This window comes from Vanellus vanellus, assembly GCF_965231255.1.
Source record: "Vanellus vanellus genome assembly, chromosome: 4".
NCBI lineage: Eukaryota > Metazoa > Chordata > Aves > Charadriiformes > Charadriidae > Vanellus > Vanellus vanellus.
The window spans coordinates 63,043,169-63,187,347 of record NC_138909.1 but is presented as its reverse complement, the minus strand read 5'-3'; the positions used below and the strand labels follow the sequence as shown (position 1 = coordinate 63,187,347).

The window sequence follows — 144,179 nt, the reverse complement described above, 5'->3', positions numbered from 1 at the left end:
CATCTATAGAGGCACGGATATGGAGCTGCACCGCGACGGGGAGGGAGAGAACCTGAAAATGGTTTAATTTCAGGTATTTATCACAGCAGCTCAAATGCAATTGCACAGAATTATCAAAATCAGGGAAACCTGGAGTAGTTTAAAAGTACCGCTGAAGAAGCTGCTACTCGGTAAGACCAAGGCAGCGTGTTTTGTCTTTGTCCCCCACACAAGCAGGCAGCCAGGCTCGTACCAGGGACAGATTTGGGTAGGGCTGCACTTGCCACCACGACAGTGGGCAACACCGGCACTGGTGAAGGGCCCTCAGTGGGTATCACTGAGATCCAGAGAGCAAGCGCCTTCCTTCGGTCACTGAGCCAGTACCATCGCTTAGAAAACATTCACCTTCCTGTGTTTTTCTTTGCTAATGCATTTCTCTGATCTGAGGGGCTGGGGACACTTCCCCTGAAAGGGCAGTACCGCTGAGTAATTTATAAAGCTACCCCTCTCTCCTCGCGTCTTTGCTGAGGCTGAGCATCACTTGCAAAAAGCTTAAGTGGCTCCAACAGTCTCTATGTAAAGTCTGTATTTACCCCTCTGCTGCGTTCCTTCCTTCCAGCAAAGCGTGAGCTGCAGTTTCAGGGTACTTTTGGTTATAGAAACCAAACCTGCTTCCTTGTGAGGTTTTAAAGCCATTCTCTGACGTATCTTCTTTCTTTGACCCCCAAGCCGACTTCAGGTGTTCATGTAAGAACTTAACAAAGGGCTTAACCTGGACATCCCGGGCAATCAAAGGCAAGGTCCTGTGGAGTTTCTTAGGCTAGAAACTGGCAAATTGTTGCATGGTGGTTTGAAACCGGTTTCTGGGAGAGCAGCGTGGCTCTGCAGCTGGTCCTGCTTTCATGGGTGATCATGGCCAGATGTTGCAGTCAGGCACTGAAGCCGGTTTAGGACAAATGTTTTATAAAGGGTAATAAAGAGCATCAGTGGAGGACATTAATATTTAGGTGGGCTCCTGCTAAAACTATCTGAAGAGGAGTGATATAAAGTGACATAAAAATTTCCGTATTGTATTTGAGTAGCACAGAAGAGTGACTAATGAACTGCATTGCTTTTATAGCTAATAGACTGAGAATAAGACCCGTTCTAATACATCCCCGCTACACCATTATCATGGGAGGGATTTATATCACTTTTTGTATTTCATTTGCAGTATCATATATTGCATGCGTGTGCGTGTGCACATGTGAATACTGGCTTCTTGGGTGCCGAGGAACAGCAGTTCAGTTTAATATTAATTGTGTATATTTATCCTTTTCAAATCTAGAAATCTTCATGTATATATTTAAAAAGCACCTGTTAACAACTTACTAAGCCTTTTTTCACCAACAGAAATGGTTTGCGTATTTCTTTTGCTTTTACCTTTTAAAAATAAACACCAGAAATACAGGGCGAGCTTCTCTGCTGCTCCAGTATTAGCCAGCACGGCGTGGGAGGACCATCAGGGAGCTATTTATGACACCCAGCTTCCCGAGCGATTACTGCTCAGGACACCAAATAAATGATAGTAGCTTCAGGGTTTCTCTGATGTAAGGGCAAGCAGCTGCAGTCCCAGTGGAGACCGTCAGTTTGCAAAATCCAGGAGCACCCTTCCCCTCCCTCACCCTGGTGATTTCCCTCTCCTTACTGCTCCCAGCTTTCATTCATCTCCCCATCATGTAGAAGTTTCCTCCTTTCCTTTGAAGCAGCAGAGGTTCATTTAGAGACCTGTGTTAGCCTAATATTGACACTGTCCGCTATACCCTTCATGTGCTTATTGTTAGGCATATTGTGTCCTCTTGTAAATAACTCCATGGAGGATGCTCACAGCAGCACCTACAGAGCAGGAATAAGTCCTGATGCAGCAGGACAGAGCTGCAAGGCAGGTGGCCTCAGGGTGGCTCCCACGTCTCCCAGGGCAGGGATGAAACCAGAGGATGTAGTAGCTCGCTCTCATCTCTACGCCATTTTTTGAGTGTAGAGTAAGAGTTGGGGTTCCAGTCTGGAAGTGTTTTCCAGGTTTCTAATGAGTATTTAATGATGTTTGACCATGTGGGACAGTACTGGTAAGAGTCTGGAGAGCAAGAAACCTCCAAAGCCTTAGGGCCTGTATTCGAAACCTAGCAAACAGAGAAAAGTATTCTGGATATCACACCTTTTTATTGAGTGCTTTAAACCTTAAGCCCTTGACCTTGTCTCTTTTTTGTGACCCTTCAGTTCCTCCAGACAATCCTTTTTTCCTCTTTTCTTGTGCCTGGGTTGTAGAACTCTAAAATAACTGCTTTGCTTGTAGAAGGCTGCTTAGAAAGAGAAGATTTTGTCCTGTGGAAATATAGCAACAGTGACAAGCAAATCTCTTAAGGCTTTTGCTAGACAAAAAGGACAGTGGGTAATCCAGTAACTGTGTGAAAGAGATTTATTCTGGAAAAAACTCACATTGCAGAAGAAAGCATTCGGCTTCCTCCATCCACCTTGAATTGTGCAAATGTAAAACGAAGGGAGGACTGAGGCCAGGGTGTCCATTCTTGCTGCCTGAGCATTACTGTTAGGGTTGCCACAGCCCCCCAGGGCTGCCATGGCACTATGAAAGCTGGAGGAGGCGGCCTATTGCGGTGGAGAGGTGAATCCCACCTCCAGTGTTTATCTGTCTCTTCCCCTGAGGTAGTTACTAAAATAGTTATTTTCTTGCTTTGATGTGAGTGATGACTGAGGCATAGCTCTTGTCTCCAGCTTAGAGGAGGTGACTTCACCGGGTTTGAAAGGGAAGTTGGGAAACCTGGGTTGATCCCACCATGGAGCAGCCTTTGGCTCCCTGAGTAGTCAACGGATGGAAGGTGGTACCTGCAGGGGTGTCTTTGGGTCTTCGGTTGGAAAGAATCACACTCTGCAGTTGGCTCTCCTCAGCTTAGTGGGAGCCCCCAGGTGCCCTCATCCTGACTCAGGTCAGTCAGCTGTGTCCTCAGGTTGAGAGGATGAAGTGAGGCCTCGGAGACAGGAACAAGATCCTGGTGTAAAAAGCAAGTGAATCGGCAAAACTTTGTGAAACTTCTGCCATGCTTACTTCCACTCTCCTTTTCTCAACTAATGTTTGGGCTTATTTCTTCCATACTGTTAAGCTGGTGGTACTGAGTTATGACGAGAAAAGACTTGGTCCATCACCAAGCACTAATTTTCAGATAATTAATATTTGGCACCAGAGTAGCACTTAACAACCATGACTGGAAGATGACTGACGAAAAGTCCAGGCATGGCATCATCTAATTATTGCTTCCTTTGTATGTGCCAAGGACTTAATAATTTACTTTTTCTAGGGGAAGTGATTACAATTTTCTTATGGGAAGCACAGGTACCGCTGGGCTACCATTAGCAGTGCCACGGGTATGAAGGGCAAATGAAGCTTGGTGACCCTGCCAGGCTTATGTTCACCGAAGCCAGGCTTATGTTCACCGAAGCCAGGCTCAGGATTTATAAATATTATTCTCTGGTGACAGACGTAAGTGGACCTCTTAACAACAAGCCTCTGTATTTTCTGCCTATCTGTCCTTGTCCTTCACATCAGTTCTGTCTCTTAATGTTTTTGCCAGGACATCCTGGTAGCTCCTTCTCAGTTGAACTCACTGAGTCTGTTACTCCCTTAATGTCAGTCTCCTGCTCGGTGTTCAACTCTATCGCTGCATTACCAAAGAGAAAAAGACTGCTCACCAGGTGGGTTATTCCATCTCTCACCGCTGTAAATTTAATCCAGGTTTTTAATATAAATGAGCTATCTGGTCAGCTGGGGAAAACAGCGCATGTGACAGCGTGGCTCAATCGTTGGCCTTCTCGACCCTAGGCCAGAAGGTTGCACTTTCATTAGTCCCACACCAGGACGTGGCTCATCCCCAACGCTACTTGAGGAGCTGCACTCTGGATCAAATGCTGAATTGAAGCGCTTTGTGCTGGTGGCTGGTGGCCAGGTGGAAGTGGAAATATCCCAGAGAATTATTTTCTTTTTTCTTTTAGTGTTTTTTTAATGAAGAAGGTATAATCCTATTGTCGTGGTAGTATTTCCTCTTTCACCAGAGCAAGTACAAATGGGGATGTCTATGTGTAAGAGCCGTGGGTAGGCACAATAGTGGTTTCTCTGTTCAGGCAAACATTCACTACCCTGACAGTTTAGTAAAAGGTATTTAGGGTGCCACATATCTGAAAGGCAAATTATAAAACCAAGCTGTATTCTTGAATATAAGGAAGCACAGAAACAAAAAGCCAAGTGCTGGGTTTCATACTGGATAGCTCATTAACTTAAAAACAGAGTACGAATGTAAATTATAACCCTTGTTATTACTCATAACTACAGTTCAGACGATAACTTGGCAGTTTGCCCGCGACTCTTTTATAAACCAGTAACCTCCGGAATAAATTATACATCATACATAATACATAATTGTCCTTAAAAAGGCAATAATTGTTCTAAAAGGTACAGTTTGCAGCGCGTTTCACATGAAATGTATGCCACAAAGCCAGCCTGGTTACTCGGGCTCCAGGTTCCTGGATAACCTGTGTGCTTGGCAGTACTGGAGTTTCAAGTTGTTGACCCAAACCTGCAGTGTCCCGGTATGGGACTATTTCACAAACCCAATACGTGTCTTTTTCTCGTGTTCTCCTCTGCCAGGAGTTTCTGTGCTTCCTCCAGCTTGGGCTATGGCAGATGCCCTCACCTTTCTTTGATTTATTCTTGATAAATCCTGATGTATACAGCATGCGTTATCCTGGAAAGGCAGGTATCCTGGGGTAATTGCTGGATTGAAAACAGAGTCTCATTTCTGTGGAGTCAGCCTAAATCCTTCATTCTCCCAGGATGGGCCACTTGTACTCAGTTGTGCTCTGAAGAGGACATCGGGACAAAGCCAGGAGAAGCATCCTTTCCCCAGTCTCAACACCTCTTCATGTACTCAAGAGTCTGTGTACATGCAGGCTCTTTCTACTGTTATGATATTCAGGGGAAGAAGTAATACACTGAGAGCACCATACTAGGACCAGTTTTGGTGTTTGTCTTGCTAAAGGCCTGATTATCTATTCAGAGCTACCCATTATTTTTATGGAGAATTGTATTATCTTGGTGCCAGTCAAATGTTCTTAATAACACGCATTTAGCATAAACTCATTTACAGCATTTTGTGCCCCCCGCACCCTATCCCAAATCCTTTTTGGAAAACGTGCTTCATCATGGTTTTTGCTTCAGATTTTTTCAGTTTGTAGTTTTATAATATTAATGTTGGGTCGCCAGCACAAGGCTTCCTTTCTACGATCAAACTTCCAATTAATTCTCTTTGCTTGTAGGTATTTCTGTAAGATAGACAGCAAGAAGGTTATGTGTACTTTGTCTTTTTTTTTTCTCCCTGTGTTTATTTGTCTGCACAAGACACATTACAGGAAACCTTTCACACGGGAGTTGCCATGTCGCTGTAATAATTGATACCGGAAAGTTATGTGAAGGTCTTATTGTGCTAAATAAACTAGCTTTTTCTTAGAATGAAAAGATAAATGGTGGGACCTAAAAAAGAAAACCCTTTAAAAATGACCTACGGTGTAAGATATATAAACTACAGGAAAGGTACCCACATATTTTTATCATTGGGAAGAAAGGTCGCTATTTTTCTGCCACAGTAACAGAATAATAATACGTTCAGTTAGCAAAAACTCGTACAAGCGAATGTTAAGATGCTAATAGATGTTGCAAGCCAGAACTTGAACAGAGAATTCTGCTTTCCTAATGTGGGTTTGCTGCCCTTCAAATGATTAGATTCTGTCAATCAAAGACTGTTTTCACATATAAAGCTATTATAGCCTGATCTTCCTCATTTCTGAAGGGCAACCAAACTTGAATGTTCTTAGTGATAAAATACTGGTTGCTTTATGCCCTGATTTTATAGATGGGTGTTAAAACAAATTTAGTCTTAAACTTTCTGTGGAAATAATTTGAAATGCAATTTGCTATGCATGTATTCATCTTCTCTCCTCTTGCTCTTCAGATTTTTCCACTGATATTTTGATCACAGTGGATAAAAAAGGTTATCTCACACCATTTTCCACCATGGCCCATCTCACTATCCAGTCTTCCGGCTGAGCTTACTCTAAGCTATCAAAATGAAGAGTCTGCAAGAAAACACGTCTGCTCCTGAGCTAGCAGCCTAATTTTAGTGTAAGTAAGGGTGGTCTTGGAACCGGGTTACTCTGGCGGCATGTGGCTTGTAGGCTGCCTGCATCTATGCTGTCCTGCTAGCCCAGGTCTCAAAATGACTCGGAAGTCCAAACTCTTTGATGGTGAACATTGCCTCCCCCATTCTGGCTCTGAGGCGACTCCAAGTCAGCTGGCTTTGCATTCATGGAAAATTCCCCTGGGGTAAGGGGGGACAGAGTGGGAGGCGACCCTGGGGACCAAATGCCATGGCAGCCCTGCCCCACAGACAGTCCACCTCCCCACCGCTGCCTGGGTTGGGGCTTTCACCAGGGCTCACTGTGGTGCAGCCATAGGAGGTGGCAGCAGAGATGTAGTCAATGGATAGAACTGAAGAACCGCAATCACAGACAAAAACCCCCAAGACCAGATAATTTTAAGCAAACATTAGTTAAAATCTCAGTGTTTTCTGGTACACTGTTGTGTTTTTTCTGTGTGAAACACTGGATGATAATAAGGTTCTTGTGTTAACCTGTGGTAGTGCCTGTTGAGATTTCTTAATGATGTTTATTAATTTAATTAAAGAAAGAGCATTTATTTAAAGGCATAAGCACAGAGACAAAAGTAAGGTTGAAGTATCTATTCAAGCTCTGCATTTCCTGCCTTTTTGAGCACTTGATTTCAAGATCTGTGTTACAATAACATGAACAGTATTTTGGGGAGTTATGTGTGGTTTTGACAGATAATCACAGATACATCAACGCTGCTCTTGCTCCCTCAGGTCCAAAACTCTTGTTGGCTTTAGTGGTGCAATGCTAAGTGTCTCATCTTTTGGGTACAGGCCACTATTTCAAGGTAGAAATAGCAGTTAACTGATGAGGTTATTGTAGGGTTTACATCCATAGTGATACAAAAGGGATAGACGACTGCACTCTTGTCACCTAAAACTTGCTCTTTCTAAATACTTCTGTCAGACTTGCCTGCTCAAACTTTGCTGAAAAGGTAAGAGAAAAGGTTGCAGACACGGCTAGACAAAGTCCACTTCTTCCTTAAAGTAATAATCATGGCTTTTAGCTACGGTACTTGGTCTAAACAGCCTGCTTTTGTCAACAGTGAGCATCTGGGACCACGTATCCTACCGGGTTGTTGACTGGGAGGCTAGATCCGTCCGCTGGCAGGCTGGGTGCAGGGCAGCCTTACAGCCCATCCAGGACCTTACTCTGAATTTACCCAAGCACTGGAAAATTGGGCAAAACTTTCCTGCTGGATGCACCCTCCTCCTGCCCAGCCTAAGCTGACGTTGGATGGCTGGTGTGCTGCCGGCAGAAGCATCTCCCCCCTCCCAGTCCTGTGCTGGTTGGTTTGCCTTGCTGTCTCGTTTATCTCAGCCCCCATATCCCCTCTATGATACGTGGCTCCAGACAACTCGCCTTTTTGATTTGCCCCCCGCAACGTGTTATCTTCTGTCTTCCCTCCCTCCTTCATATCTCTTTTGCAGAAAACTGTGCATATCGGGGCTTCTTAACATACAGTGTGGCGGGATGCTTAACCGCCTGCTCTGATGCCGCTCCCCTCCCAGAGGTACATCGGCAAGTGCCAGTTATTATGTCCTTGTCAGCCAGAGGATGTCAGATAATAACTAGCTTTCACCCGTGCAGCACGGTGCTTCCCAAACAGCGTGGGACAAGTAATTAGAAACAACTTGGCTTTTCCTTGCTTCGGCTGTGAGGAACCGCCCCCGGTTAGCCCGTGATTTTGAGCTGGCTGTGTGTTGCGGCAGAGCCCGGCTTTCCCGATGGTATCGCTCCTGTCAGGTTGTAATAGAGTTATGATGTCTCCTTCCCTTGTGTGGAGCGCCCCATGTTTGTGCGCCGCACGCTCGTTGAAGGCTGACATCCAGCCGGAGTAGTTTACATTTCTTGAACGGCTTTTATGGTGTTGTCGGGTGGAGTTAGGTCTGTCTGAAGACAAGCGAGAGTTCAGAGCAGTTAAAGCTTTTGAAGGAGATTACCATAATTACAAGCGATCAACATTCAGTGCTTTCTCCCCTCCACCCTCCCTCCCCGCTCAGCTGTTCCCCAGCACAGCTTACTGGTGGGGGCAAGCTGCGGAGGGGCGGCTCGGAGAAAGTGGCTTTTACGGTGACAGTCACGTATGGACACCGGGACCAAAGGGTGACGTCGCTGCCTACCCTGCGAGACCATCAGGTGGAGGTTGTTGCTGTATTTCCACCAAAGGCAACTGAATCGGCGCTGTGCTGAGCAGTGCTGTTATTGATACTCCTTACCTTCTTCTGTTCGTTTGTATTTTAATCATGACCTCGTCATTTACCTAATTGTGAGTCTTGTTTTGTTTAAGTGGCGTTCCCCATAGGATTACTTAAGAATGCACCGACAGAGATCGTACTTAGCAATCTTCCCTCAATTACATCCCTTCCAGCACCTGCTACTGTTTTGAGGTAGTAGCCAAAAGTTGCAATAGTGAAAAAAGGGTTAAAAGTGAGAAATACAAGTGCATCCTGGATAGATGAATCCATTTTTCCGCTAATTAATAGCATACTTCTAACAATGGAAAGCTATTAAAACATGAAGGTATGTTTTGTGAATCACATTTATCAACCACTATACATGGTGAAGTTCCATTATTTATTCTGTATTTTTAACGTGGCGTATAGATTTTTTCATTCAAATGTAGAAAGTAGCAACAAAAAACATTTTTTGCCTCCATTTGAGTATATATTCATGCAAAAACGGAAATGTAATAAGAACAGTACATTTTTATGTCAACAGTAACCTTTATATGGCGTTCTTTAGATAAAACTGTGAATATTGGAAAAGAAAAAAGAAAGATAAGTGGTTCCTGTATTCATCTTAGTCCGAAATCTATTTTACCCACTGCTGGTTGCTGGCATTGTTTGATGATATGACACAGTAACGGAGTATCAGATTATCAGAAAAGGAGATTCCCAATTTAATAGTTACTTGCAGAAATCAAAGTGTTTTTTTTTCCTTTATCTTAACATCTCAAAAATAAGTAGCTGTTAAATTTCGAATCATGTAGTCTTCCTGATTTATCATCATATCATGGATGCACTTGGCTGTCTAACATCAGGGAATCCAATAAGTCCCATCACATAAGAAGAAAAGAGAAAATCCTATTGGATAATGGTTTGCGTTCTCCCCTACAGTGATTTATTTCTGTCACAAGACTTAATTTTATCATGAGGCAGATGCTCTATCTATATCAATGCAATACATTCCTGCATTCATTTGTTTCACACCAAAATTGTACCTGATCTATTTTCTGATGCATTTTGGCTTATTTAGTACACGGAGTGATTAGATGGTGTTTAATCACATGTGTAATTTCCAGTTTTCATAATTCTCGAGCATAATAAAGCGAGGCCCATGTGAAGAAGCATAATATTAAATTAAATTGCAGAGAGGAGCAGTTAGAGATGCAGCTGGTGTTAACGTTTCGATCTCCAGCGTGTCACGGCACAGCATGTCAAGTGGAATAAGCCGAGCTTACTCAGGTGATCAGGTGATCAGCCCAAGGAGAGCGTGGCAAACTTTGCCTTGCATTAATTTCACCCAGGCTATAACGAGAAAAAAAATAGTCATCGCACCTTCTCCTTTGAAATCCGCGGCTCCTCCAAGCGCAGAAAGCCAGTCCAGCATGTTTTCAGTAGAAACGTGTATCCTGTCAACACCTCCCCCCACCCCTCCGTCTGCCACTTAATACAGATTATACTCTCCCGAATAATCATCTTTATTCAGCGGGGCAGCTGAGGTCCACAGGTTGGGATCCTCTGCCAAGTGTCATTACACCGTGGGAGTGGGCTGCAGCTGCTTAGCCGTCCTTATCCGCTCCGCCGCCGGCCGGGAGAGCCGAGCCGCCTCTCTGGGACGCCGAGCGGTCCCCAGGAAAGGCTGTCAGACCGCTGAGCTTCTCAATCAGCCGAGGATATACGCGAGTCCCGTTTTGACATTCTGCCTGGAGGACCATCTATTGTCAGCTGCCATTGACAAGTGACAGCAGAGCTGTGACTTCCAGGAAGTTTATTTTCTTCTTCTCCTCCCTCCTTCCTACCCTTCCTTTCTCTTTTTATAAATAAGCCTTGACCAGCCACCCCTTCCTTCCGTATGGAGCGTGGCGGAGTGAAGGTAGGCGCGACGTAGAGTTTCCCAAATTTACACTTTAGTGGTAGCGCTGCAAGGGAGTGAATAGATGGGGAAAGAGACCAAGTTAATGACAATTCTCTAAACAGCTGTTGTACGATTCAGCTTCACTACTTCAGTTAATTAATCAGCACCTTGCTGGCAACTCTAGGGGAGATACTCGTTAGATATTGGTAGCAAACAGACAATGCTTTCATATCAAATATGTTCAACAACATCTAATACAGCGATAACTTCCACAAAAGAGGGCAGGGAATACGGAGGCTCGTAAAGGCGCTCGCGAAGCAGCGTTTCATATCCCGGTACACGGGGATGTGCCGCGTATGCTGCTTACTTTGTTATTGCTCTCTGGCTTAGAACACTGGGGGCTAACAACTGCAAACTTCCCCGTGTTCATTAGAGCCATCTCTTTAAGATAACATTCCTATATATGTGTTTGTATAAGTGTCGTCTGTGAGCGCACACCATATATTGCTGCGTTTGTGTATGATTTCGGAGGAGACCACACATTCTAAATGAAACTACTCTGTATTTTGCCACAGGATGAAAAACGGGCAAACTTAAATCCTTCATGCAAATATATCTTGTAGAAAGTCAAAATGTGATTAGGATCAAAAAAACTCACTCGGGAGAGTGCTGAATCTACACATTAGGTTGGAAAATGGCTGTTGTCTCAGAGATTTCCCTCTTTCCTCTTCGGCTTTAAAAAGGAGATACTTTGCATCCTACCTACTAAGTCGATAACAGCATTCATATTTTATGAGGAATAATGCACAGAAACCTTAAACCAATGAAATTACATCTCTACATTTGTAGTATATTTTATATTTTAGTACAGTCCTAAAATTGCCATTAATGAACATTAGCTTCAAGTTCAAGACAAAACTGGCTTTAAAAAAAATGTTACAGCCCTGTTATGACAAAAATTTCCTTCTGCCATGCTGATTTACTGGTAAATTGCAATTCAATGCACTGTAGTTCCTTTTCGGAGACCTCTTCTCTTGCTTTATTCACTTTTCTGATTTAACCCTCTTGTAGGGTAGGCAGTAAATTGCAATGAAAATGACAGCGCTTAAGAGACTGAAATATATTTGCTGTCAAATGTTCCATACATGCTCAGTTTAATTTTTCAGTTGACTTTATTGATTTATTAAGAATGATAATAGCCTGGATATCGCTTCATATACATAATTGTCACATAAATCTCCAATATTACTGACACATAATCGTGTCCACCGTGGAACGTAGTGAATGGGTTTAAATGTTTAATGCGGTGTTGTTTGTGGAGTTCAGCGCCAGGTGGTTTTATGGGGTTTGGGGTCGTTTTGGGTCCATCTGAAGCCCTGCAGAGCTGCAGGTAGTGGCACAACCTCAGGTAGGACTCACTGATGTAGTTGTAGGAGTCACCAGTGCTCTGGAACGGGGCTTGGAGTTGTATTAAGCAATTTATGTGGACAATTTATCCAGTCTGCCGCTACGTACTGATGTAGACAATTATAGCTCCAGCTCTTTAATGAAACGTACATTATGGTAGAAAGAATATCATAGCTTCTATTATACTCAGGGGAACTATAAAGAGGAATGTCCTTTTTTAAATTAGCTTTACGGCCCTGAAGCTTTTATGTATTTACATGCAAGTACACTATTAACCCAAACTACTTGTTTTGAACTCTCTCTCTTGTCAGCTCTCGAAGTGACACAGGCTGGTAGAAAAACTTCTTTTGTGCCTACCTTTAAACATTGCTGGCCTTTCATGTTAATGGGGAGCCTGCTAAAACTTCCACTTTGCCGCAGTCGTTCACACGACAGTGAGAGCAGGATGCTTTCTTAATCCTCCCTAATCTGTAGCAAAAACCTCAGATAAAAAAGGACTTTTGTCTAATCCGGCTTCTCAGGTATGGTTTACTTTAGATTTGAGCTATAAATATCTTTCTTTACTTTGTTCTTCTGAGAAGCAAACTGTTGAAAATGGGGCACAGATTTGTTCTTCAGCTGCCCGTTGGAAAAGGCGAGAAAGACCGTTTCTAATTTGGAAAAGAGTAAAACAGAGACAAGGCTTTGGTGGGCGTCCTCCCTTTGGTGAATGCACTTGGGAGCAAACCGTGTTGCAGAGCTGCCTCATTGCCTTACGAACCCCCGCGCAGCCGTGGGCACGGGGCGCCCAGCACCGAGTGCTGCGGAGCATCAGGACAGTTCAGCCTCTTGTTGTCAGGGGTTTAGGACAGGTGCATCTGTACCTGATCAATTGTCTACATAAACCTGGGTTTTAACATTTTAAAAATACACCATTCCGTTCGTGCTTATTCATTCTCTTATGCTAAAAACAAAAATTGCACTGTGAAATGGAGAGATGGGGTGGGGGAGAGACTGTCTGCTTAGAATGAAATAGAATTAACAGTTTTGCCACCGACTTCTGTCAACTCAATATTTCATCTGCATTTTCTCTATTTATATACTCCACGTGTCTCAGATATCCTTAAATCACAGTTGTTCTTCAGCAGCAGGCCAATCCAAACAGAAATGAACTCAACAGATTGTTTTCCTTCGTTGCTTGTAATGAAGCTACATGAAATACCAGCTCCACTGCAGTCCAGTTTCTTGAGTACTGTTTCTTGTCTGAGGACAAAATTTGGAAAAGAGGAATAGTCAAGAGGTGAAGTGAATGGCTTGATATAAGGGGGTATAAAATTAAGTCGGAAGGCTTTCAATTATTCCTCTTTTCTTTTGCAAACTTTTGGGGGGGGGGGGTTACAAGGAAATATATATAAGGAAATTGCTTCTCAGAATTTACTTGATATCCAAAACCAGGCTTCAACAAGACTGTTCGTAAATCATTATTGCCTGGTAATAGTGTTATGATCATCTCCGTATCCGGATGAGGGTGTCTGTTTAAGGTTGTCACCGAGCTAAAAAGAAAGTACATTTATGTCATCTACCTGGGTATGGCTTTTGCACATCATTTTCTGCACAGCCCCAAATCTTCATCATAGCAATCCCTGGACATCTTTGTCGAGTCTGAATCAATTTTCCTTTCCTTTTCTTTGAAAATCTACTGAAAAAAACCCCTCCTTTTGAGAAAAAAAAAAAAAAGTGTCAGTGCCCTGTGAATAGGATAATTCTGAAATCTGTCATGTTTTCCATGTACTTAATGCAGGGGAAAGGTAAAGGGTGAATTTTATAATCCCTTGAAACCATGTGTGTATATCATAGATATAAAATGTATATAAAATTAGAGGGAAAAGGTTGAATTTGGATCTATAGTCATTTGGAGTCAAAGATTAACGATGACAATGTCATCTGGTAATGAGAGGCTAATGGGACTAAACTTCATCAATTAAATCCTTTCTCTTTTATAGATTCATAGATTATAATGCCAGAAGGGAATACTGTGATAATCTAGTCTGACCTCGTCTTATAACATATACCATCAAACTCCCCTGAAATAATTCCCGTTTGAACAAGAGCATTTCTTTCAGAAATAAAGCATCCAACCTTGATTTAAAATTGCCATGAGTGAAAATGCCTGAGAAACCTTGACAAATAGTGCAAATGGTTAATTATATCTCTCTGTTAGAGGGGCACACCTCTCTCTCCTCTGATTTTTTTCTCTCTTCAGGGGGACCTGGAGAAGCGGGGTCTTTGTGTGCTGTGGATGTGGTGTGGCGTAGGTCGCGTGGGGGTTTCTCATCCTCAAATGAGCACTTACACGTGGTTGAGAGAAGAGAGGGTGAGCTGGAGCCTGCTAAACAGGGTATGGGTGTGTGCCTTACCCTTCATCCCCAGGGCAGAGGCAGCAGGGCTTGGTTAGCTCAGGGGCGCTCCCTGTGGGCATCCTTGCAGTGCTCTGCAGTGCGAGGGATGCAGGCACTGCCTGTGGGCATCCTTGCAGCGCTCTGCAGCGTGAGGGATGCAGGCAATCCCCGTGGGCATCTTTGCAGTGCTCTGCAGCACTCAAGATATGGGCACTTCCCATGGGCATCCTTGCAGCTCTCTGCAGCACTTGGGATGCGGGCACTCCCCGTGGGCATCCTTACAGCACTGTTCAGCGTAAGGGATTCAGGCACTCCCCGTGGGCATCCTTGCAGCACTGTGCAGCACGCGGGATGCGGGCACTCCCTGTCAGCCGCCTGGAGCAGGCAGCGGTGTGTGTTCTGTAGTTTTTAGCGTCTTGAACCTTCCTGTGCCTTCATAGGGAGCTACTCTAGTTCAAGCACACCTTTTATTTGGGGGCATTGGCTGTCCCTCTATGTTGCTATCAACTAGGTACCAGCCAGTGAGTTGTTCCTTGGTGTAAAGGACACAGTTTGCATCCCAGGACTTACCTACTCTTTACGGGCTTGCCAGTGTTAGCTATAGGGGCAAAACTCTCCTAGAGCAGATACTGTTCAGAGTTGCTTTACTTGACCATCTTTCTGTCTCCTGCCCTACTGTCTGTCTCTGCTACTCTCCTCTTTGCTTTGAGAACCAGTTTTACAGTGGGAGGTGGAGCAGGAATGTAGTGGAAGGATGCAGCCTGAGTCCAGAGGGACTCACTTGCCTGTGCTGCTTCATTCCTAACTCGGTCACTTCCTTGTTGTCGCCTCCTCACGCTTTCTCCCAATGGTTTCCCTGCCAGGTGGCATCCTTAGGATGTGGCTGGGATGCACTAAGTACCAAATAGTAGTTAGCAGGGAGCACTGGGAAGAGAAGGAATAGGCAAACTAGCTCAATGACATGCTCAGCCTTGTCCTCAATTCAGCTGCTTTTGCCAACTGCCCCTTTGGAGTTGGAAGGAACGAGATGCGTTTCAGGGCCCTGCTGAAAGTGAAGGAGGGCATGTCAGTGCAGGGAGTAAATCGTGGACGTAGCAAAGCTTTGTCCTCCATCATAAGCCTTTCTCCTCCGCCCAGCCTGTACCTGAGTTGGCCCCTGCCCCAGTGTGTTCCTGCTGTGGGGATGCAGTGCCCGTTTAAGTAAGCGCTCATCTAGAAAATGGAAGTAGAAAGATTTTCTGAGAGACCCAGAAGAAAAATTACTTAAGTAAGTAATTAATGGTATTTGCACATGTCTAGCTTTTTAATATCATGCAAGGTTTTGCATGCACTGGAAAGTCCCGCGCTACTGATTTGGATGTCTTGCAAATGAGGGACATAAAAATAACAGGAATCATTTGTGGGAGTGCGAGATGCTGGGATGGAGAACCTGGGTCTCCAGATCAAGACATCAATATTACCTTCCTAAATATTACCTTCCTAGATCCCAGTGCCTCTTCACATTCTGCACATTTTCTGCAAGGAGAAAATCTTTTGTATTGAGCAGAATATTTTTCCTGTAAAATTTCATGAAAAATGGTTGTTACTTTTCCGATCGGGGAAACTTCAGAAATGCACTTAATTAGTGGGCCGATAGCATTGTGGATGTGCTCCCTCTGGGATTGAGCTTCTCCATTTAATGCAGTGAGAAATGAAGACCGTCCATTTGGCAGCTGAAGACGCTGAATTCAGTCCTGCAAGGGCTGGCCCCTCAGACAACGGTCTGCCATTGAACAGGAATTCTGAGGGAATAAGGATTGCTTCTGGCCAGTAGTTAAGGCAGCCCTCAAAACTGGTCAAACGAGGATTATCAGTTTACATTTTTTTAAGACAAATGAATATTTATTGCATTTTCTGTAAGCTGAAAAGCCCTGAGTATCTTGGGAGGAGTTTATGGCCTTTCATCATCTTCATTGATCAGGATCAGCATTAATCAGGTAAATTAATCAGAAAAAGCCTTTGCCTCTCACCATCACAAAGCAAAGCTCCTCCAGGACATTTTGATTAGATTTTTTTTTTATTCATAGAGGAAAAAAGTTAGGGAACCCAGAAGCGCCAGGCATCCGCAGCTCCCAGGTGCAGCAATTGTTTCCCAAAGAGCTTCCCATGTGGGTGGTACCTACGCAGCTCCGAGGAGTCAGCATCACCAAAGCACTGTCCCGAGAAGCTCCACTCTTCCTGAAATGCCTAGTGCTGCTCCTCCGCAGGAGCTCTGTCTCCAGAGAGGCCAGCTGTGCTCCTGCTGCTCTGAAATGGCAGATAAATGGGGTTCTTGAAGGCAGATGGCAGTTTCTTATGGATAATGTAGTATTCCAGTAATTACTGTAGGAAAATGATGTAACCTAATGTGTATTAGTTCTGCTTACTAAAATCTAAAATGTATTAATATTGTGGCAGTACTGTTCTGTTTAACGGTTGCATTAATACATACGCTGTGGATATTATGATACACTTGCATTTATATCACATACTTTACTGCAGTATTTGCAATAGTATTACTTTCAAAATTATGGATAAACTTGCTGGATTTCATGCGTGGGTCCTACCACATAAAGTAGATTTCATGGCTTGTTATAGATTATTAGGAAAGTCATATGTGGGAATCATTTATATGGCTTAACTAGTTATCAATACAAATTTTATGAACAATAAAAACAAACACCAGTCTTTGAGCAGTAAAGCTATTAGGATACATATTATAGCATTTGTATAACGGCTTCTGACCACTTATTTGTTCCGAGGTATCAAGTTCAGTCGGTTGTGAGAGTGCTCAGATGCTCAAAGCCGGACTGGGCAGCATGCTTTTCACGAGGACCCAGGCAGGATTGCACAAGTCCCTTCTTGCCAACAAAAATGGACCAAAACGTGAAAGAAAATAGCCCTTCTAAGTTATGTCCAAAGATACCATTATAAATATAACCAATGGTTAGTGCGTTGTGCTTCCATATAGTACAGGTATAGTATGTTGTTACAGCTCTCTGCCCAACTCTCGGGCAAATAAAGCAGTCCCAGGCCGCTCAGATACTAGGATCCTTGGCTTGATTTGCCATCTGCCTGTAAGTCTTCGATTTCCAGTTCTTCAGCCATGAAGATACTCATTGCGCAGGCTCCTGCGAGTCCTTCCCTGCTAGCAGCCGCTCCAGATACCAGTGGTACTAAAGCTACGGCCCAGCCTGCGGTATGGGGCGGCATCCGTTGCGCTTACTCACAATTTCAGAGGCATAAAATGAACTGCACTGGGAGGAAACAAATCCATCCATAATTCGTATTGCTATTTTCTGATCTCTCAGTTTATTTTTCTGTTATCTAGAACTTTATCACATATTTTAGGCTATAACACTGGCAGGATCTGTTTAAAGACAATTAAAATGCAAAATTTAAGGTTGCATGAGAGTATAATTTTACATGATTTACTGCCTGGCTTTTGCCAAGCACTCCACTGTCACCAGCATAACATTTGGTAAATAACTGAATTGAAGGAGTGTGCTAGCCACAAGGTTGGCACCAATCTTTTTTTCTTTATCTGCTTTGAACAAGCTGTTTTATATCCTGGAAATTTGTTAACGAACAGAATAAGGCTTATAGAAAAGGACTTAGCATTTAACATTTTCACATGCTACTGAAATGTTAAACTTCAAAGACTTTGTCTTCTGATTGCTAAACCTTAATTAAAGCAGACTGCAAAATATTACAGGTACAGTGAGAGATTTGCAGGAGATACTTGGAATCATAACATCTCAGAGATGTTTTAGTTAGATTTTCTTCTGACCTCTGAACACAGAAGTTACCCCAGCTGAGGCTCCGAGAGTAAATCCTGGCAGCATTAAAGCCAGCAGCAAATTCACTCAATCTCTGGAAAATAGGCCCTACAATTACAGACTTAAGAAGCTCAATCTACTTACTCTGTCCAAGAGGAGGATGTGAGATGATGGGATGATGGTCTACAAGGTATTACCTGAAGACCATACCTTCGATAGCAGATAGCTCTTTAATCTAGGCGAAAAAGGCGAGCTGAGATGCCAGGGTTAAAAGATGATCCCAACAAATTCAGCAGGGAAATTGGGCAGGCTTCCTCAGGAGTCGGATCACTAGCTTCTGTGGCGAGTTGCTTGGGAGTGGGTTGTGTTCCCTACTGGGAGCTTTTAAACCAGATTACAACTTCAGAGCCCTGTTTCCCCAGGGGAGGACCCTGCTGGGACCCCTGGTGCCAGGACTTACGGAAAGTCTCATTCCACTGACTGCAATTTGAAGTTTTGCTCCCAAAGAGTTTTATCAGGTTTGGTCTTGCGTCTTACAGCCCTGTCAAGCCTCACCCAGGCTGTGCTGTTCCCATGAGCTGCCCCATGAACGTGTGGGCATGTGTCACACACGCTAGTGATGAAAGAAGTGACAAGGAGTGGCCAGAAAATCAAACATAAGGCAGTGTAGGTGATACCAAAAGCTTGATGGACCCAACAACTGCCTGTTGTAGAGTTATGAGGGGCCATCAGACAGCAGCTATCGCGCTTTGCTGAGTGACATGATGCTCCTGCAAGAAAGAAATCAGAATTTCTTCCGAAATTAGAATTTCCTCCCGAAGCCTGTTTGGGAAAGGTGGGGCTTAGTGCTTTCCATCCAGTCTTTCTGGATGGATCCTCACCAGCCTTCCCTGCTGAGAAATACACTGTCCGCCCCGTGCCCCACCGGGGATGTGAGGGCCGGGCTCCCTACACTGTTTCTTCCTGTGTTACCTGGGACTCAGCGTGCCTCACCAGGGCTGCAGCAGGAATCAGAGGAAGGGAAGTTATCCCGGTGTACGGCATCATTGGCAGTAAAAAATGGGTTTCTGTAATGCCACAGGTTATTCTTCAGAACATACGTGGAAGCAGGATTAAGATTCAGTCATAATTGCGTACTTGCTCTTGTACAGAAGAATGATGTACCTAAGAAGTTATGTAGCCCCAAAATGTCCCTGACAAATACTTCATGAGAGCCTCCAAGAGAAGGAAAAGCCCCCAAACCTGGTGTCTTCTAAGCCTGCCATTAAAACACCAATCCTATAAATGCTGTTTTGTTAAAAGTAGTTGTGAGGTATTTCATCGAGCTGTGTTTTGTCAGACCTCAGGGTTCTTTGCAAAGGGCTTTGATTTTGAGAACTGAAGTCAAAAAGTCATTGTATTTAAAGACTAATTGATGTGGATAGCTATAAAGAAAACCATTGTGAATAGCCTTTTTTTTTTTTTTCTCATCCAAGCTCTATTCATCTCATGTAAATGTTTCAGAAGCATTTTTACTCTGCCTTAAGGCATTTCGATTAATGCTCAGATACATGCTGGTAAAAGCTTTACCTTATGATTGTTTACTCTAAATTCCCTAGTATTCAGCAGCAGGTTTAGGCCATCGATAGGTAGCAACAACTAACATGGAATGAAATCTTTTTCTCTTGAGAGACTTCACATTTTCACCACTGTTTTAGGAAGGCTGTGCTCCCTCCTCACTGGCAGAGATCGGGCTCTCTTATGGGGGCTCAACAGGCTTTCCCACAGGAGTTTTACCCTGCCTGTGCCTTGACAGTGGTCATGCCCAAAGTGAAGGCTACTTTTTAATGATATCACGGTTATCATGAAAACTGGGGACAAGACTTAACTCATCCTGATGCACCAAGGCGTTGCAGTAATATTTATGCCGTGGAGAGGTATTTAGGAAGCGGCTGCGGTCCCCCGCGAGTGGAGTTCGCAGCTGACAGCACTGACCTGACAGACGTAAAGCTCCGGGTTAAGATAGTTTAAATAGACTTTTACTTGCTGCAATTATTCGGTGCTGGAACTGTACAATTAGTTGTAAATCCCTCGGATTACTCCCTTCCTTCTCTAAAAGGGAACAAAAAAACTTTCCATGGCCTTTTCGGTTTCTGCTGTTTATTTTAACGCTTAAGAGATCAGTTTAAAATGACATGGCGTGCATTGATGGCTTTCCTATGATATGAAAGTTGGTTTTGTTATTGATTCCTTTTAATATGTTAAAAGTAGTATTTATCCAGTTTGCATTTGTGGAGCCAAGTCTGTTCCAGTTGACTGGGGAAGAGGCTTTGGATGTACAGCGCTGTGGAGTTAAAATGACGTGTTTATGGGCAGAGGGAGAATTTTCTTTAATATTTCTGTAATATTGCAGTACTGCTGTAATAATGCTACTGTATATTTCTGAAATACTCTTATTTCACATAGGTTCTTCCAGTAATATCAGGATCGGTCTTCCCCACAAGCAATCAGTAGCTTGACTAATGGTTTCTTAAGCGTGGGACAACCTGAAAAGGTTGGTGGTGTTTCAAAGTTGATAAAAGAACGTGAGAAACACCGAAAGCCCAAGCAGCGTTGGATAATTGCCTGCAATGCTTCCAAAGTCTGTTGGTGTTCTCCAGTTGCGTTTTTTTCTGCTGTCTAGTCTAGTGTGCTACTTCTAGGCTGAAGTAGATGTTACTGATGAGCATGAATTTTTGTGCGGTATCATTTTATTAGTAGAGTAAAAATACACATGTATATATTATGTTGCAGCACCCTGATCTGTAAAGAGAGGAAGAAAAATTCATCGTGAAACCTATGACACAGTGTGTTATGTGAACCTAAGGAAAATGTCTAGATTGTATCTTGCCCTCCTGATTTAGGCACATAGTGAACCAGTCCTCCCGAAGTAAATACCTACATTGTGAATAGAGAGAGGTCCCCGTAATTTAGGTTCCTAATCCCTAATTAATTAGATTTCTAATCCAGATCTCCCTCTCTGCAGGCTTTCAAAGGCACCTACTTCTCTTTGTTGATTACAGAGGAAATTTCCACCCTCATCTCCATAAACATGACAGAGTAGGTTGAGCAATAGTGGTGAGGAAAGCCTGGAAACTGGAGTAACTGGGAGCAATAGGATGAAATCTGATTTTAAAAATGGAGCATGGCAATCTACGCAGAAGTCCATCTGTATGGATTTATGAGGGAAAGTGGAGCCTTTTTGGATGCAGCAGAACGAAGAAAGGGTGCATTTCCGCACTGGGATTACACAAGGCTGTTCATAACCTTCACTCATATGGCACTCACTTGATGGAGCCCCTTCTTGATAATTTTATTGCATTGCCTATTTTCAGTTGAACTTTTAAAACCTAATCAGTGTTCCTGGGCCATTGAAAGTTTAAAGGCAGGAATCTTTCCCAAAAAATGTCTAGACTGAAGCTAACTGAGTTCTGCAGAACAGCAGCGGCTTCAAACCTTGACACCAAAAGTCTAGTTCCTGCCAGCAAACTGGGAAGCCAGTTAGCTAATAAAAAATGTGTAACATTTTCTCTTGCCTAAGTTGCAGCAGCTATGTAAATACCGAACTGTTATTCTGGGTAATCAAATAATAGGAAAGTTGTTTGTGTGTACTGGATTATTGTTAATTAATTTACATCCAGAAGTACTTTAAATGTATATGCAAACATACGTTAATCATGATTTAAAGGTGAAAGTGGGAAGAGCAAAGCTTATAAGAGTAGCCATGTAGATGTAGAAACCGTTAATGTTTCCGATGCCCTGTGGTAGGAAGAAATATATTAAAAATTGATTTTTGGTTTCTGCCTTTTTCTTGGTAACATTTACAATAAAGGATATAGCAGAAAGTAGCCTTTAAATTGATATTTCAAAGCTTTTTATGTTTGGGATATGTTGTTCCGTATTGTTAATGGGTTTATATAGCAGAGTAAAAAGGTCAGCTTCTGAATATGACGGTTATTCTTCTATTAAAAAAAGAGATAAGTTTAGCATTCATGAATTATTTAAATATCAACCAAAATATTTGGCACACTGCTACAGCAAGTGGTATTCTTAAAACAAGGCTCATAAAAGCGTGCCGTCCTTTGAATGGAACGGGAATGCAGTGCAAGAGGGTGTATAGCGTTAACTCTCACTCAGCTGGTAGCAAGGTGTTGCTTGCTGCTGGATCTGCGCGCTGCGGGCGGTGAGTGATGAGACGTGTATTTATGGTACTTTCACCGCCGGGATTCAATCTTCACCCGTTTACACTTTTATAATTTGAAGAGCCTCTCTTCATCCAAGAAAAGCGAACTATAATGCGTTTCATAGCTTCTCCCGGTTCATAGTCACACTGTATTGAGCAAGCAGTGCTGTCAGATTGTTTTCTTTTAATAAGATACCTTGGAAAATAGCAGTCCTTCCCAGGCTTTAAGGTACATCTGAAACACGATTCTGAGGAACTGCAGCAGTATGGAGTTGCTCTAGACACAGTCTCATTAATCAAATGCTGGCTCTAATACTTGTTTTTTCCCACTTTTGCAAATAACATGCATTTTTGAATAATTTCATAAAAGTAGTTTTGTCAGGTGGTAAGATTTACAGTGTTTTGTTCTAATTCAGCAGAACTCTTCAGGGATATGGTTCTGTATTTTTTTACAAGTATTTTTTAAACCTTCAATGCAGTCATAATGTTTTGAAGTGCTAATTGCCAAACCTCCTAAAGTGTATAAAGAATGACATTTCATGCAGCATCATTGATCATATTTTTAGGGAGTCCGTTGATGGATTAATAAACCATCGTAACCTTCTGTGCAAAAAAAAAATGTTGATAATAAATGGACTGTAATCTAAAAAGCCTACTGCTAAATGAATTGAAGTTGCAGCAGTAACTGAAAAACTGAATAATTATAATATCACGGTGACTAAACCCTAATGCGGAAGTTTACTTTCCCAGTTAAGTCTTCGCAAAGAGCTGCTCACAGAGGTCAGGGGCATGTTGTCCTCCGGCTGTCCCCACCGCTCGACTTGCTGGCGGGGCAGGCGGGCTGGGTGGCAGTGGGTCCGGGCAGCCCATCCGAACTGGAAAGAGCCTTTCTTCAAATATTTACTGAAAATGTGGTAGCTCGGATGCCATTCAGTGCAGTGTTGTAAAATGTTTAGTGCCTTTTTAATGTTGGCGTAGCAGCTGTAATACATGAAAAGTGAAAATTTACACGGTAGGTGAAATAATATATAAAGAGTAATAAGTAATTTAAAATCAGGCATCGAACATAAAGGTGTCATTTAGCACTAGTTTATATTTTTACAAACTTAGAGTCTTGTTCCTTGAAGTTTGATTACCACAAAAACAGATGGATTCATGTTAACATACTTAATCGTAATGAAAATAACTCATTCTTATTTGCATTTATATTTAATTAATACAAGTCAGATAGCAGGTTGAAGACAGAGAGAGAGGATTATGATACAGGCTTTTAATGCATGCAGGCTAGGGTCGGGTCAACGTTGTCCTCAAGCCATAGCCCGCTAGGACATTTCCCCACCTTTTACCTTCCAGCTCGTGTCTCATCAGCCATGCAAGGGGTATTTTTGGAAGGGGTTTGGAGCCATTGCTCTCACACAGGACATACACGACCTGGTGGGTATTCGATGAGATGCTGTATCCCCATATTAAATGCCTCAAACACCCAACCTTCCCACAACGGTTCCGTATCTGCCTTACTTTTCACACTTATTTTCATGTTTTTAAAAAATAACGTTGTGCTGTAGAGTGGTATTGCTAATGTAATTCAGTGTCAGCACATGATAGAGAATTGCCAAAATAACTGTCTGGACCCTTTATATATATACATATATGCATACACATGTACATATACATATTCTTGCACATACGTGTGTATATAAAGGTTCTGCATTCTGCTCCCACCCTGTAGTACCATCAGAGAAGTGTACCCACCATACCCATGACCTTTTTAACCGTGTTGTGCTGTGAGAAAGGGACAGATCTTGCCGATAGCCCTCTCCTACTGTGCTGCTCTCCATAGCATTACTCTCCTCCGTCCTGCCACAGAGGATTTTGTAGTGGCTGGGATGATTGCAGGTCAGCGGGATACAGCCCACAGGTGACCCTGTTGCGGGTGATGGTTCTGACCCAATCATGACGGTACGTAGCGATTGCCGGTACAGAGCAGCCTTTTTTGAACTGGGACTTCCCCATGAAAGGAAGGACACAGGGCAAACTGTGATTTTTACACCCTTTCGTAAATTACACCCATCGTAATTGATGTTTCCATCTTATTCTTCTGTTCCTCTAAGTTATGACATTGTGTCCAAAACGACATTATGATATTCCCTCAAAATGTCATGGCACGAATGAGTAATTTCTGGTGAGTGAATCCCCAAAGGGACAATTTGAACTCTCTCTGCTCCTGCTATTGAATCCCATTCAATTAAACGTGGAAATCCAGTCAGTTAAATGTGGAAGAGGAAAGCTTCACGGGATCTTCCTTGAAAGGCAGCTGTTAGCAGTAGGAAAACATTGAAGTCAGCACTCTTTAGTGGGGTTTCTTTTGTGAGATATACATTAAAAGACCTGAAATCTCTTGAGATGCTTCTGATAAGCACTGATATTAAATGCCACGGTCCTATCACGCTTCTTTAAAGGTGAGCTTTATTAATAGAGTGCTGTGTCTTTCCATTGTGCTTCAGCTGTCTTAATTCTTTGGTTTCTCAGTTACTTTGCCAACTGCTGTGTCAAATGTACCTATTTTCTGAAATCAGAGTAACTATCTCTGGAGGCAGCAGTAGCTCTCCCCTTCTTCACTTGAAAAGAAAACAACTCTCTCACTTACACATTAGATGGCTTTGGTTACTTTAGTATCTGTTCTGTTAAAGAATTAATTTGGTGGTGGTGCTGCTGTTGTTTTTATCATCATCATGATCACCACGGTCATCATCCTGAGACCTGGTGGTAGCCCGCTATACTGCAAGCCCTTTACCTTAGAACTTTGCTGGAAGGTGTCTGTATTTTGCTCTTCCGTGGCTGAAGCCTGTACGTCTTTTCTAACCCCGCTTCATCGCTATCAAAGCTGGAGTAATCCCAGCCAGTTTACACAGAGAGCTCTCATATGCACAACGTTTGGAACAATCCTCATTTTCAGACCCTCAGCACTCTAAATAGGGAAGTTTTCGGTGGTTTCCTCTTCATCTCTTCCTCTAGATCTCTGTTCCAACCGCTGCAGTTCTCTGCGCTGTGCCCCAATCGCTTCAATGTAAGCCTTCCAAAGAGCAGGTAAAGGCTCGGTTGAGCACCTTACTCAAGAGATTAAAATGCTATCAATGGAAATAATTGGTTCATTGTTTAGCATTTCCACACGCAATCAATAATAGCTCTTGTTTTCAAACAAAACTGCAAAGCAACGCTGTCGTCCCATTTATAGAGGGCTGTGGAAAATTGGTAGTGAATTGCGCTTCAGCTGAAAAACGGAGATTATTAAAAGAGCAGTATGCTTGGTGGCCTACCAGTGCTAGTAGCCAGCTTGTGTTAGTCATGAACGCTTTAAACTTCCACGTATTCTGTTCCCATAAAACATTCCCTGAAGTCTCTGTATCATGTAGATAAGCGCTGGTATTCTAATTTTGATAAATTATAATGTATCAAAAACCTTGGTTGAGAGAAACCCTCTTCAGCCGTAGATTTCAGTTTTCCAGGGGTAGACCAAAGTGAGGGCCAGTGTTTCGGTTATTGCAACGAAACCATCCTTACTTCCCATGTTAGCAAATGAAAAGACGGTGCTTTACATCGATGCAGCACGCACTTTCTGAGTTCACGCTGAGAGAATGTGTGTTGGGGAAGGTTACGTTTACATTCAATTAAGGGAGAAATGTTTCATGCTCACAGGTGGATATTTTCATCTGGGTGGAGTTTACTGAGCTATTAAAATGTATGTGAAATTTCACTATGTAGTGAGAATGCAGTTCTGTTCAACCAAAGAAAAGGGTGCATGAAATTTTAGTATAGACTGTTGGCTTTATCTTTAAGGAACATTAAAACGGACATCAAAAAAATACAGTAATGTATTGGGTTTAAAAAAAAAAAAACAGTAAGGAGAAGCACGCGAATTTGTGTGACAAACAATTTCACAGCAAAAACTTTGCAAGACAAAATTATGTATGTCCAATACTGATAAGACATTGTGAGTGTACATTTTCAGATGTGGTTCTCTTAGTATTCCACCCATCCACGACAGCACTCCAAGAATAGTAAGCACAGTCCCCAGCCTTCTCTCCATGAAAGGGGAATCTATATATATATAGGGCATGAAACAAAACTTCGGTATACAGAACTGCCACTGCAAAGTTAAGGACCTGACATTGAAAGGAATTTTAAAAATTCCCATCCCTGGCTCATCTCTCCACTGACGAGCTCCGTTCTGCCGCGTGCCTTTTCAGTTTCCAACGGGGTATGTATTTGCTGTGTCTTCTTCTTCACCACCGCTAGACCTCACTGCATGAGCTGGCCGGCAGTCAGGAACCAGCCACTGACACCTACTCATCTTAAATTCATGCGTTGGGCACAGCGTATTTAAATTTTAGCGAAGGTGCTTTTTATCACAGAGCTTTGAGTTCCCTGCCTGAGACGCGGCTGTTGGCAAGGGGCAGCAGAAGTACAAGTCAGGCACAGAGTCGGTGGCATGAAAGAGAGAAGAGCCGTGGCCTCAGACTTGTTTCCGATGGCAGCACGTCCTGAGCAGCTGCAGTGGGTTTCAGCCGAGCTGTGGCCTGCCCTTACTCAGGGCTCCCTCCAACACCGCCAGTCTGAGAGAAGTCACGGGAAGATGTTAGCTCTCTGCATAGTCGCTGTTTTTTTCCCCTGGAATAACAATCCAGCCTTGTTCTTGCACAGGTTATTTCTCGCAGCCTTTAAAGAACAGCCCTTAATAACTTGCATTTGCGTACAAGTAGACAGTGATTTTGAGAAGGGTTTTCCCAAGCGTTTATTTTAGACGTAGGCTTAGTTATGACATTCGCGTGTGACATTCCTGGAGGCTTGATATTTGTGATCTTCACATAGTAATAACGTTCACTGTGGTAGGTAAAACATAGCTATGATAATTACGCCTTACTCGTGTTTGATGACAGGATGTTGTTTCTTTTTGTTTCCAAATAAAATCACGAGGGAAGAAAAGAAGAGTGGTGCCCTGCTGCCAGAGAGGGAAGGAGCGCCTGGCGTGACCCAGGCTGGCTGTGGCGGAGAGGCCAGCCCATGGCTGCTGCTTCTTTGCTGAAAATGGGATTTTTGTGCTGAATGTGCTGTCAAGAGCCTGCCGGAAAAACCTGGGAGTCCCCTTTTCTATGGCAGCAGGCCCTATAGCTATAAAGCATGCAATATGCAGTCTGCATATGGGGGATTGGTGCAGATATGGGGATCACTGACGGCGTCATTCTTTTTATGCTATTCATATGTGTAGAAAAAGGCAGGGCAGAAAACTAATTACTTTTCATTTAATGGCTTCTTGATGTCAGGGGTTTATAGGATCCTAGAAGCAAAAAATGTTAAAATCCCAGGGACTGAAACCATCACTTCTTTATGACCTGCTCTTTCATACCAACCCCATTCAGAGACGTTATATACAAGTGTATATATTCAGAGCCACCCCTCCCTTCCCCTCACACAAATGGCATTTCATTTTATTGAGGTGTAGATAAATGTGCAGGGGGAGAGTATTCTATTTTTTCAAGCCCTTCCTTAATACTATTAAATAATAGTGTAATTAAAGGCTCCAGCAATTTGCCATCTCTTTTCACACAGAATTACTTCAGATGTCTGGCATATACACTCACCCTGTTGTTCAAAGCCATTACAGTCCATACAGTCAATAATCTGCAAATTAAAAATTCAATAAGTAGACGCATTAAAAATTGCACGGTTCCAATTCAGTCCATACTGCCGATTAAGGCTGCTCAGCGCTGGAAGGTGGTTTCTGAGAAGCAGGAGATGGTGCCACCGTTGCAGGATGCCTCAGCCCATGCTCAGCACATGTCTAACCACGGCGGAGCTGCAGGACAACGGGCTCACTTGCAGGCTGTAGTGAATCTGTGGCTATTGCGTGAATAGAGGACATAATAAATGGGCGTATGTGGTGATTTCTCTCCTAAAACTGAACTATCCAAGTAGCTTGGCATGCTGTTAAAGTTCGTGCTGCTCCGTGCATGCACCTAAGGGGAAGCGCATGTCTTACTGAGTTATCAACATCCCAACCTGGGCATTCCTGAAGTGGGCTTCCCTGCTAAGGCTGTGCCAGCCCAGCCTCCCGCAGACCCGGTCGGGAAGCGGTGTGGCTGAAAGCCATCCATTCTGAGAATCATCCAACAGGAATTATTGAAGGAGACTGAAGTTAAATCTGCACAGACTCTTCTACTTGCTTGCTTGCCTGCTTGCTTGTTTTAATTCAGCCTGTTGTTACAGGTTAGAGGGAGAGCGGTAGGAATGTTGTAAACCATCATGCTTAATGTTCTTGCTGCCAGTTGTTTTGCTGGTGTTTCAAGACCTGGTTTCTAGTGGGGGATCTTTGTATGAAAGCCCAAACCATCAGTTTTGCAAATGTTGCTTTTCAGTAAGTAGTCTCCACTAGCGAGAGGCTGCTGTAATTAATTTTATTTTTTTTTTTTCCCAAAACTTCTCCGAGCTTACCCCTGGTGGGACAAGCTTGTTATGTTACCTTGGTGGGGTGGTTAACGCTGAGCATAGTCAAGGTAGTTTTCCTTTCAAAAAAACATGACCAGGAACTTAATATGCCTTAGCTACACCCTGGGGGCTCTGCGTTGTGCACAGTCTTTGGGAGCAGTTCTGTAGGCACAGGTTGCCTGCCCCCTTTTGAAGGACATTCAAAGCTGGCAAAATGATCACTCCCCAGAAATAGAAGACCTTGTTTGTGGAAGGCCTTCATCTTTACTAGGGTTCCTGTTCTACCCACCAGAAATGTTGTTTTCCACAGCTTTCTCCATCCCCACCTTTTTCCCTGATGTGGAAGGAGCTTCTTCACTGCAGCAACTGTCTCTTTTGAATCCCTGTCAGTCTATGCCTTTTACGCAAGAGATGCCATCAGACTGCACAGCATGCTTGGGAAGATGTAAAGCCGCAGATGGCTGTGCCCAGCACAGGCTTGACTTGACAGCAAAGGTAAAAAAAAAAAAAAAAACACCAAAGCTACCAGATGACATTACTTTTAATCACAAATGATCAATGCAAAAATATTTTAGACCTTTATTCACACATGATATTAAGGGCAGTTTTATCTCTAATTCTGATTGATCAGCACAGCATTATACAAATGCTTTATATATCTCTCTCTCTTTTATCTCTAGTGAAACATTTACAGTGTGATTTATGTTTTTTTTCTCTCTCCATTGTGGCGAAAGGCAGAAAGACCACGAAACAGGAATTTCCTTCTGGTGCTAGGATGTAGGGGACAAGGCAATCACAAGCCCGGTGACAGAGGAGACTGTGTGCCCTGTGCTTGGAGGGGCAGGGACCGTGTGCTGTGTTTCTGTCCCAGCTGTACAGGATGACGAGCAGGTTCGGGGATGCCTGGAAAATAGCTTTTTATTCAGGGTTGGGGAAGGGATAGGGATGATGAAATTTAGCTCCAGTAGGTTTGAACCTAAGCAAACTTGATCTAAGGCTAAGAGGTGTTGGATCTGATAAGGATACACAACGCTACGACACGCTGGTGGTCCTGGGTTCCTCTCCCAAGTGTATTTAGCCAAGCAGAACTTAGCCTGTTTATCCTGATAATTAGTATCTAGTTTTCTATTTAATATTTACTAATAACACCATGCACTTACAGGGCCTTCCATCCAAGCACTTGACAAACCTTAATGGAATAAGCCTCATAGCACTCTGGGGAGGGAAGTGAATACCATTTTGTTTATCATGCTGAAATAGTAAGATGATGTAATTGTACCTCCCTGACTTTATTTATTTCTTTTCTCCCATTATCTGTCTGATAAAAACCACTAACTAGCAAAAAAATCTATTGTTTTAGAAATCCTTCTGGTAGTTTAACTATAATATAAGATTAGTAACCAATTTAGACAGGAGCATAATTAGCGTAAATGTTTCCAGTAACTCCCTCTGATGAATGCTACTGCATTTGGATATTCACTTGTAGGACACGAAGCTGAATAATAAAGAGGTTTCCTCTACACAGAGTGTGTGAGCAGTGTCTGTGAATGGAAAAAGGCTTAACTGAGACTTTCTGCGCTTTCCTGAGACCAACTGTTGGTGAGCAGAGGCAGAGCCGCATCAAGGGTTGGTTGAGTGGGGCACCAAGAGTGCAGAAGGCGATGCCGTAGGGCCTGATGAGAGGTGCTGCAGGAGATGGGAGCAGCCCAGAGAGATCAAGCGTTGGGTGGGAGATGCCGAGGGCACCACGCTGTGGTTCTGACTGGGAGGATAAGGAGAGAGTCATGAGAAGGTTGTATGTGCACTGGCAATGGGGAGATCTCTATCAAGCACTCCTCATGTAGTCAGCTTTAGGAATAAGCCAGAGAATTGCTAAAAAAAGGCAGGAGGCGGTATGTATGGGCGATGCACACTTTTGATGTGGGTTGGGGCAGACAAAGAAAAACTGCAAGTTTTTCTCCAATATCAATACATGCTGGGTGTTAGTTAGGGGTTGGAAGTACTTGTTACACCCACAAAATCTGTCATCTGCTTGTGGCACTGACCATGCAATTGCTGGAATTAACACTGTGCTGTATGCAATTAAAAAAAAATACTTGTTATTTTATATCAGGCTGGGACAGGACTTTATTAGTCCTAATTTGAAGGTAAAGCACTAATGGCAGTATTTGTCAGATGGGTTTTTGCAGTGTGAAAGCTGGTAGGAACTGTGGGAAAACGCTCCAGGATGATGATTTGGCCTTGTTTTCACGTTCCAGCCCGTAGTGCCTTCTGATACAGCACAACAGCTGAAATATATAAGGGAAACACATTTTACTTCCTCTGGCTCAGAACAGCAGCAGCAATTTGGCGAACGCACCCACCATTCAAATCCTGGTGCATTTTAAATGACCAGGTGTCCGCTCACTTGCCTGCCTCGTCCGTTGTCAAAAAAAGCAGCTTCTCGCTCGCTGCAGAGTTCATTCTGAGTGACCGCACGGTGTGTGATACCTCCCCTTCAATCAATGCGATGGCATTCACATTTCCTCTCTGATCAGACAGTGAAGGAAGACTTCTTCATGTTGCAAAGGATCCTATTTTTTGCTTCCAGTTGCTCTGCCCAACAGATACTGCCAATGTTGGGCCATGTAGTACAGTTTTGGACAAATCCCTGCAACAGACTGGTTAGGTATCTTCTCATTACAGCTCCTGAGATTTCTGCACAACCCCTGTGCGTCGAAATAAAAATACCTTTAGGTTTGCATTTCAACAGAAATATCAGCTATCTTTTAAAACATATTTTTTTAAATGTCCACGTATGAATGAAAGTGGTGCAGTAAAACAGTACATCAGATAGAAAAATGTATTTTCTCCCTCCTTCTCTTTCTCTCTTTCCTATAAATGACTTTATCTGCTTCAGAGGGGAAAGCCTAGCCAGCATGCTGGACTATCTGTTAATTATAGGGATTATGTTTAGACTGCTGCGTTCAAGATTTAACTCTGAACAAGAAGTACATATATATTTTCATATGATAGAAATATATCAGAACTCTTAAAAATACCATTATAGAATTGAAACTAAATCACCTTCATCTTTTGGTTCATTTTTAATAGTGTATCTGAAATACTTGTTGAGCCCCTTCAACTTCAGTAGGCATTGGTTCAGGCCCTAGAGGAACCATCTTCAAGGATTTCTGCTTTTTTTGCATGACTTTTTAGTTCCTAATAATAATAGTAACAATAATTATAACAACAGTAGTAATAACAACGGTTAATGTAGGATGTGCTTTTAAATACCTCCCCGGGCATTAAAAAATGCTAAGTATAATTTAGTTTGATATTTTTATGCCATCATAAGTAATTTTTATTAATTGTAAACACATTTCTAGTTATATAAATTAGTTTTGCTTAGTATTCACTGCAGATAAGAAAATGTACTTCCAAAAGTTTTCAGGTATAAAAAAATTAGCAACTCTTAATACAAACATAAATGTTTTCTAGTGTTTTTGAATTAGAAAGTATCAGCAAAAAATCCTAGCCTTGGATTTGTTTCCTATTTCAGATAATACATTACAAGCACTCCCTAATAAATTTAGCAGTTGGAAATTGATTTATGCTGACCCTTTGTGGTATTAACATTCTTATTTTATAATTACGAGCAAAAGGAGCATAACCTTTTCCTAATATATGGAAAAGAGATGAGATGGTTCAGGAAAAATCATATGTCACCCTTTTTACTTTTCTCTTTCTCGTTAGCCACGCTCTCGGTTCTTCAGCTAACGCTGATGCACAGTGACACATAGTGAAAGTACCAAGACTGCAGCAAAACTGTGTGCTTCTCTCTCTCGTTGTTGGGAATACAACGCGTGGTCTTTTGGCACACTCCGTAAATATTGAAGTAGCGTACAGAACCTTGCAGGCTTCTGGGATATTTATTAATACAAAAATAAGAAAAGCCTTTGTACCCTCTGCTTCAAAATGTTGACGCAGCCAAATAAGGCCTGATTTTTAACTACCATGTATAGCATTGGTATCATGTCTGTCTTTGTTTTTCAAGACCATTTTCAACATGATAATTTTTATTATGAAAACTGAAGTGCATTAAGATAAAGGGTTTTTACATTGCATCATACCTGTGCAAGCTACAAAGTACATGCTATTGTTCTGCATTGGTTGTGATGCTGAAGAAACGTCAGATCAAAAATGGTTTTCTTCTCTGTATCAGTGGTATCTCTTTATACCTTAAATTCCCATTAATATAGTTAGAGGGGTTGACACTTAAATCCCCAAACAACCTACATGCAGCTGTGCTGTCTATTTAAAGGGCAGCTCCTCTCCCCGGCTCCATCCAGCCTGCCTGGGCTGCCGAGGTCTGCACAAGTGGAGCTGCGTAACGGAGCTGCTGCGTGGGATCAGGAGACGAAAGCTGGTCAGGAAATAGTTTAAAGTTGTTATTCTGTACTAAGCAAAAAAAAAAAGAGTTTTTTTTTTCTTTTTAATACTCACAAGTCCTGAAAATCAGAGTGTGGGCAAGGTTTTCCTCTTAACAGCAGATGGACTTTTTTTGCCTTTCCTTGGCAAAGTACTACCTCCCTATCCCAAAATTATTAAAAAGCATCAGGTACCAAACAATGAGATGAGGAGCTTTTGGAGAGGAATGTTTTTTGTCTGGAGAAATTGTAAGTTGAAAAGAGAGATTTCTGATCAATAAGTGTATTTCTAAAAAAGGATGACTTTCTATCAATACATTTTTTAATAGGCTTTAAAAAAAATAAAAAACAAAAACCCAAAAAACAACACCCTGGTTCTCTAAGAGGCACCCATCTTAGCATTGGAAAGCAGCTGCCATTTCCAACTGATGTTAAGAGAGATCTTTTATTTATCTCACCTGGATGCTGTATCAGGTCCTGGGAACACCTACAGGTGCCTCACCCTCCTCACCCACATCCCCTCTGCAGTTTGGGAGCCCCTGCAGAGACAGACTGTGTGCCGTGCATAAGGGCTCAAATCCAGAAGAGCATTTAATTCAAGTGTGTGAATAATCCTATTGGAGTAATTTAAAGTAATCATATGCTTAAAGTTAAGTGTGTGCTTAAAAGCTTTGCTAGGCTGGGGCATGGCCTGTCCCCCTCCCCCAAGCACCGCACAAAATCAGATCTGTGGCCAAGAGATCTACCACATCAAGCAGGATTGCCTCCCATGTCTTCTGAACTTGAATTTCATCAGCTGCTTTATGCTGTAGCTACTGGTATTTCCTGCTACATGAAATGCCCAAAAATATTGAAGAGAAGGTTCTCAAGAGCTTGAAAAATACAAAATGTGAAAGACATATTAAGCGAAAATTGCAAACATGACACAATTGCTAAAAAAGTAATTAAAGAAATTATTAATGCTAAAACCAAGTATGTTTTGTGTTATACAAGCATATGCCTGGGACTTGCCTATTAACAAAACTGCAATACACAGAAACAGTGAAAATCCCTGTACATTACTAAACTGCTAGAGTGGAAAAATTAAACATGCTTTTTTTTTTTTCCCCTGTCCACATTCAGTATAGTCAGTATATATTTGTGCTAAAGACCATCCTTTTTTTTCTTATAGTGTCCCACGTTCCTTGGTTTTGGTTTTGATCATGATTTTTGAGAAAGTAAATGTCCTGGATACAGTTTGACAGAAGATATCGTCACGTAGATAATATACGTTACATTTAGAAGCTGATAAAATGGATTCGGATTTCCCTTGCTGTGCTGCAGTGTTGATGATGATGATGCTTCAGAAAATCAAATATAAAGGGACTTCTATCTTTACGTAATTTTAGGTATTTAAGACTGCTATCATTTTGAATGAATGTATAGGTGTTAGGAACATGCATGATAGTAACTCCTTCCCTCTCTCCCTGTACTGCAAGAGAAAGAGGCTGTGTTATACCACAGTTTGTGAACTATAGTTTATATTTTTGAAATGCTATTATTTGACTGGTTAATTCAGTTTTAACTGTCCATTCAATTTCAAATTATAAGTGATTTCTGTTTACCCAATTTCTTACTGGGTGGATGTTGTGGTATATGCCGAGTATATTTATGGTTGAAAAGAATGATGATTCAGCAAACTTACTGCATAATAATCCTTACTTCATTGTTATAGTGTAAGTGGTTAAAGCCAAGTGTACATGAATATATAATGTGTTCCTCCAGTTTTGTAGCATAGTAATACATTATACTGGTGAGCTACTGAGACATTTATTCCAAAGGAAATGCAGAGAGTGATTTAGAAATGCCAATAACAATAATGCAATTACAGTTGCAAAACATCTTAGTTGACCAAACAAATCTCTCCTAAATGCACCTAGAATATTTCTTTAGCACATTTAATTAAGTATATATTCAGCATATTTAGTTTAGGACCCAATTAAGCACCAAAAGCATAGAGGTATAAAATACGGCGCTTGCCTTCCAGGCACTCCGGCTTAAATTCAGCAACAGTTGCATTTGGAGATACAATACTGCTGCAAAGATGGGAAAGACAATACAAGCGCAAGAGGCCATATTGTAAACTGGCACTGGTATCTACAGTAATTATAGCAATCATTCAGATGTTCTAGCAGTCGATACAGCTGAACTTCAGACAGGTTGCAGCTCTTAATTTATTAATGCAATATTTTTTCTTTATGATTTCTCAAGTCGATCTCTTCCTTGTACGTATGCAATTAGTTGTGTTAGATTCTCTTCAACTTTGCACGACTGGATCCTAATGCAGTATTTACAACCATCTTTGAATCTCTGGTTTGTATATCAAGGTGTCAAGATGTCTCAGAGGCAAAGAGCAGAACACATGCAGCGAAAGTGACAGTGACATGAAGTTACATTGCTCCAAACAGTAAATCATGATGCTGAGGAAGCGGAAGACATTGACAATAAGGTCTAAACAGAAGAACATTTTGACCTGGGGCATAACACCAGATTAATGACTAGCTGATACTAACTGGCCCTATTTCCAGTGGCCGATAAGAGCTGCTATTGATGTTTGTCCTGCTCCTACCCTATGCAATCTGGGTGCTGGGCAGGACGAGGCAAGGAGCAGTGCTCAGCATGCCTGCCAGGCAGCAGTGACTCTCACTTGGGTGGACAAGGGACACCATCCAGCTTCCCTTCCAGCGGGGGTCCCACGCTCACATGCTTTGCCAGCTACCAGGCAATGCTCATATGTTCCTACCGGTACTTTTCCAGGCGTTTGCACATATGCCAGGAAATCACTTGTCTCCTCCTATAAAGAAAAGTAGTGTGCATGTGCCTGGCTGTGTGTTTCTGTCTGGCTGCCCTCACTCACGGTCCAGTAGAGCGGCTCCTCGAGCGTGGGGATTTTCACAGCTTCATCTTCCCCTCGCATAGCTGTGGCTAGTAAAGTTATCAGCTTTCTCCTGCTGTCCTTGATCTGGTGTAAAGCTTTACATCAGGGTTAGAGAAGCAAGGTGCCCTTGTGGCGGGTGGCGCCTGTGGAAGCAAGTCCCTTCTAGTGCTGATGGGAGGGCTATTGCTCCAGTTCGTGAGCGGGTGCAAGCACTGGGCGTGGTGTAACTAACAGCAGTGGCTCTGCCATAGAAACACATCCTGTGACAATATCTTGTATGAGTACTGTAATTTGTGTGTGTTTTCGGAATGAGCATATGGTACAGCTCTCAGGTTTTTTTTTCATTGCTGACTGATGGTTCCTGTTACAGCAGCATGTCCTTAAACTCCGGTGTATGCTTGAGGTTTAGGTTAGGCAAACAATGGAAAAATGCTAAAAGGAAAAACCTCCGAATGTCTCATAAAGGACTTCTTGCCCTTGAAAAATTGATAGGCTGTCATTTAACCTTGTGGCACCTCTTGAAGCTGTCAATCAGACACTGAACATTTGAGACTTGTGAAGTATGATACTGAGTAACAAAATGGTATCTGCTCATTCAAAATGGTGAATATTGGATTAATCGCTTGAAGTATGTTGATAACAGATGGAATAAAAGATCACATGGCATAGCTCACATAGGCTAAGGTTAACCCGAGTGTCCTGGTCAGTGTCCCTTTTCTTGTTTGATGCCACTGCTAATTAACTGGCACGGGTGTTTGCAGCCGCATGTGGGATGTTGCTGAAAGCCTGCTGACAGTTGGCATACCTCGATGCAGTCTCTACCTGTACGGCACTGCTTGGTTTAGCTTAGTTTAGGTTTGTGCTGGGAGCCCTTAGCAAGGGGTAGGGGGTAGAATTGCTGCAAGTGCTCTTATATTTACCTATTTCCTATGGGTTGCTGTGCCTGCTTGCAAGCGGGAGGTTCAGTTGGCTCATCAGAAGGTTAGTGAGCTGCTCTGGTTTAGGTCTCTGTGTCTGCTTCTCTGGCAGCAGCAGAACTGGTCAGATGACGCTGAAAAAGATACAGCAGCTAACATGGAGATGCTGGGCTTCTCCCTAAGTTTGCCTTTACGTTTTGCACTTCGTGCAGGTGTTTATTGTGGCTGGAAAGAAGTGAGGCACAGAGCCCTTCCTTTGTTATAAACAGGGGGATGGTATTTCATGGGAGTGCAGCCGTGGTTTAAGTTCAGTAGGTTGCACAGTAAACTTCAGAGGAAGAAGTTACACTGAGGTTCAGGGTTAAATGATTTTTTTCCTTGCTAAACGAAGAAATAATGATACCTTTTGCTATGCAATACAGTGTTCTAGTTTCCTGTCTTTGTCCAAATACTGATATTTTTATATACTTACATCTTTCTTTTGAGTCAGCAAGTGCCAAATACACTTACGATTCTACGTATCCAAGAATAACAGCAGCACCCTATAGGTTACATCCCATACCTCTTCTGTTTATGCTGCTTCCATGGCGTATTTGGTGATGTGACCGCATCAAAAATACTATGTATAATTCAGGTTATCTCTATGCACAAATGATAAATTCAGTTTAGAATGGGTACTGAGAAGATCAGAGGAATGGAGAGCCTGTCTTGTGAGAGGAGACTTAAAGAGCTTGGCTTGTGTAGCCTGGAAGACAGACAGAGAGAGGATCTGATTGCTTACCATAAATACTTCTGAGGGATAAACACCAGGGAGAGAAAGGATCGTTCAAGCTAAAAGACAATATTGCCACAAGAATAAATGAGGATAAGCTGGGTAGGAGTAAAGGTAGGCTGAAAATTATAGGAAGAAGTTCAAACCGTGAACAGGGTGAGGTTTGGAAGAGCCTGCTGCTGAGGGTAGCGGGGGGAGATCCCTTACGGGGGCTGGTGATCGCTTTGCAAGAGGGACTGCACCACACTGTAGCCTGTGACACCAGGGGCCTGGATTTGATGACTGAGAAGATCATTTCCATTCCCGAGTCACTGTAGCCCTATTTAGTGCAAGGTTTGTCTTGTACAGATATGCTGGCAGGGCTCCTTTCCCCCTCTTCCATCTAAGAGGAGTAGATACTAAGCTGTGACTTGCTTTTCTCTATGAGCATTATATTGCTGAGATTAGAATCAGGACTTAAAAGAAGATACAAGAATGAGTAACGCTGTGATCTTTCAGAGCATGTTTTATTTTCATCTCTATTTCCTTCCTCACACGTGTATGATGCAGGAAGATTTTGCTCCTTTGTACACCAATGTTATTTTTCTGTCAGCTTTTTGGCATGCAAAATTAGGAAAGAAATTGTCCTAGCGTTAAACTAGAGACCCAGGGACTGGGAAATACTCCTGCTCTCTACGTGTAGCAGTACAAGGCTATTCTTCAACCTGAAGGGGCTATAGAAGGCAACACATTATGTTGGCAATTGTTGCAGTGAACGCTGCATCGTCTGGCAAGAGGCTCAGCTTGATGTGGACAAAAAGTGAATTTCTCCTTTGTGCCTACATCCTTAGCTCCCTCGTGATGAAAATAGAACCTGCTTTAATCTTCCCGAGGCTGACGGAAAGATATCTCGCAGACTGCAAGTCAGCAGTTGCCCACACAATTGTTTGGCAAAATCTATTTTTAAAAGTCCATAAATTCCCCAACTAGACAAACCGGGATCTAACAAAAAAACTATCGTCACTAATGTACTACCCTTTTAGAGAAAGACAATACTTTTCGCTCTCCTCCTTCTCTCTTGGGGGAAACCTGCATATTTTAAAATGTGAATGCAAAGTGCCTCTGAAGAGCTGCAGCAGGCCAGATGCTGCCCCTCCGCTCTTGCTTCAGTAGTGCTTTGCAGACCCCGTTGATGGCCACAGGACTGAGATGCTCCCTCCCGCCGGGAAGGGTGCGGGAGCGGGGCGGCGGGGGACTGTCGGCGAGCGCCGAGGTCCCTGCGGCGACACCTCGGCAGATCGCATGCGAGCGACCTTCTTGGGCGTGCGTCAGCAGGGCTGGAAATACAAACTAGGAAATCAGGTTAAGCCTCTTCTCGTTGTCGCTCCCCTGCGCATACCCTTCTTTCCTGCTCATTGGAGTGCGCTACGTGGGAAGCTTTTGCTGACTGCGGAGTCCGCCTCATAATTTTTTTCCACTTATTAAAGTTACAGACTCAGAATGAGTTAAAATTGCCTGTCCCTACCACTGTTCAAAAAACCTGGAAGATGTAAGAACACACTGTGCACATGAGTCACCTACACTAAGTACCCTTTGAAAATATAGCCCTGGGCTTTGATGTACAGGCTTGTATTATTTTTCCTATATTTTAAATCATTCATAAGTGGTTTTCAGGCTGACCTGCTGGTCTTTTATGCAGAAAATTGTACAGATTACCTGAAGTGAATCTGTAGTGCAGAAGTTTATTTAACTCTCTAGCTTTACACTTAAGAATTTCATATATGAAAGGGTTATTTGTGCATGAATGAGCTTGCACTCCAAACATAAATTGTTTATGTAAATACCCAAATCTTTCTGTAAATCTTCGGTGAGAAAGCCTCCTTTTTGAATTAACACCTCCCCCCCAAATAAAAACCTAAAACCAACAATCTGAAATGAGACGTGATTATGATAGAATTATGGTTTTCAGCGTGTATTATTATATGTGCCTACATTTAGATTCCCAAAGGGACCAATTTACTAATATTAAGTATTCTTGCAAAAAATGGGATGTGGTAAAGACACCGCTGCATATCTTTTTTTTTTTTCTTTTTTTTTTTTTTTTTCACTTAACAGTTGAATTTCAAATGAATAATAGTAGCACCAGAGTTCCAAACGGGTGGGACTTTTTCCTAAACCTCTTATTAATTAGGAATTATCATAAGGCAAAATATCTGCATTATTTTGCCAAAGGAAGAATAAAGATTGGTGTATTGCAGTACTCACAAACTTATTCTGGTGGTGCTGCAATGCACAAAACTTCTAATAAATTGGGGGAAATGATGAATTTGACAACAGGCAATTAATGCTAATCTTTCCCGTTGCAGGGGTACGTTTTATGCTGGTGTTGTAAGAGCAGAATTATTAGCTCTTCTACTTCGCTTTCAGCCATACTGCATGCAGCGTTCTGCAGTATGTTGTAGTAGTCTGTAAAATGCCTCCTCAGAACAATGCTTGTGGCTCACAAACAGCAAGAAGCTGAATTTGGGGATGATCCTGTAGACAGCAGACAGAGTGAGACTGCTTGGCTACTTCTGCTCTTCCCCTCATAAACTCCTTGTCTTCAGCAATGAGAAGATGCTTTCAAAATAGGTTGCATTGTGTTCTTGAGCAACTCATTGTTGTGAGCCTGAAATTTGGATGGATGTGATTCATTTGCTGAGGAAAAGAGCTAAACACTTACTAAAGCAAATGGCAGGTTTTTATGAAGCTAATTATTCAAATTTTTCTTCATATATAATTAAAATCATGTTAAACTTGCAGGAAGAAAAAAAGCCCTATAATTTCTTGTGGTTATAATGGTGTCTGGTTAGTAAACTCTTGTTCTTCTGAATACCCAGTGCAAGTAATAGAGCATGGGACACGTTCGGAGTATTTGTGAAAGTCTCTCGATGCAGAGCTGACACAGATCATAAAAATAAATAGCTTAATGTGTCTGTATGCATTGTGAGTGAGGATTTCATTTTTTAAAGTCCCTATTGTTCCTATTTTTAATTTCTGAGCTGTTTCATATTGGAATAGACCCAGGCACACAGGACACTATAATAATATTGAGGCATTGAATATTTGCAACTTTGGTTTAATTTCTATTGCCAGTTCATTTCAGTTGGCAGAAGAAAATATATGTATCCATAAATATCAGATTTCCTTTTTTTTCTCTTTCTTCATTTCCTTTTCCCCTTTTCCTTTTCCTTTGTCCTTTGTCCTTTTTCCCTTTTTTCTTTTTCTTCTTTTTCTTTCCTCTTTTTCCTCTTTTTCCTCTTTTTCCTCTTTTTCCTCTTTTTCCTCTTTTTCCTCTTTTTCCTTTTTCCTCTTTTTCCTCTTTTTCCTCTTTTTCCTCTTTTTCCTCTTTTTTCCTTTTCCTTTTCCTTTTCCTTTTCCTTTTCCTTTTCCTTTTCCTTTTCCTTTTCCTTTTCCTTTTCCTTTTCCTTTTCCTTTTTCTTTTTCTTTCCCTTTCCCTTTTCCTTTTCCTTTTTATTTTTTATTCTTTTTCTTTTTCTTTCCTCTTTTTCCTCTTTTTCCTCTTTTTCCTCTTTTTCCCCTTTTTCCCCCTTTTCCTTTCCTTTTCCTTTCCTTTTCCTTTTCCTTTTCCTTTTCCTTTTCCTTTTCCTTTTCCTTTTCCTTTTCCTTTTCCTTTTCCTTTTCCTTTTCCTTTTCCTTTTCCTTTTCCTTTTCCTTTTCCTTTTCCTTTTCCTTTTCCTTTTTTCTTTTTCCCTTTTTCTTTTTTCTCTTTTTCTTTTTCTTTTTCTTTTCTCTTTTTCTTTCTTTTCTTTTTCCCATCCTTCCCTCCTTCTGCCCACTTGCCCGCCCAACCACCCTTTCTCTCTCTTTCTCTCTCTCTCTCGCTCTTCCTTGGGTTTGAAGTGTTTGAGATACAAAATGTTTAGTAAACAAATAGTATTTTTTCCTTTGTGTATATGTAGATGCAAGAGGTAAAGTTACATAACTCCGTGTGAGTTAACACATCGGTGCTGAGTGACAAACCGCAGTGCTTCCTGACCTGTGAGACACAGGATTACCAGAAGAGAATAGCTGCATTGTTGGAAGCAGAGGTTAAAGAGCTGGTTTAGCATTATTGTTATGCTCTATCTTGAAATTAATTTCAAAACTAATTATAGTGCTTGCTTCTACTATTCCTTTTCTTACTCGTGAATCTAGCTGCATCTCTTGTGTGTGTTTATAGATGTGTATACATTTATATATGCATTTTTTCTTCTCCTGTGCCATCAAACACCTTCACCAAAAGGCAAGTCCCCTTGCACTTGATGGGAGTGTCAATATGCTAAAGGCCAATACTTGTGTATTACTTTTATCTCAGGTTTCAGAAGCAGAAACAATCGCTATCCACATTTGTGTACCTTTACAGGCCACTATAAAGCAGTTGCTTGTGCTGTCCTGTATGTCTGACATGAAATGATTTAAGTATTGCTCTACTCCCATCACCCAATGGTCACTGGACCATCCAGTGGGGACAGCAAATCGCATGCCTGGTCTAGTCTAAATAGCTGAGCTGGGCTTGGTGGGGGCGGTGAGGAGATGAAATTGCCCGAAGCAGGCTGGAGAGAAGGAAGAAGTCTAGATGAGACTTCAAGATGTTGCTTGGTTTCTGGAGTGCTTGCAGGTTTCTGAGTATATGCAAGAAAATACAAAAGGTCTTGTGTGTCTGCATGTGCACGCAAATGTCCCATGGCACGTGTAGGTAATTTCCGCCACGTTCAAGACACCGGAGTATGTCCACAGGTCTCAGCCGTCATCCTGGTGGATTCTGATGTGCAAAGTCCAGCGGCAAACTCCTTACAGGACTGTGCCAGTTTCTGCTGGGACAGTGGGAAGCCAGAACTGGTCTTTACAAACGAACCTTCTGTAAGCCCAAGTAGTCCCGTAGATCACAAGCCTCTCAGAGGAATATTTTGGGCATGAGCTTTTCAGTGAGGGAATAGGAAGATTTTAAAGGTGTAAGAGGCAGACACAGACCATTAGGTCTCCCTAGATGAGTAGCTCTCCTCGCAGTACACTGAAGTGACTGAGGAGGAGAGTGGAGATTTCTGTAGCAAATCGGAGAGTTTCTCTGCCAGCAGCTAAATCCCATATGGGAGCATCAGCTGCACTTCCAGACAGGAGTGGAGTCCTGTGGCTGCTGGAGAGATAGCGTTAGTTCCAGCCTCAAGATTGCTGTAACTCCCCACAGGGCTTTCCAACCAAGAATAAATCTGTTATTCCCTGACACAAACTGCTGAAGCTGGGTCTTCCCCATCTGCACAGTGCCCCTTTTTCCCCTGAACAGAAATAAGGCTTCTCTTGCCTTCCAGAGCTCCTATGGTTCAAGCAGGAACTGGTATTTTCCACCGGGTTAGGTTCTGTGAGCTTCGCATATCCTTTTTACCGTATTTTGCTCTGCAGAACTGCTCAGGAGATGGGGGACATTCCTTCCACCTGGACTTTGCGTATGTATAGTAGGGTCCAGGGCTGCTTGTTGAGTTTTCACCTGCAACGTTACTTCGCATTTGTTAGCACTCTATCATTTGTGCCGCATCTTAAAAATCACTGCAGTGCTCGCTGTGAAGGTGCCCCATAGACGTTGATACTGCAATTTTTAAGGAGCAAAGATCATTACATTTTTAAATGTTCATTTAGAATTCTGATTTAAAGCCAGAAGAAAAACCTAAAAGAATCTAAGTTGAAGCGGGAATAGTTCCGTGCTAGAATAGCTGCAAATGGTAAATCATACACTTAGTTACGTTTGATTGAGAGAGTTTATTGCTCATGTGAGCGAAATGTCTAGCCCCAGGCACTGCGCGGGTAGTTACTGCGCCAGCATACCACCTGCAGCCATGCCAGAATACCCAAACCCCCTGATACCACAGCGTTCGCTGTCCTGAATAGGAATTGGAGGTCATGCCAGATTGCGTTGCAGTGCAGTGAAGTGGACTAGAAAGAGGCCACCCACCTCATTTGCACTTGTGCCTTACAGTAATCGGTGCTTGAATGTCAGTGGGTGGTGATAAAAGGCTAATTTACTAACCCCCAGTGCTGTACGGCGCACCCCCTTTCTGCACGTGTGGTGGAGATCATAAAGTCTGCAAGATTGCCCACTGTACTGAGGCCTCCACGTTATTTTTACATCTTTTTTTTTTTTTTATTATTATTTAATCTTGTATGCTCCAGTTGAGCTACATTAATGGATTAGAATACAGCGTGATCTTAGGAGAATTCCGCTACAATAGATAGATAGTTGGATGGACGGACAGACAGATGCAAGTTTAAAGCACAAGAGGATTTGCATATTTAGTTCTGCTTTACAGCCTCCTTTAGAGAGTGGGATTAATGATCTGCTAAATTATCACAGTTGAGAGTCTTCAGCATTAGTGTGAATGCCTATCCTGCTAGAGCTAGTTTTACAACTTTTCCAGAGCCATTTACAAATCTTACGGGGGGCGAGGCAAGAGGGGGAGGGGGGGTGAATATCTGGTTGTTGAAAAAGCAGCTGGTGACTAAAGGAGAAAAATCAGAAAATCGTCCCTTTTCTGGCAGGTCTGAGAGCCTTTCCATCACCCACTGCATGCATTTACAGCGAGAGAAGGAAGAGTGTTCTCCAAGGACTGTTTGCTTCTTGAGTACCCGAGATGCTATGTTAAGCACTTACTGCAAGTTGGCTTAGAGAAATGTCTTCCCAAAACATTTATTTGGGAAGGCAAAAAAACCCTCATGAAGGCAAGTGAATTTAAGATGCTTAGCGCACCTTTTGGTCCCTGCTTTTAAAGGTTTTAGAACAGCGTGCTTGAGCAAGGTGTGCTGCAGAGGATCTGGGGCAAATGCCACTACTGACTGAGCCAGCACCAGCCTCATAAACTTCCCTTTGATCTAGCCATTAAAGGAAAGAACATTACTTGGCATATTTCTTGGTTACACATATTGCATTCTTTGGTCCCATTAAATAATAATGAATAATAAATGGTGTAGTTTGGAACAAAATTCTGCACAGCTCAGTAAGAGAAGAGGGCTAACGTACCTTCCGCCTCTCGTGGAGGGAGATGTGAGTGCATCCCAAAGCCCTGTCTAGGGTTAGAGGTCTTAAAAAAGCAGGGAGCCTTTTCCAGCCATTTCACTGTTGTGTAACAGCGGTTTTGACATGTGTCAGTAGAAGAGAAAACACGCTCAGGCTGCAGTGAGGTAGGAAAAAAGGGTGCTGGCTCCTGTCATGACACCAGGTAGTCTCCCCACAGTATCCGGACTATATCTTAGAGGTGATTCTTCACAAGAACAATGCAGGAACTGGGGCCACCTAATTTTAGGAAACAAATTTATGCCCCTAGATTTATCCCACTTGATTTAAGGACTTAAGAGCATGGTTATTTTCGGTTCCCTGTGCAGTAAAGAGAACGAGACAGATACGTCCATAAAGTGATTCAGGTTTTAACTGAGCCAAGAGGTGCCTGTTTGTGTCCACAGACTGTAGGAAACCCCAGCCTCTGTGTGTAAGTCTTAATGTGAGCGCCCCTTTCCTCCCTTCTTTTATTGTAATAACCAGAAGAACGTGTATTAAGGTAATACCCAAGAGACCTGCAAATGCCAGGGAAGGAACGTCTTTCTGTTGTGCACTTTTTCTCTCTTTGCTGAGGGTGTCCTGCTGAGTGAGTGAGAGACAGCTCATCATTCTTGACAAGCCGGGGCCTGATCCAGCCACCCCCTTCCGTTGTCTTCAGGACAAGGTCTGGGTGAGCAGCTTTTACAGCCGGCCCAAGCTGACCGCTGGCAGACAAGTCCAAACACTTGCCCTTTCCCCCCTTTTGTTTTCAATGCCCTGGCTTCACCGAGCTTGTTTGAAACCATACTTTTTGGCTTAATATGGGGCTAATACGGGGATATGTTAGGTGCCCAGTGGCAGTTTGATATTACGGAGATTGACATTCGCCAGACACTTAGCAGTAAGATTCAAAATCCACATGTCCTCAGTGAGCAAAACTTGTGGTTTTAGGAGGTACAGATGGAGTGTGCTGCAGTTTATAAGGACAGAGATAATTCAGGAAAATAAAGCAAAATAAATTTTGTCACTATTTTTTCCATCTTCTTTTAACTTCTCTCTAATGTTATGTTTCCCTTTCACATCTTTTGCCTTTGTTTCACTCATTTTCCTTTTTTCCTTGTCTTCCCTTCATTCACACAACACTGCCTTTATAGAGTTGCTTTTTCTCCCCTTCTCATTTCTTGGTGGTCCAGTTGTCCCCCTTGCCTTCTCCGGAGACCTGCTCCGCACCGCACAGCCAGGCTGGCAGCTGCCAGAGCTTTGCCGTATTGCTGAGGCGCAGCCTGGTAGAGCCCGAGAGTGGAGCCGTAGGACACAAGCAGTCTTGTACCGCTGGAGCTCTGGCAGGATAACATGATACTTGTCAAGAAGGATGTCTTCACATCTCTTGTAGCGCTGCAATGGATTTCCCTTCACCTCTTGTTTAAACAGGGTAGTTGTACCATTTCCCTGGTTTGCTCAGCACCAGCTCATAGCCTGCTGCTGTGTTGGGATTGGTGTTATTAATTATTTGTATTTATTTAGCCTCCTGGAACACCAAGGCACCATTATGCAGGAAACTTTACACCCACAAACAGAAAAAGCAGCTCCCTCGCCTTAAAAAAAAAAAAAGTATAAAACTGCAGACAGCTTTATGGGGAGATGACATTAACTCCCCATGAGCTGACCTGGCCTCTAAGTGGTGGGTGCGTGTTGTGGTTCATAGGGTAGAGAGGAGGTTGTTCCCTGTCTCTGGGGCTGGCTATGGGCAGCTTGTGAGTGGTTTGGAATAGCTGAGGCATTTGGAGCTGCAGCTCTTGACTTTTCTTACACTTTTATTGTTTTGGGCGTCTCACAAGGCCCACAACAACCAGTTCTGCCCCCTTTTTTTCTTAGCTCAATTTCTCGCCTCCGTTTCTTTGTAGTATTACCTTTCCTTCTTTTGACCACAGCAATTTGCCCCTTTTTGCCCTCCCTGCCGCAGATCCTCCTGGCCGTGTGTGCCACCTTTCCTCGTAGCACCCGCTCCCCCTCCCCGTACCTCTCCCCTGCTCTTGTCCCCCCTCCAGCTCCCCAGCCAGCGTCCCTCCTCCTGCCTTGCCTCTCCCCTGCCCGGCTGCTCCTCCGTTTGGCCCCGGCTATCTCACACCTCCCCGCAGCCCCGGAGCCAGGGCAGAGGAGGAAGCACTGGTCAAAAAAGGAAAAGTCACCCGGCGTGCCCCCTGCCAGAAGTGCTTCCCTCCTCACCCTGCAGCCACCTTATAAAGAATGGAGGGGGGGATGTCCAGAGGGTGCCCCCAGCAGCCGAACCTGCCCTCGGCGGGGCAGCGGGGTGTAAGGTTTGGGGGGGGGGGGGGGGGCAGGAGGTTTTCCACCGCAGGTGGAGGGATGCAGCCTGTAGCACCCGTGCACCTTGTGCTGGTGTAAAAGTATCTAAGCCAAAGTTCAGGTGAAGGGCAGCCATGTAGCCAGAAAGTCATGTGGCTCTCATGTTGGTTAGTATGTCACTTTGAACAGCTCTTATCTGATATTATTATGACTAACCCGGTGCTGACAGCATGGAACAGATTACGGGAGCCATGTGATGATTATTTAAGGCATCGCTGAGTATAACACGCGGCTAATATTAACCCGTTCTTTCCAGGGCGGCTCTGTCTCCCTGTGAGCGACACCCACAGCAGGCGCCCGGCCCAGGACCGAGCTTACCTTGGCTGCCGTATTCCAGACAAGACCGTTTTTTAATCATTCCTCTGTTTTAATGCTGCCCTACAGTTCAGAGCAGCTCTGCAAGCTATGATTGCTTTTTTTAAATTTTGTTTGATTTTTTCCTCTTTAAAAAAAAAAAAAAAGAAAAAAAAAAGGATCGGTTGTGACAGGTGCCCGTATTTTGTATTTCTTGTGGCAGCACGTGCCAATAAAATTCAGAAGCCTTTTTGTTTTGTTATGGTTGATCTTTAAAGTTATTGAGAACGGCGCTGAAGTCATAGCTGGCAAAATAGACCTCACTGTTCTACATAAATGTCAGCAGCGCCGAGGCGATACTTTCCGCGAGGTAACGATTCGGGCGCTGACGGGGAAGGCGAGGCGAGCACACATACTGTACCCTTTAGACAGGCTGACACCCGTGCGGGGCATTTCCAAAACAATGCCAAAAACGCGGCGTTATTTAAAGCGTGACAGTGGCCCTGACTGTTCAACCCCTTTGACAGATATGTTAAATGCTGCATGTGAGGATGGGGGGCAAAGAAGCTTCGGCTCCCGGCAAAGCACGGCATGTGGCGGCCCCTGGGGCTGCGGCCTTGGGCAGGCGGAGGGGGCCGGGGCCATGGCATCGGCATCTCCCCCCTCACATGGTAACGTCAAAGGTGTGAAGAGTTTACATCCCATGGCTGGAAACTCTGGTCACATGAGTAGCATTACTCATGTGGTAACCCGCAGGGTGATGTTACACCAGCAGCCGCTGGAGCGGCGAGTGGAACGCTGGCAAGATGGGGGCCATGGCTTGTCTCCGTCTCCTCAGGTGGGCCCCCCCACCGGCTGCTTCCCCTCAGGGGCTGCCTGCAGCCCAGCCAGTGCTCCCCCCTGCAGCATCCCCTGGGCAGGGAGCAGGGCAACAGAAAGTTTAGGCATTGGGATCACACTTTCCTTGGGAGTGTGAAATCAGCATTATCGGGGGGTGTGAAAGCCTTTCCCGGGGCTGTGAAGCCAGAGGAGGTTTGGCTGCTGGCTTGGTCAGGAACTGGGAAGAAGCCCAACAGGAAGGTGGTGTGTGAAGGAGAAATCGCGCCCCTGCCCTGGCCCTATGCACACAACCGTATTTCTCTTCCTCTTATGTCTGTGAAACCTCAGCCTCAGGAAAAAAAAAGGTGAGGGAGAAAGGTTGAGAAAGTCTGGAGCAGGAACACGCAGTTGGTACCAACCTTTCCCTCCATTTTAAGCTCCAAGCCAAACCCAACTGCGATCGCAAGGATTAAGGACTACAAAACATGGTTGAGACTAATTACAAGTGAGACTTGAAAGGCCCAGAAGCTTTTGGAAAGGGGCTCAAAAATCCCTCAGATGGGGCCCTGAGCACTCTTTGTTTAAATTAAAAAAAAAAAAAAAAAGAAACAAAAAGTGAAACGAGAGAAACAAAAAAACCCCTTAGTTCTACCAACAGCACATGCACAAGTGAGTCTGTTGGCAGAGAGCATCCATGTGGGATTTGTGTTGCTTCGGCTTTGGCCGGTACTTGAGCCCAGCTCTCAGCGCGCTCAGGCACGCTGGTCAGTTCGCCCTGCCTACCTGTATCCTAGCTGCTCCCTCTGTAAAACATGACTGATAAATTGCTAATGCATGGATTTGTGATGAGCTCAGATCATTACTGTTTTGCATTGCTTGGAGATCCTTGATTAGAAAGTGGACGGAAGGCTAAACCATTACTTTCTTCCTTTCTTGAGCTGAATTATTCACATACGGAAAAAACTATTTTCTGCAGAGGCTCTATGAATTGTTTGTCCTAATGCTCATTTATTGTGAGTGGCACTGATGGAACGGGTGCTGGTGTGAAGCAGATGTATCTGTGTAATAGTTTACTTTGATGGCTCCTTTAAGAGGCTTCATAATCTTTATATTTTACCATTGGGTTTGGAATTTTATGCTCCTTTAACAGGTGTATTACCTTGATCAGATGTTTTCATTTTAAACTATTGACTTATGAGCACATGGCCTGCAGGGATTGATGTGCAGCAAATGGATTCCTTTTAAAAGATTTATTCTTATATTCTCTTTTTATTTAGTGTAGGAGTTTACTAGAAAACATAAATGATTGATAATGACAGTTCATGAGTAAAAATGAAAGTATGCCACAATTAAAACCTTTGTTTCCCTTAGTTTAAAAGCACATCTGTAGAAAGAAATCAGTAAGGATGGGAATACACGTAGAAAAATCCAATCTAAAATCAGATAGAGTTTAGTTTTCTGGGTTAACATTTAACAAAACTAGCTTTTTAAACATTTCTTCTCCATTCACAGCCACTATTGTTTCTGTGCTCTTTTATCGTTTAAAGAGTTCAAGCTATTTGAAAAGGATGTGTACAAAGATTACCTTAAAATGACTCATTGTAAAAGCTCCCTACCTGATGAATTTGTCCTATCGGAACCAACATCCATTTTAACAGAATCCACTAAAAAAGCTCAATCTGTTCAGCTTGTGAAATGGAATGCAGCAGCAGAGTCCTGCCATGAAAATAGCTTGTGTAATCAGTGGAATATAAATGGCAACAGCATCTTGTACTCCCTTTTATGATGGTGGAAAGAGAAGGAATTCAGTGGGCAGCCATATGACTAGGTCCTGCATGACTGAGAAGCTCACAATTTTGCATTGCGCTGTGGCATAGGATCTCATGTGTCCAAGAGGAGGTAAATTGTTCCCATGCCTTGTGAGCAGAATCTGTGTCTGGAGGAAGAAGCAGAATAAAGGACCATTATTTTAGCAAAGGCATTAGAAATCTGTGCGACTGCTGGAAGCATTAATTAACAAAATATTTTCTCATAATGGCTAGCATCCTTCTGAAAATAAGAGTGGGGAAGCTGCTTGAAATAAAAAACTGCATGTATGTCTGGGCACCTTATAGTTTTAAAGCACAACCTATGCTGACAGAAGAGGCAAGGACATGGCAATTACTGAAGGTTTAATACAAGGATAAATTTAAAGCAACTTTATTCTACGTGTGAGCCTCCTACATGAAAGCATGATTTGTGTTGGTGCCAATAGGGGTGGCGTTCGTTAGGCTCTGGTTGGAGTCCAGTCTGTGTTGCTGCATGAAACGAGTGTGATGGGGTCAGGTCAGTCCTCTCTGAATGATAATCCACATCATAAAGCTACTGTAAATGATTCAGCATGGTTTAGTATTATTTTCAGCCAGTGCCCAGGAGAGGCCAGGGCTGAGCTAGTATTAAGAATGAATTGTCCATGCTTCCCACTCTTATGTAACTGCGGGTTCAGGTCACAGAGAAGTACGGCAGGAAAACGAGCGCAGCCTCCTTCCGCAACGTAGATTACTTGTCTTCCTTAAGCAAAGGTTGCGAACCAGGGTGGAGGGATTGGACACGGGCTACAAATGCATTTGGTTTTCAGAAAGCACCTCGGAGCTTCCCAGAGGAATTGAGTTACGATTCTGCAAGTTGCCAAGATTTTTAGGAAAGGTGCTGAATACCGTCTACTTCCAGAGTGACCAGGGACATTTTCCCCATGTTTGTAAGCATGTTGAGTTTGCGCCTTTAATTTCCAAGTGGATATAATGTGTTAACTTAAAGCCAACAATTCAGTCGCGGGCAGGTTATTGCAGCAGTTGGTGGTCATTGCGATTTTTTTACTGGTTGGTTCATTTTTGATCTAAGGCACCTTTGCAACATTAATTTCATTAAATTGTTGTTTGAGGTCATACCAATTTGCCATTTTCTTCTATTGTCATCCTCAAAAGGGTCTCGATAAGTTACTGATGTACATACCTAGATAGTTTTTTAAGTGATTATAGAAGGCTACAAAAAGGCAGACTGGGATGCAGGACTTCAGAAAGGGACAGACCAGAAGGAAAGAAAATTCACCAAAAGCAGAAACTGTAATTCCTAATTGTCTAAACTTCATTTTGTAGCAGCTACATTTAGGCTGGACTGATGGCTGTATGATTGCTCCATTTCATTGAGTGAAAACCATGAATATTGTGGAGTTTTACTTATGTACTGGGAAAAAAAATAAAGCAGAGCTCTGTGTGCTTCAGACTTGGCTAGCGAGTCTAGCCGAGATGGAAACTCTGCCAAGCCCCTTTTCATTGAGGAGTATTCTTGAAGCTTTAAGAGGGGAAGATCAGAGCACTGCAGACAAAATTGCCTATTCCTGCTCAGGGCAGTACCGTTCCCTGCGTTTAGGGCCATCCTGCAAACGTGGGGTGGGCGTCTGGCAAACAGTTCAGTGGCTATGTTTGTGAGCGCTGCCCAGGCACAAGGACCATTTGACTCGGGACTGAGATTAATCAAAATCTGCTGGATTTTGTTCATGTATCTTTAGAAGTTTTGAAACCGTGATGTTTTGTGTTGCTGCAAATGGATGGTTTCAGCCTGTCCCTGGGTGGTAGGAGATCCCATGTAGAAGGCTCAGTGGTGTTCATGTTACTATCTCATGATGGAGCTTATGCTATCAGCTGTAATACCATCCTAGTGCAGGCTCCACACTTGGGCTCTTCTTGCCTGGTAGAAAAGTCAGTATCTTTTTTTTCCCTAGTTCTTCAGCAGTTACATTGTCTTTCCAAGTACAAATGTGCTCCTTTACTTACAGACTTTTCTCTCCTTTAGGACTGTACAATCCCAGTATTTCAGAGGGGACTGTGTCCTAAAAGAGAGGAAGAAGAAATGTTTGTTTCTGGTTTGGGTCTTTCTTCGCTCTTATATATAAAGAAATGCCATGAAAAACCATGGAGATGGAGTTCATTATGTTAATCCCATCTCTAAAAACGCCGCCGTGCTGCGGGCCTTTGTTGTCAATAAAATGTCAAGCAATGGCATGTACAGCATGTTGTGCAGACTTCAAAATGCCGCAGCTGTAGGACTGTGCTGTGTTTTCCACACAAGAGCTGAGAAATATGGGAGGGATTAATATCAGGTGCAAGACCAAGTGTTAATACTGAAAACCGAAGCAAAAAAAAAACACCTTAAAAAGAGGTTTTTTAGTGCATTTGTAAAAATTGGTTGTCATTCTTCATACTTTGAAAGACATCTGTTCAGATTTCATAGTGTAGCCCTAGTTTACCCAGGAAACCTGGTATACTAGTTTGCTTTCTCAAAGGGCAATGTCTTTCCAAGTGTTAACGCCAGTGTTGCAGCCTAGTAGTTTCAAAGAAGGGCAAAATCTAAAAAATCGGGACCTTTTAGTGCTATAACGTAGTTATAGCCATTAATTTATCACGCTTGTGATAATATGGGGCCAGGTAAAATACCAGACAGCAAATTGCCTTTTTAATACCAAGAAAAGGTATTTTTCTTCAGCACTGACCTGTCTTATGAAATTGTGGATTTTGTGTTGTAAAGGACCTGATGCACAACTGTGAGCAGTTTGGAGGGCTCCCCTCCTGTTGTGGCTCCAGGAAGGTGAGCCAAATACGTTAATGAGACCCACACCAGCAGAAAGCAACAGGGAAAATATTACTTTCCTGAACATGTGTTTTTATAGGCATAGTACAGAGACTAAAGGACAGTGCCATTTTTCATTCTCCTAAGCACTAAAACAGAAACTTTGCCAGAGTCTGGGCATGGGGTAAGGAGGTTAATGACTGTGAGCAGGTAGAATACTCCTACCCTAACTCTGAAATAAGTATCTCACCCTGTTTCTCAGACATAGTCTTTGGAAAATTTTCCTATTTTATTGGAGGATTATCACCATCTCTTCTCACAGCAGTGACACAGTGCTAGCCACTGGTATACATTAATACCAGGTCTACGTTGTGGATACAGTTTCCACTGATTTTCAGGGAAAACTAAATACGTCGGAATGAATACTGGCCATACTACGCTAGTAAATCAAGACCAGTGGTTTAGTTTAGGGCATAAGAGGGATGAGGGTTGTCATGTGGAAGTAAGACGGATGGGGGACAATGGCTGTCATTTCAGGTCATGCAGGAAGCTCCAACCTAATCCATGACCATAGCATTTTCATCTCCATGCTGCTTTCACACTGATTTCAGTGACCGGGTGGCAGAAGGAAGAGACATATTACTATTATTATTTGATATGTGCGAGCCCCTGTGGCCTTCCCACTGTACTCGCCTGGATTGAGCTTTGCCTCCTGCACAGGGGGCCAGGCACTCTGCTGTGCAACTCCATCCACCTCTTCTTGGAGCAGCTTTGTTAGGTTTCATATAATTACGGTTGATGTCTCTCAAAAAATATTACATGTTATGTTTTATGTTCCTTTTTGACACCTCATGATAGGGTTTCTTTCAACAAATCACCATGTGCAAAATGTGGAAAGATTGCAGCTGTAAAATTAATTTCATTTGTATTTAGCCAGGTGTGGTTATTAAGAGTCAACCAAAATCTGGTATCATAAATCCTCCTCAAGGGAAAAAAAAAAATAAAATGTTAGTATCTGCATTCTGGGTTTCTTTTGTCTTCCAGGCTCTTTTTTGTTGTTTCACTGAACATGCTGGTGCTGCCAGGTTCCTTACAGCCTTTCTCATTTTGTCTGCTGCTGGTTTGTCTGCTGATTCAGTAGCTACAATAGTGCATCCTACCTCCTTTCCTCCTTTCCTCCTTCTCTCCTTCCCTCCCTCCCTCCCTTCTTCTCTCCTTCCTTCTTCTCTTTCTCCAGAATGGGGGCAGACAACCTGAAAAATACTTTCGTCAGCACATAAAAAGGTTATACTTGCAACCAGCTCTGCACCTAGTGATTCTGTGAAAAACTGTTTTATCAAACCTAATTTTTTTCAGTGTGGGGGCATCTCTTCTTATGTGTAATATCAACAAAGATGCTCTCATTATGTATGGTTTAGGAGTGTTACAGGTAGCGCCAAAGCAACCTGCACCTCCAGAAAACTAATTTTTTACTTGGAGGAGGATCTGGGTTTAGCACGGGGAGCCAGGGCTGTTGTCAGGGCTTTGGTGGGTGCTGTGGTCTGCTGGGCTAAGTTAGGGAGCAGCACGGGACTTTCTGAGAGTAGGTATGAGGATGAAGAGGTGCTGCTTTTGCACAGAGCCCTTGTGACTCTACTGACATTTCTACTTGGAAGAATCCCCTTTTTAAGGGTGAGAAATAGTTTAGTTTGTCTGCTTGGCCCTCTGTGATATGTTCCTACCTCACACTAATGCCAGTCGTATCAGATAGTTCTAATTATAAATGTGACAGCTCTGAGAATTTGGACTTTAAAATCCTGTTTTTTTTCATGTGATATGTTGCAACTCCAAACCAGAAAAAGTTAATGGTAGACTTAACCAGGTTAGAAGGCAGTGCTTTAGCCACAAAAGCACCTAGCCCACACCTGGATTTGAGCCAAGGAGTACATCTGCTATATATCTCGGAGAGAAAAACGAAAGTATCCTGTGCCACGAGATTGGTATCAGCAGGATCCCCTGTTTCCAGCCATGCACATTTGCTCTAAGTCATGAAATTAATTAATGGAGAAAATTTCTTGTAAAATAGAGCAGCAGTTCTGATTTACATGACTTCTGTGCATCTGCAAGTATATTTTCCCCCTATGGCTAGAGCTGTATTAACAGGTTTTGTTCCGATAAACGAGCTTACACGCATGTATCGGGCTGAGATCTCAGGGATCCAGTCTCTGCAACAACTTTGGCATTCCCTCCCGTTTGTTTATTCGCGCCGATGCCGATGCCCCCCTCTCTGTGCCGTCTCTCTCCCCCATAGCTTAGCTACTAAGCAACCTCTTCGGTCGCTGCAGTGAATCAGCACTTCTGGCAGGCTCGTCCCTCCCGCGCGCTGCCTCCAAGCACCACGCCGGTGCGGCGCACAGACCCTTCTTGGTCTCGTTCGCCGCCGAAGGAGCAGGGCTCGGCCCTTAAGGCAGAAGTTTGCGTGCAGTTTTACAAAATAGCAAATAGTAGATCAAAAAGTCGCACTGGCTTTTACTTCCTTTTAGGAGGAGATTTTTGCTGAGGTTGATCCAGGGCATGTTTGCAGCCTCCTTTAAAGCACTGTGTGGGCATTCGGATAGTTTGTAGTAAGTGTAATAAATATAGCAAGAAATAAAAGAAATTGAAACTAGCCACATTGCACTTGGAAAAGATGGACCTTGTAAGATTCAGAAATCTTGAAAAATTTTGAGAAACTCTCTGGAATAACTGCAGAAAATAAACAAAAATCCAATAAACACATGAGCTCTTGCCCCTCTGCAAGCTTGTTTGCAAATCCTTTTTTAGGTCATGCTACCTACAAAAGAAAGGAAGAAAAGGGAGCTTCATTTCATTTCATTTCATTACAAGGAGGATTTTCAAACCCAGGAGGGTCTCTGACTCCAGGTAAACCCCCCAGAAGGTACTCAGTTTCTCTCTGGGCCTTTGGAAATGTTCCCCAAATTATTCTTTGGTCTGGCAATACAGAGTAAGAGGGTGTTTGCAGACCCTTTGCTTGGAATGAATAATACTTGAAATACAGCTAATCTCACCGAGCTAGTTGGTGAATAAGGTGTTACTGAATTAAAAGCTCAGAGCACGGCCCGCAGGAAAGGATAAATCCTGCTTCGCTGGAATCCGTGGCAAGGCTATTGTTGATGGGCTTGCAGAAGGGCAGGATCAGGCTTTGTGTTTTGCTTTGAATGCATTTTTCTTAAATGGTAAAGAAAATGAAAATAATTCGCTTCCAAAATAAGTTTTACTCATAACCAGTACAGTAGCCATGTGCAGCAGGATTCGGAGGTCCTGAGCTGTGGTGATGTCGGTTTAGTTTTTTCTCCTCTTAACTTCAAATCTGAACTCAAATCTTGGCTCACATCCTTCATGTGTGTTTTTCTGTGTGTTTCTGTAGGCATTGTTTTCCTTAACTTCCACTGATGTAAATAGTTAAATAACTGGGGGAACTGGAACCATCTAGTATTACTCCTCTTCATCAGATAATTGGCGCTTTGCAGGCCTAATATGCAATATGTTGATTAGTGCTTTTGTTATATTAAGGAGTTTATTTTTACCATACGCCAAATCTACTGTAGATTAGTCTCCTGTATGCAGTTCATTAGATGTCTTGGATGAGGTTTTCAAAGTGATGTCAACCTTGCCTCTACTTGGAAACTCAGTCCTGCAGAAAATCACGATACAATATATGCATGCAATGCCTGTCCTCTCAAGTGAGACACTGGGGACCTCCAGAGTTCAAAACGTGAGCTCCTGTTGTTGGCTCTGAAGTGCCAAAGCTCCCTGGGTGGTCTCAAACAGACTCGCCTCCTTCTGTAGGTTGTGCATAGAGAATACCCCACAACATACATTCAGCGGATCGTTGCACATCTCAGATGGCATTTGTATGTGTCCATTTCGTACCTCGTATGCTGAAGTGTTCAAGTGTTCTCGCTTCTGCTGCGCAGTGAGTTGTATGAAAGAACGCATGCAGGTGTGGGCCCACGGAGGGATGCGTGAATATAAACGGAGTCTGTATTTTCAAAAGTGGTCCATTGTCTTGGGGATTAATGGGAAACTTGATCATCCGGTTATTGCCTGCAACTGCATACCCTGTGAATACACCGAGTATTCCACGTCTAGTGGTATAGGTTTGTGTTTCTTAAGGTGATGGTTGTGGAGAGGATTATCTTTTTTTCTGTTTACTTTATTAAGCCAATTAGAAATGTTCAAGACTAGGAGGTGTTTTTCCAGGTCCTATGATCCCATTAGTTAAACAACGGAGGGATGAGTGAAGAAAGAAAACAGACTACAGAATAAGCTGTGCAAATAAAATACAATAGCTAACTTCTGGTCTGGTAGCATCTTGCTGAGCAGCCTGATTATTGACTACCCAGCCAGTTCTGCTGATACGACCAACATAAATTCATCTTTGCTGCTTTTTTACCGATGCTAATGCCAAAGAACCAGAGGAGCTCTAGGAAAGGAGAGATGTTTTCAATTTTGGTTCATGAATCACATATTGAATTGTCAGGAAAGGAACAAATTCTGCCCCAATTGCCACTATAACTATGATGGGTTGCGCTCATGTGTCTCAGGGCAGAATATGGTCTGAAATGAAATAGATGAGGTCAAAATCTGTTTTCATTGATCACAGAGAAGGCAGTGAAGCTGTAGAGGCAAATGTGACAGCAAAATATTGTCAGCAAGGCCATTCCTCTTGCCAGTGAGGCATCACGGCAGAAAGAAAGCTGTTTGATTTTCAACCTCCGTGATGTGTTGGTCAGTTTGGTAAAAAAGATAATCTTTCTGTAAGCAAGCAAATTGATCTAAAAATAAGACATAGTGATTGACACTGAGTTGCCAGATGCCATTTATATATAGTCTTTTTGCACGGGGAAAAAAAACATTCAAGGGGCATTTTGTTTTTGTTGTAGAAAGTATTAGTTTTATATTTTTTTAACATATATTTTTAGAATATTGAAAAAGGGAGACCAGGAATGTGATTCCAGGAATAATCTTCTTTTATTCCATCATATATTCTGCGGCCCGTTCCATAAAGATGACAATAAAAAAAAAGCAAGGGACGCAATATGAGAAACAACTTTCTGTTAGGGCGGATGACTTTATAGAATGGATACTGAAGCAGCAAAGAACTGAAAGTGGTTTCTGAGAAGTGTTGACCTCCTTTCGTGCCACTTACTGTGAATTAAAGCTGTGAGTGAGAACTAGTTTGGGCATGTGGTACAGCACTTACAGCAACTGCTGCCAAGGAACGAGATTTGTGTTTCTAAGGAAATGCAACAAAAGAAAATGGTTTAAGAGGCAGTGGCTGCCACTGTGTAAAAAAAAGTATCTATGTACAGATAGGAAAGAAAGGCCGAATTGGGTTATTCTATACGCAGGTTAACGTATGTGTGAATTCTTGTAATGTGAGGTTCAAAATCAAACGACTGTGGATTGTGCAGGGTTTAGCATATCTCACACTGTTGGAGTTTACAAAGTCGAGCTAGCTAAAAGCAGTTGTGACCTGCTCTCTGCTTGTGATTGACTGTTGTTTGTCATTCTTACAGGCATTATTAGCAGCAGTGACCTGCTGTAGGAAAGGGATACATTTAGAGCAAGGAAACTCGGTTTTGTGGCTTCTTGGAACTCCTTTCTTAGCAAACCAAAAGGCAAAAATCTTCAGCACTTCTAAACCAAGGCTGCCAAACAGTATCACTTACCACTACCTTTAGGGTTATAAATATCTTAGGACGTGACATCCACTCACTGATTTGTAGCAAAGATGTTATGAGAATTGCTCATGCACTGAAGTTTCATTAAGGGATGAAAACCGTAGCAAAACACCAAGGAAAAAATATTGCTATATTTACACTGTGTCTTAACTCCTTTTTTTTCCCCCTCCTGGGTTGGAAAGGGAACCACCTGTCTCCTTTGCTGATGTCAGACTGCTCCCTGGAGACACAGTGCTATTGGAAAGCACATGATACTGTACATATTTACACCGAGCCCGTATCTGATTGAGATTGGGCTCCGAGACCCGTGAGTTCACAAGTTTCTTCATCATACTCTCATGCATTAAACATGTGTTTGAACTCTGGCTTGAAAGCTGTGTGATCTTATGATAGACGTATTTATGTAATAGTTAAATGAATGATCATGCGCTCTCCAGCTCCTTTTCCATGCAAATGCAGAGGAAATTGAATATTATAATATTTCAGTGAGATGTCCTCAATAACAAATTACTGTTTAAAATAGCCAATATTTGTATGTATATCAATTGCCTAGCAGTTATTTTTGTCTGCTATTTGCATGATATGGAAAATACTTTTTCTAGCAAACGTTTTAAGCTACTTGGTGCTGCTTTCCTTTTGGAATGATCACAAGGGTGCACATTTAGGGACGTATTTTCCATCTGTTTTTTTGAAGCTGGCAAAGCACATAATTTGGAATGGAAAAGAAGAAGTCTGAAAGTACCCAGATTTGAACTGGTATGTGTTTGAGCCATTCTAGGAATTCTTATTCTGTAGCAATTGGTAAAAGTGAAGGACTATATTGTGTCCTTGGATGCAGGATACAGGCAGAGCCCAAGGCCAGTGGGAGCCCTATGCGAATGCCCAGAGGCACAGTAGGGTCCCTGAGAGCTTTACTGCTCTGTTACCGAGGCAGAACCTGAAACAATCAGGAGGGCTCTGTGAACCCCAGCTGTTCGATGTGGTCCTAGGGTGTGCAGGCTTGATTGAGATGGGTCAGGGTCCTTTTGCAAAGTCCTGGGCTTGTGCATCTCTTCATACAGCCTTAAGTGATGTGCTTGCCAGAGGGACACGCTGAGTCTTCTGTGTGCTGCAGTGGTGGGCATGGGGCTCCCAGTGCAACCAGGCTGTGGGCTTGCTCAAATGCCCCTATGACTTTTGTCAGAACGTGCGATCTTTGTAAGCCACAGTCAAGCTCTGCTACAGCAGTGTGACCCATGTACGGCTTGAGGCCTGAGCTTCCATGCAGAGCAGTGCTGGCATAACAGTGCTTCTTTTCGGAGCGGAGATCCGGAGCCACAGCTCACCCACACTCCCTCTGCTTGTTCAGAAGTATCAGCTTAACTCCTCACACCAGCGCACGCTTTTGATGAGACCTCTTGTTACACGTGGTGAACAAGGATGACAGAATCTGGCCCTCTTGCTCTGGCAGTGGTTGGATCAAACTGGCTGTGGTTCAGTGCAATAATTTCTCATAGGCGGGCATATTGAAAGCACCAAAATACTTGGGGATGCTGGTACCCCTGGGAATCAATGGGACTACAAGCAGCTGGGAAAAAAAGGCTCCAAGAAATGTTAACTGCCCCTGAACCTGGCTGAAAACCCTCTCAACTATGGGGAGTAGAGCAGATTTTGAGACTTTGGGTTAGTAGTATGCCTGGGGTCACAGATTTCCCAAATTAAGCCATGAGAAAAGAACTGTGTTTCTTTTTGCCATGGTCTAGAATGGGATGGCCACACCACAGCTGTCAAGCTGCTTATGTCTCCTGAATGGTTCAAGCACAATTCTTGGACTGTGGAGATGCGTTTTCACTAACGACTGGATTTTTTTTTGCTAGGGGCTGGTAGGTCCCAGTGGAAAGACCGTACTAGCAGGTGTTGCTGAAGACAGCACTGCTGGGTCACTATAGGATCTAGCTTTTTTCCAGTGCGTGCCCCACTCATGGTGGTACAGAGGGAGCTATCAGTATCTCATGCTCCAAGATCTCCTTCCTCTCTTTTTTTTTTAGGACGTGTGATATATTTAGTGTACTTCTTGACCTATGTTAACGGATTTTTTTTAAATGGAGATTGAAGGGTAAGGAAAAACTGTCCATCGCTATCCTAGAGACAGAGACATTACAGATGGAAATGAACTCTTGGGTCATCTCTTTTCATCCTCATGCGCTAGCACCATTTTTTTTTGTATACTAAACCACACCATGTTGTAATACATGATTGATATTAATTAGGTTTCTGCAAAGTACTGCACTCCTCAACTTGAACTGAACCAGAAATAAATATATTGCCATATATTAACATTTTATTAGTTGAGAAGAAGAATAGGATGAAGGCACCTATGTGAAATCCAAAGTATGAGCTTCAGACTGAATTAATGCCAGCAGCGCCTTGAGATTAATTTGGTTACTATGGGTACAGAATAAGAAATAGTATACCATAATGTAACTATGTTTACTGATTCATTTCTGGCATTAAAAACTAAAACCACATTATATATGCAACAACAGTCTTTTCTTCCTTGGAAGAAGAAGGTGGGTACATTTTAGTAATTAAAGTGAATGTTGCCCTCTGAAAAGTGCCAGTACTCTACTGGAAGAAGAGCTGCTATTCTTTCACAGGGTCTGCCCCATCACAAGCAGCAGAGCTGCGATATACCAAACGAGACCTTAAAAACCAGTGAAAATACTACCACCCCAGGAGGCTTCCAGTCTTCTACAGCTTCTAGTTAAATATATTTTGTAAGACGATAACATCTATTTCATGTACCATTCAACTGTATTGGTCAAATGTCAGTTTTCTATCCTTGTGCCACTTCGTATCTCATCAGTATGTAGGAGAGGGAGCTAGTTTTGCATCTTAAGATGTTGAAAGCTGGGTAATAATAAAATAATGCAATGGAAATACCATATATTCAGAAAGCAATTATTTTAAGGGGTTTCAGTTTTGACATGGCTAGATTAAGTATGAAGCTTTTTGTTTTTTATACTTGCTGTCAAGAATGTTGTTAAATACTGATACCACCTCCTAAGAGAACAACTTTTAAATACCAAAATGAAAAGGATAAGCATTAAATATTTTGGTAGATATATTGTGCCATAATGTCTACTGCCTTGTTCTTAATACAAAGCACAGTAGGGCTTAATTAAAAAGTGATTGTACGATCTATCACAAACCTGCATTAGGGATATGGATGCCAAGAAAATTAAGTTGAATAGGTGGTGATAATGAAATCGATATTTTATTGAATAGTTTTTATTCCTATGCCTTTGCTTGCCATTCTTGCTTTCTTGTCAGCAGGTAAGACATTTTCCATCCAAAATTCTTTGAATGAACTCATTTAGTCTGTTGCTGCTTTGTTTCATTGTTTGATCAGTGTAAGTTATTTTGTTCATTTTTTGACAGAGTGAAATGCCGTGATAAACTTTTGACTCTGACGGAGCAGAGCATGACAGTACACAAAGAAAAGCAAGTCCTTTCGAGCTTGTTCCTGCTAGGAGTAGCTGGCTAACAACTGGTACAAGGGTGTTTTTCTATTTCGTGTAAGCAAAAGTCACAGTCACTCAAAGCCTCCAGGGCAGCCCCACAACCTGGTTTAGTACAGGTCTCTCCTGTTCCGGCTCCTGGTGTGGCTTCAGGACCTGCTAAGCAGAGTGTTTAGCAGCAGAGAACATGGAAATATATTCACTGAAGCATAATACCCAGTGAAGAATATATACAATAAAAGTAAGTGTTTGTACAGCCTGGGCCAAAATCACCCTTGTTATAACTTCATCAACTTAAATGCTATTGATTTTTCAGGTACCACTGACCTGAAGTTGCTGGGATTGTGCTTGGGATGAATTTGACCTGTACTGTTAAGGCCATGCAGAATCACAATTTAGAAAGTCCAATGCAAAGAAATAGTTACCGTGTATTCTGCTGTCTTGTAATTCTACACCAGTCACTCGGAGTTCAGTGCAGTGTTGGAAAGTCTCATCTTTAAATGTGTGTGTCGGCAAGCACTGTAGCAAACAATAAGACAAAAGAGCTTATTGTTCCCCTTCATATTTTTAAGAGTGGTATGTTGCAAACCAGGCAGCTTGCTTTTTCTGAGCAGAGCTGCTGGGTCAGCCGGCACAGCTTCATTTTCACATCCTCACATACCAGGTTCAATGTTGCCGGGGTCCTTTTTGTGGCAAACCAAAGCAGCTATAAAGGGAAGGCTGGTTTTGATGATCTTGCTGCATGCCCTGCGTGAACACGTATCACATGTTGCAACACGCTGCACATTGCAACTTGCAGCTCATCTCGTGCCTGGGCACAATATGCAATATGGGATAATGTGCTAGAGGAGAAGACAGGCACAGCACAAGGCTGTGAAAGCCATGAGAGGCACTGAAAGCTTGCGTTTCTGGTATGCAGCAGTATAGATATTTGAAAGGTTAGGTTCGGTCTATTTTTAGGTAGCCTTCACATTGGGAGTGATCTAAAAATGAAGGTGATATAAAAAATTGCGCGTGTCTCTCCTGATTTATCAGAGATTTTTGACAAAATACATAAAAAAGGCTGTTCTCTGAATCGGAGATATTTTTTTTTCTGAAGTAAAGCTGTGCCTCTTATTTAGAAGGGGAGTCTTTATATTCTTGATTAAAATGCCAGTGCTGTCTATTTCACTCCAAGATCAGCATTTTCAGATTTTAGCAAAGTTGAAGAAATATGACTTTCCCACTTATTGTTTCGGAAGATTTATTCACTTGTGTAAATGAATTTTAAAAAATTGGCAAGGCCTTTTATCTCGTATAAAATAAATCTGAAGATAAATGATCTTTTCCGCTAACATCACCTATCATTAAAGTGGCTAAATGAAAATCAAAATGTGTTGCTATTTAGTGCCTGCTCGCCTTTTTACGGGAGATGAAATTGAGCATGTTTACTGGGCAGGAATTGTCAGCAATGCTTCGATTTATAGCATTGTCCAGGACACAAATTAACAATCACTGTATGTTTCCCCCACTCTCCCGGGAAGATGGTAGCTCTGTCTCCCCAAAGTGTGTTTCTCCAGCTTGCTGTGCATGCTCCTACCCTGCCTTAAAGAAAACCTGCAAACAATGTAAAATTGTGTTGCGTTGAACTGAAGCACAAACATTTTTCCGTGTCTTTGTAAACAGGAGTGCATGTGAGAATGAAACAGCTGGAGGTCTACCTCCAGAAAACCCCTGGGGATGTGTCACTCTCATTTCTCCAGTCTATGCAATCTCGGTTTAATAAATTGGTAATAATATTATGATGAAGTGCTCTTTGGTGTTGGTTTGCTGTTTTTTCAGAGGGTTTTTTTTGCATAGCAACTTGGAACATAAATTAAAATAATCTTCCCTTTAGACAGTTTCCTATTTTTACTGGGTTCTTTGTTCCTCAGAGAGGAGGGGGGGAGCCTGCAATGGGCAAAAGGGAAAGGTGCGCTCCGGTGAAGTTTCTATTTCAGTGTGAATCCTACACGGTCCTTTCAGTGCTTTTGGTTAAATGCATTGTCCCTGGCTTGCTGTTCTGCATGTGGAGTTCAACAGAGCAGAAACAACAAATAATGTTTAATAGTGTCAGATTGTCGGGGTATTTTACGATGATAGAGATCCATTAGGGACAAACATGAAAGTAGCAAACTTGTCTTATCTGTTGATTGGCGTGAAGTCATGAAAGTACAGTCATAGCTCTTTTGGGGAGGAGGTATGAATCTTTGCTGGTACCCACTTCTAAAATAATTGTAAGACTAACCAGTGCCCCAGGGCAAAGGATGTTCAGCAAATACTAAATTTCTTGGGAACAAATATCCAAAATGGTGATAGCTGATGCAACCTCAGCGCTTTATCCCTGATCCATTCACAGGGGAAAGCTGGGGAAGCCTGAGTAGTATGAAAAAAAAAAAAAAAAGAAAAGGCGGAAATGTGTGGAGGAGTTTCTGCTTTGAACTGTCGTGGTCCCATCTTCTGTAATGAGGTCTGAATCAAAGCCTGCCTAAATCCATTTAAAAATTCCCATTCCCTTCCAAAGGATTTAGAGCAGTCACCCCTTCAGCCACTTTAACCCCCCTTTTACTTCACTGCCTCTTCTTGTACAGGTGTGCAGGCAAATGATTTGGATAGAATAAAATAAAATTAAAATAGTAACTCAGCCTGAACCTCTCTATGGCTAGGAGTTCTCCCGTTCTATCTCTGTACTAGTTTGTTTGGCCCTGAGTCAAAGGTGGAAGTACTGACAAATTTCTCGTCAAAAGCATCGCTGGAGGAGGGTCAGCCTCCAAAGGTTTACAGCTGCATTTGGTACAGCTAATAACCCCAGGGCTAAATGCTTATCTTCCTTTATTTCAGTTATCTGAATTGGGGGTGGAGGGAGGATGACATCTCTTGCCATTTGTGCAACTTTTTTAGATTAATATTGCAGCTCCAAGAAAAATGAATAATTGGACTTTTGAGCAGAGAGTGGAACCGTGAAACCCATAGGGATTCCTCTAGCACTAGTCACTAGTTTGCATATTGCAAGTTAACTGCAATTCATGAAGGGTTCCGGCTAAAAATAACTTCAGGGCTCAATTTTGGCTGGCAGGAACTACTAGTTAAGAGGTCAGGGGAAGCTGATCCTTCAGGAGCCTTGTCTGCGTGAGACTGCATTGGCTGTTGCGGTGAGGTGACCCCATCTGCTCTTGGCCTGTCCTTGGCTGACTTGGGAAAACGGGGTGCAGGGGCTGTGGGCAGCTGGAGAAGGGGACGGTTGCTGTGGTCTGGGACCATCAGAGGCCAGGCTCTGAGTGCTGGCTGCTGCACACGTGAAACTCTGCTGCCCACCAACAGCAGTCTCCGCAGGAGCTCACCCTCCTCCACAGCCAGGCATAGCCCTATAAAGAGTGACTTGGTGCATAAGCAGATTTAAAAAAAACCCAACAGAACAATGACTCCAGTTCTTTTGTGCGATATCTTCATTTTATTTTGTTTGCCTAAAATTGTAGCAGAGCAAATCTGTGGCCTGTGTTACTAAAATCCGATCAGATGACTACAGTTCAGAATTATTTCCACATTATACTTTGTTTTAATATGAAAAATGCCAAGAGCTAGGCCCAAGAAAAAAGGCTGACTCAGTTCCACTGAGCTCTGTCTGAAGAAAGTCTTATTTGAAGATGAGAGATGTGTTGGTAAGGCTGTCTGTCATCTCTAGTTTATTAAAAAAAATTGCTAGGAGGCACTAAAGCTGTCCACTGCCTTTCCCTCTGTTCCTTCACTCAAAGGTGCTTCATTCACATCGACTTTACCATAGCGGTTTTGTGTAAAACAAGATTTGATTTTAGAGTGTTTAAAGGTTACTGTTCTCTCCAGTGCTGCGCTGCAGACTTGTGTGCGCTCCACTGCAGTCGCCTTCCCAGCCATTTTAGAGAGCAGATAGGCTGCGTTACGGAAATATGGCATTTTTTCCTTCCACTAGCTACTGGGAGCCTTGGCTTGGATCTGGCAGGGTTTGCTCTCCCGCACTGCTGTGGCGGCCCAGGCACCACAGCGTCCCTCCGAGCTGGGAGGTCCTGGCTCGGTGGCCACGTGGCCAGTTGGCAAAGCAAGCCCCAAACGCAGTGTGTGTCAGCCTTGGCGAGGGACGGTGGCTTTGGAATAGCCTCAGCTCCCACCAAATTGCTTACGGTTGCATCAGGGAATCTTTTCTGTGCCCTAAGATGTCGAATCCATGGTAGTTGTTCCTGGGATCATCCTCTTCAGATCCCTCTCAGAAAAAGTTGGTAAAAACTAGATTGGCATTGATGCTGAATGAGTCAGGGAATAAAGGCTCCAGGGTAATACCCTAAGTGCCCCCAGGGAGATGGTGCAAGGTGGATGGTAACAGGGATAACGAGAAGGATCTGGGTGGGGTTTTTCAGGGCCCTGCAGAGTTACAAGTACCAGGTGTATCCCTGAAGCTTCCCCAGATTCTACCCTGTGGCTGAAGCTGGAGAAGGCAATTGCCCATCCTCAAAAGGGGTGTGAGCATTCCAGTGAGACTGGGAGGGGGAGAGGAAAGGCACAGCTTCCGAGTGGCGGGAGGAGATGCCCCAGCCACTGAACAGGAATGCTAGAGGCCAGTTCCCTGGGCCTGATAATATCAGACCTGAGCAGGTTTTGGTCTCTTCCCAGGGACTTGAACCAGTGAAAGGATAAGGGGGGAAAAAAAGGAACTTCTACGATTTTTGTTGCAAGGAAATACCAGCAGCGAGGTGAGTAAAGGAGAGATGATGAAAGTCTGCAACGGTCTGCGATTTTGATGTGGTCCTGCCTGCTCTGCCAATGTGCAAGTAGTTGCAAAAGAGGAATCTGTGTCCTTGGTTTGCCTGGGTGTCTGTTCTCAAACAGCACCAAAGCCTCCCCAGGAAACTGATGTGTGTATATGGCTCTGTTTCTCAAACATATAGGGGCAATAAATTTAAATGTAGATGCTCTTTTTTTACACATTAGTCTCTCTGCGAAACAGTAACACCAGAGTGAAAGACATTGTTCATGCTGCTTTTAACAGGCCTGACAAGCTGGATTTTCCTGCAAATCATAGCAAATGTGGGTCCTGGAGAACATATGCTCCAAATGTTGGGGGGGGGAAACAAGTGACAAATGTATTTTTTTATGTAATCAGCTGGAATGGCTTTACTTTTCTTGTTTTCGTAATGAGTAAGTGAAATATGCTTGTGAAGAGGGAGATGTTCAGGAAGGTATGAGAAAAATTAGGAAGATTTCTTGCAGTGGGTACCTGTGCTCCAGCTTCACTTAGGCACTGCTGGAAGGTTTTGCTACAAGCACGGAGTTACAAAGAGTTGCATGTCTGCAAGCCTAGTTAGCACTGATAATCGGCTAATCCACATCAATAGTGAATATTCACAGTCAGGTCCATTTGCATGTGAACAAGCAAGTGAATTCTCGTGGCTGTGTTTATTTGAGCCCTCGGTCTGTAGAGGCAGATGTGGCAAAACTCAGTAATGTCAGTAACGCATCGCTGTTCTGTTCGGAGAAAGCTATTTTGGACTCCCTAATACACAGCTCCTCAGACAGCAGCCTGTGGCCCAGACCGGGGCCAGGAATTAATTTGGCCCAGCTCTCTTGAGTTTTTCAGAGAGCTGGTACAGAGCACCATTGTGGTTTTCCTCTGTTAAAAAAAAACAAAATCACAGTTCATAACTGCCCTACCAAAATTGGAGAGGGCACGCTGCCTTATTCCATTGTAGAATTACTGCACCAATGATCCCAGAAGTTCAAGGAGTTTGACTCGCTGGCTTATGCTATTGAGGGAGTATTCTGGGTAGGATGAACTGGATAAATAAGGAAAAGAAGCTGAGAAAGGAAAAAAATCAGCAAACAAATAGGATAGAAGTGGACAGAGAGAATGGACTGGAAAACAAATAAAGGACTGTGCAAAAAATAAGAGTAAAGATGCACAGAAGGAATATTTCTAATAAAAAATTAATAGGGTACATATACTTTATATAGAACACTATTCACGCTAACACACCTTTGGAGTGCAGTTTGCTCTTTTATATACAGCATTGGCTGATCTTCTGCTGGAAGGCTATTGACTCTTGGAGGGTCGAGCAGAAGGGGTTGAACTGGTGTGAGAATTGGTTTGCAAACTTTGGCTTGCTGAAGCCCCAGCGCTGTTTTTATATACAAGTTTGGTTGTCCTACTCCGCTGGAAAAGTAGCAAACTTTGCTGAAAATCAGCAAGTACGCCCAAACAGTCTTGGGGGCAAGGAAAGAAATTTTTTCCTCCTCAGTGCCGTGATGAAGGGACTAAGTTTTGGATTTCAAAATCATGGGGTCTCCAGATTCAGTAGCTTCTTTGGGAAATCAAAATTACAGGGAACAAAAACATGACCACAGTTAGAAAATGTGTGTGAAAGAAGAGGAGGAAGAGATAAAATGAGTGCTGAATTCAGGAAAAAAGTCAAGGACAGAGGGCTTGAAGGCTTCAGCCTTTGAATTTTGTTCCCTGTTGTTGAAGGGAGCTGTACCTTCCAGTCCTGTTAAAAAATGTATCAGGATTTGGGAATTTGTGCCCAAATGCTTTTGGAAGACTTGTCAGAACTTTCTTGAATTTTGGCCCTTGAAGAAGAAAAGGTAAAATTTGGGAATTGCTGAGACTAGGTACAGAGCAATCTGAAAACAAGGGAAGCGCAGTGATTGAGGAGGGGGTCTGAAGATGGACGCTTCAACAGGGCAGACTGGGTCAAACGGACCCGCAGACTTTACCAGCTGAAAGAGGGTTTTCTTTGCGTGTGTTTGTTATGGTACCAAATAACGTGTGCTGTGCTCAGATATTGCCCTGGGAAAGATGTTTGTGCAATTCTTTCATGTTGTCAAAACACGAGGGGAGAGCATTGCTAAAGCTACTAGGGAATGTTCAGAAGACAAGGTTTCCTTTGAGGAGAGCAGCTTAGGTGCTGGCTGGGTTTCACAGCCTTCATTTACATATGCTGAGGCTGTCCAGTTTCCAAACTACCACTGCAACTGCCTGCCTCGCTTTTCTCCTCTTACAGGCACTACGCTCAAAAAAACCACATTAAAATGTGGAAAAGAAAAAAAAAAAAAAAAAAAAAAAGATCCTAGTGAGTAAATTTATACTATGGCTGGGGTGAGACACTTCCGATTTTTAAAAATAAAATTCTTCCCAAGCAACGGGGAACCCTTGTTGAAACCTTGCGGTCTTTTGTAGCTGGAACTGTGCTTGGCATCCCTTCCAGGTAATGCTGGAACTGCCAGCAAAGTTCAAGCCGTAATGTGGACAGGGCCGTAGAAAAGCTCTGGGGGCCTCTGTTATTATTACCTATGGCTCGCACTGTCTGCAGTGCACTGAGAAAGTTCTCCAATCTCTAAAGCTTGTATGGTGAGTGCACCACTAAGGTCACAGTTTGTATTTATCAGTTAACTCGCTAATTTGAAGAGAAAGCAGTGAAGTGAAAATGTAGAAAATAGAAACAACATGAGCAGGTCAAAATATCCAAAACAGCAATATGAAATGTTCCAGTGTAAATACATTTCTATAAAAGGTGTGAATGAAACTTCAAAAAAACCAGATGATGGATTCGGCACAGTCAATGAACACAATTATAAGTAGGTATTGAAGGAGAATATTCCACCAACCATGGATCCACAGATAATAATTAATAAGAACCGACTCCACTCCAGGCAGGCAGGTGCCCAGCATTATTTCACAGTTGACTGTTCGGGGGGTAGAGGTACTCACCTTTGCCCCAGATCTTAATAATTTACTGCAGTTTTATCATTAAATCAGCATATAATTGGGAAGGAAATGAGGTTTTTTTCGTTGTGAGAGCAAAGCAATACCGTTAATTTAATCATTCGTAGGAAAGGCTTTCTGTAGTCATTCGGTATTTTGCTGTGGTTTTTTTTAATTAAGTAAAGTAAAAACAATGCCATTTTTGTCATCTGTGCTTGGTGAAAATATGACAGTGCGATGTGATTTGCAACTTAAGCACAAGCTGGGAAAATACATTTTATCAGGACTGGCAATAATGAATTACAAGGGAACACAAATAAGCTAAGAATATATCTGAGACCTCCTACCATTTCTGAAGTTTCCAATGTCTGCGGGAAAAAGGCTATTTCAAGAATTGTACTTCTTTTTATTTATTTTTTTCTCTCAGCAAAATTGCCATAGCCTTGTATAATAATTGAATTCATTTAGCCTTTAGAATACTCAAGTTTGCAAATAACAATGAAAATGAATATTTCATGACAAGGAGGATGATCAATTATAGTTTTGTGACTTTGACTGGTAGCCCAGCGCGAAGGAGCCAGCGCTTACATTTCACCAGACTTTTTGCACCCAGCTAATTAAAAAACCTGCGACTTAAGACAATAAGCAGGCGGGTGGGGATAGTTAAGCAAGACCTTTATTTGGTTGGGTTTGGTTTTTTTTTTCCCCTGTTGTGGGCAACGTTTGGCGGTTCAATTCGGTACCTGGAGTTTGTTGTGTATGCAGTGCAGAGGGGCATCACAAACCAGTTGCACCTGCAGCAGCGCCCGTTGCCTGGGAAAGGCTTCCACGAGGAGACGCTTCGGCGAACAGCGTGGCCGTGTTTTCACATGACAAGAGGGATTTTTTGTTGGTTTGTTTGGTTTTGTTTATTTTCAATGAGAAAATGCTGGGTCTGGGTCAGAGGGGTTGGTGCGCCGTGTTTGTCCAGAAGTGCAGCCGGAGGCAGCGGTGCTGGTAGGGAGAAGCAGGTGGGGGGTCTGAGCGGGTACGGGCAGGAGCGTGGCAGTTGCTCGTGACAACCCTGGTTTCTAGCGGGAGTACACTGAGGCAGAGGAGTGATTAAAGAGCAGCCGAGAAATACAGTAATCTAGCTGGGAACAGGAGGATCAGGCTCCCTCCTTGTAGCAGGTGAGATAACTGTGTGCATGTTTTTTATAGGTGCTTAGTCCATTCCTGGGAAATGCTGGGGGGGGAGGGGGAGGATTTTGCTGATGCATTTAGTGCGGAAAAACTAACCCGAGTTGCAATTATCAACGAGAAACCGCTAACCTAACCAAAATACTGGGTGAGGTGCAAAATCCCCGAGCGGAAAAAAAAATAAAATAAAAAGAAAAAGCATGTTGGAAGGTGTTGGAACTTTTGCCGAACTCTGGGATAGCTTCTCCAAAGGAAACAGCGCCGGGGAGCCGGTGCGGGCGCCGCGAAGGTTAGGCTCGGGCTATGCAGAGCACACGAGACTGTAGCTCGGCTTGGGGTTACTTCACTTTTTCTTGATAATAAGCACAGCTCTGCCTGTCGTTTGCTCGGGAGGGGAGGGGGTTAGGAAAGCAAGCAAGCGAGCCAGCCAAGAAATTGAAAAAGATGGGGAGAGAGGCGAGGTAGTCTCGGGCGGGAGCAGAGTGTCGGGGGTGTGGCGTGGAAATCAGCTTTGAATCCCAGCGTGGTGCCGCGGCCGCCGAGGTCTGAGCGGGTTTTGCGAAGATTTACTTCACTTCAGGCTGGGTCTGCCCCTGGGTGACGTCACGGGCTGGAGCAGCGGCACCAGAAGGCTGGATGAGTGACAGCCCAGCCTACTTTTTAATAGCTTTGTCATGTGACGGGGAACAGTAGTAAGACAGGTGCCTTCGGTTCACTCTCAGAGAGGGTCTCGTTGCCTGCATGAGTGTCTGCTGCCTGCCTGCCTGCCTCTGGACCGTAGTTTGCCAGCTTTCCTGCCGTCGCTCCGCAGCTGGATGGCGTGGGACATGTGCAACCAGGACTCTGTATGGAGTGATCTGGAGGTGAGGGGGGCGCGCGCGGCGTGGGCGGCGCGTGGGGTGCAGGCGGTCGGCGGGGACGGCGGGCCGGTCAGGGAACCGGCAGGACGGCCGAGGCGGCATACTTTGCAAACAAGTCCGAATCTTATCTGAACTCCAGTAAGTTTGCTATTTTAAGGTTACTCTGCGATGCCTTGAGCAAATCAAAGCTGAGCTCCTGTCATCAGTATCTCCTGCAGTTGGAAACTATTTTCATGTGCCTCTGGCTCGCTTTCCTGTCATATGCAATATTTATGCTCCAAGATATTGATATGAATCGGTGTCTGAAGTCTTTCCAGTGGCGTTTAGTGGCCTGGTTGGAAAAATGCCATGTTTATTTAGAATAAGATTAACATTTCTTTTTAAAAAAAAAAAAAAACAAAACCAAAAGAAGTTAAAATTAACCAAGGGCTTCGTATTTTAATCGCTTGTTTCACTGTGCTCCGTCGAAGGTTTTTTTTCTTCCTTGTTTATCAGCTGCAGAATTCAAACACGCACACAAGAATGAATACCCTGTTGTTTGGCTTTAGATGCTTTTAAAAGAGATTTCTGGAAGGAGTCGTTTCCCCTGCTTCTTGTGGTATTGGAATAATGACGCTGTAGCTAATGTCCCGTAGAGCAGGGTTCGCAGTCAATCCGAGTAGTCCAGCAAACGGTTAAATCCCACTGTACAGCAGAGACAACAGGATGAACCATGAGAATAGAGTTTATGCAGGACTGTGTGAACTGCTGCTGCTGCCGCTGCCGCCGCCGCTGCTGCTTGTGTAAAAATAGACGGCAATACATCAAATCCACAGCTTCTGCTGGCTACAATTCATAAAGGAAAAAAAAAAAAAAAAAAAAAAAAAAGGCACGCAGCTCCCTGGTAATCTCTGGAGTATAAAGTGAGGTTTGAGGATTTCTGCATGTTTGCATACGGCAAAATGGAGCGTTACCTGAAAGTTCGGGCAACTTGCGAAGCAAGGCAAACTTTCTTTGGACCCCATGGAGAGGAATCCCAAATACAGACCTGCTCAAAGGAAATAACCCTCTGGCTGCGAGCTTGGAATAAGTGCTTAAAATGCTCCCCTCGGGCAACGGGGGAGGGAAAAACAGGTTACAGGCAATGCTTTTCAAATAAGATGTTCATGCCGTAGAGAGCTGCCCATCTCAAGTGAAAACGTTACCGTGTTCTGTATGTGTGCGGATTCTCAAGTCTTTTTGTTGTGTTTTAAATATTTGCAGCTTACCATTGTATCTGCTGATTTCTGTTTGCATATTGTAATTGCTCTTATCTTGTTTTGATTTCTTGGTAAAGTGGAATAGATATGGATAATTCATATGTCCTGTAGCTATTATGAGTCAAGGCTGTAAGTGGATGACTTTCTGGCTCCAAAGTCCTAATTGTTTCTGAGTAGCTGGAGTATCCTGTGGGTTGTTGTCTGGCTTGTAGCATGGGTCTCAGCTGCCGTAGCTTCATTTTTCCATCATGTATTATTCCTAATGCTGCTAGGAGCTGATTGAGGAACCAGCTTATATGGAAATACCGAAGATTTATTTTAATCACTAGAGTTCTTTGCAGTAATTTCAAGCTAGTAACAGAATAGATAATTTATGTCAATGACTTTTTCATAGCGCAGAGAAAAAAAAAGGAAAAAAAAAAGGGTTTGATCTTAATATTAATTGTGTGGTGGATGGATTAACTGTGGGTAGGATTTTACCAATATGCTCCTGCATTGCACTTCCTGTAGCAATACTGGCATCTGCGTGCTGCTTTGGCTCGGGGGATCACCTTTACCAATCTAAAATATCGCAGGCGGCAGGTACTGGAGGCAGCTTTCATTTTTCGAATCATTAATGTTTGCTGTCAACTTAAAATGTATTATATTCTCACTCACGTAATGACAGGACGGCGTGTTGCTTAATAAAGGCCTGCATCACTGTAGCTGATCAGCGTCCCCAGTGCTTCACAGCTTAATGAAGGTGATGTACAGTAAGATTGCGAAGATTGATAGAGAGAATCCACATGACACACATTCTGTCAAGTCTCTCTTTCTTTCCTGAGTTCATCCCCTTAGCTGTTTGAAAAACTTGTTAAAAATAAAACACGGATTATATTTTCATTAATATAATTAATATGGCACAAGTCCAGTCGTCTTTCTTTCCTTTTTTTTTAAGTTTACTTTCAAAGGCACAAAAACATCCAAAAGGTTAATGGAGAATTATACTTAATTATAATGATTCATTATTGTCAGTGCAGTTAAGCTAATTTATTGTTTGCACGTGAACTAAGAGAAAAAAGTCTGTTGGCGTGAAATAACGCACAGTAATTAGCCTTTTGTGTTTAGTGACTGCTTTATCCTCCTAAATGTTACCATAAAATTAAGGCTATAGTTATGGAATAACTATCATATCAAATAACAGTGGGAAGACAGTAAAATGTATGCTAGCAATGCAGGTGCACCTGTTACAGATGTATAGGCAAACAGTAAATATCAGCGTGTCAGATGAGGACAGTTTTAGGACTTGGAGTGTTAAATCTGGCATCATCCAAAGGCCAAATATAAATTAATAACAGGAACACTTGCTACTAATGTGTCTCAGATTAGAAGCATAATGTCATATTCAGAAACATTGATTTTATTATCATGTCAACATTGGCAAGAGCATATATACTTCATTTCAGCAATTACATTTTTTTAGGTGACATTGCAGTCACTATAGGCAAATGAAAGCTGCCATGAGCAGGATTTTTTTTTTTTTGTACCGTGGTTTATGTTGCTTCAAAAGCCCACTGTCAGAACTTAAAAATGCAGATTACCAAAAGTAAACACGTTTAAGTAGGTGGTTCACAGAGTGAAGCTATTTTTACAAACGAAAGCAGTAACAGATCAGCAGGATACTTTAGAAGTCCACGGCATCAGTTATAAGCTACTGACCTCCACAACACAAACCTGAGAATGACGCTGAGAATCTACCTTTTCAGTCAAAAACTAGATTATCCTTTAATGAGATCAGAGATTTTGTCCAACCATCAAAAAAGGTCATCTCTGCATTATAAGATTGCTGCCCGAAGGTTGTCTCTCGCGCTAAAGAAGAGGGAGCTCTCTAATTTTTTCTTTTTTTTTTTTTCCTCCTATGACCAAAATAATGATAAAAAATTGTGTGCCGTGAAAATTACTTAAGTGGGGTTTTGACTTCTTAAAGTTCTGCAGCTTCTTAAATAACAGGAAGAAAAGCAACTGCTATTTCAGAGCCTCATTTTGCAGCCTCTCGGCTCCCTTGCCCCTTGGCCTATTCCGTGATTATCTCGTAACGTCCTGGTAGATGTAGAAGTTGTCTGGTAAATTATAGCTCGCACCAGCTGCACCGCGTCTTTGTGCCAACAGACAAAATCTTTGCTTGTGGCTGCGCTGCTGCATCCAGCCCGCGCACTGCAGACGCTCCGAGATTCCCAGGGACGAAAACCTCAATGAAATGCACCTTCAGCAGCTCTCACTTACATTATTGTAAAAGGCGGTCCTTGCGAGAGTGACATAACCGGTATTGAGCAATTCACGTCTGTGGACACTGTGTTTGTGCCCTACAGACATCCCTCTTCAGAAAGTGGCACTTTCTGGGTTGATTTCAGTCCAAATAGAAGTTGGGAAATCATTCAAACCGCCCAGTCAACTGACGGGAGTCGAGGAGGACCTGCTGTTGGCCATCCCTAATACAACGCTAGAAACACTCAGGGTGGAAGCCCTTAGACTCAGCTGACTTTAAATGCATTTTAACCGTTCAGCGCCTGGTGCGTTTGCAGCTTTACGTGTGTTTTACAGTATACCCATATCAACGTAGCTGTTTGGAGAGGAGTTACAAGGGTATGTGGTACAGCGCAGGAGGAATTGCTTCATCAAGCAGCATTGACGTATGGGACTCCGCTATTTGCCAAGCTGTTGCTACGTGTTTTCCGTCATTAGGAAACGCTTTTGGTGGATGCTCTTAACATTTCAATTGCCATGCTGAAGTGGATGTGTGTTATTAATTTTTTCTTGCTTAGTAGGTCAGTCAATACCCTATCTAGCTTCATACTCGCATATAAAGGGACTTTTATTCCAGGTTTATTTGTATTTATCACTACTCTCTTCATAAGTCATGGAGACAAGAACCTTTTGCACTGCTGAAGAGGATCCATGCAGACTAGACTTTCTTTACTACCTCAACCAAAATGTTTCACAGACCCTCTGCGTTAGGATTACTGAATCAGAGGCTGCCAGAGGAGGAAACCCCATTTGGTTCCCTCACTGCAGCCGCTGTCTAGGGACACTTAGGAAGCTGACTGGGACAATATACATGTTCGCACCAAGCAGGTGAAAGGCTGTGTGAACTAACTGCGCCTGTCACCCAAAGGTGAATGTAGGGATGTTTCAGAATGCACTTTGGTTGCCAGGACCCTGACACGTAACTGGGTGGCTGTGGTCTGTGCGTCATCGAGTGCGTCGGGGAATAAGCACAACAGCACCAGTGACCCATACTTTTTTATGCCCATATGGTAGCCACCATCGTGACTGACCTCAAGGACTACGGTGAGGATCTGTAGAAGTAAAAGTGTGACTATCTCCAGCTTGAGCTTGCCTCCAGGGCTGAAGACTGTAACAGGCTGTGCCTCTTTAACCTGAATGCATCAGGAAATGCGTGACAGACCTTGCCCAGAGGTATTCATCTGTAACTTCTACCTGCGCTGGTTCGCTCCGAAGCAGGAGAATAAGGCCGTGCTTTGGCCTCTGCTGTTGGATTTAATAAAGCTTTGAACAACGATTGTTATCAAAGAGTATGGGGAGAAGGAAAGTCATTGCCCCTGGACAGAGATGTGATAGAGAAGGCAGCCTATCCTGCCCTCCTGTTTCCCCCTCCCTTTTGCATGCCTATGTAGACCTAACAATGATCTAATAGTGGGCTTTTTTTTCCAGAAAACAGAGTCAATTCTAGTGACCCTGTGCCATAGCTTAATCGAGTCTTAATTCTTATCACATGATATTAAAGTTAATAGATTCCTGGTAATTAACGACACTATTTCTGTGTTGCTGTTTCCTGCAGTGTGCTGCTCTGGTTGGCGAAGACCAGCCTCTTTGCCCAGATCTCCCAGAACTTGACCTCTCTGAACTAGATGTGAACGACCTGGATGCGGACAGCTTTCTGGGGGGACTCAAGTGGTACAGTGACCAGTCAGAGATCATCTCCAATCAGTACAGCAATGAACCCGCCAACATATTCGAGGTAAGGCAAGGCAATGCAAGTGCACGTTGCAAAGTCCTTGCTTGCTTTTTTTCTCATTTTTTTTTAGCCTGGTCGACAACAGTTTTACTATTTGTCCCCCGTTAAGAGACGACAAACGTGGTGATGTGTGTTACAGGTTCTGACTGGCGCCCTTAATCCTCATGATCAAAACCAGGCCTGCGATCTGGAGAGAGGGGGACAAAAAGCCTTGAAAGGAATTAAATGGAACTTTTGATTTTTGAAAGGAAACGGCTAAAGAGTGCTTAGGGCACACTGCCCTGTGGCATCACGGCGAGGAGTTTGCACAGTTGTCAGCTACAAAGGAAAACAAAAGTCGAAACATGTTTGTTGTCTTCCACTTGCGTTCCCCGGCAAGCAGCAGAGTGCAGCACAGCAGCTAGCTGATGGGGAGCTGCGACAGTTCTAGTAAAGGTTTTTACCACTCAGAGCACTACTGTGCAAGGCACTTGCACGCAAATTGAGACGTCCTCGTAGTTGATGTATAGGGGAGACAAAGGGTGGATGTGAGGGCTGTCAGTAGCTCAGGAACCAGCACGTCGTTTGGGATGTTTCATAGATCTCCTGGTGGAGTCAGTCTTAAAGTAAAAGTTGAAGGGTGGCAGGAGAGATTTAAATGTTTTCTTTACAATTCTGCCTTAAGGATCAGGGTGTACGAGAGGAAGGTTACAGTCTCTTTATCTCTGTCTTCAGCCTTCTTTCTTTTGTTGTGTAAAGCCTTCATGATTCTCTGCCTCGTGGTTATGGGGCAGCCGTGCCCCTCCTGAACCTTGATCTACTTCTTTCCTTGATGATAGGAGATGCCATAGATCGTCCACTGCCTGGGAAATTGGACAATAAATTGATTAGCTGGCAGGAAGACCTTGTGCAACAGCGTGCTACGGGTGCTGCCTCTCACATGGCAGGTACCGTAGCTCCAGGAAGTACGGCTGGCCCACTGGCTTGGGGAAGCACCGAATTATCGCTGTGGAGTTTAAAGGCTGGAAAAGATTAACTGAAACAATATAGTAAAATGCTTACCTAAGATGTCCTGAATGAAATCCTTCTCTTTTGTATGCAGCTCAAAACCCACAATGATCTCCCTGATGCAGATGAAGTTACTCTGGATTTATACCAGTGTAACTGATAGCTGAAACTGGTCCTCTTTATTCAATTTCTGTCATTTGCACCCAAGTAACTTGGAATTAATTTTATTCAAATCAAAATGAAATTATCCCTGCAAAACCCTGTGCTTAGACCCTCTTTCTTAATTAGTTTTTATAATGTTCCACGCCTTGTTTTACAAAATTTCCAAACCCCGTCTTGTTCTTGAATTGCAGTTGTACCGCCTCGGGCAGGGTACGGTGTGTTGGTGTGTAGGTTTGGATGGTCTGTAGCAGGGAGGCAGGGGACGCATTTGCAGCTGGCGTGAGAGAGAGCGATTTTGCTTTTCTTATAACCGAGATGTATTTTCCTCATTCATTGAAAGCCAAATGCAGAGGCATTGTCCTTTTGGAAGAATCAGTTGAAGACGCAGACTTTCAGAGTGTAAGTTCCAGATAAGTAATATAATTAAGTGTCTACCAACTCTAAGCACACAAATTGTTCCAGTTAAACCAGTGGAACTTGACCACAGGCTTGTTGCTTGCCCTGTGCGTAACTGTCTGCTGCATTGGTGGCCACAGCTGCCAAGTACGTAATTGTCTCGGGTAGATAGTGATGATTCCCCTACGTGCCTTGTATAGGAATTGTCACTTCCTATATGAGACAATTCCCGTTTTGAAAACCAAACCATGTTGCAAACGCGAGGTCGTTGCATGTAACCTCTCATGGGCCCATTCAGGTGTGTCCGAGGATGAGCAGCCCCAATGTGAAGAAATAGGCAGTATGCAACTGGGGGAATACAACTAGGCAGCAGCTAATAGGTCAGAATGTATAATAGTTTGGAAATGAAATATGCTGCTTCTTTCTAACGGGCAAATTCTATCGTCCTCTTTGCAAGCCCCTGGATTTCCTTGTGCTCGCCGGCTTCAGTACAGGGCGCATCACTGTCTCTGACAGCAGCATTTGGCCCATACTTACCTGTAGGGACAAATTGTACTCCTATAGTGCTTTGCAATACTGCGGTGATTAGACTATTTTTCAGCTTCATAGTGTATTATATCTACATTTCTTGGTTGCTTGGCCTAGGAAGGTGGGAATGAAACAGTTATTTTCTCCTCCCATAGATTAACCCTGTCCCCATTCTCTATCGTGTAGCTGGATACATTGCACTATTTCTCGCCTCTGCCACTCTGTAATGTGACAACTGGGGGTGCTCAAGAATAGAAGATGTCTTCTTCCTCCAGAGACTCTCTCACATGCTCTGTGAGGAACTATTTGTTTTAGCTGAGAGAATGGAAGTTCTGTGCAGTTTCCCACTGATCTGCATTGGTTTTTCTTTTTAAAGAAAATAACTTATAACTTTTTCTTTTTTTCTCTCATGTCATCATGGGAGTATGTTTTACCTAACTTAAGCTTCCAGATGAGGCCTTGTTATACAAAAATAGAGATACAGTCTGTTTGGGGTGGAAGGGAAAGAACTAGAATGGCAAACAAATGTTGGGAAGTACAAGAGCAGTGTTAATTGCGCAAGCTATACAGTGTTAATTGCCGAACCTAACCTCGAATGAAGCTCAGTCTCCTTTGAGGTATTAATGCAGTACATGTGGCATTGTCTAGGTGAGGGCTGGTGTTCAAAAGCCCTTTACAAAGTTCCTGGTGTCTCAAGCTGATGCTTTTTTGGGGGGGAAAGGCTCGCGTTTCAGAAAGTGAATTTTCAGGTTTTCTACAAATCACCTTCCTGGAAGCTCTCTTGAGCCAAGCACCCACAAGCTCAGACACTCCCACTGGGAGTCTTGTGCTATTCAGTAGCACTGGGAGTCTTACGGACTAGAAATTATTAATAGTTATGGTAGCAACCAGGAGCCAAGTGAGATAAAGGTCCAATTAGTCTAGATAGTATGTAACTGTTGAGTATAAATCCCTGCTCTCATCCGCTTAGGTGTGATGAGATACTGGCCTTCACCCTCATATTAAAACACACCAGTATCTTGTAGACGCACCTAATTCATAGTGCGTTATTCTCCTCACATGCCCATGTAACCAATACTAGTCCTGAATCAAGCCTGTACCGTCTGCCTCAGCGCAGAGGCTCTTCTTATCAAAGTGTGTACATACGCATATGATGAATTAGTTGACTTCTTTTTATTCACAGCTTGCTCACTTCTGTTTTTCACCTGGTTTTCTTTGCCCGTTGTTCTGACTACTGGAAAGATAAAATGAAGGAGTTTTTGCCCCTCAGGGCACTGTCTATTGACACAAGTTCATGCAAGTAAATAGTTAACAGGTCACCCAAGACCAGTTATTTAGATGGTTCACTGCATCATTCACTTTCATTATTTGCTTTTGTGAAGAACTAGACTTAAAAAAAATGTATTTGTAAAAAATTGATTTGGCTACTTTTAGAAAATCAGAATGATTAGTTGTTTGTTCTCAAAGCCAATGCTATGTGAAAATGTGAACAACCCTACAACTTGATGTGGCATGAGTAAGAAGGCTTTTTGTTCCCAAAACCTGTTGTTCCCTGAGGCTTCTTCAAATATACCGTACCCTATCATGTAAGGTTAGTCATATTGAAAATTATTTATGACCCATGCCTAGCATTATGGAGAGAGAAGATATCTACAGTGGATACATCTCTTTGTTGGCATTGCTTACAAATAACTCAACTGATATTAAGAGAAAATGCAGTTTATAGATAGGCAATAACCTGTTAAAGTGTAGAATCATAGAATCCTAGAATGGTTTAGGTTGGAAAGGACCTTGAAGATCATCGAGTTCCAACCCCCCTGCCATAGGCAGGGACACCTCCCACTAGACCAGCTTGGTCTAGTGTAATGAACTTGTGTAAAATCATAAAGATTTTGAATTGTGGTATGCTCATACTTGGCAAAACACTTTTTTTAGCCTTTAAAAAGACTTCAGAAATCCCACATTGCTTGCCCTCCATGGATTTCTTTTTTTTTTTTACATAATTCTGTATTCTAGAGAGATGCTCAACGTATTTGATGGCTTTATTTTTAATTGTTTTGCATAGGTGTAGCCCAGGTTACTTTTCAAGACCACGCTATGTGCCGTGTATTTGGAAAGCCTAAATAGGCTACTGTGTTTTATTGTAGGCTGCCAAAAAAAAATGCTGTATTACAAGCAATGAGCACGTGGGGAGAGAAAGAGATGCACAATGACATGCATGCCATCTTGCCCCTGGCAGCAGGGAAATTCATGGAGATAAATGATTTCTTATTTGTTTGGAAGGGATTGCATCAGGAAGATGATGAGGGTAGAGAGGAGCCTTAAACATCACCAGGGTAATTTGCATTGGTTCAGATTATAAACTCCCTCATGTTTTGTGGTGCTGCCAGTCTCTTTCACTATTTCAGGTTATTCATTCAAGGTTTGCAGCCAGATTGATTAATGAATTACCAGATCTTGCGTAAAATGACTTGGCCTGGCTTTTAAACAACCACCAATGTTTTCTTTGCCAGTCTTGTGACTGGTGTTAATGGGTTTCCAGAGAGCTGAGCCTATATAGACTTTCTGTACTGGCCTCCCCTAGCATTTTTTCCACTTTTTAATTTTCTCCAAAACTAGTAGCCCAGGGCAGGCAGTTCAAGGAGATATAATCTCGGGGAAAAAAAAGACATAGTAGTCAAATCCTTGATGGCTGATGCCCTTCGGTGCCAAATCAGCATGATTTATCATAGCCATCTATTCAGCACAACAGAGGCTGGAGGTGAGCTGCATGGTGTACCTCACACGATATGCATAACTAGAGCTCTGAACTTTGAAGGAAAGCCTCAGAGCTATTTGCAAAGTGCTGGTGCTTAGTGAATACTAAATTACATTTAGGAAATAGTCTACTGCTACCAGTTATACTTCATTTTTATTCTTGACACAGACACCTAAATCAGAGAACAGTAACATTTCAGAGATTATGGTAGCAGTTTGGGTATGTTCCAACGCTATAATAGGATCAGAATTTTAAGGCCTTTTTTATTATTACCAATAGTCACTTAGTTTCTACTGCAGCGTACTTTGTAGGGAATTACAGCTTTTACTAAAAAGATTAAAATGCTATTATGCAAATGATTGCAGTATGTTATTATGTTTACAAATTAACATCCATGGCTCAACACACAAATTAACTAACTATTCCATCTATATTATTAAGGATTTAATAAAGTAACTGTTGATAAAAATGAGGAGCTTGGAACAGTTAATAGGAACTGATTGTGATTTAACATAGAACTTAAACATTGTGTTTAATGTTCTAGATGGTATAATGGCAGAATAAAGCTTATCAAAGTGCTTGAAAGAACTGAGATTGTGTGAATGGCGTAGCGGCATGTCTGAGGCCTCGGAAAGCACAAACTAAATAGCTCTGGGCAGTAACAGAGCGGGCAGCGTATCGGTGAACCTGAAAGTAGCACAGGACCATCTCGTTTCAAGCATGTAGTTGCCTGCTCTAATAAGTAGGTTTTTTGAAGTTCAGGTTCATACACATTGAATGTTTTACATGATAAGCACACATAGAGTACTTGGGAACTTACGTCCCTCTAAAATGCATCCTGTAATGAAATGCTTCTATGGCAAATGGGATTTCACTGCAGAGAGTATCGCTGTATGGCAAAAAAAGGGAGGGCTGAGTTCAGGCTGAGATGACTTTACAAACAGCGCCGCAAATTGCTATTCCTAGCAGTTCATAAGAGATCATAAAAGCAAACAGATAAGAGCTACTGAGGTCCTAGAGAAATGAATGTACAGTATGTGGTTACGGGATAGATTTAGTAGGGAAACAGACAACATTGTAGGTTTAATACAACAATAAACATAAAAGGCGAAAGATGCAGATTTGGGATAGGGAACTTTATAAGAACAATAAAAGGTAACAATGTATCATAAAACCCGCTTGTGAGACTAGGAGAAAGACCCTCAATTCCAGGGGAAGAAAATAGCAGAGGCTGGGTGAAAGTGCCAGGCTTCTTATATTCCTAATGGAGCAATGTCACGTTTCTTGCGCGTTCGAATGCATTACCTTTTCCAGTGTCTCTGGCCTGACTCAGGTATCTGCATCTACTAAATAGGAGTCCAGCACAATAACATTACCTCTATGGGGATGATGTATGTAAACTATAATCTACGACTAGCTATGCTGACATTTAAAAAGGCTCAAGCAGTAAGTGGAATTTATTTTACTCAAACCAGCTGCTATGTAATTGGGAAGAGTTTATGCAAATGCTCTGTATCTAGTGTTAGCAAGGTGTGCTGCTGCTCCCTTTCCTTTCCTGCCTGGACAAACTACAAACTGTCTAAACGCGTCTCTTTTAATGCGAGAAGGCTGCACGTTGGTTGAAACCTTCAGGCAGGAAAGAAGTCCCAAATGAGCAAAATACAATTGCTTTGAGAGCTTATTGTTTGATGTATGAGGCCACCAAGACCATTCCCCAGGCGCGCGATCAAGAAAATGCAACTGATCCCCTCCGCAGTCCCATTAAGGAGATATTTCACCTGGAGCAGCCGCGGCTCGAGATACTCACCCTGTCTCTGCTCAGCTAAGCACCTGTCCTTTTTGCAGGAGGGAAGACTAACACTCACCAGAACAGTAGTAAGCTAATTAGGTCATTAGACGAATGTCTTGGCCCGTGTTAAAACCAGCCCTTGAGGACACCGTGTTACACTGTGTTCCCACTGGCTGCGTATCTAAATACAAACTGGTGTCAGCTGCCGTACAGACAAAAATGTAATAGCCTCCTTTCACAGAGGTCATCTTAAATCCACTTTGGTCACAGTCACACTCCACATCTGTTTTAGTGAGATGCAGCTTCTTAAGGTGGCATTTGGACTTCATAAGCACACAAACAACCGAGCTATAAATTGCTACTGCTGGAGTTATTTTGAATAAGTGTATACTGTTTCATATTTATAATAGTGAGGCTTCATAATATTCGCAGTGAATATATAACACAGATCAGTTCAACAAGCATGAAATTGTATGTTGTCAACTTGTCACATAAATAGAGCCATATTCTAGCTTACGATAATGTTGAACTAAATATTTTCTCCCTAGAACTGGAGAAAGGGTTGCAAAAAAGTGGGACAGCGGCTCTGGCTTTTGTTAGAAAAATGCTCCCAAAGTCATTGCTAGTGGGAAGTAAATATTTCTGATAAGATTTTTCTGGTTTTTCCTTCCCCATTTGCCTAACAACAGTGACAGAAAGTTTGCCTTTCTTAGACAAATGCTAATTGGCTAAACTGTTAAATTTATTTCCCTTAATGGTTTTATTTCTAGTGTAACCTCTTCTTTTTTTTTTTATTGTTGCTATTTTTGCACTGTGCATCATTGCTAATTGCTACTAAATGCTCCATCTTAACCCTGGCATGCTCTTTCCCTGCTGCCCCATCCCACTTAACATTAACTCCGGCCCATGCCATTACGGAAGGATAAAATCAGAGCGAGGCTTAATTTAGGAAATTTTTTTTCTTGGTGCTGCTAACCTATTGTGCATGTGTAGGTCAGGAGGAGGAAATTGCACGGAGCAAATTTGTTGCAGGGAGAAAGTTTTGGTATCGAATCATGTTGAACTATTTTTTTCCCCATAAGCAGAAAAAAATACAAGGAAGAGTGTGTGTGTACGTGTGTCCATGAGAACTTACCCATTTGTAGCTCTTGGTTAATTCTCAGGTGCACCAGAAATTTTCAGCCTTTCTGGAGGAGTGGCCCCTGCCAACTTTTGGGGCCTTTTTTTCTCCAGTGTCTGGGTTTTATTTTGATAGCTTTGTGCAGGTGCGTATGGGATCCTAATGCCTCTGTTTGCAAGTGACAGACTGCAGCATCTGACTGCGCACGCACGCTCAGCCGTGCAGGCTGGTTTCAGGTCTCGGTGGGAATCAGCCCCTTTGCAACACGTAGTTGGTGGCTTTGGCTGAGTTTTCCGTTCTGACGCAACAGAGCAACAGCCTTGCTTCGGAATGATTGAGAAATTAATTAGCACTTTGTGGCGGTGATGAGTCTGAAGGGCCATGATTGGGGTTTGCTTTTTACCACATGCAGTAATCACTGGGTTTCGTTTATGAAAGCACAAAACCGAAACCTATTGAGATTTTGGTGGTGTTATGAAGCCCGAGCTGTGTGATGCACTGGAATAATACTTCCATTTCCTCACACACATCTGTGCTTTACTGTGAGTAACACACCAGGGTGCTGCTCCATAATGGGTATTTCTAATCACTAAGATGATAATCAGAAGAACGGAGTATTTTCTGTGAGAAGCCATGGTGGCAGCCTTGGGCAAGTGTTGTTGACTTGTTGATTTATGGCAGCTTTGAGTTGCCTAAACTGCTCACTGCTCTCTAGCTCATCACATGAAGTTCAGGAGGATCATCCCTTCCAAGCACGTTACAGGGTCAGAGGTGTCAAACAGGCAGAGAGAACTTCCTACACTTCTGTCTGCTGCCACATCTGCTCCTTGAGGGTTCAGCGATATTAAATCTTTATAGGGATTTGGAGGGGCAGTCCATCAAGTGGTCTGATGGACCGCAAATCTCTCCTACAGGAGATATGCTTGCCTGAAAATAGAGAAATCAGTGGAAAACTTTTTTCTCACCCAGGAGATCACTTGCAAGGAGGTGGTGATAACAGTTATACAGAGGATTGGTTTGGTCAGAGGAATGTTCTGCTTCCCCGGGAGGTGCTAGAAGAAACAAGGGGAGTTTTCTCCTGGAATGGTAGTTTCTCCCGAAGGGAACTCAAAATTGTTTCTGAAAGTACTCCTAAACCTTTGTGAAAAAAACAATTGTTACTCTCCCAAGTTGCTGTTTAAGCAGTGACATAATGATTCAGGAACGCATTGGAGAGCACGGGTAATAAACGTTATGGAAGTGAGACTTCTCACTGGGATTTTGACTTCGGTGAGAACACTGTGGGCTTGCACGTTTCCACAGAGCAGTCAGTGACCCTAAGTGAAAGGAAGGTATGATGAGAGTTTTAAAAGTCTTCTGGTATTCAGGATTTGGGGTTTTTTTAAACATGCATCGGTTGACTAGCTGCATCTAGTTATAATGTGCTCTACTCTGCCAGGCCCTGTGGGTTGAGACTGGGTGAAGAGGACCTTGGGTCTATCATCTCCACTTCAGGAGGGCTTGTTCATGAGGTGCGGGCAGCCAGGTAGTGCAGGTGACAGTGTGGCTGGTAAAGGATGAGTAACAAACTTGCAGCAGGGGAGGGCTTCGCCGAATCGCAGAATGGTTGAAGTGGGAAGGAACCTCGGGAGGTCATTTGGTCCAACCCTACCTGCTCAGGCAGGGCCACCTAGAGCAGGAAGCTGAGAAATTATTTCTGTGTTCCTCTGCTGCTGCTTCTGCTCCCTTAAAATGATACTTTATTAGGACTGGTAATGAGTTCTTGATCCCGTTTGGAAAACCTTACACTATAGTCTTAAACAATTGTGGAATCTACAGGAGGTATGTCTGTATATAGCAAGAAGCCCATCTTGGCCAAATCCTAGTTTTCAGAGAAAGGTGGATGTCAGTCAAGAGCGTTGTCAGTCTGGCCTTGGTTTTCATGTCAAATTTTTGTATATGGAAACCTACCTCTTGGGCTAGTCTTAGCTTCCATAGGTCCTTAGCTTCTCCGTTTTCACAGGCTTGTTGTAAGACTAGTGAAACCTTAAAGTTGTCAGGTAAAAAAAGATGCATATGTAAGTTTTTTAATAAATAAAAACCTTAAGTGCATGCTTATGGACTTCTGGTTGGACATGCCCTGTAAAGCATTTGACCCTCTGGGCATGCACAAAAGGAGCAATAGGCTTTTATTTCTACCTATCTGATGGAAACGTATGCATTTTTGAATTCTTTTTCTGGTTTTGTGTTTGCTTTACTTTTTTCCCTCCACCAGGAACAGAGTGGATTCTCTTGGCTGTATTGACTGTCCTTAAAAGCCCAACAAGCACTCTTCACACGAGTGTGAAGATATCAGGCAAAACATTACCAATTGCCACCTCAATTGCATCTGGAGAAAAGCCAGAAAAACTTGTGTGGGGTTTTTTTTTTTCCTAAGGCAGAAGAAAATATTGCAGAGTCCTTAACACTACAGAGACGTTCGTCCGTTTCCAGTGAAAGGGTGTCAAACTGCTTCTGCTCCTATGTGATGGGAGTCTTGCCACCTCTTGTCATTTTCTTTGCTGTTGATCCCACTCTCGTATAGGAAGGGTCAGGTCAAATGCCTCTCTGGAGACCAAGTCTCCCATTTGCAGCAGGAAATCTCTCGGGTGGAGAGGATAACGTTACAAAACAGAGGCTAACATTACAAAACAGCTCTGCTGCCTCTGGCACAGTCTAGAGCATCACAGACCAATAACTCCTATCATGTCAGTCTTGCAGCACCTTATTATCTGTTTTTCTGTAAATCCGATCTGAGACTGTCATTACCAGTTTCAGGTAGGTGAACACCATCTGGGTGAAATAACCATGTGCCAGTGATGGGCTGGAGGGGGCTCTTGTTAGTTAATCATCCCTACCATCCTTTTGATGAGTTAATTTGTCTGTTGAGCCATGGAGGAGCCCCCAAGAGCTCCCAGGAGCCCCTTGTTAAAATTCTGCCGACAAATGGGAAGATAGGGATGATTTCACTCTTTTTGCTGGAGCCTGTGCTACCTATGATACTGCTAAATCATCCATAAGGCATAACTTCCTATGCAATCTTTTTGTTACAGTTCTAGCGGCACATTACTTCTTTGTGCGTTTGCTTTTTAAACATTGTCACTGGATGCCTACCCCTCCTGAAAGTCTTATCCCATGAATTAAGGTTAATTGTAGTACTTCCATGTGGCCTTTTAGTACCAGATTCCTTGGCTGTGATGCCAGGCCACACTCTTTTTTTTTTTTTTTTTTTTTCTCTCCTTTTTTCTTTTCCCCCAGTTACTAGAAACAGTCTTTATTTACTTGTCTCGTGGTGATGCCTGAAAACCCTGTAGTAGGGGGATAGTCTCTTTGTATATACTAGTGACCAGCCCCTCCCTGTTTTATGGTGTGCACTTTGAAGTCCTTGGAAGGAGCAAAGGTAGTGGAAGAAGAAAAGAGCTGGTCCTTGGGGCTTGTGAGTGAACATAAACTCAAGTTATTCTTCCTTTAGAGGTCCAGGAGCACTGCTGTCTAACCAAGCTCCTCTTCCTCCCAGCCAGCGGGAGGCGGTTACATCCTGCTGAGCTTGCCCAGCGCAGGGAATAAAATTCTCACCTAGAACACAACTAGGAGATGCTAGTTTGAAGTTGTAGTTGTGTCAACATGATTTGGGACTACCAAACCTGGGGAGAAGCTGCCTTAAGTACCACATCCCAACATGGAGACTTGTGCATCTCCAGACCCAAGAAGAATTAAATTAAAACAATTTAAAAACCAAACAAACAAAAAACCCCAAAAGACTAGGAAGCTAAGAAATACTGTCATTTAGAAGATGCTCTGCTCCCTTTTTAACGGGTCAGACAGGGCTTGTTAGCTCTGATACAATGCTCTTACAGCCAGATCAGGACTAGCTTTTGAAGACCATAAGTATGCCTCTGCATAATGCTGACGGGTGCTGTAGGTGGATTTATTAGTGTTCCCTCAATATTGATGTTTCTCCTAGGCTCTGTTGTGAGAGAGAGCAAATCTCCCCTGCAGTAACACAGGGAAAGTCATGGAGGGACACTGGAGTAAATCTGGAAGAGTCAGTTGGGATCCTGTGGGCCTATGAGCTCTGGCTAGAGGCAACCATAGTGTACCAAGCAGGTTCCTGCAGAGTTAGCTGGCATATCTTTATTGTGGTTTCAGAACTGGATTGGGAAGGATTATTTGGCTGTGTCCTGTACAGACCCAAATGGTGTCCTAGAATCTGTGCTCTGCTGCTACTGCCCAGGGAGCGTCTCCAGAGTACCAGGGAGCAGGAATCACGTCAGGGTCTTCACATGGAATCAGTTCAAGTCCAGTATGGTCAGAGCTAATAGGCCACAGAGGGCTAATTCTCCGATGAACCATCAGCACCACCTTACACCCCACTCCCAGCACTTGCAGCTCTGTGAACACAGTCCAGATGCACTTGAACTGCCTCTCTGTGGACCCCGTCTGGACCAAAGAGGTCTTTTTAGGGGCAGCACTGTTCTGCGCAGAGGTGATTGCTCTCTTTCTGGATCTCTCACAAGATTAGACTTGTGAAACTTCAATATTTAGACCCAAAGCTAAAGGAGGAAAAAGACCTATCCCTAAACTTCAACCTACAATAGTTTCTATTTCCTAATCCGTGTTTTTGTGTATAGATGTGTCTTGGCCCAGCAGGCACGTAAGAAACTTTTTAGGAGATGGCTTTTGTGGATTCTGAGCGTTTCTGTCAGTCCAGCTTGAAACATCCAGGAATGGTGCCTTGTCAAGCCTGTTACTTCAGGTTGCACCACACGTGTAGCAGGAACCTCAAACTGGACCCTTCCACTTGATCTCCCATTGTTTCCTCCTACACCATCATGCCAGCTTGCTCTCCGTCACTATAATGTTAGCTCTTTGCCACAGCTTCCATCAGTTTGCTTTTTCCCCAACCAGAATTCATAGGGATGAACAAAAATCCACTCATGTCTCTTGTCCTTCCCTACACCTGCTTCTGGGAGTGCAATGACAGATACCAGTTTTATTGTGTGCCAATGTTACCGCTCTGTTTACAGCAGATTTAAGAGTTTACATTAGGCCACAGTGTTATCTTCCAGTTTTCCTAATTCTATCTGCTGGCAATCCCAGCTGTGTGGTTGAGGTGGCTGCCCCTGTCCTAAAGGAATTTGTGTCAATTTCTACAGGGACAAATCCTCCCTGCGCTAAACCGCTTTGCAGTATTTGCTCAAACTGAAATTTTGACAAAGACGTTCTGTCCACATCCACCAAAAGAGATTGCTTTTTTTTTCAGATGCACTTGGAGGTAGATGCGCTGGAAGCTGCCTGTACCTGGCTGATAACTGAGACTGAGCATCTATGTAGCACGATCCATGCCCTTTGCTAATTTGTCTTTGAATGACAAATGTGTCTTCACTGAGTCAGCAAAAGAAGAGATCCTACAGTAGAACTCATTGCCCTTCTATCCCTTTTAACAGAGTGGCTAGGTTTTCCCAATTCCTCCCCAAAATCAGTCTTTTAAAAAGCTCTTATAAAGACATCCCTCAAATGTATTGTCCAGACTGCATTATATTCTCTAGTCATTTCCGATCAAGACTCATCATGTGCTGTTATTTCTTTAGAATCCTTCCTTAACCATACTGGTATATTCCCAATTTTAAGAAGAGTTCAAATCTTTGTGAAAATCAAAGTTCCTGAGGTTTGGAGATAGTCCACATTAGTCCTCATCACTGTTGCCCCTAGAGAGTCAAATCGAAGAGCTGAGTGTGCCTGACGTCAAAAAAGAAGCGCAGATTTCATTGCAAACTTCTGCATTTCACAGAGGAACCATGCACGGTTAGCTGAGGTTCTCTTGAGAGGCTTTAAGATGAGAAATCAGTCAAATTTTGCAAGGCTTCAATTTTCATTACAAATGCTCTGTTCAGTTCTAATATGACATCTTTTTTAACTTTGAAACTGCTAACTGGTAAGCCAGACCTTTCCCATGGGAAAGGCCTTAGCAAAATAACTGTGTGTGTGAGGAAGGTGGCAGGACAACAGTGTGGTGTACTAACATGCTTGTCTTCAGTAGCAAAGGAGTCAAAATGTCAAAATTCCAAGGAGACTTGGAATGAAAACCTACAAAATATTGCTGACTGCTACTTAAATGTTTGAATCCGTCTGAATTGTTTCTCTGCAAATAAAGTGCATCTCCCAGTACCAAACTTGTACAGTCCAAAATTCCTGGAGATGTCTACTTCCTACTTCCTGAATCCCTGTGCTTTTGGATATGTGGAGGTTTCCTTTCTGGTTCTGAATGCTACTTGACTAATCAGAGCCACTTCCCCTGGTGTTCTCCCTCTCTGGAATCCAATAATTGTTTTGCATCATGGCATAATTGTACCTGTAGGTATTAGACAAACCCACTAATTCAGGCTCTGCAACTCTTGAATATCTTCCCAAATTGCATTCTATGATTTGGTTAGATTATATCTTATCTCTATCCTTCTTGCTTCAATAAACACACAATATCTACCCTGTCTTCTCCCACCTTATACACAAGGAAAACCATGAGGACTTAATCTGTTGCGGGCGTTAATGGCACGATTCCTCATCCTAATTCCAATTCACTCTGCCTGATATCCCACAGATGCCTTTGAGAAAGTATTTTATCCCTGATCCTGTGCCAAACACGCTTTCTTCCTCCGTCACTGCTGTCTGACTTCCTATGGACTTCGTAACGACCTTTGCAGGCTGTGGTGGATGACACAGTCTTACATACGAAAGTGCCGCATCTCAGGCTGTCGCTTCAGTTCAGAAGGCCCCTAACAGCAGATCCCTGATCCTGAGTTATTACTATAGCCAGGAAGTGTAGTCTCTTCGCTGGCAAAGAAAACAATGGAAAAAGTATACGCTAAAAAGGGGGTTAGTAACACAACAGCTTTTTTTCTCTCTTTTTCTGTCCGGAAGGGGGTCGGACATTGCAGACAGCCCATACACTGCCCTCCCCTGGGCTCTGCTCCTTGAGCCCTGCGTGCAGTAAAGCTGCTGTCATCGCTGGCTGAAGGGGATGAACAGGGGTTTCTTTTGTGAACATTTTCGTTTCTAAATACCATCCAAATTCTGAAGTGAAATATTTTCCTACTTGGCTTATAGCAATTTGGGAATCTTTGAGACGAAGCTCTGCTGAACCCTTGGTTCACTTTCTCTGCTTATCTTTCCTTGGGGCAAACCTGTCTGTGTGACTGTGTGTACAAGTGATGACTTACCCAACTGGCTTTGGATGTTTTCTGGTTTTACCCTTTGTTTTTCCAAGATGCTTGCTGAGTTGCTGTTACAGCCTCTTCCTTCTGTGTTTTGAGGGGTTGGCCCAACTTTTAGTGTTAAGCTAGACGGGCTCCATGCTCACTTTTGAAATCAAGCACGATTGCGTTCCTTCCCACTGGTCCAAACTTGTCTTTTTTGCTGTAGTGTGCTGCTGTTCTCCCTAACATCCGCTATATCATACAGGTATCCCGTGGCTTCCTGGTACGGAGGTATATCTGACACACCAGCCTTGTTCTGTTGTGGCCATTCACTACTGTCTCTGTGTTAACTTCCTCTGGACAGCCCCATTCTGCAATGCCAGTAATAAGTGAGCAAGTATGATGGGAACTTTTTTTGTACAAAAATTGGCAAAATCACCAAGTTTCATGGGCACACAAAATGAGCCCTCCTTAGTTATGTTGCTGTGACCCCAACACTCTTGACTACCATTTCTCAGTCCTCTTCTGTCAACTGGAAGTTTGGCAGCTAATGCTTTAGGACAGGGACTGTGTGCACTCTTGGCATCCAGGAAGTGTTGTGCCCTGCTTGGAAGGGGAGATTGGTGTTGCTGGTTGGAGCCCTGCCCTCCACCGTGTCCACGGGGGGTCTCTGGCCTGGAGAAGTTGATTAGTCTCTGTGCATCAAATCCCCTGCTACAAAGCGAGGATTATAATCCTCTTTTCTTGGTCTTGTCTGAACTGTGAGTATTTCTGCAGATATTTTCCCTTACGATGTGACTGGAGGTCGTTCAGTGCAATAGGGCTATTGTCTTTGGAGTGCTAGAGTAACACTTAACCAGGAGAAATTTAAGTTGCAGTAGGTGAATAGTAATGCTAATCACCATAACAAAGATGGAGCATTATTTTTGCTGCTTGACTGTGGAAGGAAAGGATGAGAAATAGATGGCTAAAATCACTGGGTGTATATTTGCAAAGACAGGGCTTGCTCAGCAGCCAGGTGACAACAGACATGTTGTTTATTTGACAGAGAGACTGTGAACTTAACTCCTGACTCAAAAAGAAAACTTGCTTCCCAAATGAAGACATATGGAGGGTTTTAATGGCATCTGCAAGACATGTGGCTGTGTTATGCCACTATGTGTGAGCTTATAAAGGCAGTGGGTATATATCTGGTGAGGGAATCTGTGAATTCCACCACTATTTAAGAGTGAAAACATTTCTCACCCGGCAAAGAGAGTCAAAGAAAAATTGCATCTGAGAGGACAGGCTTTGCCAGCTCCATGGCAGTCGGATGCGATGCCTGCCCAATAAAGGAAGGAACTTCTGTTCAGCTGCATGGTTGGGTTGTAGCTTGACTTTGGCCATCATTTGTCTGTAGAAGTTGGCTTTACTCAAGTTGAGGGTTTAAAATTATATTAAGTGACTGTTGTAGTACCTGGGACATTGTGTGGAAGGCAGTGGGCAGGAATCGATGTGTGGAGGCACTTGCTGCTTGAATCCGGTAAAGTTCCTGATCTGTGCTCGTATAGTGAGTACCCACAACGGTGTTATCTGCACAAGTGCAGAGAGTCGAGGCAACAGCAGCAGCAGGGATGCGACACCGCATGACTGATTTTGGCAGCAATGTCTTTCAGACTGGCTGTAAAGTGGGTAAAATGTATGTAAGGACTGGGAACATTTATTCTTTGCTTTGGAGTTCCTTTGTTTTGATACCTTGTTATGGTTTTCGGAGAGGTGCAGATGGGCAGGTATCCTGCTTAAGACTACTTAAAGAGCTCATTTTTTATGTTTATACCTTCATTAAAGGTTGCAGGGTCTTGCAGTTTTACCCCAAAGAAAACACTGACAGCTCTGCAGTTAAGCTGGCAGGGAACCATGTCAGACTGTGCAACCTTGCCCGTATGTGCGAGTCCTCTTAACGGTACCAAAAATCATACAGTTTTCTTCTAAAGTCGTGGGCAGTGAGCTAAAAATGTCTCACTCAGATATGTATTTTGGAATTTCAGAATTAAATGTAATAAAGCGGATTTTTCATTTTTATTCTTTTTTGATGAGACACGCAATGAGAGTGCGAGGACGCCGCATTAGAGTATCTTTTGATTTGCTATTTGCTATGTGTTAAACATTTATATTTCAAAGAAGTGTTTGTACCTATACCGAGTGTTTGGCAAATCCAACAGCTCATTAGATGTTAACAATAGCAACGCTGCTAAATACAAAGGATTCATAGGCAAAGTACCCCTCAGGCTATATCTCTGAGAGAAAAAAGTGGCAAATAGAATCAGAAACTAATTAAATAGTCAGCTAAAGCGAGCATAACTTTAAAAAGCTCGAAAACTACCCAAAATGGAAACATATTACAGTTATCTGCATTCACAGTGCAGAACAAGTTTGGTAGTATTTAAGATAATTCTCTAGTGCCTGCTATTTTTAGTCCAAGGGTAAGCTTCTGTAAGAGCCTTTCAGCGTTGCTTCCCTTTAACCTGGCCTAACAAGCTAAGCCAGTAAGCTGTCTGATTTCCGTCTTACAGGAGGCAGAGAGATAGCTAAAACAAACCATTTGTGGTGAAAACCCTCAGCCTATCTTGTCTTAAGAGCTTTCTTTGTATAGATTTTTTTTTTTTTTTTTTTTTCAAATGTCCCGCTATTAGGCATTGCTTGTCAGAGACCGAAATGTCAGGCTTTGCTGTTTGGAAATTGTAGAAGCGCTGGAAGGAAAGGAGATTTTGTAGACCCAGCCTAATGGAAATAAACATTAGTGCATTGCCACCGGTGGAACCCAACTGGCGCAGTTTAGGCTATTGCTGTCGATGCGTCTGAGGAAAAAAGGAACGTACATAGTTTTTCTCAGGAAAGGGCGGGCAGACATAAAGGGTCTGATTTGCTTCTCACTTACACTTAATCTGTCCTGGTTTAACTCCATTGACTTCGCTGGGTGACGCTTGGTTTGTGCTGCTCTAATCCCAGGGAGAGTCAAGCCGGGGTCGGTGTTATGCTGCCTGTGCCACCGGCACTCGGGTTCGGGGCGCCCGCTGCTGTGGAAGCCGGGGGCAAGGCCGTACGCAGCTGTAACACACGGCGGTGCTCAGCCCTGGCTGGCCGCTTGGTGCTTCAGGTGGATAAAACTTGGCAATATTGTTCACTTACAGATAGCTCTTTTACTGGAAATGCTATATGCTTCCCCCCACCAATGTATAGAATGAAGTGCAACCGTGTTTACTTTCTTTTCTCTCCCCGCTTCCCCTTTCTCTCTCTCCTTTCTCCTCCTTCCCCGCCCCCCCCCCTCCCCGCCCCCCCCAGTGGTGCATGTGTAATCCTTACGTACGTTTACAAAACAGGATTTTATTGCTACCTAAACCCGCTCCTCTCATCCAGCTAAGCAAGACCTGGGTGCAGTACCTTGTCCTCTGTCTGAAGCAGATAGAAAGAGAGGTCGTGCTGCCTGGGGTGGTGGTAGTAGCTCCAGCCCCCAGAAGTGTCACTTAAACGATTTTTCCCTTCCCGGGACACTGGATCAGGAGTGCTTCTCTTTCGTCTTGGGCTGTTTCCAGTCCACAGCTCCCTTCCCCCCTCTCTTCCCCCTCATTTTGGGGGCTGATAGAGCCAGGCAAAATGGGGCACAAAGGGAGGCCATCTGAGCCAGGAAAGCGTAGGCTGTGTTGAAGCCGGTGACCTGCAGGGTCCCACCTCTGGTTTAGTATTCAAATGGCTGCAATTTACTTACTATTCCTGGGGTTAGGCATATCCCATGGGGTTTCAGCTGTGCATCTACATGTAGCTGTGCAGCTACATATGCTCAAATTATAACTTGTCTTAACTTCAGTGGGGATAACTTTTAGATTGAAGATGCACTTGACGTGAACAAATACGTGCCTTTCCAGGAGGAATGGGAGCACAGCATCTACCACAATGTAGGCAAGATGAACACAAGCCACTTTTAAACTCAGCTCCTTAGTCATAGCAGTGTAGTGCTCAGCTGCAAAACTCAACGTGATAAGGAGGAAGAATTAGCCCTTACTGGCCTCTGGCTGGACTGCCATTAGTCCTGGGACAGGTTGGTACAGATACAGTATGCAGGAGCTGCTGCTCTCAGCTTCATCTTCAACATACTCAAAGAGGAGAGGACCAAGTCCCCAGCTAGTGTAAATCTGCATAGCTCCGTTAAAACCTGTGGAGAGGCCCTAATTTACAGCAGCTGAACATCTGGGCCCAAGTTCTTTTTCTTTTGGTTACTAGCAGAATTAAACAGAAGTACCCAAAACTATTTATTATAGGTTCTGTGGCAGCATCTCAAAGCCCAATTGTAAATCAGGACACCATTGTGAAAGGGGTTGTGTGAACACATAACGAAAAGACAGTCCCTGCCTAAAGGAACTTACGGCCTAATTAATAATGGTATTTAGTGCATTGATGAGTACAGCTGGACTTGACTGCCTGTTATGGGTCATTTTTAAAGAGGGGAAAAAAAATGCCCAGGTTGATTTTCACCATTTCTGCTGAAAAAGGTACTGGTTAACATCAGTGCCTTGCAAAGAAAAACACAATCTTTTACATCATACAGATGGAGGGCTAGTGATCAGGAACACACACTTTTAAAAGACTAGCATAGAATGAGCAATATATTCAGTTTTCACTAAGAAATAGAAGAGAGTCAACTGCAGTGGGAAATGTAGCCTGCACCACAATATGCATGCCCTACATAACTCTGTGCTAGGCAGGTCGAGGGTAAATGAACAAGGTAGCCTTAGTGTAAACTAGCAAATTAGTTTTACATTTTAGCGTCGACTCCATTTTATCAACATTATCTGTGAAGATTAGTGAGTTCCAGGAAACTTAGAAAGAAGCCAACAGTGGACATGCTTTAGAGGAGGCTTTGCAACAGATAGCTCTTCTGTGATCTTTATTTTTTTTTAATGTTTTCTGTTTTAAAATCACCATCTCTAGTTTACGATTCTATTCGCATATACAAAATTGCATTGGAAGAACATTAAAGTCTTAGCACCTAGTGACAAATCAAGGAAATGCATAGTTAAGGACATTACGAGACATCTAAACTAATCCAAATGCTTAACTGGCGGAAAATTCAGACACATGTCGTCGTCCTGAAGAGCATCCTCGGTGGTTGTAGGGATGCACTGTTCAGTTTGCCAGGATGCACTGTTCAGTCGCTGCTTTTTGAGGCGAGGGCTTATTTGCCTGCTGGGACAAGCTTACATTTTGTTTTCATGGGACTGTAAAAGCGAACTGAAAAGCCTGGCAAAATGCACCCGTGATCTCGGCTGTGTTAAACCCTATACCTGTTAGCACCTTCCTTACTGTGGCACCTCCACATTCTCACTTGGTGCTTCATTATAAAGGAGCCTTTTATTGCTTTCCACCTAGGATGCTCACAGTACAGATACATGGCGTGTTCTCTCAGCTGAGCACCTCCTTACGTATGGGAACACCCCTGAGGTTTTTTGAAACTTTTTTAGCTTGGTAAGAGTAGAGCGCACATATCTAAAGATACATTTTTTTTCCTCTTTGTGGTTATTTCCTCATGGGGTTTTTATGGCTAATGTCTACTTTCTTTGTTTATTTTATCTAGCTAAACCACCTGAATGGTGCATGTGTCACTCAGCACATCTGCTGGTACATACCAGGAGGATGTTGGAGCCATTGCTGTGACACTTAAAGACAGAAGTATAGCTACATGGGTAAAACATATAGAGTAAATGCTTCTTTAGCTTGTAAACAAGTTTTTGTGTTGTGTCTGAATAAACTCTTGCAGCCAGCTCAGACCACATGGCAGCCTTCCATTAGATCACAATAAGAATTGATGGGAAGCGCAGATGTATTGATGATGCACTGATCCGTTCATGCTGCAGGTCTAAGAAAAAATGGTGTTTTTCTTCCTGTGAGACATGACATGTATTTGTTGTACCTGTTCAACAGGCATGGTGGTAGGTTTGATGAAGCTGAGCATACTGAAAAATTAAAACGTCATAAAAAGCATTTAATGAAGTTGATACTTTACAAATGCTAATTTCCTGGTCAAATTAAATTCCAATTTTCTAACAGTAAAAGCACCAGATAGAAGTGTCTTATTTTGCTATTTAAAAAGGAATTTTTGAGTGTGTGTTCTGTTCGCACAAAAAACAGTCTCCACATAATTGAAGAAAATTAAAAAATATATGTAAACTCTTCTCTTCTATATTGTATATAATTTTACCCTGAAATTTATATTTGTGTAGAGTCATAAATCTCTGGAAAGAAGTAGGGATTATGATAGACATCCTGACACATCCAATATAATTAAAACTAAAGCAAATGCAACACTGAAATAGAGAATGAACAGAAGCGACGAGATTATGCTTCATAGTTTGCAAAGAAAGGGTCTGTACTAGCACTCAAGTGCATTTTTTAGAGATGTCTGTCATTATCAATAGGAAAAAGAAGTTTTTATGTCAATTACATGTGTGAAATAATCACTGCAAACTATGTCACTCTTTTTTTCCCAGAGATGCCATGCTGCCTAACAAAGGTATAAGAATGTTGAAAAATTTTTTGTCAGTGCGTAGAGAGATTAGTGTGGGCATGTACCATAAATCAAGTAAATAAATAAATCTGAGCAAGCAGTGTTTGAGTATTTGGACTGAAATACTGCTGACACTGTCACTGACAGCTCTGCAACAGGGAGAGTCCCAAACATCTTCCCTACCTGATGCTGTAGCCTGTAGCCTTCCTTCTCCCGCCTCCCTCTTTTTGCGGTACTCATTCCCCATTAGAGCTTGTCTGGATTGGGACTGGACAGGAACTATGACGCTCTACCATCCTGTGTATTTTAGGTGCATAATAAAAAAGCTCTGTCCAGGTTGTTGCTCAGGACCTTATCACGTGCATGAACAATTGCCTGCGAAAGGGGAAGGCAGGATGGGTAAGAGGCACCGTGTGCTGCTCCAGGGGGAGAGGTGCTGGGTGGTGGGCTCGGAGGGCAGCCTGCCTCCCCCCTCGCACCCTGGGCAACGAGCTGCTCGCGCTTCCCCTTCCCCAGTAGCAGCTCCCCTGCTGCCCCACCAGTCTGGGCAGCAAGCAAACTTCACCTCCCCCGTTGCTTCTCTGGCCATCTTGCACAGAGAAGGAAAACTCCCAGCCTTTCTTTTTTTCTGTGGCTCTTCATCAGGCTCTTCTTCCCCTTTGCGCTTCTGCCCTGTGCCTGCTCTTGTTTTTCCCTACCGGAGAGGTAGGTAGAGTTCTGTGCTTCGATGTGGAGCTCTGCCCAAACCTAGCCCACTGCAGGCTGGACAAGACATGCCAGGTCCTCTCCTGCTGCAGTTCCCCACCCGGGAAGACCAGCTGGTCTTCCCTGGCACTGGGCAAGACGGCACAATGGTATGTCCACAGTGTGCGTTACGGACGCGTGGTTCCTGGTAAGGGTTTGGTAATGCTGCTACAGTGTCAAGTCCTGTACAAGTTAAAAAGCCCCTCTTGTGAGCTAACCCGGTCCCAAACATAGGTAATGCGTATATTCAGCAATCAGCAAATTAGCCCATGTAGTCGGTAAATGTTGAGGCCCAAACTGCTGATAAGATGATTTGCTTTCAGGTGTTTTCTCCATATTGTGCTCAGCATCAAGTATAAATTGAATAGAGTGACCTTTTGATACTGAGTCAAATTGACTGCATTTCCAAAGATTCTGTGGTTTCAATTACCATAAATTTTTGATATTGGGTCTACCACCAGTGCGCTGATTCCAGCACCGCAATATCTTATCATTGGTCCCCTTAACGCAGTCAACGGCACGATAGCTTGCTCTCAGATGATTTTTTTGGTTTGTCTTTTCCCCAGAATCTAAGATTACTATCATAGAAGGGAAGGATGAAGTTTACACAAATGAAATTGGAATGGCTTGCAAAACGTGAATGAATTTTGGTCAGAAGATGTAAAACAGGTTACAGGTTGCTAGCTGGATCTTGGGTTTGTGAGACGAATAAGTCAATTAGTAGCTCTTCAGTTTATTAGAAACTTAATTGCCAGGCTGTAATGGAAACTCCTGAACTGCAACAACTCGTTAGAAGCAATAAAAAAAAGTGACTTTGTGATAGAAGAATATTTAATAGGCTCTTTTAAACTGACATGTTTAGCTTAGAGCAGAAAGGCTAGATTTTTCACCTGAAGAGGCAGTCCGTCGCACAGGAGCTATGGCAGCATTACTTCAGGTGATCAAGGGTACAATCTTAAAGAAAACCCTCTTTGCAAATGGCCTGTGCCGTGGTTTTGCACTGAGATGCTGTAATCCCAGATACTTAACAGAAGTTTTACCATGTCAGGTGAGCGTCTCTCAGAGAGAAAATAACCTGAGTTTAGTTACCAAGACGAAATGTGAGAACTTTTTGAGACTAGAAATATACATCGTGTTGAGTATATGAATAATAGTAAATATTGTTACTTTTATGTTGTTCTACCCTGCAGAAGGGAGGGGGGAAATGGATGCTGCAGGTGCTTCTGTCTCCTTCTGCCTGCGGACCTCGCGCAGATCCTTGCTGAGGTGCCGTAATGTCCCTGGGAGCGATGCTGGGAGTTTGTTCCACTCCAGGGACCCAGCTCTGGAAATTAAGCATTGCAGTACCTGCGTTGTGTATAATTACGCTATTTATTTAACATCGTTTTGGGGGAGAGTGGGATGGCAGAGCATATTGCTTCAGGTCTGTACAATATCTCTAGAAATCCAGCTGGAGTGAAGCTTTTACATAAATACGGGGATGTAGTCAGTCCTACAGATGAGATATATACGCAGTCCATATGTTGGGCAATGGGACTGCAGAATGGGAAATCAGAAGGCAAGCTCTGGATTCAACTGGTCTTTGCCTACAGGTGCACGTGAGGAGTATGAGTGTGGCTGTCTCCTTCAAGAAGAAGGGAAGATCTCTTGTTTCCTTCTCATACCCTGAAGGCATTTGCACAGGGGTGGTGATAATTAATCCCCACATTTCTACTACATATAAAGAAACCTGGCTGTAATTTTCTCCTAGTGGGACTCCATTTTGTTTTTAAAGATAATTGATAGCTCTGGACTTAAGCATTTCAATTATGGGAGTGTCTCTTGGGGAGCAGACTAACAGACCTTGGAAAAACGTTCTAATGCAAATGCATCATGTGGATTTTTACTGTAAGACGGCGCAGGAAGCCTAAGGATTTGCAAAGCAGTTGCAGTTGAACAGTAAAATAAAAGCTGAAATACTTCTCAAAATATATAATGGCATGGGACTGGTTGTGAGCAGGTAGGGTGGAACAAGTGGTTCTCCGCTTTGACCAGTGATTCCTCTCTGGCCTTGGGTGACAATACTGCCGGGTATGGCCAGCTCTAAGTCGAGGAGAAGGAGGTGCTTGCCTTGGACGGCACATTGAGAAGGCAGCAAAATCACCGCGACAGCACTGTCTGTTCCGGTGCCATGGGAGGCCGGCTTCTTCTGCTCCAGAAGAGGGAAAACTTGGGCTATAATTCTTCCCTTTCACCGTCCCTGACCTCAGCTCTCATTTGTCACTGGCAGGAGCAGGAAGACCAGCCTGCATCCTAATCCCTTTTCTCCCCCTACCTTCCCTGTGCTTCTGCCCAGCCTGCGGCTCCTTATCCTCGGGTGGCAAAGCTCGGTTTGTGGGGCCAGGGCTGAGGTACCATCTGCCCCTACTCCTCCATGTTTGCTGATGGGAGCTGCTTAGGGCTGGGGTGGTGTTGGTGAGCTTTTCGGTGCATCGGCATCCCTATGTGCAAAAAGGGGTGAATCTGTACCCCTCATTTCTCCTAGTGGTGTGAATCTTAAGGACGTTCTTATTCCAAAATGTGTCATTAAGGAAATAAGTCCTGTTGGAAGTCCCAGATGTGCTCACAAGTCATTTTTGTGCTTTTGAAAGGAGTGCCATAATGTATTAGTATTTTTAGATCACTTGGATATTTTCAGCTGGAGGAAAATCTTTTATTTTCTTTGTTAATTGTGCTATGAATAGATCTTAGGCTACTGAGGAGAAATGAGTCGATATGCTGAAACGGTGATCCCTCATGAGTTCAGGTGTACACCTGCCTGCTCTGAATTGCTTACCGAGCTGGGCTGCTGGAGCGGTGACAGCTTCTACCAGCTGCGGATCTGTCCCAAAGTTTCCTGGGCTTTTTATGAAGACATGGCAAGCTGCCACTGCTCCCAGCTCCTCGGGGCCGTGGATTAATACCACAGTTTAGACCCTGATCTTTCAGTATGAATCACAACGGGCCCCTGCGCTGTTCAAGTTATCAGTAAAGAAACTTCAGAGCATCATCATTCATTAGCTGATTTCACTCCTTGAGATACAGTAAGCAAAAGCTGTGCATGTAATTATCACAAATGAAAGGCGGAAGGGAATCAACCAGAGGGAAGGTATCGGAGATACTATTAATGTTTGGAAAAGATGTTCTAAATTATGGGCTTGACCCTTTTCTGGAGTGAATCAGCATACCCATGCTGGCTGCAGGGGAGCTACAGGAGAGTCAGGACAACTGCACACTGGCTTCAGGGTTTTCAAGATGGGATTGGTGATGGTAATGATGACGGGTTTAAAATTTGGCATGTTTTTTAAAGGAAGAAAATTCTAAGGAAAAATCACAACATTGCTCAATATATGCACCCTAAAGGGAAGCACGTGAAAGACAAAGTGGTCAAATCTCCGTTACAGCTCAGTCTTTGGCCTCTGTAATGGGATTGCCAACAACTAACAGGTATTACAGGCATAAAATGCTAACTGCAAGGTGAAGCCGGCTCCATCAATAGGCAGAATAAGCAAAAGAGAAGGAATTATCAGGGGTAGACAATTTAAATACTTTTGTGTGGGTAAATTATCAACTCATTTCATATAGCTTTTCACTGGCCAAAGAGAGAATATCTCTGGAGACATTTTACTGAAGGCAGAAACCTGATTAGAATATGATTGTTACACAACTAATAAAGTGTTTTCAGACAGAGGATTATTTTTAGTGCTGTAGAAATATTAAAGCGTTAGAGCAAAACATGTAAAAGCAGAGAAGAGCACAGTTAGAAACTTTTCATGGTCTTTAGGCTCCTTGGTCACTCGTTTTTGAAGATCGGTTGGTGGTCTGGCAGTTTACGGCACTAGCCAGCTTTCCTGGTTGCGTTCGTCCATGCGCAGTGACACCAGTGCCAAATCTTCTTTCTTTTCAGAGCTCCTGCCATTCTGGATACGCTAGAAACTTTTGCTGTCAGAAACGTGGAAGCACATGCATTCAGTGACATTGTTTCCTTGCCTCCTTCAGCTGGGTGAAAACTTACAGGGGTCAAAAAACCTCTGGCCCCGATGTCTATATGTTAAACTAACAACCAAGGATGTTAAGAAGTGTACGCGGTGTGGCTGCGAAGTGATGCATAACTGCTTCTGCATTTAAAAGACCTGTTAGTTAGCAAGATGCAGTCATGAATTTTTTTCCTAAGTGTTTAATAATTGCATGTATTTGCTGTGTGGCTTTAGATTTCAGATGATCCTCAACCCTTTTTCTTACGCAGTGTAGTGCATTTAGGTTGTCTAAATAGGACCCCCTCCTTTAGACAGAAGAAAACCCTTTAAGTGTGACCCAATTTGGAAGTTAGGGACAGGGGGGAGCGAGTTCCTGAGGCCACACAGCGCTTCCTCTGGCCTCGGTGGAGATCGAAGGTGCTCAGCAGTTCTTGATTCACTGAACCTGTGCGATGTGCAGGTTGGATGCCAGTCTGAAACATGAACTTCTCCGGTGACAGTGCTGAAACCGTGAAAGAGCCTGCATTTGGCCATGGTGTTGCTTCTCCCCAGTGCTGTCAACACCAAGACTCAGGTTGCGATAGCAAAGTGGAAAGCTGCTGCTTCAGTGATTATTGCTCAGATGTTGATGAACCCGACCATCTCTCCCTCCGCACCTTCCCTCAGCCCCATTTCTGCTTTATCTAATAATTGTTTTTCTTTATTAACAGTAGTTTAGGACAATTAGGAGCAATAGCATAGTTAAACCCTTAAAAGGTTATCTTGCAATGTCATTTTCTTGACTAATGTGTTCCTGCTGCCATGTCGTTTGTGAATAGACATGTGTTAGCCAGCTAGTGTGCTTCATCTGTGCTGACTTTGATTTATTTGCTCTGTAAATTGGGACTGAAGCAATAATGGAAAGTGACATTAATTGTTTAACAGAGTCCTCTTTGTCACATCCTGTGCTTTCTCTGGGGTGTTTGAATGTTGAAACTTGTACAAAACTAATTGAAATTGCTGTGATGAGGACCGGTGTCCACTCAACTTTCTGTTCTTGAATGTCAGCGCACTTGAATGTCTGTTTAAAGCACGAGAGCTGAGCAGCTAACAGCAAATATCAGGGTTTCTTCTGGCATGCTATTATTAAAGAAGGCATTCCCCATTAGAAATAGTAACACTTCCAGCTTTGTTATCAGCTTTGTAAGCTGCAAGGCTCAGTAACGGAGGGGGCGGTGGTGCACCGCACCAGCTAGACTTGCTGGAGAGGTTCCCAGTGCGGGGCTGGGGGTCAGGCAGCCAGATTGCCCCACAGCCACCGTGGAGCTGAGGGCTGCCTCTCCCCACCATTCATCCCACTGCCTGCTGCAAGGGATTTGAAACACCATTGGAAAAAAAGCCAGCGCTTCGTTACATTGCAAAGCGCTTTTTCGCCTGATAACACCTTTTTCATACTTTCCTAGAAGTGCCACTGTAATTTTCCTCTTTGCCTCTCAAAAAGTGACTGTGAGAAGCTGCATTTGGAACGCAGTTTTATTCACATGGTGGCTTCCCTCTGCTTATTTCTATCCTCTGCACACTGAATTATCATGGCACTGTGCGTGTGTCTGCTTAGTATGGTGGAAATCACCAGATACCGGGACTTAGACTCTTTTTCTCAGTGGCCAAGCCTCTTTTGGCCTCTTAAGTAAATGCTTCTTCTTAGCATTAGCTTTGCCTGAGTGTTTATTTGTTTCTTGGGGATGATGCTGTAAGCACCAGAACAGTCTGTGCTCTGCCATAGCTTTCTAGCTCGAAGACAGAGCTTTTCTGTAAGAAGCCGTGAGGTGTGATTTGGCAGAGAAGCCTGGCAGGAGCAATTATCTGTGTGGTTTATGAGCATCTCTGTTCAGAGTCAGATACAGTATTACTGAAAAAAGTCATGCTGAGGGCATACCCAGATTCACTTGCTTTTTTTTTTATTTTTCTGATGTGTTACTCCAAATGTTTTGTGGTTGACTTTTTAAACTTTTTTTTTTTTTTTTTCGAAGGGAGAGCTTTTGTTTGTCTTACTGCTGTATTCCTTGCTAATTCACTTTTAAATGATGAGATTTGAACTCAGCTGAAATCTCTTCACAGTGTGAACCTGGAGTGTGATGAACCACTCTGAAGCCAGTGGAAAAACTCCCAATTTGATAGCCCTGGAGTCAGTGAAGGGCTTTTCATTTCTTTTAATAGCACTAGGATCAGCCTAGGAATCCTAGATAATTGATCTGTCAAGATCAATTTCCAATCTTTCTGAAAAATAAATATAATGATTTTTACACAATTCTATTCTTGAGAACTCTCAGTACTCCAAAAATCTGTACCTTAATATTCAGTAGGGACTATATTTCATTAAAAAATCGGAAGGCATTTAAATTTACTCAATTTGACAAAAAGAAGTCTTGTTGCTGAAATAAGATATCTAATATAAATTAACATTACTGCCACATCTGATTGAGAATTAATCTACTTTTTATAATTGCAGTCTGAATTAGATAAATGCATACAATAGTCGCATTGAGCACTCAAACGACATAACTCAAAAGGACAACTTCAAAGGCAACCTGCCTAATACGTTTCTTTAAAAGAAACTCCAAGAGCTTGCCATCCACGGTATGAGTCCTGATGGCTAGTCCTATGCCAAAATGCTCAGGAATGAGAAGGTTTTTGCTTGGTTTTGGAGCAAGGATTTCCAGAAGTATGGAAGGGAGAACCTTTCTGCCTTACACCAAGCCGCGTATGTGAACAGGGTTTTCCACATTTCACTGGTGATTCATTTTGGTCTTCTGATTAGCTGTCTTACTGTCTGATTCTTGTAATTTTGTCAGGTCAATTAGCTGACGTTCAACGTTGAAAAGAGAAAGGAAGAGACAGCCTGGGCTGACACCATCATTAGGTGTCAGCAGCTTAGGCACATCCTGTAATACAATCCCTGGGTGATTACTTCTCGTTGTTAACACCGGATAAAAAAAAAAAGGAATTGTGGAAGAAAAGTAAACTAGAGCAATACAGTGCGAGTGCAAAGAGATTTCTCTTGAACGCAGAGATGGATATTGATGGATATCTATTGCACTTAATTACATCTTCCGAGATGCGGCTGCAGAGTACTGTTTCAAGGGCTGGTTTAGCTGTGTTTTGACTGCTTTTTCACATACAGAGGCATGGTTTTGTTCCTTTTCTCTTCTCACCTGGGTCTGCTTTTCGTTTTGTCCCCTCCCACAGAAGATAGATGAAGAGAGCGAGGCAAACTTGCTAGCCGTTCTCACTGAAACACTGGACAGCATCCCTGTGGATGAGGATGGATTGCCTTCATTTGATGCACTGACAGATGGAGATGTGACCAACGAAAATGCTGCTAGCCCTTCCCCAATGCCCGACGGCACCCCTCCAACTCAGGAGGCAGAAGAGCCGTCTCTAGTAAGAACCCTTCCTACTGTTTAACAGGAATTGGATGTGCCTCTGGCTACCCGCTGCATGGGTATGATGTAGTCACAGTAAGGTCTGGACTTTTCATTTAGACTGGAAAGGAAAACCAAGTAAAAAACTGAAAATTAAGTAGGGAAAAAAACCCCACCAAATAGCCATAGGATGACTAAAAAGGCGATCTATTAAAAAGTGTGTTGAAGAGATTGTTTTTGAGATTCTAGTGCTAATGGCTGACACGTTTGCTTATCATTCTATTCAGATAAGTCAGGGTAAGGGGTTTTAATTCATATTTCATTTCTCGGGGCTGTTCTTGTATGTATGTTTAGACGTCACTTTTGGTGATCTGAAAAGAAAGGCCCATTGAGTCTGGCAGGATGTGGGGCTAATTTGGTGCCTTTAACATTGATTTGACCAGTAAGCACCAGCTTAGTGCTAATCAGGGCAAAACTGAACCTTGGGTGAAGATGTGGGTGAAACCTTATATGCCTTTTGCTCAGTAAAACTGGTTTGAGACACGATTCTGTTTCTGCTGAAAGCCCCTTGTCACTGGCTTCTGCAGAAGCAGAGCCAGATACCTGCATCTTGACGCTGTATCCATTAGTCTGTTAACTTTAACGCCTCTGTTTAGATCAGAGGCCTCTTCTGTCAAACAGATTGCCGAGAATTTCATTTTGCCATGGATTCAGAAATCCAAGACCCCTGTCATTTCTGCTTGCCCCGCAGTATACTGCAGCAAAGGGAGCAGAAGTAGGCTGCCAAGCCAGAAGAAAATGAAATCTGTTTGGTCTGGGGAATATCAAGCCCTTCTTTCTGTTTTATTGTACTTTGCTTGCTGAAATTGATACAGCTACCTTTAAGTAACTATGCAAAAATGTAGATAAGTCATTTTAATCCATAAAGATGCATAACCTTATTCTTTTCCTTCCACCTCCCTTTCCCTGATGTGTTTGTAGCTTAAGAAGCTCTTGCTGGCTCCAGCCAACACTCAGCTAAATTACAATGAATGCAGTGGTCTCAGCACACAAAACCATGCAAACACAAATCACAGGATCAGAACAAGCCCTGTGGTTGTTAAGGTACAAACTTAATCTTTGTAATAAGGGGGAAAAAAAAACCTACAGAAAAAGCGTAACAAGGTCTTTTATGCTTTCAGCAACCAAGCAAGCAGTAGATCTATATGTATTATATTAATCTGCCTACTATCTTGCAACCGCTTTAAAAAAAAATGTGAACAGATTATAGACTGGGTTCCAGAAAATCACCTGAGCTCCTTTATGCTCTGAATATTTCATTTATGCTTTTTCTCTTGGCAGAGTTCAGCTGTAGTCCCACCGTCTGTTACTTTATTGATACACAGAGTAGTAGGGGGTACGATAAAATTTGCTGATGGGCTGGTGTTGTTTATGAGTGACTCCAGGATGCGGGACTGCCATTTTACCAGCTGTCTGAGCTAAGAAAAATGACACTGGATTCTTGGCAAAAGATATGTATCAGCCATTAATTGGATAGAATGGGGGTTCTGACATAATTCTGTTAGCAGGCAGTATTAAACAATGTTTGTCTTGCCGTTCACTGTAACTGAAAACAGAGCGTTTAGGGGTACTTAAGAGAGTTGTGAATACTGGGCTCAAGCAATCAGCAGCAAATTAAGGTTTAAACCAGCTTATTTTTTTGTTCACAGTAAAGGCGCTGTAGGGTCTTGTTAGTTACATGTTGCTGAGTAGGAACATTGAAATGTAGGAGAAATGAAATAAAAAGCTGCATAAATGTCATTTAGGAATTTTAAATGTAATTTTCTTTCCTTGTTCTGCAAACAATTATTCACAGCTCATAGATCTAGTACACTTAGACTGAACACTTCATTGAAAATCTCATCTCTTCAGAAAACCTATATCCATTCTGATAAGGTTCAGCTCACTAATTTTAGCTTTTTTTATTTTATTTTATTTTATTATGTCCTGGTTTTAAGACTGAGAATTCATGGAGCAATAAAGCGAAGAGCATTTGTCAACAGCAAAAGCCTCAAAGACGTCCCTGCTCTGAACTTCTCAAATATCTGACTACGAATGATGACCCTCCTCAGACCAAACCAGCAGAGAACAGGAATAGCAGCAAAGAGAAATGCACCTCCAAAAGGAAGCCCCATCTGCAGTCTCAGACAAATCATCTGCAAGGTAGGTGTGGGACCACAGAACACAGCTTTGGTACCAGCAGTAAAGCGGGGAAGCTGAAATACCTCAGTTGTGAATACCCTCGATACCTCTTCTGTTCTTTGGATTAGTATTGTAAATCCGGCATCTCTTCTGTGTAGGGAGAATTTTAAAACACTATAATGAAGTTAGAATTAGTTAGCTAGATTTAGCTTTTAAACAGTCTTAATCCTGTCTCTATTGCCCCCAGCTTCAGAAAAAGAATCTCAGGAAAAAACAGTTTAACAAATGCCACACGTTAATATACCGAGCTAGCTGGAGATACTTATTCACACAGAGTACTGTACTACTAAGAAATCACTATACCCCTAAACAAGCTGGGCAGGCCGGTTCATTAGTGAGCTTTCTTTTTTGCTAGCGTAAAACTGAAGGCATTGTTAACCTGCCACGTAGTCCTTAAGAGACAATAAATAGTGCTCTCACTGCTACAGAGAAAGCAATAAATGTGTCATTCCTGTTAAAGCTGGAATGCCGGTTTGTAATTTTATTTTGTAAACAGTTGAAAGTTTAGCTGCCATCCTGATCTTTCTCTCTCTTTTTGGATTCTTTATGGCCAAAACTAAACACTTGTGTTGACTTCTAGTATCCCCCGCTGCATAAAGAACTGGCCTATGTTACCAGTAGCTTCTATGACAGCAACGCGAGACCTTAAAGCTCCCTCTCTTGCTTTCTCTCCCCCTCTACCCCAGCCTGTTTTCCCAAGATAAAGGAAAGCTGTAAAAGCTTACAAGCTTTTTTAAACTTACTGTTACTTTAAAATACATCTACGTATATCTATTGGCCTGGCGTCTAGAAGTCCAGGTGCCTATCTCAATCACATCAGTGCAAATCCTGGGTGACTCCACTAAAGTCAATGGAAGTTATCTGGCTGCAACAGAGATCAGGATATGACCCGAAATATGTTGTTCTGTGTTTTTTTTTTTAAAGCAACAGTTGTAAACAGTATGTTTTTTCTTCTTTTCCCCTCCCTCCTCCCTGTGTTTTCAGCCCCCATCAAATCTGATTTTTCACTCTTTACTAGGCGGTATAAGCAAACTTAATAAAAATAATCTTCCCTTCCCGACACTAAATACCCTTCTCACAGCTGTACATGCTGACATCCTACGTATAGTTTTCCTCATTATGGTCTCAAATTCTCTGAACGATGTTTCTTGTAAGAAAGAAATCCAACTGCCCCTAGAGCTTCTCGGATACCAACTGCCGCTCCTTCTGGATGGCTTCAGCAGGCTGCTTCACAGCAAAATCCAGACTGAACTGTACGTGTAAAACCTGGGCCTCTTACCGCAGTGGTACTGAAACGTGGACCTGCCAGAAGTTCCAGCGGGCTTTATTAACGCCGTTGGGTCTTAAGATGATATGTTATAAGGTTCATCGTGTATAACGCGCTATATGCAGATGTGTGTTATACATATACATAGAATTATGCACACCCACACATAAATATAGATTATAAAATCTTCCTCTTCTTATCAGAGCTGCGTTTTTTTCCCCAGCTGAGGCAATTGTGTAGATTCAGCGCAAAGAAGCGGGGCACATTGCGTTGTGAAAACAGTGCAGAAGAAGAGGTTAGGAAAGTCCAAAGGGACGTATGGCTAACTTACCAGTGTTTAACAGATAACTGTGACTTTGGTTATATTGTGTGTGTATGTGTGTATATATATATATCTATAAAAATACCAATTGCAGGTGGAATTGCAGGCAGAGGAAAATTACTCCTCTCGTCTTTAATTCCTGCAGTTTAATTTACAGGCTTCTGAAATGTTGTTTTTTCAGCAAATTTGCCTCATGCACCAATATATGACTTCAATATCAATGGATTTGCATATAATACAAATACAAGAATATAATGCTTTCAGCTTGGACAGTCAATTCATGCAGAATCAACCTTGCAAATTTAACTGATATTTGCAGACCTGCAGTCATTTGTTCATACATTTAATCAAAAGTACAAGAAAATTGGCTCCTTCTGTCTTAAGAAATAATCAGGGTCTGATATTTTCTTTCAAAGTTAGGGAAAGCTCACAAAGGATGAGTCAAACGGTATTTTCCTTTAGGGTTACTGTTGCAAACATATTGCAAACCCATGGGAATGTCCACAAACCCATTCATGCCAAAGATCATCTGTGGTTTTGCATTGAAATTTGCCCATGAGGAAACTTAGTTCTTTTGAACCTGAATGTCTTCAATTTACAGGGACAAGCAACTTCATGCGAACCCTTTTTAATAAGAAAAAAACGCACCACAGTAGACCTTGAAACTCTAATAAACAGGCGCCATGGAAAATAATAGTGTCTTGGCTAAATATTTACACTATCAATAGCTGTATGTGAGGACGAATCCTTTGCAGGAATACTGTTTGGTCAAGCCCTTGCCTAGCAATAAGAAAACTGATGGGTGTTTTGATACGGGAATTTCTCAGTGGGAGAGCTCAGTGATATCTGCCTAAAACGAACGCATACAAGTGTGAGATAACACCTTGGTTCTGTGCCCATCTCTGGCAGATTTGCACTGTGCCTCAGTGCTTCAGAATTTTATATATATATTCTGATGCGGGACTAATGAGAGCTAGTATGAGACTTTTTAGAGGCTTAAATAGCTCTCACCCATTCAGCTTCCTTAGAAAGCCTAAATTGGGTAAGAGTATGCAGATTTTTATCCTCTAAAAAGAAGAGGAAGCCTTTGTATAAAACTTAATTCCAGAGCCTTACTGTAAGGTCTGGGGTTTTTTAAGCCAGTTTTACCTCTAGGTAGCCCCTGGCAAACACTGGTGTCCCTAGATGTGTATAAAATACACAGAAAGACATGTGAGGTTACATTCAGTCTTACCACACCTGGTTTTATGCACAAATCAGCGGCAGTGCTGGATCAGACAAATAACTCGTTAAGGTGCATCTTCTCACTCCGGCGGTGACTTCTGAGGAAGGTGAACCCGAGGTGAACACCTGAGCTCCCTTTTCTAACTTTCATATGGGGAGGAGGAGAAACAATATGCAGCTCTTGAGAATTGAGTTAATTTTTTAAAAAAATGGAATATTACTTCAGGAATGCTCTAGAGCTTATAAAAGTAATCAATTTGCATACAAAATCCTTTAATGTTGATGGGAGCTCCAAGCCTGGAATGAATACGAAATACGCAGTAGTGACACCCTGGACAAAAGATCTGCAGTGCAGGAGTGTTCAAGGGGAACATTTTGTCTTAAGTAATTAATTTGCAGAAGAGATCCCCTGCTGTTGTTCTTGGTACAATGCTCTCCGCGTTTCAACATCAATCTAACTTCTGAAAAGTAAAATTTGCAAGTAATATTATTTTTAAATTTTAAACATTTTACTGTCAATTAAAAGAATCTTAGTTGTATTCCAATATCCTAGCTCTTGGATTGCTTTGGGAAATACAAGTTTGCATGAATAAAAGTGACAAAGACTTGTATTTTTACAGCTAGAGCTTTGGGTTTTGCGTATGTTGGGATTGTAGTGCTGAGAGCTTCAACCCCATTTTTAACCATCTGTGACTATGTCCATGGCTTGTCGTAGTTTGGAGGATAATTTGCAGAAATTTGGACTACAACCGGTTGGACTCTGGCCTCATAGAAACGACCTATTCTCAGTGCTATATATAAAATTGTATATTGTAGAAGTAAAATCAACTGAATATTCATAACGTTCTGTTACTTCATAGTTATTCTGCTGCTTCTGTTTCCAAAAAAAAACGTGAACTGTAGTCTAAATTAACTCTAAGAGAAATAACATTTTCACAGTGTATCCTGTAGAGTTCTTTATTGATTTTTAACATGTACCACTCTTCTTCTGAAAGGTTCTTGGCATTTGGGTTGCATACTGTATTTCAAACGTACAGTAATTGATGTAAATCACTGTTGAAATTTAGGTGCCCTTTTGGTAAGAGTAATAAGGAATCAGGATGAGTCTCCTTATTTATCTATCGTAAGATACGCTGAAATAGCTATTGAACTGTCAGAGTTCAGCCCTGATTGACATGGGATTCCAGCACCAAAATAAAAAGAAACCTTTTTAGTATATGTTATGGAGTGTTTAAATATTCCATAATTGTTTTCTTTTTCCCTTTAGCCAAACCAACAAGTTTATCACTTCCATTGACGCCTGAGTCACCAAAGTAAGTACTAAAAAGTGCAAACATTTATAAAAGGGAGGGGGGTTCAATAGATTTTGGCTACAGCAACTCCATTTCAGCTTGTTTTTATAAATGTGCCCTGTCTTCCAGTGATCCCAAGGGTTCCCCATTTGAGAACAAGACTATTGAACAAACCTTAAGTGTGGAACTCTCTGGAACTGCAGGTGAGAAATGGGGAGTGCTGGCTCTTCCTTTACGCATGGCTCGTGTGTGTGTTTGTTCATTTTAATATACCACATGTACACCGAGATCTCACAGAGGTCTCCAGTAGATTAACTTCAGTGCAGATTAGCATTGACTTTTTATCCAGTTACCTGAGAAGGAACGTGTTTGAAAATATGGCTCCAAACCTACACAAGAGAGCATAATTTCTGGGAAAATATGAATGAAACCATTTATCTGTTATACTTCTCCATTTCCCCATAGATTTGTGTACTGCTGAGCACCATTTTTCAAAGACAAACCCCACAGCACAGTGTAATAGATGTTACAGATGGAAAAGTTATGTCATCCAGTCTGTCTCCAGGCCGGTCTAGGGCTGTACGTGACTGCATGTTTCAGTGCTTTGTCAATTCTAGATTAATATGTCACAAATAACAGCTTTCTCCTCCACCACTGAAAATCTATTCCATAGCTTAGAGGTAATTTTTTAAATTGGTATTCATTTTATATTCTTGCTTTCTCTTTATTTCTTCCATTAGCACGCTTCACACAACCTCCGTTTATCCTTCTCCTCCTTTCAGATCCCCGGTGTTTGTAGCTTTTGAAGATTTGTAGATTTTTTTTTATCACGTGCAGGTTTAGTTCATGCATCACCCATTGCACTCATTTAATTCAGCTGCCCTTCTTTCCGCTAAATTCCTTCAGACTCAGATCTGTTTTATTGCTTTCCTCTGAACTCTGTTTTGCCTCCGTTTTCCTGAAGTGTCCAGAACTGAACACAAAAGTACACGTTGAGCTCCACCAGAGCTATTGCCAAGACTCTTTTCTTTCTCAGTCATGTAATGTTGAAAAATGAGAGGTGTACTTGGCATGTGTTTCTCTCTCAGGATAACAGTGGATTGTAAATTATGTGATCTCTAGTGTTTTGGTGGGCATTGCAAAATATGTCTTCAGGTACCATAAATCAGCTTGGTCCCCCTAAATTCAGTGGCAGCTTTACACAAGAGCAGGCCCGAGCACCGGATTTGTGTACGTACGCTGGGCTTTCAGCTCCCTACAACCATCATTTCACTTTTTCAGAAACTTCTTCATTAGTTCAGCATTAAAACATGCACACTTTCCTCTGCCGCGTCCTGAAAACCTGCAGTCTTAATCATTCCTCCGGTGAGAAAAGGAAGCATCCTTCCAATGCTCCTCCTTTTCGCAAAACCAACACAAACAGGGCAAAATGCACTGTGTGCAGCAGGATAATCCCGTTTGGTGCCAGTAGGCCTGAAGCATGGAGAAGCCTCTTTTATCATTACGGGAGAGCAAATCTGCACGAGGGGGCCCATTTGTAAGCACTCTGGTAAGTCAGTGCTTAGTGCTGCCAGCTGAACGGGGCAGATGAGGTGACTACAGCGGAGTGGTACAAGCAGCCGTTGAAATCACTGAAGGGAGCAGTGTTTTCTCCCAGCCAGAAAGTCAGCAGCCTGCTCTTCCCATCAGCTGACGAGACAGAAACTGGGAGTCGGTCTGACCCCTGGATAGTCCTCTCGTATTGCCTCCATAATGGCAACGGGAATGGTCTTGGTGTTACCAAATTCATTCCGCTCCATCAGCTGTGCACAGAGGAGGAAACAAAACAGCTCTGTAGTTTTCTTAACAGTATAACCAGGAGAACTAGCACATCAAAAGATGCATCAGAAGCTGCGAAACAGCAGGACTGGATGGATATGTGAACAGGAATGTTGTACTATGAAACCGTGATTTGTTATTTCCCTCTGGCAGTAAATAAAGTCTAGCTAGAAAATAAACTGATGCTAATTAGGAAGAATAAGAGTTGGTGGAGCGTGTGTGGCCAGGGAGTTGGGGCAATGTTACCAAGCAGCGCACATGATGGTGGCTCGTGGACTTCATGTTGCACTTGCTCTTGTCTTCACAATGCCTGGTGAGGAGGTTTCAGGAGATTGTATTTCATTACTTGGTAGCTGTATTAATCTCTGCCTTCACATACATATAGATTTTATTTTTATATTCATATATGTATATGAATCTATAAAAAGATTAGTGCTTGTGCATGTCTTTAATTTGTATTGCAGTAGTGTCTTGTGTCATGAGTCTAGTCTGCTTGTGCTGGAAGCAGACAAGAACATAACAGAAACAACAACAAGTGCTGAAGAACTTACAGTGTATGTGAGTAAATCATGGCAGAATTGGAACCTGCTTCAGTAAAAAAAAAAAAAAAAAAAAAAAAAAAAGGAAAAAAATAGTGGCAGTAGTGATTAATAATACCTTGGAGTTCTTTAGTGAGACCCTGGCAACTCCAAATTATATCCAGATAACCGCATTGCTCATTGTCCTTATATAGGGCAGCTTGCACTGTACAAGCACTATTTATTATAATTTAAATAGGAGTTGCCTTGATCTCACTGCCGAATTGAAAAGACCATTAGCACTGCTGCTCGCACTATCGAAGCACAAAGTATTTTAATATAAATAGCAGCTCCCTTGATCTCTCTGCTGAAAACAACATTGGTTCCCTCACTGATGAATTAACTATAGAGTAGAAAAATAAATAAATAAAAGCATTTCCCACTTGAGCCATCAATCTTCGTCACACGCGCATTTTGGATTCATGTATCCAAAGTCGAACTGAAACCATTCTCTTGCCGATGCTATATCTTGCTTTACAATGGACTTGTTAGTAGTTGTGAATGTAACTTTGTCCTCCCTAAACCTGTCAAAACATTGGTTTGTCAAATTACAAGGAGCAAATATTTTTTTAAAGTGTTTGCAAGCAACACGTAAGTATTCTTTGCGTGCACTTTAAATAAGTGGCCTATGATAGAAGAATAAAATAAGTCCATTGCTATCTGAAAGCCCAACTCCTACAGCTGATTTCTAGTGCTGTTCTAAGAAAAGTGGACCAGAACATCATGGTACGGAGGGAGACGTAGAAATTTTTGTGTGAGGAGAGTCTCATTCTGAGTAAGAGGCTCGCAAGAGGTCCTTCCCCCTTTGTTTCCACAGCTAGCTGCATTGCCAGCACCTTGCTAAGAGGCCATGGGCTTGAACCTCTCTAATGTCTTCCAGGAACATGGGATGTTTCTGTGTTACCGGAAGACCTCTTTCCTCTTTGTCACCAGTCAGGTTGAGGGGGCATCTGCAGGCACAGGGACTAGGAGGATGACTCAACCTCTGGAGGTGGCTGCGTTTCTCTCGGTGATCGAGGGCTCCTCAATGATTGTCTTGGACTTTCTGCTGAACTTGTAAATGCCCGAAGTCAGATGCTGTGGCTCCTAAATGTTTGAAATTCAGCGTGCTCTGTTTGTCTCAGACTCTTTTTAAACCCTCACTCCTGAATACTCAAAGCGATCGTGTAAGTGCACGAAGTGAGTTTACACACTTAAGGCTCAATCAGTAGCTGGGAGGCTATTTCCACCCTCTTATCCACAACAGGTGACTTGGTGAAATGTCTCTCATCTGCACACAGATCCCTGTAGTTTAACTGAGCGCAAAACTCCTCACCGGTCTTTCTTGGGTGCAGAATTTGATTTCTCCAAAAAGATGACAGAAAAGGCTGTATGAACACAATCAGCTTGAATAGTGATTTGGAATTCATGAGCATCCTTGAGGATACTTATACCTTGCTATTTGCCCACCTCTAGATCTGTGTTACCTCTTAGTTGTCAGAACAAATACTTAAAATCTATCATATAAGGACTTGTTTGACCTCAGAATGATTTCTGATAAAATGAGACGTGAGAGTTGTCCAGAGGGAGTAAAATATAGGAAATTATTTGATATTTTCAGGCATCTGTGTTTATTCTCTGCAGCACTGACGACAGGATTAAACCGAATACTCAACAAGTATGTAGGTTTTTATTATATGATGACTATTTAATTTTATTATATTTTCCTGGCTTCTGCAATCTTGTGCCACACAAAAGCTCTTCTGATTCTTTTCCTGAATTGAGCTCTTACCTTGTGTTCAGTGTTTTAAGTGGCCTTAAATAATGTTTCCCTTGACAATCCATTTTCAAACTTAAAAGGTATAAAAGTATTAATTTTCAATGCCTCTCAAAATCCCTGTGCACATGTAAAAAGGTTCTGGGGCTGTGTTCCCTAAAAGACAGTAATTCTCAGCCTCCTCAAAGCACAACAAACGTCATCAAACATTTAAATGCTAACAGTTACAGTACAGTTTTAGAAAGATCAGTGTCTATGTAAAACAGCATTGCAAATCAGTCCTAAAAAGTCAAGATGTCGTGTTTTATGCAAAGGCGCTCCCCTGATTTCTGCTTATCAACCTAGCTGAGCTAAAAGAGTTACTAAGAGGTTTTTTTCGTAAAGTTTTGGAAAGTATCAAAAGTAGTTTCCCAGAGACTTTCTTGAAATAAGTTGCTCGTCCGCGGTGGCAGAGTCGGCACATGTGCAAACTCCTTTTGTTGCACAGACACGGGGAGGACGGTGCTGCTTCGGCAGCAGTGCTGGCAAATTGATGTACGCTGTTTTCAAGCACAAGATCACAGTGTGTTCACTCACTCACAGAGTGAGTTTGTAGTATATAGACAGAGCAAGGCAAAGTGCAAATGTACCATTTACCGAAGCCATTCAATTAAAGAGAAGTCCCTACAAAGAAAATGGTTTTATAGCATGTCATGAAAAAATACTTGCCTTTTACTTTAAAAAGAAAAAAGACTGTTTAAGGGGGATGATTGTAGAGTATGTACCACTTCTAACAGATTTGCTGTGCAGAAGTACATAAGTGTGAGTGATGTAGAGGTACTTGTTTATTATAGAGCACATTTCAATGCAGTAATCATAAATATTGCTAAGGTTGTGCTCTGTTGAAATATGACCTACATACTCTTGATTGTTTGTGTTACGTGATTTGTCTGACACCCATTACATTCTGGGTAATGGCAGCCATTTGTTGCTGTGCACAGCAGGCTCTTTTGACAAAAGAAAATAGGCAGCAATAAAAAAGCTATAGTCTGAATTACATTCTGCACAGCGCTGCACTGCTGAGAGTTTGTGCAAGTGTGTTAACAATGCTCTGAACTGCCTCTTGTCAGCCTTCAGCCCGTAATGGCCATCTGTCCTTCCATAAATCTGTCAAAACCTGCTAAGTTCAAGAGAGAGCACAGCATATACCTTGTACTGTCAACGCTAAAATGTACACGTTGGCGGAGAAATTGGCGCGTGTGAAATAATCCAATGGTTATAGAATATTGTAACGCCGTTGATGTGGGATCATGGCCCTCAGTGAAGATTCCCAGGGATTAGCGTGAAGATGGGCAAGTGTGCAGCCAACTGGTTTTCTCAAAGTTCGCGGTTTGGAGATTGGTCATGGGACACGCTGAAGGTGGACTCTGTAGTGGTGACATGAAGTCAAAACTTCAGTCCCTCCTCCGTCCCCCGATGGAAGTTTGTTCAAAAGTTAAATGAACATTTTCCAACTTTTATCTGTTTCTACTTGCCTGTGCACTTCCTGCTTCTGCTGAAAACCAGGAAAAAAGCCAAAATGCCACGAGGAAGCCCTTTCTTAGGCTGTCCCCAGCACAGTTCTGCCAGCAAGAGAAGTGCCAGAAATGTAGCTCAGTCTGTACTTTTGTGAGGGTGGTTTTGGTAGTTTTTTTTTTTTTTTCCTCTCCTGTAAAGATTGTTGGACTCCTTGTAGGGCTTCTGGAAATCGTTGTGCTCTGTGTTTAGCTTGCTTCCTGCCGGGGCTAGCTTTAAAAAAGTGGAAATGGAAACAATATTTTATTTGGAATGTTGGATTATTTCTGGGGTTTCTTTGCCTGAAATTCTTAAATATGCATGTTCATTGTGGATGGTTGTATTTCTGCTTCATTCTTTCTTTAAAACTAGATTCAAAAATCAGCAACTAACCTCAGAGCCTCTCATGGGCTGTGTAATTTCATGAGTAAAAGTGACAGTTCTAAATTTTTTATCTAGAAAACAATTTTTGCTTACTCAAATATTTGCTGAATCTGAGCCTGAAGTTTTAACCCAGAAATAATTACTGCAGAATTTTGTAGAGGACTGTTCTCTTCATTTTAGCAAAAATTCATTTGGTAGTCAAAAATACTTGTTAGTGAGGAGGTGGACGAGGTGTGAAATACATACTGTTGATTCAAGTGAATTTGGGGGAAAGAAGAAAAATTTGAGGACTCAAATTATGGGAAATAGTTTAACAGCGATGAATTTGCACAAAACTTTTTCACTATTAAATTCAAATTTGAGGTAACTAGTGTTTTAGGTGTCGTTATCTTTGCCTCAGTTGCCCTGACATTTGTGGCATTAGGCAAAGTCTTCACATAGCCATGGGTAGCTCATAACCATTTTTTCCAAACATTCAGACAAAATCAAGCTTCTCTCTCACATCAAGTATTCATGCCTTGGTTCTTCTACTCTTTTTTCTGGAACAAATTCATTGCAGCTAATGCAATGGGACTCCCAGTCTCCATTTGTGCTCCTTAGGGAGCACTATGCATTGATGGACGCTTTTCCTTCTTTACAGCAAAACACTGTAAAACATGTTCCATTTGCATTGATCTGCTGAGCTCTGTTGCGTGGTTAAAAATACAAAGGAAAACGTTATAGCCATGTCTGAAATACACATTTCCTGTAAGCGTGTCTGCCCTCTCTTTTCATTTTTGCTAAGGAAGTAGTGGAAAGCTCGTTGCTCGGGCTAGAAGAAGTCTTGGGCAGCATCAGCTTCTGGAGTGCTTAAGGATGGTCTGGATTATCTAGGAGAGCTCCCTAATCTTGGCCTAATTTGCTTAATTTTAAGCATATATACTTCTTAATAATGTTAGGGTCAATTGGACAGAAGCAAACTTTTCAAACATAACATACTAAGTACCTTCCTGAAGAGTAATTATTTCCTGAACAGTGGCTGCAGTTTGCTGTTACTCTGCCCTGATGTCCTGGTTATCCTTTTGTAAAGCCTGAAGAAATTCTATGGTTTCTACAGAAAATATTGAGAGTTATATTCTACCCTTATGAAAATAGTTGGAAGATGCTGCTTCAGTTCCCAGCTTTGACTGGAATGGGCTGTAGTCCCTCCTGCAATTTTGTCTCACCGTAGTGATATAACCTATTACAGTTATGTGAACAATCCTGGTAGTTAGTGGTATCTTTAATCTTTGAATACTTCTCTGTTTCGTTTTGACTCCCTACTTCAGGACTCTCACTAATACTTAGTTCTAAATGCAACGGTTCGTTACAGTTGCAGTTTTCCTGTTGTTCACTTGGGTTTCAGTTGCAGAACCACATTTCAGGCAAAATGTATTAGTTATGCTTACAAGAATGTATTATACATATATTAGCGATGGTTTAATAAGTTAATGAACTGTGGAGACAAAGAGTCATTGCAGTCGAGTCGTGGAGTTGCTGTACTTCCTTGCATTCAAGTTCTGCATCCTACCAAGAGTCCTTTGGTAGCACTCATTTATTTTTCCTGGGCTTGCTTTTTTTCAGGTTTTTGTGGGCTAATTTCTTTAGGCTTTTGATGGTGCCAGTCTTTTGACTTTTGATTTTTATATCAAAATCTTTTTGATTTTTAACAAAAAAGCCTTTTGGTTTTTATCTCTTGATCTTTTCTATCAAAATCTACAGAGAGAGAGGCGGATGTCATGAAGGAATGGGAGGGGCAGAAACGATGCTGAAGATTAATGGCAATGCATTAGTACTGTTGCTATTGTTGTTACCAGACCTTTGGTGTCTCACACCCTAAATACTCTTATTCCCAGTAATTGTAGTGTTAAAGTGACATAGAATGGGTCTCGCTTTGTGTCTGTTTTAAAGAAGCGCATGAGCTGCCTTTGTAAATGTTGTACGTGTGCTTAAAAATATTCCATTCCTCCTTTTTTCCCCCTTAGGCCTAACTCCACCTACGACCCCTCCTCATAAAGCCAACCAGGATAATCCTTTTAGGACTTCACCTAAGCCGAAGTCATCATGCAAGACTGTTGTACCACCTTCAAAAAAGCCCCGCTATAGTGAGTCTTCCGGTTCTCAAGGAAATAACCCCATCAAGAAGGGTCCAGAACAGTCTGAGCTGTACGCACAGCTTAGCAAGACTACAGTACTGTCCAATGGACATGAGGAGAGAAAGACAAAACGGCCCAGTTTGCGGCTGTTTGGTGACCATGACTACTGTCAATCTGTGAATTCGAAATCGGAAATACACATTAAAATATCCCAGGAACTTCAGGACTCCAGACAACTAGAATTTAAGGATTCTTCACCTGGGTGGCAGTGTCAGATTTGTTCTTCTTTAGAACAAGACCAGTATTTCAAGAAAGAGACTTTACAGACAAGTAAGCAGGAATCCCACAGTAATAACAGAAAACAGCTCCAAGACCAGGAAATTCGGGCTGAACTGAATAAGCATTTTGGTCACCCCAGCCAAGCTGTTTTTGATGAAGAAGCAGATAAGACCAGAGAACTGAGGGACAGTGATTACAGTAATGAACAATTCTCCAAACTACCTATGTTTATAAATTCAGGACTAGCAATGGATGGTCTCTTTGATGACAGTGAAGACGAAAGTGATAAACTATGCTACCCTTGGGATGGGACACAAGCCTATTCATTATTTGATGTATCGCCTTCTTGCTCTTCTTTTAACTCTCCATGCAGAGATTCAGTGTCTCCACCCAAATCCTTATTTTCTCAAAGATCCCAAAGGACACGCTCTAGATCAAGGTCCTTTCCTCAACGCAGGTCTTGTTCCCGTTCTCCATATTCCCGATCGAGATCAAGGTCGCCCTGTAGCAGATCTTCTTCAAGGTACAGTACAGCAAATTCATGTATCGTCATCGTAATTAAGAAGGAAAACGGCAAAAACATAAAGCAACTTAGAGGAAAGAAAGAAAAAACCCAAGAAATAACTTAATCCAGTGCAACTCATTCTATTGCTCCTGAGCTGATTAACTCTGAAGGTTATGGGGTTGCTACAGAAACACTTGTTGCCATTATCCTTTAAATTTGCCAAGTTTACACTTTCTGAGTGGAGCCAGTCAGGTCAGCGGCAGAGCAATTGGTGAGAGATGTACACAGCTAACCTTTCCCATTATCTGCGAGCAGCCCGGTGCCAATCTAGCTGCAGTCCCTATCAGATGAAGTTGACAGTGGCTGACTCTCTGCTCTGTGTTAGCCTCAATAAGGAACATTACAGAAGGGCGGGGGGTGAAATCACTTGAGGCCCCTTAGTTGAGTAGGAGATCGCAGACTGTCACTGGAAAATCTCACTGGTGGCTTAGAAGAAATTGTAAGTTCGGCAGCGAGGTAGAAAATGGTGTCAATAGATTCAAACTGAATGACAGAGGTGAATGTGTTTCTTCCTGCAGATCTTGTTGCTATTATGAGTCCAGCCACTGCAGACACCGAGCATACAGAAGTTCTCCCTTACGTGCAAGATCGCGATCCAGATCACCGTACAGTCGCAGACCCAGGTAGTCCGTTTTGCCTGGATTTGGTTTGCTTTGCAGCAGGTTCTCAAGAGAAAATGAAGCATTCTAGAAGTTGTATTACTAGTTGTACAGTCACAAATGCGGGTGCTTGATTTAATGACTAAGTTATGTTTCCTAGATATGACAGCTATGAGGAATATCAGCATGAAAGACTGAAGAGGGAAGAATACCGCAAAGAGTATGAAAAACGGGAATCTGAAAGGGCCAAACAAAGGGAGAGACAGAGACAGAAAGCAATTGTAAGCACTGTGAAGATAACTTACATTTTGAAATAGATTTCTGTTTCTTTTCACAGATTTCTAAACCCGCATCTCAGACTTTATTTTCTTTCTTTCTTATAAAAGAAAAACAAAATGCAAATATCTACTTACGTGTATTTCTTAGTATTTCAAATTTTAGGCAAATATGTTTTCATAACAATTTGTGTTTCGATGTTACAATATTAATTTTTTCAGGTTCTATAAATTGCAACTCTCCAAGTTTTTCACAGTCAACGGGTACAAAGGCCTTACTAAAAAAAGGTTTAATCCCAGAAAAAAACAATTAAAAGTGAACCAGTCTATTTCTTACACAGATGTATCAGTGAACCTCCTGCATTTTATACGATATATCACCCGCCAGAGTGCCAGTAATCAATGTCTATTGTCTATATTTCTGTTTTTTTACATAAACAATATAAGGAGTCAGCTTACATACCGATCGTTGGACTTTCATAGTAGCTGTAATTGTTTATACAGAGGGGGCAGATAGCAGAATTCAAAAGTGGGATCCAAAAGCATGATTTTAATTTTTTTTTCCCGTCTATGACTCAGTTAATTTTTAAGTTATTTTTAGCAAAATAAATAGTCTGAAGACATGGTGCAATTTAAAAAATGTCACTTAACACTGGCCCTTTCATAATGAATATGTATTATTTAATTATTTTGTTCGTCTGTGTTCTGTGTGAAACAACTGAAATACCTGAGGCAAAGGAAATACCCATGTGGGGATGAGCAACTCTCTTGGCTGTTGTAGCAATAGGACAGAAGAATGGCTATTAAATGGACTGGTGGCTTTTGCCCCTTTTTATTTCCCCATTGGCAACTGCGTGATGGTTTTGATAAATCGGGAACTGCTGTAAATCTGGACTCCTCCTGTAGTTGCTAAGGCCATTTGTTAGCTCACCTTAACATTGTCTGCTTGGTTTTCGGTGTCCTGCTCTTTCTGTTCAGTTGTACCTTCACTGCTGTCCTGGCTGTGCTCTGGCTCTTGCATGAACTGGTGCAGACTGGGACACTTCATCTTAGTTTCCAGATTTTCCCTTAGTGCTCTGTCCAGGACTCACCAAAATGAATAGGTCTTTTTCCAGTGACTTTAGTGGACTTTGTAGTAAAAGGTGATTTGTCACATGCTTGGCAGCATTTCTCCTAATACTTACACTTACAGAACTGGAAGTGTATAGAGATTGACGGAGACTGGTGTAGTCTACAGCAACGAGAAGTTCTGGGAGGGAACAGACACCTTTATTTTCAGGTTTTTGTCTCTGCTACTGTTGTTCTGAGTGAGCTTCATCAAATCATTTCGCTTTTCTCTGCTTCAGGTGCCCTATCTACAAAGTGTGGGTGATAGGTGTATTTTGTAAAGCATGAGATATAGAGCTATAACATGCTCTGCTGTGCTGATCTGAAATTCGGTGAAGGCAATGGAATGATTTTCCTTGGCTTCAGACAGGGCTATATTTAAGTCAATTGTTGCAGTTAGTTTTAAAATATCTGGCTTCCATCTGCTTAGAGATGAACGCTACCTTCCAGCGATTGTAACTTACGCTGGCTGTTCTCTCTTAGATCTAACACAAATTAGAGATTCAGGTAGACCTCTGTCACGGGTGTTTCTTGCTACTTCTCAATTACTGTACCTTACTGGTATAAATAAACCTGAATCCTGCTGAGGAGGTAGAAATTTTGATTTAGTTTAAAACAAACAAATATTTGGCAAGTAGCTAATCAAGAGAAAAGGAAAAAGGAAAGAAAAGAAACTTAAAAAGCTCTAGATATGCTGCATCGTAATTCCCTATGTTAAAAATTTTAGATGTTTCAAAACCAAGGTTGAATTTCTTTTCTTTCTAAAGTGAGCATTGTCATGATAATTAACTTCATTAATGAAATTATTTATTAATAAACATAAATAAATCGGAACTACAAAGTAAATATCAATAAACAAGATGGCAAAAACTTAAAATCGAATCACCTGTGTAAGAGCTGCAGGAGACGTAGATGAAATCCTAACTCCTTTACCCGAAGTCTATCAGCACGTTTACTTTAAAAATCTCTATTGAATCATGCCAGTTTATTCCCTGTGCAAATAAGTAGGGGTTAGGGGACAGCAGAGAAAAGAAAGCCCTGATCCCATGAAGTCAGTGACAAAATTTGTATTATTTCTAGCATTCTGTGCTCCTTTTCTTACTCCTTTTGGCTTATGGGTCTCTTCTGTGTTACTCTTTTCTTTCTTGAGGGACTCACCTCAACTCATTTATTGTTCAGCCACAAGAATCTCCTCTCTCTTTCCTTGAACTCTTTCTACAGTCCCATAAATTTAAATTTCTTTGCTCTCTGTGTTGGGGATTTTTTTATTTTTTTCTAGCCCATTCATGTGCTGTCAGAATTGATTCATGACCACATACCTCCAGATACTGCAAAAAAAGTGGCCCGAAGATCACGCAGTACTAAGGTGTTACACAGGACAGGTGGCTTTTCTTCATGTGCAGCAGTGTGCTGTGATCTCAGGAGTTAGTTGTAGAAAGGGTGCACAGTGAAAAGGGAACAGAAGTTATGACTGAGCTGAAAGCCATCAGGTATTATTGGTTCAATATCTAGAATTAGTCTCCATGTGACAATAAGTGTGGGAAACCTAGGAAAAAGAAATGAGAAAAAAATTCACATATTTTAATCTGTCAAAACCATATGTGCAGCAATGCCCTCTGATTGTGCAGGCAGCTTGTATTTTGGCAGACGTGAAGGCGTATTGGCAGAATGCTGAGGAGGCTTGTTTTAGAAGCCTGTGCTGATGCTATGTGGCGGAAGCGCGTTTAAATGGCTGTCCCTTCAATCTTGCACACAGCGCCTTCGCTGCAGTGGCTTCAGATCAGCTAGAAGCCTGGGCTAGCATTTCCCTGTATGGATTCCTGAATTCCTATCTAGACTTACAGCTATATACAGGTGGCTTGACTTCAAAAAGTACTGCGATATTCTTCTCCTCTTCCTTTTCTTCTTTTCCTCTCTCCATTTACTGGAGATTCAGAGCCTTTTTTGTGGATTGGGGTCTTAATTTTGAGCAGTCACGCTTGAAAACTATGGGCCGAGCCCACGAGATATTTTCCAGTTAAAGAGTAAGAAAAATATTTTTGTCATTCGTTCATTTATACTTTTGATTGTGATGCCTTTGCTAACTGAGCAAATGTTAGCATAGTTTAGTTTGATCTTGATTTATTTCACTGGGTCTCCATTTGGTTTTAGAACGGCTCCTCATTGAACATAAGGATGGTCTGCCACCAAGACTTACTAAACTTTGTAACCCTAACCAGGTCATAGTGGAAACACATTCATCATGAAACTTGAGGAGCAACTGCAGGACAGGACAGTCTACTTAGGGCTTGGTAGAAACTGGGATCCAAGCCTTAACCAAGGTAGATCACAGCGATTTGCCAAGAAGACCGAGGACGCCTTTCTTATTCTGATACCCCCAGGGAAATTTCTGAGTTCTGCGGGCTTTTACACTGGCACCTCATTAGATCACGTGGCGAATACTTTCCAAAGCGTGATATCAGAAATACAGTTAGCACATTTCAAGTCACCAGTTCATGGTTTCCCATTGACATGGTGCACCAGGGCTGGGAGGTTGAACTGTCTGAGGAGCAGCCTGGTGTTCTGGATCTCTGCTATGCTGCTGCTCTGGCCACGATACTGACTTAGGGTCATATCCTCCCTGCAACTCATTTACTGCGTGCCCTGGCTGCTGCCAGAAAGTATAACAAAATCACCTTTTCTGAGTAGAAAACTACTATTAACAGTACTAGTTTCGATTTCTAAGTGCTGACAGCTTCCATGAGACAAGTATCGAGAGTCCCTGTCCCAGAGAGCTTATGGGTGTAAGAAGATAAACGTGCTGTGAGGCCACTGCAGCAGAAAGAAACACATGGTTTCAAAGAAAATAAATTTGCTCTACAACAGGAAGGCAGGAGAAAGGTGGTTTCATAAATGAGTGCTTGGTTTCTCTAAAGTCTAAAACCGGAGTCAGCCTGTAATGGAATGCATTTCCACTAATGAAAGATCCAATGTACATCGTATATTTAGTTTGGATTTTTTTGTCATTGCTCATCTTGATGGCCTTCATCCCAGGCACTCTAGCTTTGCTATATGAGTTGATGAAAACGTATCAAGCGGATTACCTAAATCTCGAGGTTTACTGGTCCATCGTTATTTTACTAGGCGTAACCATGGAGCGTGGCTGAACTGTTTCACTCCTCAGTTAGCCACACAGTAGCACTTGACGATTTTGTGCAACGTTCTTCCTTTTTTTTCTCATTTTTGTGATTCTTCCTTTTGCCATTCATGCTGGCCCACAGGTCATACTGATTCTTCTTTAATACAGAATCTAAAGAATTTTTTTCTTATTGTTATTACATCAGAATCTTAAGCTTTAATGGCTTTTTCCATCCATAACATTTCTAATTTTTAAACTCTGTCCAACCATTCCCATTGCACTTTCAAAGTGGTATTTGGCCGCCAGCTCTAAGGATAAAAGTCTTCATGGCTTTCTACTGGAAGAGAATTCGCTTGGCATGGAAGGCAACACGGGCACGGGGCTCGCACCCAGCCAGCCGCCCGTGCTGGAGGAAGCGGCAGAGCCTTTGCCAAGCCCGTGGCAGACCCCAGCTTTAGAATGACCCCGGATTTCTTCTCTTAGCTACGCATAAAGCACTACCTGGCTCTTGGTGAACTATGTATGCACCACAGATGCGCAGACCAAAAGCGGTAGGGAAAACGGGGACAGCAGGACTATGAGGTGTTGCCTCTGGAGTGGCTGCTTTCAGTTCCCGCAGACCCTGCTTAGCAGCACCACGGGCCGGCAAAGCCAACGAGCGTTGGGTGAAGGAGCCGAGTACAAAGAAACATGTGAAAGCTAATCCATCTCATGGTCTGTGCTTTAGTTCCTTGTGAAATGAAATATTAAGAATGAAGAGGGGGAAACAAAATAAAGTTTTGGAGGAAGCCTTTCCAAGACAAAAAGTCCTTAGCATCAGTGAACACTTTGCAGGATGAGGCGTCCCTTTATTGACCCGTAGATGAGTAAGGTATATCCTGGTCCTGTTTTCTCAAGTTTTGGCATTCTAATGCTTTAGTATTTTCATTTGAGACTTGAAATACTGCTTCTCAGTCTGAGATTTTCTGCCACATCTGCCTATTCAAATGTTTTTACTGCAAGGAGGAAAGAGCAAGATTATGGAGAAGGAGCTATAGATAAACCAAAAGAAGACAGACATGTTGGGCCTGAGGGAGTTGGCTGAACTCTTCTTTCTTCCTTTTTTTACTTGGCAAAGCAATGAACTATACTTAAAGCTTATGGTGCAGAATAAATCATCTGCACTTTTGGGAGGGAAATATGAACAGTATCTTCTGGAGTTTCCTGCAGGTTCCCTCTGCCCACATTAAGTTGAAAACAAAAGCTTTCCTCTGCCGTTCTCCAGGTTTCCAAGTCATATATCATCTCCTCTAACAAGTGCAGTAAAAAGCATACTTAATATGCACATATGGACTTCTGCATGTAACTTATTATAAAATAAAGGCCTTTAACATTTAGAGGTATGTTGTAATCTTGTTAGGCTTGTGTAGCTCTTCTTATTAACGGGAATAAAAGGCAGGTGTCTCTGTGAATACAAATACATTCTTCATAGTTGCTTTAAATAAACCAAAGTTAAGCAAGACAAAGACAATGCTGTATGAATCCTGTGTTCTCTGGCATCTTGTGCCTCCGTGGCACTCTGCTTAAAAAAATACTTTGAACACATCTCCTCATGTGTGCACACTGGAGGACATATGGTGCATTTCAGCTTTAAATTTGAATTTCCTTAATTTTGCAGGTTTAACTTATTCCCTTAATGATAGTTTAACAGGCCTTTTTTTAATTGTTCGGTTTTGTTTTATTACAGTTGTCTTAAAGGGATATTAGAGATATAAAGGTTATTAGAGGGATAGAAGAAGGAAATATTGCACAGGCATGCACACAGACTTATGGAAGAGCGTGCAATAGTTATTTCCATCACACTGTAATATAACAATCTCCATGTCAGTGAGTGAAACATTATGTTTTTTCAGTCGAGATGTATTATCTCAGCTAAAGTATATTAGACAGTCTGCTATGTTATGTTCTGCTCCATCTGGTCAGTCATTTAGGTTCAATAGCAAGTATCAATGGAATTGTTTCTTATCAAGTGTTTCAGTGCGGCTAAATCCTTGATTTGGTAAAACAGTCTGAAAAAGTAATTACTGTGCATATGCAGATTTTCCTGGTTTTGAAGTTTATGGCACCCAACCATACTGAAAGTAAGCAGAATTAGAATGAGGGAAATGAAGGAAATGCAGATTTCTGTTGCTTGCACTGCGCAGTCCCTAGTTTGCAGGAGCCCTACCCAAACTCCTCTGTCAGGAGGGTCACTTTCTGGACTGGGGCACAGTAGAGACAGAGATAAAAAGCAGCAGCTGTCTGTAAAGTAGCCCTCTTCCCTAAATTTATGGCGGTCCATGAGTGCACTTGTCCTTTTTTTGGCCGTGCTAGCTTCTCCAAAATGCATTGTTGTGGCAGAGAACAAGGACAGCTTTTGGACCACGCACTTTGGAAGGCATAACATTTAAAAATGAACATGTTTGTCCCAGCAGGGTTGTAGAGGACTACCAAAGCAGTCATCTTGTTTCCTTGCATAATTAAAAGTGGCAATAGTTTCAAGCATCTGAATGAGATACTTACCTGATCCCGTTGATTAAGGAGAGCATATACATACGTACAGCAACCAGGGACTCCCCTGGGCTGATCAGGGAGCTATAAAGGACCCAAGTGTTTCCAGTGGTCGCTTCGTCTGCCATACCTTAGTGTGTAGGGCTTTTGGGTAGGAGTGTGTGATTCTTGGATCTCTGTTTTCTGGAGATTTAAACTCACTTTCTTTTCTCAGGAGCTTAAATTAACTGGATCTGAGCCCCTCAGATTTGTTGAGGCCAGGAAAAGTCAGGGAAAATAGTTGACTGAGTGTGCCAGTGAGAAGGAGTTTCTTTCAGCTTCCCACTGCAGGAATTTTGTATTTATTTTGCATTAAACAGGTCCTGGGAACAGAGTGCTCTCCTGGGAACAGGGAGGCAAGATTTTGGACCCCCATAACTGAGAGTTCTGATGGTCCCTTTATCTCAAGTGAGTGCTCAAACAAGTAAAGAGGAGGCATTGGGATCATTTCTGTTTCTACATGTGTTTTGGTCTGATCTCAATGCTGTTGTCAGTGGTCCAAGAAGGACTAGTGCCCTATGCCTCTGTGGGGACTCATGGAAAAGATACGTTTCGTGCGGTACCTGAATTGTAACACTATAAGCTACCTGTCTGTTCAGGCTAGGATGTTTCTGAGCAGGAATGCAAGTCTATATTTAGGTCCCTAGAGCCTTTTGCATCACGCAGTTGAGGTGCCATTAGCCTTTAGGCACCTCCAGGTTACGATAGTCATGAATTCTCAGCAGTCAGTATAGCTCCTTAAGCATTCGGCACCTAAATTCTGCGCAAGTCTCAGGTGCCAAAGCTGATGGTTTAAACTGATATTGCTCCACTGACTGACAGATTTACGCCAGCTGAGAATGTGGTGGTGGTGGTTCGATTTATGGGACGAATGCGTGGGTGTGTAAGGGATGAGCAGTAGGGCTGGTAGTGCCAGACTTCTTCGGGCCAGGGGCAATCTGAGACAGCAAGGCTGGGCACCCAAGCCATGTGTAGCTGGTGCTTCTTACCCCCGTTACCTTAAGGTCAGTGTTTTGAAGATCTCTTTTTGCCTTTTGCTTTGCTTGCAGCTCACTAAATGGCTCTACCCTCAGGACAGTGTTCATCCAAAAATTCATAAAGTGACTGTCACAGGGTTTCCTAGTCCTTCTGTCATTCTGCTGAGTGGTTCCACTCAGGAAGGAAGGATGTGACCATGACTTGATTGTTCTGAAAGAGTCTTTGGTGCTTTGCTCCAAGTGTCGAAGAACACCCTAGCCTGTAAAAATCAGTGACTTCAGTCAGGGTTTTTTTCCAAAGAAACAGAAAGGTAATGGTGACCACAGGATATATTTTCTTGTGCTGCCTTCCCCCCCCCCCCCCCCCCCCCCCCCCCTTGTTTTAATAAAAGTAATCTTCTGGACCCCTAGTAGTTTTCACTCTATTTTAAGGTATGGATTATGGTGGAACGGTTGATTGCAGGATGAATCAGCTATTGAGTCATCTGAGTTTGTAATGTTATGTTTGTAATACATTTTGTTATGTCTGTGGTACATTTATGCAATTATTTTGTTACTTTATGATACTCTACAACTAATATGGGTTTTGCCCAATATTCTATAGATGGCAAGAGAAAGGGAGCTCCTGGTTTGAAAGAGTTTACAGTCTTTGGGGGGGAAAGGGGTCGAAAGGGTGGAAGAGAAGAAGGTGCGGTAGGATACAAAGGGAGCTGTCTGACAGCGTATAGCAGAACAGTGACAGCAAGCAGTGAAGCCTTCCAGGAGCACACCACCTGACAAACGTAGTGTTGTTTAAATACCTTAGATGCTTTCCAGGAGAGGACTATTTCACTTGCTAGGAAGATGCGGTAGGTCTTTCACAAGAGACTCTTACTATCATGATGCATTCCCTGCGCATCCATGTGTGTGTGTATTTGCATGCAGTTATGTATAGGTTCATCTCTATTACGTGTTTGTTAAAAACGTGCCTTCCCTGTTACTGTTTCTCATCAGGAAGAACGTCGTGTGATTTATCTGGGTAAAATCAGACCTGGCACAACCCGAACAGAACTGAGGGACCGGTTTGAAGTTTTTGGTGAAATTGAGGAGTGCACAGTAAATTTGCGGGATGATGGGTAAGAACTTTGGAGATTATTTCTTGTTTGGGAGCTACTATATGTAAAAAAATATGGCAGTAAGATTACTGGTATGGGAGTTACCAATGTAAGCGCTGTGACAGATGACATGCTGAGTTCAAAACCTTATTTATTTTCTTTCATCCTTATTTATTAATCTTTCTAGTTGAGATTTCCTGTCCCAGAAATAAGTATTTAGCTGCATGACAGGACAATCATGCTGATAAATGGATGCAGTACTTCTGGCATTTCCACTGCTGGATCTCCTGCAAGTTCTTGCTTTCCGGAAGGGGTTACACTAATGTGCGTTAACTTTTTCCAGCTTTTGCTCACAACTGTATTTTTCAATTGCAGAGACAGCTATGGTTTCATCACCTACCGCTACACTTGTGACGCCTTTGCTGCTCTTGAAAATGGATACACTTTACGCAGGTCAAACGAACCTGACTTTGAGCTGTACTTCTGTGGACGCAAGCAATTTTGCAAGTCTAACTATGCAGACCTAGGTAGGTGTTTTGCTCTGTGGGAATTAAAGTACATAACTGGAACCTTGTAACTCAGGAGGACTTAGGGTTTGCTTCTTTTTTGTTTGCTGCTTGTGTTATTTAAATGATTGGGAGGGGGTTAAAGGAAGTGGTTTTCAGTTGCTGCAAGAAGTTTAAAAGTCTGCTAATCTGAGCTCTAATCTGAGCTGGCTTCTTTCAGATATTTCAGACTGTGAAAAGTCTTTTTAAGCCCATTTCCATCGTTATCAAAAATAAGTGCCAGATATTCAATAATACATTTCCATATTGAAATGAAAGCATCATAGAAACCTCCTGCATGCTTTGCTATTCATTGCTATGCTACGACTGCTTGGTTCTAATGCCTGGTTTATTTATATGAGCGATAAACAGAGAACAAAGTGGATGCCTCACCCCAAAAAATCCATTATGATTTTTACTTTGCCATAAGTTGTGCAGTAGATGTGTAAGACTCGCCAGAGACACTCCTTAAACACAATTCATAGATTCTCAGGTTTGGAAGCTGGAAGGGCTTGTGACCAGATCTGACCCTTAGTCTTGCAAAGGCCACAGATTCCAACTGGTGGGTCTCAAGTCGTGCATAAGCATCTACGTCTGAAGGTGTTTCCTTGCAGGGACTTCTGGAGAGCTTAGCAAATCTCGTGGTGTTTGCTGTCCCACTGATGTGGGGCAGTACACACACCAGTCCCCAGACCCCAGTATGCTGTGATAAGACCAGTACCGAGCGTGCATACTGGCTGCGATAAGACAACTGGGTCTGTCCTGGTCCTGTCTGGGCAAAAATGTATGGTTCTGTCCTATGCTCTGGGTCAGGGTGTGATGCTTCCCCTTGTGAGGATGTCTGGAGATGTTCAAAGTCTTACAGCAGGAATACTGATGTTAAGTATATGCATAAAGAGACCGTGCAGACTACCAAAACATCCTCTGTAATATAATGTATTATAAACTCACCTCTAATTTAATTACCTTTTAAAATGTAAAGTATTCATTAAATGTTAAACCCTTCCTAATACCTGTATAAATAGACTAAAGGTATGGGAGATACTCTTTTCTGAATAACATAGCCAGGGACGTTTTGCTGCTGAATCTATATTAATCAGATATTGTGGGTTTTTTGTGAATAAATGACCACAGTCATTAAAATCTCTCATAACCCTGTAACACAGTGCTAATGAAATCTTGTATGTGCTGCCCTCGGCTTTGTACAATGCAGGAAGTGAATACAGATGTATTTTTTCTAACCAATTGATGTCTTTTCAGAATAAATGATAAAGATGATACGCATTGTTCACAATGAATATGCTATAATTCACTTCAGTGGCTAAACAGATAATGTAAAGCTAAGAAAAGGCAATTGACTGCTGAAGAGATATAGGGTTGATGTTGAAAATATAAAAGGTAGCAAGGCATTTGTTGAAATGTAGGCTGATAAAAACAGTAAAACCAGATTGAAGTCTTGGCTTGATTTGACTTATCTTCAGCAGTGGGAGCCAGGGTCGTCTCTGTATCTCAGAAAATCTGGGGTTTAAAATAAGTTGTCTGAAGGGAACCCTCTTGAACATAATTCATCGCTGGGAGTATTCCCTGGCAGGTCTCTCCATACTGAGTGGGATTCCCAGAGTATCTGTGAGCAGGGTATTTTCACTTTGTCCTGCTGACAGCTTGAGCTTCTGTACTTCAGACTGCATTCCCTGTATTTTGCAGAGTATCTGATAGAGCTACATAAGGAAATGGCAGGATGAACTTTAAAATTCATGAGCTAGTACAAGGACAGAGAGAATTAATCAGCTTTGGGTTGAGTACAGAAGAAAGAAAACACTTGAAAATAGTAGTCAGAAGTTTAACACCTCTCCTCTGTGAGAAGATATTGTCTTAGCAGAACTTGTAATGAACATTTAATGCACAGTGTGTCTTAGAGTGGTAGATGGGGAGTTCTGATTAATTCAACACATGAAATGGCAAGAAAAGGGCACTCTCATAAAGGAGCTGTGACACAGGAGCCGGGGAGAGTCAGTGTTAAGCCGGGATGACTCCAAAAGGAAGTTCGGTGCTCGCAGCCACGTCAATAACTGCCGTACTGGAGCCGTACGACCACAGTCGTACAATCCCACCTCTGTGCAAGGAACAGACTGATGTCTGTGTCTACGCAGCTGGCAGAGCTGGAGCAGGTATCGCAGGTCACAGGAGCCGGCCCATTATTGCTGCTATGACTTAGCACATACGCTGCAAAAAGCCGAGGAGCCCACTTGAGATTGCTTGTACGGCCGTGCAGAGGCCCTGCCCTGAATCGCTCGCACTCTAAACAAGCAAACCCCCCAAAAATCAGCGCGGAAGCAGAACCAGAGATTCAGGGAGGTGTAGCGACTCGGACAAGACGGCGAGGCAGGGCAGGCAGAAGCAGCGGTGTCCCCCGCCCGCTGCCCACAGGCTGCCCTGGCTTTCTGCAGAACCATCCCCTAGTACCTTTCTCAGGAGAAGCCAGTCTTGGCTATTGCATGTTGCAAAACAACAGTTGCAAAACAAGGTTGGGATTTTGGGTAAAGCATCTGTCAAGATTATCTGGACTACTTTGAGACCTGTACATAGCAGTGTGGCAGCGCTCAAGTCCTTGGAGAAACTGGTTTGAATTTACCTGCTCTGTATGTACTATACGTGCAATTTGTGGATCTCCCCCACTGCTGCTGATGGCGTACCGCTTTTGTTAAGCCCTGCTTCTTACCAGAAAGCTCTGTCCATATCTAAAGCTTCTCTGATGACAGTTTCTGGGCTTTTGTCATCCCATAAGCTTGCAGTTGATTGTTTCTGCAGTGCCTTGTTTGTACTGTTGTATAGAGAACGTAACATAAGTACTTGCTAGTGGTTCTTGCCTCTTATCTAAACTCGCATCCTTTGGGTTTCAGATTCAAACTCAGATGATTTTGATCCTGCTTCCACTAAAAGCAAATATGACTCCATGGATTTTGATAGTTTACTTAAAGAGGCACAGCGGAGCCTGCGTAGGTAACATGCATCACACCTGAGGAAAACAGAGGGATGGCGAATACCTCACGGACATCACGTCCTTCAATAACGGACAATTAAAAAAAGTCATACTTAGGAATTTCTCCTACTTTACACTCTCTGTTCAAAACCATGGTTTACATGAACACAGCTGCTCGACGAGTGGAGAGGCAGGATGGCTGTCCAGTAAGCACACGCGTGTCCATGGGTGTCAGCTTTGCTTTCGTGGCTGATCGGTGGCGGGGGAGCCGGGCGTTCCTTGCGAGTTCGATGCAAACCACGAGACGTGGCAGCAGTTCCACAGAGATACACGTACAACGATGAACTGCAAAATCTGTACATACTGCATTTTAACAAAAAAAGAACAAAAACAAACAAAAAAAAGACAAATTTGAGAACTATGGCTGCTGATGTCTGGGAATCAGACACTGCATTGTTTGGGTTTTTTTTAAAACGAAGCTTCTTCTCACAACACAGTGATAATATGACAATCCAGAAGAAACCACAGGTCCCAGAAGCCTACAATCTGTTTTAGCTTTGGTTTAAGATTTTACTTTTCATTGGGGTTTTTTTTGGTGGGGATTTTTTTTTTCAGTCCTTGCAGAAGAGAAAATGAAAGGCTGAAGCTTTCCTAGCATTTTGAAGTTTCATCTTTTAATTCTGACACCCATGTAAATGTCTACAACGTTGATCTTCCACAGCAAAATTTTCAAAGCCTTGTTAACGGTCAAATGTGCAGCTTGTTCAGCAATTTATTCTAATGAGCGGACGTGGTGTTACATTATTAATGAGAGTTGGATATAACTATCTGGGTGTGTGCACAGATAGTTTATTTGCTACATTCTCTAAAGTAGTTGAGTATTTACAAATGTTAAATGGAGTATTTTTATTTATGTACATACTGTATGACGATGTTCTTTTTTGTTACAGCTATGCACTGTAAATGCAGCCTTCTTTTCAAAAACTGCTGATTTTTTCTTAATCAAGAATACTCAAATGTAATTATATGAGGTGAAACAATTATTGTACACTAACATATGTAGAAAGCTGAACTTACGCTTATATATATTTGATTGTAAAAACAAGAGAAAGAAGAGCGTGTGGGTGAGGGTGTGCGTGTGTATACGTGTGCGCGCGTGTGTCTGAGTGCAAAAACGCTTTGCACACATTCATCCCTTCTTTGGTGAGCTTATATAAGAATTTTGTCAAGAATTATCCTAGCCCAAAAGGTATTAACCACTTCTGCAGTATTTTTCCACATTTTTCTCATTGCTTGATTTTCTTTTGCAGTTTTATACACTGAATTTGTTAGGGGAGTGAAATTTTCTCATCTAAATTTTTCTAGGAGATACCATAATTTTATGTAAAGTCTCTCAAATGGGTAATCATTAAGAAATGTTTTTATTTTATGTATCAACAGTAGTTTTGGAACTAGAGGTCAAAAATCTTTTTAAAATGCTATTTTGTTTTAATTTTTGTGATTTTAATTTGATAAAAATATGCTGAGGTACTAAGTACAGTATGATTTTTACAGTAATTCTGTGTCTAAACACTGTTCTTGAAGCCAGTAATCTTTTCATTGGCAGAGTTTAATGGTGGTATTTAACTATATTTTTTACAGTTATGCATCCTGTATAAATACCGATCCTTCATTCCTTTGTTTACTAAAGAGACATATTTATCAGTTACAATTATCCTATTTATTATAAATTATGAGATGACTAAAATAATAAAAAGGCCAGTGGAAATTTTATACCTAGGATGCATGACGGTTGTCCTTTTGGAGTAAGTGCTTCGTTTGGAAATTCAGCTTTTGCAGAAGCAGTGGGTTGTTTGGGTTTTTTTCTTTTTTTTTTTTTTACTATGCACTAGCATGGCCTCAGATGTGCCCATGACATTGTTGCTGATGACATTGCTTCTGCTAAATTAAATAGAAACTTCAGGAAAGAGAAAAACCACAAGAGTAAACTACTGCTATTCTGAGCATCAGAATTTCATCTGAACTCGGAGTCTCGAGACTGAATCAGCAAAGTTTGGAATTTGCTTGCGAATGTATAGATTTGGTATTCTATTACTGTTTGGCATTCATGACTCCTCTTAAAGGTATGGCACACCAAACTATTTAATCTCCTCTCCCACTCCCAATCTTAGAAAACGGATTCCACCCCCATGCCAGTGCAGTTGATTTTGATGGCTGCATTCATTTTATCACCAGCATATTGTGTTCTGAGAGATTCCACTGTCTGTCCTGTCGGATGCTTGCTTGACTTTTTGGCTTCTTATTTCTCAGTAGGTAGATAGCAATAAAAAAAAAAAAAAAAAGAAAAGAACTTTTTCGGAGGTTCTGTGTTACGACTGTAACATTCTTTAATCTGCATAATTCTTGTTGTTGCTCTGTAGGTTAAAAATGCAGGTATTTTAACTTTGTGTGAATGCCAAACTAAAAGTTTACAGTTTTCCTTTCTGGATTTTGAGTATCTTCTGTTGTAAAGAAAAATATTAAAAGCAATAAATTATTTTTAAGAAATCAATATTTAGTATATCATATTATGTGTTCAAGGACCAGATGCATTACCTATTTTGCCTTTAAATTTCTGTGATTAAATTTTAAATACATTCTCTTTTGCCCTAGATTGCTGACATGAATAAATTGGTGTGGGGTTTGCGGGGGGGATTATTTGTTTTTCACCAAGCAGGCATAATGACATGAGTCAATTTTTTTTTTCACTGGCCTGGCAAACATTCTCATCTTGAAGATGGCTTTCCTCTGTGGATTTACAAATTACATATGAAATTAATAGAGCTAGGATTGCTGAATAAAGCTATTTGTGTCCTTTGTAGACACTGCAGTAGGTAACCCATCAAAATATGAACTCGGTGTTTCCTTTTCTTTTTTTCTCCCCCAAGAACGTTTCAAATTAGCACATGTACCACATTGTCACCGGAGGCAAATTGCAGCATAGCTCTGCGTGTCTTTTAGATGAAGATTGTACTGTTGCTTTCATGCTGTGGTAAGTACCACATCTGCAATACAGGTAACAGAACTGGTACTTAGAAACTATGGTCTTTCCTAGAGCTGTAAGAAAGTAATTCCTACAGAACCCAAAATGATCCCAAGCCAAACAGAGGGAGCCTAAAATTGAAGAATAATATCTATGTGAAACTACTCTGAAAAGCAGTTGGGCTGCCATCACCAAGAGCAACACTGAGAGGAAAGTTTGTGCCTCTGGGGTATAATACTTGGGTCAGTTGAAAAAAAAAAAAAAAAAAAACACAAAACCACCACACCTTCTTCTCATCCCTTTAGATGTAAGCTTACAGTAGGTAATGATTATGTGTCCTTTTTGATGGCTGTAATGAGAACTTCAATCACTGTAGTATAAGATCTGATCTATAAATGACCTAGAATAGCCATGTAATATAATGTGATGATTCTAAATTTGTACCTATGTGACAGACATTTTCAATAATGTGAACCACTGACCTGATGGAGCTACTGTAAGATTGGTGCAGTAAGTGAACATGTAAAGCTATTGGTTGGACTATGCTGAACAGGGAAAGCAAGATATTAGTTAAGCCCAAGCTGGGCTGTTTTCCACCTGCCAATTCTACATGTACTTTTGTGGTTTAATTCATTGTACGAAAATTCCTGTGATTTATTTTTTTTTAATGTGCAGTACGCATCAGCCTCACTGAGCAAATAAAGGGAAACAAATGTTTCAAATCCACTTCTGTTTCTCTTTTTTATCACAAATGACAGGTGTGGTCCCCCCCCACCGCGACTGGTTGTGTACTGGGTTTTCTGCTACTCTTTCTAATGGTTGTAATTGATTTCAGATGGTAGTCCAGATCACACCTGCGTTACTGCACTTTGAGCAGGGGACGGAACCACTAGTTTTAATATATTTAATGGTAGGAAGGTGCTATCTGCCTTTCTGCCGTGAGTACCCAACGCTGTTGAAGGGCCGACATCAACCTTGTAGGACAACTTTTGAAAAATGCTCAGTGGAGTTTTAAGAGCTGCTGGCTCGACTTAGGAGCGGGTGGGGAATGTAAGGGCTTTTCTACTTGGATCTGAGTTGTGCAGGTTGTAGGGACTGACAAGTCCAAAATGGTCGATTCGATACCTTCCATCCTGAGATGATAAATACCTGTACTAGGAAAAAGCACCATCATGAGAGTCCTTCACCAGCCTCTCCGTCTCGGCAGGCAGGCCGGGAGGATCCGACAGGTAGGTGGCTGGACAAGCATGGGTTTTCTGGATCCTTCCCGGACAGTACCGGGTGCAGCATGGTGGGCTTCCACACCGGCATTGCCACTGGGCAGGCAACAGCTGGGCAAGGGGCTGGCAAAGGGTGCTCACAGCCCTCTCCTTCACCTGCACGTAAAAAAGGGGAAGGAATTGCTTTTCTTTGGTTTGCCCAGGGTTCGTTCACAGGCAGCCAACGTGGCACTGTAGGCCTATCCCATTGTGTCTACAGCCTTCTCTGGGGGTCAAGAGGACAACAGTGTATGACTGAGTCTCCTCATCTTCATGCATGCCTCGGAAGGTGCCTGAGGCTTGGGGCGAGGAGCGGCGCAGAGCAGCCTACGCAGCTGGTGGGCAGCCTGCTTGTGGTCTTTACATAGAGAGGACTGCTGAATTCACTTGAAAAAATCGCCTTTCTCAAGACGACTAGCCTCCCCCTCATTTCTGTTCCTACCGTTGCTGGTTTTTGTTTTTTTTTTTTACTTGCAAAAAGGTTTAGCGTTTGCATTTTTAGCATTTTCTAAGCCAAACACTTGTGCTCGGGGCTTGCAATGGTGGTAGAGCGAAGTTCTTCGCTGTGTGGGCTTTGCATTGTTGACTCACTGCTCCTGATCAAATTGATGCTCAAAATGAAGTGGGCCAAATCCGTGCCTGATGTACCTCATCAGGGTTGCTGCTGTTCCACAAGGCATGAATTTAGCCCAACATTTCTCCGGTTACTAGGCTTTTTAATTGGATTTGTTTATTCATTTCCTATTTTTGTATAGCACTTTGATGCTTGCAACAAAGCACTCTATTAGATTTCCAGGAAAGTATTGCTTTTTGCTCCCGTCCCCTCATTTTACGTTATTAAGGTTTATTGCATAAAATCAGGTTCTCATTTATTAAGAAATCATCCCTTCCATTGCCTGTTCTCCTGGGTTACCATTTTCTCCCACGGCGAACGCTGCAAGCTGAGCACCTGAAATCAGATTCAGGCGCCTCAATGAGTGGCCTGATTTTCAGAAACGCTGAGCATCTCGCAGCTCCCATTGACTTCAATTAGACCTGCCGGCTCTCAGCACTTTTAAAATCAAGCCACATATTTAGAGCCCCAATTCAGCACAGCATTTACATTTGTGCTTAAGTCCGTCCTGATTCAGCAAAGCACTTAAGCGCGAGTGTTTTTAGATCCATTGAAGTCAAGTGCTCGGCTGCTTTGAATAAAAATAGACTGCTGGATTGGGGCCTAAGAATCCAAATACAGACACCAACGCCTAATTTTAGGCTCCATTTGGAAAACTTTGGCCTTGCCTGCCACCTTTAACCTTTAATGCTTACAGAAAACACAGAAACACCCATCAAGTCGTAAGGGGAAGAAGGGGAGGTTTAGGGAAGAGAAGTGGAAGCGATGGACAAAATTCTTCCTTGCGGAAAATGTTTTGAAAACTTTAAATCCAACTCTTGCAAGATGCCTTGGTTCGTCGGTATTATTTCACGTTACACTCCCAGAATCTCATTCAAGATTAACGTGCAGTTATTCAATTGTCCTTCACCATTAATTAATAAACTGCTATATTAAACTTTAACCAATTCCAACTTTCCCTGCTTTTCCGCGAATCACACTCTCACCATTGATATTCCATGTTCACAAGCAAACTAAACTATAAATCAATTTTCTGTACTTTATCAAACAGCAGAAAGTAATAAAGAAGGTCACAAATAGTACAGTAGTTCCTTGGAGGTTTGTAACATCATAATTTAAAGCTCAGAAAGATTGAATCAAAAGTTGAATTAATCCCTAAGGGAAAAGATTCTATATAGATTCTATTGATAGACATAGGGCAGTCTGTCTTCGTTGGGAGCTGGTATATTTGTTAATACTTCGGGACAAAGGAGACTAGTCTTCTCAGCAAAGAAGAAAATGAAATCCTCCACGAGAGGAAGTGAATATATCCTCTGTGCTTCCCGTCGCTGTGCTCTCCTTACACCGCTCTGCCGAAAAAAAACGAGAAAGCCGAGTCATCTTTTGCTCCAGGATGTGACTCTGCTGAATGGCCCATGTCTGCGCAATGCAACTATGGAAACTGCAGCTGGATGGAATACATATATAAATTGTAGATGTTGCACTTGATCGGTGTTCATGCTTCTTTAGTCGAACAGCTTCAACCCAAAATCTTAGCAGTCTGTGAACCCGAAGCAAAATGAAAGGTTGGGGTTTTTTTAGTGACAAATTTTGGTGAAGTTACAAATATTTATTCTGCAGCTGGAAACCTATTCCTCAAAACATGTTTAGCTTTTGAGGTTCCTTTGAGTTATTGCAGCTTCATTTCAACTTCTGAACTAACAGTTTTACAAAGGTATTTCTGATTCTCTTTTATAAAAAAAATCTGTAACCGTAATGATGTGACCGGGCCTGATGAATTAAGCTCTTCCAAATTCAAATGGAATTAATGGGGAAAAAAAGACTCGCATATAAAGGAAAACAATTAAAAAATAAAATTCACTAATGGCCTCAGTTGGAAACGTTTATACACACTGGTGTGGTAAACGGTGAGCTCTGAGGCGAAATGTACCTTTTTGGAATGCAGGTGTGGTGAAGTACAAGACGATAGAAGGGGTTGCGCTTGCATACCGACTATTTTCTTACGGTATTTGCTGGTAGAGGGGAGCTGAGCTGCTCTGTGACAAAGGCAGCCGAACAGAACACAGGTACAATTCCAGCCTCTCCAAAATCAGTGACTAAACTCCAGCCCTCGTCAGCCTTTTGCATTAAGCCTGGCTTGTGTAAATAGTGGACAGTGATCAAATGTAAATAGTCTCATGTGCCTTATTTGCGTCACGATAGACTGTCAGCCGGATATAGTGCAAATGAAAGCCGAAGCTAAGTATGAAGAAAACCATGTCCTAAAGAGCACAATATGTAAATTATTATTAGGACTCTAAGTCGAATAAAATATTTGCTACAATTTATTTTTGACAATGTGCGTTCCATTCTCTATTAAATTAGTGCTTGATAAAGTAATAAAATTATTACAGCCATAAAGTTACTGCGCTATACCTCCAAGGCAAGGCATTTGAGAGATCTTCTCCTTGTCCTCGGATTATTGACTTTGGCATTATGAAAAACGCACGTTGGTGCCTTATACTAATTCTTTCATACTGCGGTTGCAACTCGGGCCTAAGCTTATTCATGCAGTGTGTTGGCAGTAAATTTATTGAAAAAAAAAAATTAAAATCAGCCACACACTTGAAAACTAACAGAGTGCTTTCTTTTTTTAACCATTTATTGGAACAATACCCCAGCTAACTGTAGTTTTCTATGGCATGAATAATGTATTGTCGTAGCTAGGCATGCCCTCGGTTGTACACTCCTGCCAGCAAGTAGTGGAGTGGTGAGTGCTGTTCCTGAATAATGATTAATTACTCGCCCTTCTGAAGGAGCCTGGTTTTGTAAACTGGTCACACAGTGTGTTACGTGGATTGTGTCTGCTACACAAAAGGTTACTTGCAATCACATAATGAGACATAATGATGCACATCACAACAATTCTTTGGTACAAATCTGCACACAATGGAATTTAGATAGAAACCCATTTATTTACGTATCCTGTTTGCCAGAGGGTACAAAACTTCACGGCATTGCTGCAGTGCTGCCATTGCTCCTTCTGCAATGCTGACATTTTGGGTGAAAACAGCGTGATGGCTTCTTCAGGAACCTCCAACTGCAGCTTTGCAGAATTGCCCTGCGCCAGCCTGCTGGCGAACCCTGGGAGGGACTCGGCTCCCATGGCGTGACAGCCGTGGGAGCGGGATGCTTTGCTGAAGCACGTCCGAACTCTCGGTGGGAAGCTGGGATGCAATTCCTCACTGCAAGGTGAGGAGTTCACTTGCAGTACGAGGTGAGCACACCTGCATGTGCTCATACCTGTCTGACCTGGGAAGGGTGAGCAGGGAACCTGAGTTTTGCAATATATTGTACTTCGTTGTGTGGTCAAAGGAAGAGGGGCGTTCAGAAGTGCCATTCTAAAACCTAGAGCCACAGCTTTTCTCAGCCCTAGGGGGAAACAGATCTAGTTATTCTTGGCTCCTGCCCTCTGGAAAGCAAGAGGTGCTTGGCCAAGGCTGTCCCAGGGTTACTGGGACCACTGGTGGCAACACTGATGGCAGAGCAGTGATGTCTAGTCCTGCCTGATCTCAGCAAGAGGCTTTTGACTGTCCGGGCAGGATCTGTGCGCTACTTTGAAGTTGCTTGTGTGCCACTAAGGCCCTGTTGGTCAAGTTGTTTAACCAACCTGCAGAAGTTTGAGCTGCTAGAGATGTGTCATGGGGCTTTGTAGGTGATGGGCCTTCTCTTGTTCTGGAGAGGACGGGAAGGGCTGAATGTGCATCTGTATCCCACAACAACCTGGCAAAGCTGTCTGCAGCAGCCCATGCCATCTTCTTTCCTTGTGCAGTGACCTGGATTGCCCAGCAGCACCACAAAAGCACTGTCCTGATCTGGTCAAGTAGGATGGTTTGGACACAGGAGCCGCATGTGAACAGGCAAGGATGTGTGCGGTTTGCGAACCACACTTTGGACATTCGTACTCTACTGTTGCAAGTCTCAGTGTTCAGGAACTCCTTGGCATCTTTTAGTCAAACCGTTCATTTTGTCCATTGTTGTCTCA

At 42.5% G+C, this 144,179-nt stretch overlaps 1 protein-coding gene across 1 annotated transcript; it reads left to right on the top strand.

Annotated features, from left to right (window-relative positions):
• The first annotated feature begins 71,588 nt into the window (after positions 1 to 71,588).
• On the top strand, positions 71,589 to 138,982 carry PPARGC1A (PPARG coactivator 1 alpha). The gene is made up of 13 exons (XM_082481995.1): positions 71,589 to 71,746; positions 76,820 to 76,999; positions 106,450 to 106,644; positions 107,607 to 107,729; positions 108,623 to 108,827; positions 112,947 to 112,992; positions 113,101 to 113,174; positions 121,044 to 121,956; positions 122,517 to 122,621; positions 122,758 to 122,878; positions 131,636 to 131,757; positions 132,112 to 132,263; positions 135,182 to 138,982. The coding sequence occupies exons 1-13, from the start codon at positions 71,699 to 71,701 to the stop codon at positions 135,283 to 135,285; spliced, it is 2,388 nt and encodes a 795-aa protein (XP_082338121.1). The 5' UTR covers positions 71,589 to 71,698; the 3' UTR covers positions 135,286 to 138,982.
• Positions 138,983 to 144,179: the final 5,197 nt, after the last annotated feature.

What these genes read in the sequence shown, in the direction of transcription:
- PPARGC1A (XM_082481995.1), top strand. Translation starts at nt 71,699, where the DNA reads ATGGCGTGGGACATGTGCAACCAGGACTCTGTATGGAGTGATCTGGAG. An exon ending in CTGTATGGAGTGATCTGGAG is followed by an intron (nt 71,747 to 76,819) that starts GTGAGGGGGGCG and finishes TGTTTCCTGCAG; the next exon opens with TGTGCTGCTCTGGTTGGCGA. An exon ending in GACAGAGACAGAAAGCAATT is followed by an intron (nt 122,879 to 131,635) that starts GTAAGCACTGTG and finishes GTTTCTCATCAG; the next exon opens with GAAGAACGTCGTGTGATTTA.